Genomic DNA, 144,179 nt, shown 5'->3' on the forward strand with positions numbered 1-144,179 from the left:
TCTCCACTCCCTACTCCTCGAGTATTTTGATGTCACATTCAGGGCGTGCACGGCGTGCACTAATGTTTTGGCATCCATCAACCGCGCCAGAGAACGCCACCGGTCCATTCGCCATCTTCTCATCAAACTGTCATCTACTTGTTTATTTGATGGTGATTGCACCGAGTTCGACCGTCTTGCTTCCCTTCTCCAGCTAGATAATCCGCTCCACCCACAGAATCTTGCCAACTTTCACTCTGTGCAGTCCCATTGTAGTCTTCTGATGCAGCAACTGGCAAGAGCTCATCGAGGAATCCTCAGAAGGCTGAGATTTGTCCGGCTAACCAAGAAGGCCACCGGAATCGTAATGATCAGTACATGCAGCGTCGCCTTGGTGGTCGCAGTGGTCATCGCGGTGCACACGGTGATCGGTTTCGGAGTCGTGGCGGCGGCAGCTCCGGTGGTGATGGCGACAAGGCCACGGGCGGGGATGAGGTGGGTGAGGACCGAGAGAGCGAGGGATTTGGGAAGGCTGGGCGCGCAGGTGGACGCAGCGGCCAAGGGTGCGTACATCGTGGGGAGGGACTTGGACACGGTGAGCCGAATGGTACGGCGGGTGCAAGACGAGGTGGAGCACGAGCAGGAGGTGGCGAGGATGGCGTTGAGGGCCAGGGAGCGGCAGCTCGTGAGGGAGGTGGCCAGGGTGGTGGAAGGCGGGGCGGCGGGTATGGAAGCGCAGATGGAGGAGTTGGAGGAGCATGTCTGCTTGTGCTTGATCACCATCAACAGGAGCAGGAGGATGGTGGCACAGGAGATGATGGAAGGTGGTGCTGAGCCTGCAGTGGCCAACGCAATGGCTTGATTCTCTCTTTCTTTCAGGTCTCTCTAACTTTGAAGAATTTGTTCTTCATTAGAGATAGCCGATTGAATAATGATTTCAATCATAGAACATGATTTCCTTTCCGAGTGTTGTGATAGAGTTTGAACTCTTTCCACCATTACAGCTCGAACATGAGCTCTTTTCGCATGTAACAACTGTACACTTTGAACTCGTCAATACTTGACCTAAGCAATTGATAGCATAAAACCTGAAAGTTACCTGCTAATCAGAGAGCAAGTGAGAGAAGGAAGCATAGGATCAAACTAATAGCTTTTTCCACACTTAAAATATAAAAAACAAGCGATTAAGACCGAGACAAAATCTTTATCAGTTAAACACATATAATTATCTAACAGAATGTAAAAGATGGTGAAAAACAACTTACTGCAAAATTCTGCCAACACTGAACTCTGAAGAATTGCTACTATGATTGGAGTAAAAAAGGAAAAAGGAAACTTTTAGGAGACTAACCATACAAAAGCAACAAGGAGTAAGAAAACAAAAACAATTAACAATTAACAACCATTTGCAACATTGTATTCCTATCTTATACATTACAACAATTAACAACCTTATTACCCAAAGACTAGTAAATAACTAAATCCATAAAGTGAGATAGACACCCCTAGAGCCAAGCTAGCATATTATGATATAATGTTGAACCAATTATGTGAACAGATGATCCAAATTCTAATAGCTCTTCAATACCTTGAAAAATGATCTATGAACGAGGAGGTTGATGAGTCAGTTAGGCAATATATCCATTTTTTATGATCCATAACTTTAAATCAATAAATCTTAGGTCCATCTATAGGGCATTCGTTCACAATCATGCTCTAATAATTCTTAATAATCAAGCTTTTGACCTTAACAATAAATTCCTATAATCTACTAGAAATTCACAAACATGAATAATGAGCCAAGGAGTTCAATTTACTAACAATTTGGGAAAATAACTAGAAGACTTTAATGATTAGTTTGACCCAAATGAATTTGTTGATGAGTTAGATAGTATGGAAGACTACTTTGAGTAGTATAAAACGATTAATATTGAATGTATACGATTTGTAAAAATAAAACTAATAAGACCGCTAAGAAATATTGGTAACATATCCAACATAGTCTTGAACAAAATGAACTAGAAATTGAAGATGCCTATGTTAATATTGTCTATATTATTATTTCTATGTCTCGTAATTCTAATGAATGGAAAAGGATAAGTATTTTCAAACTTTTATATGAAATAAGAAAAGAACTTACAAGTTAGTTATAGATAGGGGTAGCACAAAGAACTTACAACATGGTCTCAAAACATGCATTCAAAAGATTAAATTTTAAGGTAGAGTCATATCCGATCCCATTTAAAGTAGTCTGAGTTGACAAAACTGCTTTGCCATGATTGAGAGATGTCTGGTACTAATTAAAATGGGTGATTACCATAATGAGATTTATTGTGACATCCTACAAATAGAAGTAGCCCACATTCTTTTAGATCGACCTTAGTTGTATGACCCTAATGTTACCAATCATGGAAGAGAAAACACGTATGTTACCAATCTTTTAGATCGAAGTAGCCCACATTCGGTATAAGGGCAAAAACATTATCCTATGACTAGTAAAATCATAAAAAAATAATAAATCAGTAACTCCTAAGTCTCTTCTACAAGCCTCAACCACTAAGAGACCACTTATTAGATTATAAATATTTTAAAATAGAGAGCTTAGACAATAAAGAAATTCCTAGGCCTTGCACTTGTCAAATTGCCAAAACTCGCAAATACACCCTATTACTCATTCAACATTCACAATGGCAAGATATGAGTTCCGATTTTGCCTTTTAGACTTTTAAAAATGGCCTATGATCATTACTCTATTCTGATTAATTTTTATAGATTTTTAAAAATAACCCACTTTATCCTATGTAATAAGACAATGATATCTCATACATTGCTAAATTATTTCTTTGATAAAATAATTAAATTACTTGGCTTTTCTCAACATAAGGATGTGAAATTTGTTAGGTATTTTTGAAAAAATTTATAGAAATTATTTGATACAATATTGAATTTCTCTTCAGCCTTTTACCCTTAGATTAATGGTCAAGTTAAGGTTGTTAACCATTCTTTAGGACATCATCTTAGATATTTAGTTAGGAAGAAATCGAGAGACTAGGACTAAACCTTACTCCTTGCCTGATCGGAAAAAGACCATTTGAAGTTATCCTCAGCTATACTCCTTATACACCCATTGATCTTGCACTCCTTATGCTTAGCTATTATGCTTCCAACCCACTCTTTCACTCAATATATTCATGATTTGCATACTGATATTGAACATAAAATTGTCTTGATTAATAAAAGTTACAAACTTACATATTATAGAAGTCAAAAGTTTTAAGTTGATGATTATGTCTTTATTCACATTCGTCCTAAGAGATCTTTTAAAAACTTATTCAAAAAGTTACATGTCCAAGCCATTAGTCCTTTTCTAATTATCTAAAAACTAAAATTTAATGCATATATGCTCGATTTACCTTCTGACTTAAATATTAATTTGGTTTTTAATGTTGAGGATTTAACTCCATAGCATAGTTATTTTTAAGCCATCTTCTCTATTTATCGATGTTCGTATATGTAATAATTCTCCTAAAACATTAATTCTCCCATATCACAAGGATGATACAAAGGTCATTCTCAATTATCACCTTATTATATATGCTATTAATATTACTTAATACTTTCTTATCAAGTGATATAATCATCCAGCTACAAATACCACTTTGCTTATTTTGGAAGAACTTCATAACTTTACACTAGACTTATTGAAGTAGTAACTTACATATCACTATCTAGGATTGAGTCTTTTTTTAATTGGGAAAAAGTGATGGATAACCATTGTGGTTTAACAAAGATTTCAAATAATTTATTCTAGACATAAATATCAACAAAAAGAATCATCAATTAATTAATCTAAAATTTTTAAAAATTATTTTTTGATAATTTCATAAACTCATTTTTTGTATTAAGTACATAATCATTTACTATTTAGGTATTTTAAAAATCATATTTTAAATTTCTAAAAGACATACAAATGAGATAATTTTTGAAATTTTGTTTTCATTAATTATATCAAGATTTATAAATCCCTAATATTTATATTGATAGCAAATCAGCTATTGTGAATCAGTCTAGTATAAATGATTAAAGCATATCAATATAAAATTTTATTTTATAAGAGATGATGTTAAAAATAAAGAAATGGTGTTACTTCATAAATGGTTGATATACTTATAAAATCTTTTTAAATTTAAAGTATTTTAACAAGTTAGTAAGAAATTTGATAAGTTAAATGAAACAAGTTTAAAGGGGATGAATATTAAAATTAAATTTATTAAAGCATCATCGAGAGGTTCATTGTATTAAGGGAGAGGTTCATTGCATTAAAAGGAGAAATAAAGTAAATATCTATAGAAGAATAAATCAAACTGATTATTGATTTTTGAAAAGATTTTTTAAAAAAGAGTGATTCATATTAAACATAATTAATATAATATATCTTTGGAGACTATATAAATCCTTTATTTTAGGCCATGAAACATATAAAGTTTTTTAAAATTATAGAAAGTTTTGAGTGAAACATAAACAGATTTTGCCCTGTCTTACTGTTTATATATATATATATATATATATATATATATATATATATATATATATATATATATATATATATATATATATTTCTATCTCTTCTTATTATCAATTTCAATAAATATGATAAAATAAAATCCCGAAAACATTAATTTTTTACCGACCAGCAACGAGGAACATTAATTTCAATAAATATGAGGATCTTAACTCTCTCTTACCGCTATTTTTCTTTTTTTTTTGCTGCCGCTCGTCGCCTAACGGCCTATTTGTAAATCACGAAAACATTTTTTTTTTATATTAGATAATAATAATGAAAATTAGCTGAGGAAATAGGGTAAAATCAAAGTAATTTATAGATGATATTTGTTTATATTTTATGGATGATTAGTGAATTAGGGGAAAGAGTGTTTTAATTATTAAATGAGTTAAAGATTCACCGTCCACATCATGGTTAGTATCTAAAAATTCTATCTAACTAATTTTAAAAGTAATATATATATACATTTGTAATTAATATATATGTTTGAAGCTTATGGAAATGTATGATTTGTACTTTTTAAATGAAATATGTATTAATTTAGTATCGATTCGTAATTTTAATTATTTAAAAGAATTGAAATGATTGATTCTTGTTAGTTTAAAATATTATATGAATTGTCAGATTTGAAATGAAAGATACAAAAGAATTTATTCAAATATTATTATTTTTAAATGTATATTTGATATCTTATATTGCAAGACTAGTATGGTCATGACCTTACCAATGGAGTTTACGTATTGAAATATGTTGAGAAATTAAATTAATTTCTCTAAGTCCAAACACACGAAAATATGTGTTAGGTACACCATATAAGTTCAAACATAATTTTGAATTTTTGTCATGGAGATACAACATAGTCATAGCCCTTAGTATTGTTATGAATATAATTTTTGACATGTACTATTTATTAGATATAGTGATTTGTTTATATTATGAATTTAGATATGCATCTTTAATTATATTTATTTAAATCATGAATAAATTATGCATCTTTAGTTATAGTTATAGTTTTATTTATTTAAATTATTTAAGAACTGATCATCATCATGTGTATGAATATAACATTTATAGATATACCAATTAGATATAATTATGGATTTGTTTACTTTGAAATGAATAAAGCTTTTGTATGGTATAACATTAATAATGATTTGATGTTTCATATGCTTTGCTTTAAAAATAAAATAAAAATAAATTATAAGAAGTACTTTTAATTAATTGTTTGTACATAATTATAATAAATTTTGGTTAGTATAATATCTATTCTCTGAAATTTTCAAATCCTGATAAATAGAGGAAAAAATGTTATTGTTTAAAACCCTCTTATATTTTGGACTTGTATAAGATTAATGTGAAATGTTATTTTGGATTTGACATGTCATCTTGTAATTATGTAAATTGATTGTGACATAGCATAGAGTTTTTGGTGATTATTTAATGGTAAAAAATAATTTATTGGATTGTATGAGGATTATTATGTCGATGTGTAAATTTTGTAGGATTTTTTTATTGATATGAGCGGTTGAAATAATCGAATAGGTTGTGAATGTCCTGTGATTGAATTGTTTATGAGTTGAAAAATAATGAATATTATGTAGAAGTAAATTATCAATTGGCAATATATTCTACCTTAGTAGAATAAATATTATAATATCATATAAAAATAAATGAATTACGATCTTGAATTTAAACTTATGTGTGATGAAATGAACCAAATCAACCAAATTAGTGCTTTCCGCGGTCGTCGTGCCTTCGGTTTGAGCGAGCAAGCGAGCTACCGGAGGGGCAAAGCGTCCGATCGACTAGGATTCCGCATTGCTCCGTCGTGCACATTGTTTTGCCTGCAAGGAGGCAGGTGCTCCCATCGACCTAACGGGTATCGTTAATTTTCCTTCTTTCGTTGCTTCCTTTCTGCTTGTTTTTCCTCTTCTTGCCGATGCGCTTTTGTTCGATTCGTTTGTTTCTCTGCTGCCTTTCTTGCTGTTTAGTGGGTTCGCTGTGCATGACATCGCAAATTAATTGTTCCGTTAGCAGAATGATTTGCTCTGTTGTCGATCTGTTAGCAAATTTCTCATTCTTGATAGGCGGTATCCGGAACGGTGGATGTTCTATGATCTATTTCAATGTATTTAAATCCGTCGCCGTTGCCTGAAGAAGATGAGCAACCTTTTGAGGAACATTTTGAGGGTGGAATCATACATGATGAAATCGTGGAGTCTGCCGTTGCCACAATGCGTCGAGTATGTACCTTTCCTCTTTTACTTCTATTGCGTCATGTAGCTACTTGTTGCCAGTTATTATGATTGTTGTCGTTGATTGTGATGTTCTGTCTTTGTTTCTTTATTGATGGTAGAATTGTTCTATTTGGCAGGGGTGGTTGTTAGTTATCTTCTTTCCTTTGCTCGTTGCCTAATTATATTGATATACATGCAAATTATATCGATTAGTTCAGTTCACAATCAAAGCCCAAATTGTATTTGTGTTTTTTCTGGTGTAAAGCAGATGTTTTCTGTTGCCCTGCACATCTGTCTATTTTTGAACTTTTGAACTTGTAGGAAGAGCCTTTTCTTACTCTAGCTGGTTTGTTATTGAGTTTGGAAATTAGATGTCAGATTTAAGGTTTTTTTTGTTGTTTTTAGTTTTTCTCAGCTAACTTATCTGTAGAACCTGTTAGTCAGTGTGGCAGTTGATATTATCTTAACATTTCATGTATCATTACAAGATTCTAATTTTTATGTTTCAGTTATGACTGTACAAGGATAGGTACCTAACATAGAATGATAAAAAAAAAAGGAGACAAGGAATAAGGAATTTGAGATGGAACTCATCTATGCTGGCTTTAAAACTTCACACTTATCCATCATTTATGTGGTTGTTGGCTTTTGTATAAAATTTTAACCTACTTTAGATCTTTGCATGTGGTGGGTGTGGATATGGGTATGTGGTCTCAACTTGAAGGTGTTGCAAGGTTTAAAAGGATAAGAGCAGGAAGTGTGAACAAAATGTGTTTATATGTGTCTATGCGTATCTTTATATGTGTGCATGTTGTTATCTTTCTTTAAACACAAAACAGTTGTACTTCCTTAGGAGAAGAAGATCTAAAATGAGAACTAGTCTTTGATCGTATATTTTTCTTCACTTCATGAAAAAAATATTAATAAAGTAGAAAGCTTTTAATCTTGATATTTGAATTTTCTATAAGAGAGAAAGCTGGTATAATGCTTAACATACGAAATATGGTTCAGGGTAGACAGATTATAATTTAAAGTAGGATCCATAGCCATAAATATAAGGATTTCTATGAAACATTTGAGTTTATGCATGGTTCATGCTATTAAGCTCTAGATCTAACTTACTAGACATTCTTTTTGTTTTGCTTTATCCCTTTGCATTTTTCGGTCATAATTTTGGGTAAATATCTCTATTGACATTCATTTTAATATCAACTAAACTTGGTAAATTTGTTCTGACATTCAAAACAACGCTGCCAATACCCTTAATCGAGTTTCTACAATCCTATCGATAAGGAATGTCAAGGTCATAAGATTTGAGCAATTAAAAAAAATATATATTCAATGTCCAGACTTTAACCACATCCATCAAGAAGTCTAACTTTATTCTTAGGGATGATTACCTTTTTTAATCCATTAGATTGTTTGTTCCTCGTCCTCCCTTCGAGACTTCCATGTTTGGGAAATTCACACGAGTAGATCAGTAGGTCACCTAGTTTAAGACAAGACCATTGCATTAACCGATGATAGATTTTATTGGTCTTCCTGAAAGTGAGATATTGCTCGTGTTGCAGTGTCACACTTGTCAGATTGCCAAAACTTGTAGGCACAATACTAACATATATGCTACATTATTCATTCCACACTCCTTATGACAAGATAGGATTTTATATTTTGTCCTGGGTTTCTCAAAACAGCCCATGGCCATGACTCTATTCCAATTGTTGTTGATTGATTTTAAAAAATGATCCACTTTATCATATGTAACAAGATGAACGATGCCTTATACATTGCTAAATTGTACTTTAAAGAAGTAGTTAAATTACATGGTTTATCTTTAACCACGGTTTCCGATAGACATGTGAAATTTGTTAGTTACTTTTGAAAAACATTTTAGAAACGAACATGACATTGAACTTCTCTTTAGCTCTTCACCCCTTAGAGAGATGATCAAACTAAGGTTGTTAACCATTCCTTGGAAAATCTTCTTAGATGTTTAGTTGGGAAGAAATTGAGAAATTAGGACTTAACCTTACCTAGAAGAGTTTGTATACAACGACTTAATCAACTGTTTAACCGAAAAAAGCTCATTTGAAGTTGTCCTTGGTTATACTCCTCATACACACATTGACTTTGCACCCCTTCTACTTGACTATCATGACCCAGATGCAACCTACTCCTTCCCTTAAAATACTCCTGATTTACATATTGAAATCTGACATAAAATTGTCCTAAACAATGAAAGTTACGAACTTGCTACTAATGCATATCATAGAAGTCAAGAGTTTTAAGTTGGTAATTATGTCTTAGTTCGCGTTTGGCATAAGAGATTCCCCAAAAACTCATTTAAGACATTGTATGCCCGAGCTATTCCTTTTCTCATTATCCAAAAATTTGGATCTAATGCATTTATGCTCGATTTTCAATATGGAGGATTGAACTCTATATCATGATACTTTTGAGCCTTCTTTGTCCACGAGTATTTATGCACGTGACAAATCTCCCAAAGCACCTATTCTCCCACAACATAGGGATGATATAAAGTCCATTGTTGATGACTATTTTATTACGTCGACTACTAGCATTACTCAATACTTTTTATTCAAGTGGCATGATCGTCTAACTTCTGATGTCACTTGAATTAATTTGGAGGAACTTTATGACTTTGCACTAGACTTATTGAACTAGTATCTTGCATATCACTATCCAGAGTCGAGATTTTTTCTATTGGGGAAGAATAATGAAGAACCATATAGTTTATAAAGGACTTTAGAAGAGTTTATTCTAGGCCATGAAATCAGCAAAAAAGTCTTTAATTAGTTGTGTGAAAAATTAAAAAGTCTTTTGCTCTTTCTATGTGATAACCTTGGGACTCCATTTTTGTATAAAGTGCACTCTTGTACTAAGTGCACTCTTTTTTTTTTCAATGCTATAATAAATTGTCTTCAAGTTGTTTAGCTAGCTTAGAAGTCACATTTTGGGTTTCTAAAGTGCGTACAAGTTTCCTATGAGGTTACTCTTAGGAATCATTACCTATATTGATTGTATTAAGGCCCCTAAACCCTTACAGATAGTGAGGATTGTGAATGGATCAAATACTTTATATTTGAATGAAAAAGTTACATCTTCTCTGCTCTTATAGTCTCTCACTCCTCTCTTGCTATCATGCTCCCTTGTTTTCTCTCTACTTCTCTCTACTATGTTCTACACTATCCACATTTCTGGAATAGTTGACATGATTCATATTTTGTGGGACATTATGTTCCGAAGTGTCACTGACGTGAGCTAGTCTGCAATAAAGATGACCATTGTAACACCCCGCACCCCGCAGGTTTTAAAAGTGGAAGAGGTAAATAAAAATAACTAATGAAAATACATTCACACTGCACGCAGGTGACAGAATATCTTTACACAATCAAGCATGATATGACAAGTAAAACACAAATATAACAAATGTAAATAAAGAAATGCAAATTATTATTTACTATTTACCAGATAACTGGTCCATAATGTGTAGATTATATGCAACAGACACAAGCTTGGAAGAGTTCGGAATATTATATCAAAGTAGATCCAGGCTATTGCTTCTTGGCTCAGCCTAAATTAATGTGCCGATTATGCATCAATTTGATTACTCATTAATAATTTTGTGTGTGAACCAAAACAAAATAGGCAAATTAACATAGTTAATGCATGAAATGTCCGGTTTTGCTGAAGCAAGAATGATAATTATGCAAAGGTGTGTAGGCTAGAACCATGCAGATCTGGTGTAGATTTAGACTGCATCTACCTGATTTGATCTAGATCTACAAAGATTCGGCCAAGTTGTAGATATTGGCTAGAATTATGCAAAGAGAGTCTATTTTACGAACTATGATAGATCTACTTGTTCATGCATAAATAAGTCTAATTTTGATAAGAGATGTAATTGCATGAAATAAATATTAATAACAACTTACCTTAATTGGAGAGAAAAATCTTCTTTCCCTGTGGAAGTTTTGAATGAGTGTGAGTTTTAAACTACGTGATAGGCCCACCAACTGGTACAAAGGCAGTACCGACTAAATATCAGACTGTAAGCTTAATACAAGTTGGTGCTGCAAGGTAAACACCATTCCACATAAATTTCTGGTTGGCTGGCAGGCAATACATATCAGTCGGATTGGTGTTTAGGTTCTTGCTATAGTAGAATCCTTTGTATTGCCAAATCCTTTGTACTGAATGGTGCAGTAGAATTCCCAGTGGAATTTGGTTCAGAAAGTCCCAATGTAGTGAGATTTTTTCCATTTGTGCGGTGTCTTTTGATCTAATGGCATAGAATATGCTGTGTTCTGGTAATACACGGGCATGCATCTGTTACCAACTGCCATTGTGCATGCTGTGAAGAATTTCATCAGTGTCATAATGCATAATTCTAGTGATGTAAATCATTGATAAGTTTAAATGCTCCATTTTCAGTAAGATGCCAGTTAGAAGTATAATTGTATAGTAATTCATATTTATGTGGTAAGGCATATTTCCAGAGTCCTACAAACTTGTACTACCATTTTATACTACTTAGCTAAATAGTGATATAGAGCTTACCACCATGTATCTTTTTTTATCACCTTCTACTTGCTTTATTGGCAATGCCTCTTTCTTTGCAATTTTTTTGTTTTTCGTTGTCTTCTAGGTTTATTGGAAAAGGATTTCATTTGCCTTAATTTAAGGCTTGGTGAACTTAATATGCAATTTGTTTATTTGTATTGTACTGTTGATGCCGTTGCTCCTTAGCAATCTATGTTGACCATCATAATTTATCTTAGAAATAGCTTGTCGGGTTGGGGAAAACTTCATTGGTGAAAACTTCATGCATTATCATTTTGTCTTGGGTGCTGTTTGAAGTATCTAGGCTAATGTGAATTGACAAGGTATATTCCTAAATATCGATAAAGCCTTTTCACAAGGTAGTTGTTTTCTCAATATAATACTTGTAAAAATTATCAAAAATTTGGGCCCAATAAATATCACATAAAGCCGTTAAATTTATCCAAGTGGGATAACTGTTAGGGTGACGAAAAAAGTGTACAACTGAATAGATGCTCAATAAGCTCTGCGATGTAGCTGCACACTGCACATTAGCCATGATAGAGTCTGATTAGTATATTGTATTTAAATTTTATATCAAATAGACAAAATTAGAAGGCCATAATGTGCTAAAATCAGCAACATAATATTCAATTTAGCTAATATGCTTGGATTAGTTTCTGGCTGAAGCTTTTGTTTCAACTTTGCATGCACTCTTGATTTGGACTTTATGAGGTACATTTGCCTTGTTAGTTGTAACTTATCATTTTGTTGGCACTTTTTTTTCTTAATCTGTAAACTTAAAAATCATTCTGAAAACTTGTATAGGCGAAGATGACTTCCTGAGCCTTTCATAAAAGATAGTTGAATGCTCTTGGGATCCACAAGAAGACTCCTGGTCGCGCATGCACATAAAATTAGATAAAGCTATACCAAATGATATTAACACTTATATATATATATATATATATATACTGTTGGCTGCAATAGGTGAGGTGATGTGCAGCATTAATGATAACATCATAAGAAGTTCTCCGGAATGAAATTTTCAAAACAATGGAGCTTCCAATGTATGCAGATAGGATCACAGGGGCAAAGAAGTTTCAGCACAAGTGAAGGTGAAAATTGGTTTCTGTAATTTTGCAGCTACCCATGACGATTGACAAGATTAATGAAGAAAATTTACCCAGTCCTATACCCACCCCAATTGTATATATACTGTCTTCCTATAAAGTAATAATTTTTCTTAGGTTTTCTTTATTTTCATTGCCATTAAGAAAATTTAGGAGTTCAAATGAGATGAGGTATATGGCATACGCCATGAGGTTTAATTACCGTCCAGATATGTTCAAATAAACAGCAGTGGAGGGAGGAACGTAGAAGTGTCTTATATTTGATTCTGCTGTTTTTCTTGGTAAATCATACATTGTTTGATTGTCGTTGGTAATATTGACTATGAAGGTTTTGTATTGGCTTCATAATTATATTTTACTTGATTAAAATTATTTGATTTTACCATTACATCAAAATGTTTAATTCTATTGGGTGGGTTCTAAATGAATTCTCAGAAGAATGTGATGAGAATATACAGTGCAGCTAAATCTTCAAGTATGTTTTGTTTTTGGATGATCCTTATTACTTACAGAATCGGTCTTTGTTTGTGTCAAACAATAAGAGGCTCCCGTTCCTTCTTTTTTCTCTCGAGATATGATAATTCACCGGACATCATCTACCCACTATTATAGGTGGTTTATTCTCTTGTGGATGGTAAGAGAGAACATACGAACAAGAAAAACCCAAATGATAGATAGCCCCTGCTTTCCCGGCTAAAGATCTCTACCTCGGAAGACAGCACAGAGAAAAAACATGATATGAACAATAACTATTCTTTGCATGCAACATTTTCCTCGCAATGTTGAATGCCAACTTAGCAGTACTGGGTAGCTTTCTCATGTCAAACCAATCACCAATTCCCTTTCTCAACCCACAAGCTACTACTTACCACATAAAAGCCAAAATTAATCCGAATACTACCAAATAAATGCAAGAAAGGTGGTATTTCTTTTTGTCCCTTTTATTCATAAAGGAGTGCAGTAGTAATTGGAGACGTACCTATCCATATAATCTTCCATCACCAACCTAATGTTAACCTTGTTGGATCTGCAATTAGCATCAAGCAATTCCTGCTAATTAATCAGGAGCCATACAGTAGTATCATCACATCATCATGATCACCTGATTCATACAAATCTGGAACTGAAGTTCTTCATATGGTAATCTTTTGTCGAAGAAGAGTTGAACGTTGTCGCATGATACTCGAATAATAATTACCTTAATTAACAATTTTCATAACCTAAGACTAGTGGTCAAACTCATTATTTCCATGGGAAAGCATTGCAGTATTCGATACCACAATGCCGCACAACTATATGGGGATGTTCCGCCTCCATTGCCCCCCTCTTGCATTAAACTACAGTCAAAAGGCTCCCATCACGCCCCCATTGCCACCAAACACTCCACCTTCCTCTCTCTCTCTCTCTTAATCCTTATTAGCAGTAAGGTGCATGATGATCCGTATGGGTTCAATTTTAATGATCCATCCATTCATCCAGTTGATGAAGGAGTTATACTTTTGCTACAATAAATACAACTTAGAAAGGAGAATTAATCTACTCATATCATGAATTTAAAGTACTTAAAATAGAGAATTAAAACAAAAAAAATTCTCGGGCGATAATCGCTCAGAAGTTCTGGCACCAGAAATATGAACAGATCACAACAAAACGCTTGTTGTTGGTTCTTTATTTTTTCTCCTCTCACCAATCCTAACAACACCCTTCTTTGCTAAGGGCAGGAGTTGATTCTGACAAAGATGAAGTTGGACGATAAAGTTGTTGATTTTATGATGGTTCTGTGTTGTAGAATTCTATCATAAGTTGGTTGAAAGAAGAGTAATCCTTACTTGTTGATCTCAGTTGTTGTTGGAGAAGGATTATGGAGGCTTTCTTCCCTTTCTCATCTTCATCTTCCCTTTCTCATCTTCTTCTTATACTGCTTGCTCTTGGCCAAAAAGTAGTCTTAGATTAGATAGCCAAGAAGCTGACACGATATGAACACAATGAAATTTTAAAAAAATTAAGATACATGCATGCCAAGTACACATGAACGAAAAGATCAAGAGAGAAATACTTACTAAGTTATATGATGTGCAAATGCAATTGATCGATAAAGGCAATGCATTATAACAATCTAGTGACAATGTAAACTATCATCAACTTTCACCCATCTAAACCCCTTGGTTAAAAGTTTTAGTGACTAGAAAAGATACACTTGTCACTAAATTATGGAATTTAGTGACGACTTATTTTTGTGACTAATGCATTTAAATTATGTTATTAAAAATAAATAAATTGATGAAATAATATATGCAACAATATTTGGTGATTAATGATTCTATCACTAAATGCCATGATAAAAAAGTTTCAATCATCACTCAGACTTTAGTGGCAAGAGTTTTAGTGACAAATACTTGAACACTTAACACAAATTAAGATGAAAATAATGTTAGTGACAAACTGTCAACAAAAATAACATTATTATCCTCTCAATAATATTTTTTTTGACAATCTATCAATTTAAATAATTTTAAAATTATACTAAAATTTCAATTAAAAAAAATCCACATCATTTTGTCCAAAAGTCAATATTAGAGTTAGTACAACCACAAAATCTACATCATATCATAAAAAAAAAACATCATCTTTGCATCCTACATGAAAGATATAAAAATGAAATTTTACATCTTCATTCTTCAGCACATTCTTCTATGTTCTTTTTTTATCCTACATGTGGTCACAATTACACAATTATATAAAAACAAATCATTAGATCGACAATAGATAATATAAAATAGGATGCGAGCATTAGGCTGATAATAAAAAAATATAAAATAGGATGCCCAAGAATGAAAGTGATACACAACCTCCAAGATAAACACAATGGAACAAAAATAGACAGTGAGTTAACTTTGTGAGTTATAACCTACAAATAAGTCGAATCTATCTATAGAAAATCAGAGTGGTATTACAGCTACAACTAAGACCCCAAAAGCGGGATCAAATATAGTATATGTTGTACAAAAAATTCACGTATCAAGAAACAAAATATGACCGTACCATTTACAGCTGCAATGCAACTGAAACAGCATAGAGTTGAAAATTGTCTTTCTAGTTGCAACAGAAACAAATAAAACTTGCATCATTTCCAGTTGCTGCTGCACCAGTCTTGAAATGAAATATTTGATTCATGTAACAGGAGAAAGATTTCCCATTCCTGACATTTTAAAAGTGAACAGTTATGGATCTTATTAAACTGCCTTCAATTGAGACCCTAAAGAAAGTGCTGAGGGTGATAACTAATTCCTGAATCTCCCTTAAGAGAGGTGAATATTATTTGTATAATGGGGTCAGCTAAATGTCTCAGTTGCAGTGGCTTCTATTTGGGCCTCAGCTGCTACTAGAAAAGCTATTTCTTTTCTTTCAACCATTCCCTGTTTAGAAAACAATGAAGAAGTAACTTAAGTTTCATGACAGAAAAACTATATTACACTTAAGGAGAAATTGCAATGGAACTATCTAAGAGGCAAGACTTTTCCCTGAAAGACACCAACAAAGAAGTGAAGGAAAGATATACATGTACCAGGGCATTGAAGACAAGGGTCCAGATGTGAGAATAAACAAACTTTTGCTAAAGATAGAAAAATAGATATCACTCATAAGAAATTACTTTAAGAGAAAGATTTGTCGATGCTCTAAGTTTATCCCACTAGCATGTTGATAAGAGACTTCCATGTTTCTAATTTAAAATCCACAGTGTCAGCTGAAAGTAATTAAAAATTAACCTAGACATGGTATAAAAATAGTCAAAAAGTGGCATGTTCTAGCATGATTTAACACAAATCTTGCTGTCTAACTGAACATTTAATGCTTGATCAAAAATTAAGAACGAAAGAAAATTAAATTGTCGACATGAGTTCCTTTTTCATTTTTTGGACTTTCCAACTTTTAAATTTTGTTAATTACTCATACGTGTACCGATAGAAGAGCTCCTTCTCCTAAATAAGACTTTTCTATAAACTTCTATGCCAACTAGAACTCTATGGAAGTGATTTATAATATTGTCAATTACCTTCCCAGGGTTGATTAGGCTAGCAGGAGGAGAGTCCCATGGGATGGCATCCACAACTCTTCTTTGTAAATATAGATGAATTGCCCAAAAGCTAAAGCTTGTTCATTAAGCTCAGGTCATTGTCATCTTTAGATAATGAAACATATGTGGAATGTGAATGATCGGAGATCTTTATGAAGAAACCATGGTCTGGCTAAAGCTCCGAGCCAGACAAAGCAGGCACAATGTTGATTACTTGAAGAAGCACTGACCAGTATTCTCTACATATTTTTATGTCAGTAGTTAAGTTCTTCAGAACCACTATTAGTACCCCTGGAGTAAGAGATGTCATGTTCCTCCTCCCCTTCTAAGCATAAGATATGTCTGAAGCAACAACAACTGAGCACAGATCAGAGAATCACATGAAACACACACTAAACAATATCAAGGAAATAAAAGTGAAAAATCATTTTTCAATTTAGAAAAAATTTAAACAATTATTTATTAAAAGGAAAAAGAAAATGTTTTGTATAGGAAATTAATAGGAAGAAATAACTTGCATATAACTAGTTGCATTACACATCAATATGTAGTTAGAGCACTCCACATAAAATGCAAGAGTTTGCTTTTTAAAAAAAATAATAATAATTAGAGCTTTATGATCCATTGTCAGACTTGCATAAGCCTTCCGAATATAATAAGTTCCAAACCAAAACAAATGTAAACAATCAAGGAATTTTGTTAAGGCCTACTGGATAAAGCATCAGGTTATGAATCATCAAGCACTACTTACAATTAAACACCATAGGATAAAAATATGTGCTGCACTTATTCTCCACACAGCAAAGTATTTCTCCTCAAATGCCAATTTTTAAGTCATCAAACACCAGTTACAAATCTGTCACAAGCACGTCAAGGATCAACTTTTTGTGCTCACTGAACCACTTCCATCACAATGTTTCACTGTGCTTTGCTTTGAGGCAGTTGTCTACTATGGTTCCTCCTCTTTATATCATAGAGTACAAACTAAATCCATAAAAGATGAGCATCAGATTGATTAAGGCTATTTTAATACTGTACAGTTATATAAAGCTGGAAAGCATGGACAGGATGGTTTGCGTAGTGTACCGTGTCCAACAAATATTTTAATACTGTACAAATATATACAACTGGGAAGCACAAACATGATGGTTTGGGTGGCATATTGTGTTCGACACGTGTGATGTACCGTGTCCAATAAGTTATCATGGACTTAGCTGAAATTGCCTAGTCGTGAGGCACCCTTGTGGTAAAGTCACGAATTTAGCTGGAGTTGCCTAAGTTATGAAGTACTATTGCGCCAACTTTTCGGACTTATCTGAGATTGTCTAAGTCATGAAGCACCCAGGTCCCATAGAACCTGCAAAAGGAGCAAGTTGATTAGCTCAAAAGCGAGCGATGGACAAGTCCTGACATCTCGCGAAAAGGGCAGCTTTACAAGCAATTCAGCAAACACTTGATGTACAAGAGAGAAAAGAGAGAAAGAAGAAAACAAGGACTTTAGAACGTAAAATGAACAGTAGCAAGTCCACAAACGACTGCTCATCGGGTATCAGGCATGATGACAAGATCCTGTCAACTTAATATGCGAACTTGTGAAAACCGATCAACACCCAACACTACCCTAAAGCCTCATCTACCCCTGTGCCACCCAAGGGGTTTTGGGGGTCTGAGATGGTTGACGTTTCACACCACACCACGGTTTATAGAAAACAAGTCGCAACATGCGAAAACACAGCCATTTTGGGGCAATTTTGCCTGGCATGATGAGCGGTCGCACTGTAGCGTTGCGAACTATTCTTTCTTACTTTTTCCAAGCAAAAACACACAAAACCAACGCAAAACTTACTGCTAAGCATCTATATAAGCACGCAAAAGTGACAAACGACTCGTTCAACGAAGATGTTACGGGTGCGCAACGAACGTTCGTGATATTCTCCCCCACTTAAACTGTCAACACCCTCGTCGACACTTACTGGTAGGCTTTAATGATTGCTTCTTCGTGTCTTAGGGCATCTTTAGGCTCTCAACTGGTTTCTGTTCGAGGAAGCTTTTGCCACTTCACCAAGTATTCGGTAGCTTCGCTCTGTTAGGTAGCTTTGTCTTGCGATTCGCTAAAATGGTTTCAACTCGCTTCTCCTAGGAGGCTCTGCTAGTTGGAACACTTTGGGAAGCATCTTACGGATCTGAGTAGTAGGCTTTCAAGTTACTTACGTGGAAGACATTGTGAATTTTAAGCCACGTTAACAGCTACAACTTGTAGGAGACATTGCCTACTCTGTTGATAATTAGGAAGGGTCCTACATACTTGCACACTAATCTCTTGTGTACTTTATGCCAAAAGAATTGGAGCGATGCTAGTTGGAGCTTCACCAACACTAAGTCACCAACTTTAAACTCCTATGGCCTTCTCAAGTCTGCCCACTTCTTCATCTTTTTGGCCGCCTTCTCCAAGTAAGCCCATGCAATATCTGCATTTCGGTGCTATTCCATTGCAAAGTGATATGCTGACGAGCTACTTCCAGTAGAACCAATCGCCAAGGTGTGAGGAGTTAACGACAGTTGTTCCGTAATGATCTCGAAGGGGCTTTTGTTAGATGCAGAGCTCCGCTGTAAGTTGTAGGAGAATTGAACTATGCCTAACTGCTTTACCCGATCTCTTTGGTTAGAACTCACGTAGTGCTGAAGATATTGCTCAATGAGCAAATTTATTTTTTCAATTTGATCATCCATTTAGGGGTGGAGGCTTGTGGAGAAGTATAACTTAGACCATAACAATTTGAATAGCTCGATCCAAAATTATCCAAAGAAACATGCATCGCGAACACTGATGATATTATGAGAAACTCCCTAATACTTCACCATATTCTTCATCATCAACTTGGCCACATCCTCTGTTGAACAGTGTAGGGGTGCAGCAATGAATGTAGCATTGAAAACTGATCGACCACTATGAGTATCGATCTGAGTCCCTCTACTACCGACAAACTTAATATGAAGTCCAAGGAAATGCTCTCCCATGGCCTTTTTGGTACAGGCAACGGCTCCAAAAATCTCACCGGCTTTCGCTACTCTATCTTGTTGGTAAGTAAGGCATGTTCGAACATATTCCTTCACATCAGTCCCCATCTTTGGCCAATAAAAGACCCTCTCCACAAGAGCCAACGTTCGATGAATGCTCGAATGTTCAGCCCAAAGGGAATTGTGACACACTATCAAGAGTTCACGCCTCAAATTATCCGCTCGAGGAACATAAATTCTATTCCCTTTGGTGTAGATGAACCCCTCCTAGACCCAAAATCATCGTGTCTTTCCCTCTTTGATTAGTTGCATTAAGGTTACTGCTTGAGGATCACTGCATAATCCGTCCCTAATCTTGGAAAGGAAGTTGGAGTGCAAATGACTTGCTTGGCCTCCGCCTTCCAATTGCATGGCATTCACTAACTCCACTTTCCAGCTCAATGCATCGGCCATGACATTTGCTCTTCCGGGCTTATACTCCATTGCCATATCAAACTCAACTAGGAAGTCCTGCCATCGTGCTTGCTTTAGGGAGAGTTTCTTTTGAGTTTTGAAATAAATGCAATGTTGTCCGTCCTTAGCATAAATCGTAATCTGAGAAGGTAGTGCCGCCAAACTCATAGACAGTGGACCACCGTTGTCATCTCCTTTTCATGCACCGGATATTGCCACTCGGTCTCATTGAGCTTGCAACTCTCGTAGGCCACCGGGCAACACTCTTGCATGAGTACTCCGCCAACAGTTAAGTATAAAGCATCTGTATGGACTTCGAAGGGCTTCCTATAGTCCGACAATATGAGTACTGGTTCTTCCAACACAGCAACCTTTAATTCTTGGAATGCCGCTTCGCAATTATTAGACCAATGCCAAGGCTGCTCCCTCTTCGGCAACTCCGTCAGTAGAGCTACGCACTTCAAATACCAGCTATGAAGCGCCAATAATAGTTGACGAAACCGAGGAAGGATCTCAGCTTCGGTACCTTCTTTGGGGCTCGCAATTTCACCATAGATTGCACCTTTGATTTGTCCATTTGAATAGAACTATCACTGATTTGGTGCCCCAAGAATAAAATCTCCGTCTAGCAAAGTAGCACTTCTCCCTTTTCACAAACAAAATATTCTCCCTAAGAACCTTGAAAGTTGTTCGAAGGTGCTCAACATGCTCTTCAAGTGTTTGGCTGTAAACAACGATATTGTCTCAGTAGACGACAACAAACTTGTCCAACTACTCCTTGAAAAGTTGGTTCATGAGAGTGCAAAATATGGTCGGAGCATTAGTTAAGCCGAAAGGCATCACCAAGAACTCGAATACTCTATACCCGATCACATAGGTAGTCTTTAGTCTTCGCTTCGTCGCCTTCAGCGATGCGCACCTGCCATATCTCGACTGAATGTCGAGTTTAGAGAAATACTTTACTTGGCCCAGTTGGTCGAACAAGTTCGTGATGAGCGAGATGAGATACTTGTTCTTCACCGTCACATTATTTAGGGCCCGATATTCAACGCATAATTGGAGGTTCCCATCTTGTTTCTTTTGGAGGAGGTTTGGAGCTCCATAAGCTTCGGAACCGTAGATGAGACCACCGCTTAACAATTCATTTAACTACTTCTTGAGCTTTGTAAATCGGGAGGGGCCATGCAGTATGGTAGTCTCGTTGGAGGCTTCACTCCCGGCTCCAACTTGATGTGATGATCCACACCTTTGCGTCGCGGTAGAGCTTTTGGCAACTCAGGTGACATGACATCTGTGAACTCTTTCAAAACGTTTGCCACCACAGTAAGTTCATGAATGGTCTCCCCGTCAATTGACTCCAGCTTTACAACGGCCACAAAAGTTAATTCACCTTTTCATACCCCCTTCTTCAATTGTAAGACTGATATCCATTGTGGATCCTTGATTCTTCCTTGAGAAACATGAACCACATAGGGGTCATCACCTCCTAGTAGGCATAAGGAGTTTAGAAATAGCATTGGCACCGACTTTGTCACATACATGAACTCCATTCTGAGAATCACTTGGAAGTTGTCCAGTGGCACCATCATCATGATTTTGCTTTCACTCCATGTCGCGATCTTGATGGGCACCGCCTTTGCCAACCCGGAGATCCACTTAGCCTCCAAGTTCACTGCCTTCATCTGACTTGGGTTCTTCTCCAAGTTTAGCCCAAGTCGTCTTACTTCTCGGTCGACGATGAAATTGTGGGTAGCGCCCATGTCCACCATTGCATGGGTTGTTCAGCCAATTAGCTTGATGTCTACATACATCAGCTCATTGCTCCTTGCCTTCTGTGGCTTCGTCTTCATGTTCTCCCCTACTTGATCCTGCAATGTATTCAACAAACGCATTACTCCCATCCAAGGTCCTTGCGACTCCTCATAATTATTGTTGGATTCTGAACTACTCGAACTAAGGGTGATGGCCTTGCCCTTGTCTCATTTGGGGGGAATGGATTGAAGCTGTTAAAGCATTAAATGCTTGTTTTTGTGGGCACTCCGTCACTATGTGTGATCCTCCACACAAGAAGCATTCGTCAGGTTTAGGGGCTTTGCTTTTTGAGCTTGGTCCTTTGTGGGAACTCTTTTTCTTTTGTTTTTCCCTGAACTCATTCCTTCGAGAATATTTAGGTGGGTGATTTCCTGAAGATTGTTTCTTCCTCCCCAAGTTCTCTGAGGAAACAAAGTCAGGAAGCCTTTCTATTGTCCCTCGAGAATATTTAGGTGGGCGATCACATCGGTGACATTCCTTTGATGTAGTTCCTATTGTGCCCATAGCTTCAGGCCATCGAGGAAGCTGAATAGCTTATCCTTCTCGGACATGTCCTGTATGTCTAGCATCAATGCAGAAAATTGCTTCATATAGTCCCGAATGGAAGTATTTAGGTAGTGTTATCTCAGCTTCCTTCTTGCGACGAACTTCGTGTTCTTGAGTAAGAACCGTGTTCTCAACTCCCGCTTTAAGTCCTCACATGTGTCAATTCAACACCGACCCTATTGGATCTCTTCCCAACGTGTTTGCCACCAAAGTTTTGCATCTCATTTAGATACATGATTGCTATTGAAATTTTGGTATATTCAGAATCGGGCCTCGTAACTCGAAAGTTTGTTTCATGTCAAACAGGAAATTTTCGAGCTCTTTAGCATCCCTGACACCCCCCTAAGTTTTATGGTGGAGTAACACGGGTGTTGTTCCCTCTCACATTAAGAGCCATTGTGAGTAATATCACCCTGGACGTGAGTTCCACCACGACTTCATGCAGAGGTTACACGGAGTCTTTGGTGTCTTCCGTTAGTCGATCGACTAGGGACTCAACCTAGTCGATCCGAGATTCAGCTTCTTTTTATGAGCTCTCTACCCCAAGAAGCCTTCGTTGGCCTTAGTAGAGTTCCTCCAAGTTCGCTTCAAGAACATCAAGGTGAGTTTCCACAGCTGTAAGTTTCTCCTTATGGCTTCTTTTCCCGGTTGGTGCTCTAAATTATGCCTCCTCTGCTCGTGGAGAATAGCCAACTTCTTGCTCGTCTTATTCGCTATCACACTCCTCCTAAGCGGCTCCAATAGCATGAGAGCGAGTTTGCACTTGCATCCCACCTAAGCTACTTGGGGCAATGGTCCGGTTTGCCCCATCTTGCTTGATTCGCCATGATGCTTCGCTATGGTGAGATTATGCTGTCTGCTCGAGTTGCTTATCCACTCTGATACCACAATGTCACAGACTTAACTGAAATTGCCTAAGTTGTGAGGCACTCTTGCGGCAAAGTCATGGACTTAGTTGGAGTTGCCTAAGTCGTAAAGCACCTTTGCGTCAACTTCTCGGACTTAGCTGGGATTGCCTAAGTCATGAAGTGCCCTTGTGTTATTCGCCTGCAAAGGGTTAGCCTAGTTGCAACCTTGCTCAGGTCCCGTAGGACCTGTAAAAAGAGCAAGTTGATTAGTTCGAAAGCAAGCGGCGGACAAGTCCCGACACCTCACGAAGAGGCAGCTCTATAAGCAATTCAACAAACACTTGGTGTGCAAGAGAAAAAAGAGAGGAAGGAGAAAACACGGACTTTAAAATACAAAATGAACAATCCAAAGTCCACAAACGACTACTCATAGGGTGTCAGGCACGTTGGCAAGTTTCCATCAACTTAACATGCGAACTTGTGAAAACCGATCAATGCCCGACATTACCCCGAAGCCCCATCCACCCCTGTGCCACTCGGGGGATTCCAGGGGTCTGAGATGGTTGACGTTTTGCGCTGCACCATGGTCTGCAGAAAACTGGCCACAACACGTGAAAATGGAGCCATTTTGGGGTAGTTTGTCCAGCGTGGTGAGTGGTCACACTACAACGCTGCGAACTGTTCTTGCTTACATTTTCAAAGCAAACACACACAAAACCAAGATAAAACATGTTGCTAAGTATCTGTACAAGCACGCAAAAATGACGAACGACTCGTTGAACGAAGATGTTGCGGGTGCAGGATGACCATTCGTGACAACGTGTTGAACACAGATTCGTTACCAACACAGTCATACATGTGTCAAACACGTATACAGCCACATCTTTTTAAAAAAAAAATTAATTTGATTGGATACAATGTTCGAGTGTAGGTTTTCTTACCTTATATGAATAGATCATTAGCATTAAATACTACCTTCGTCCTGCCCCGACCAATCCCTTCTTCCTTACCGGCGAAGCCTCTGCCCCCAGCCGAAGTGCCTCGCAAACCACCACCACCCACCGGTCGTAGCTGCTCCGACTCCTAAGCAAACTAGAGATTTCACAACGAAGCAAACCCTTCTTCCTTGATGAAGCAAAGCCCTCGACCTTGAGCGCCCCACTTGCAACCCAACGATCATTGCGCGTTCTTAGGCTATCCAGCTCGAGCACCCCTCTGCCGTCATGTGCTATCATCATGCTATCGAGCCCTTCACCTAAAGTGCCCCACTTGCGACCTAGCAACCATCGTGCGCTCTCAGGCGCCCGCCTCGGGTGCCCCTCTACTACCGCATGCCATCGAGCCCTTTGCCCCGAGTGCCTCACCTACATCCACCATTACCCAGCAGCCATCATGCAACAACTTCCATGGTGTCCGACGAAAAATCTTCCTCAACGGCATCCAACAAAGCTTCTTCCTCAACGCATCGCAAGGTAAATTAGTAACTTTGTTTAGATTTTATACCACTTTAAAACACCTATTTTGATTATTAACATACTATTAACGTTTTTTATTTTTTATTTTGTAGTTTTTTAATCTGGGTTTTTTTACTACTTATTAAATTGTTAACCTATTTTAATTTTTTTAGTTTTTCAAATCTAACTTACTAAATTGTTAACATATTGTATCTTTTTATTTTTGTTAATCTGGTTTTTGTACTTCTTCTGATTAAATTGTTAAAATATAACAATTTGAGTAAACTGCAAAATGTGTGTGTATATATATATATATATATATATATATATACGCATGTGTCCTCATTGTGTCCGTATCATGTTTTTTTTAAATGACATGTCGCCATGTCCATGTGCATGCTTCGTATGTACAGATTTCTCACTCTTTTCCTATTGTATTATTTTATGTTCTATTCACCAAAGTCAACTAGTTTTGTTCCACAGATCTACAACTGAAAGAAAAATCATATTGATTTTCATTATGAAACAAATGGCCCTGATATATTTTTTGGGTCAAGCCTTCTGTTTTTCTTTTTTAAAGAAACGAAACCAAATAATTTAAGTCTCAAAGCCTTGTCCTCGAGTTACAAAAGTGAGTTGGTTTTGCACCTATCAATATCTTTCGGTACTATTTAGACTAGTTCACAGAGAGATCAAGCTAGAGCATAAATTATTGAAAGGTGTACCATTCTCCTATCATAATAATGTCTAAGATTGAAAATGGTCCATAGAGAATATTCAGCAGCTTTATACTTGGTACAGGAATGTACCACTGTTCCAGATGTAAATATTTCATTTGGTAGATCAGGATGCAAACTCTTTTCCTTGTTTGTGGGTGAATCATGATGGCCAATCGAACATCTGAACATACATTCAATTTCAACAGCCTTGATGTTGGTATCATATACAATTGGAAGAAAGGTAGTGCTTTTCTGGGTCAAAGAAAATACTATCGCAACTTCCCGAAAAAGTTGTTTGTGAAAAGGCACTTCACTGCACCGGGGAGAAGAAAAAAAAAAAGCAGAGGCATACACTACCACCTGAGTTTGAAATCCAACTGCAATAATGCATTTAGTCAAACATTTGGAGGGTGATCTGCAACCACAGATAATTGTTGAGAACCAAACATTGTTAAACCAAATATAGACCATTCAAGGTCTGACTCTCTTCTTTTTTTAATCCTTCTCTGCCCCGTTTGAGATTTATCTTAATAAACCATGTAGGTCATCCTGCCGACCATATAACCAAAATAAATGATAAATGGTTGCCAAAATGAGCATTTAGCGCCCTCATGAACAATCGGTGAAATGCTTAGACACTAAATCAAAGAAGCTAAGAAACAGCAAAGAGAATTCACGGCAAGGAGCATTTGAGCTTAAAAACACATTATAGCTTTACACGATTCACGTCAAACATAATTATCAAAACACGAATATGCATAATTAAGAAGCAAAACAGAACCAAATAAGAATAACATCAACAGCCATTTGCGGAAGATAATAAAACAACCCATTGGTTCTGAATTGAATGCAGACATCTTTCCAATAAGGAGATTAATCCATCGACAAATCAACAGAAGCAAAATAACTAATCTGATCGTGAAGCAAATAAATTACTGCAAATTCCTGCACAACAACGCATGCATGGGCCACTACAACACATTAATAAGTTTTCTTCAGAAATCGCTTTAATACTGCATGTCTTGAGAGGGAAAACATAGTAAATAGCAAACAGGGCAATCACAATATACTAAACCGTCCAATTGTGAAACGGCGAAGAGGGAACAGATGGAGAGAGGAGTACCATCGAAGGGGAGATGATGCTTGTCGGTCGTCGATTGCCATCATCAGCCATTGTCGATTGCCGATCACCAATCATCAACCACTGTTGATTACATTTCTTAGGAGAGAGTCGCTCGACTTCGAATGTTTCCTCGTGAGATTTGATTCCTCCGTTAGGGTTTTAGACCCAAGAACGAATCGTTAATAATTATATATTTAATATATAATTGTATATTTAATTATATATAATTTTAATATATAATTTATACTATATATTTAAATAAATCAAAATCCACAAAAGTTAATATATAATAATATTTGTATAACTAATGGGATGTTTTGAAGCTGCCACGTAGGATGATCGAGATGTAGGGATATCAAGGGCGATTCTTAACTGATGAATTGGAGTTTATTTGGAATAAGCCACGTATATTTACAGATACCACTAATACGACGTCGAGCCATAGTTAATTGAGATGTTGTTTCCTTGTACTATAATTATTAATGTTTTCTACCTCATATAACAAATATTATGATGTCATATCGTAAATTTAAGCTTGACGTTTCGACTAATAATATCATGTATGATGAAATGAATCAAATCAACAAAAAAATCTATACGTGAATGAAATTAGATGTAGTTCGTTACGTAGAACTATTACTGGACTATGACTGATGGGATTGATCGTTACGGATCAATTTGCTCGATAGATCATAATAATTTAACTTATCATCTGAGTTTTTTTTTCCACTTTATTTGATTAAATTAGACACTGACTGCAAGCATTGGCACCATATCTGATCGATTGCGTTGATGTTTTGGATTTTATTTATTATTTTAGGTGCATATGAAGAATGTTTTGGTTTTTTATTATCATAAATAGCATTATTCAAGCATTATATGTGAGATAATGTTTTGTTCGATCAAGACAATATTTTTAACGGTGGTCCTGCATCATTGTACCTAAGTGATAAATTGTTTTATCATTTCAAAGTATTTGAATTCAAAATTATTTTTTGAAGATTAGAGAGATGTGACAAAGTTATGAGCCCTTGATTTCTATACTTCTGTGGGACTAAATAATCTTATTAAAAATTAAATTATTTAATAAAAATTTGATCATCCTATAAAACTTGTGCCATCGGCATGCTTGATATATTTGTTTGAGACTCGAGTCAATATTTATTTATATTAGATGAAAAAAATAATAATTATGAAATTTCGACTTAAATGGAACTGCACCACCATTCATTATATAACACTTATCAATTTTAAAGGTTTAAATTTATTAGTAGAAAATATTTCACTATGCTCATGAGACATGCTTATTTGGTATATTATTATTATTTTATTATACTAAGTTTCGATTGACCGTAAATAATTATCATTTCGATAATAAACGTAACACGTTCTTATACTTCGATTCATTGCGGGCCAGACCGGAACGGGCGACGGTCGTATTCGAACCTATATTGGGCCCGGGCCGATTTGGTTGGGGAGTTCGTTTTACTCATCTTTTAATGCCCGAACGAACCGGTATCGGGCCTTTTAGCGACAAAATTAGGGCTTTTCACGGTCGTCGTGTCTTCGGGCTCAGCGAGCGAGCGAGCGAGCGACCGGAGGGCAAAGCGTCTGATCGACCAAATTCTGCGATTGCTCGGTCCTGTAGATTCTTTTGCCTGCAAGGAGACAGGTGCTCCGATCGACCCACCCAGCCGGATTCTCCGTCGTCAGCTGCCTAACGGGTGTCTTTAACTTTCCTTCTTTCGTTGCTTCCTCTTTCTTGCTTCCTTTCTGCATGTTTTTCCTCTTCTTGCCGATGGGCTTTTGTTCAATTGTTTGTTTCTCTGCTGCCTTTCTTGTTGTTTAGTGGGTTTTCTGTGCATGTCATCGCAAATTAACTGTTCCGTTAGCAGAATGATTTGCTCTGTTGTCCATCTGTTAGCGAAGCTTTCATTCTTGATAGGCGATAACCCAGAAAGGTGGATGTTTTATGGTCTATTTCTATGGATTTAAATGCGTCGCCGTTGCCTGAAGAAGATGAGCAACCTTTTGAGGAACATTTTGAGGGTGAAATCATACATGAAGAAATCGTGGAGTCTGCCGTTGCCACAATGCGTCGGGTATGTACCTTTCCTCTTTACTTATATTGCGTCATGTAGCTTCTTACTTGCTGCCAATTATTATGATTGTTGTAGTTGATTGTGATGTTCTGTCTTTGTTCCTTTGTTGATGGTAGAATTGTTCTATTTTGGCAGGGGCGATTGTTAATTTTCTTCTTTCCTTTGCTAATTGCCTAATTATACATATATACATGCAAATTATATTGTGTAGTTCAGTTCACAATCAAAGTCCAAATTGTATTGTTTTTTTTTTCTGGTGTAAAGGAGATGTTTTCTGTTGTAAAGCATATCTGTCTTTTTTCAAACTCTTTTAAACTTGTGGGAAGAGCCTTTTCTTACTCTAGCTGGTTTGTCATTGAGTTTGAAAATTAGATTTCAGATTTAAGTTTTTTTTCAAAGTTTTTCTCAGCTAACTTATCTGTAGATCCTGTTAGTATGGTAGTAGTTAGATTTGAGTTATTCTAAGAACTTTAGTTTTTGTAAACTAACTTATTTGTAGCTCCTGTTAGCCAGTGTGACAGTTGATATTATCTTAATATTTTATGTATCATTACAATATTTCTAACTTTTATGTATCAGTTAGGAATGTACAATGGTGGAATGTACAAGGATAGATACCTATCATGGAACAATAAAAAAAGGAGGCAAGGAATGAGGAATTTGAGATGACACTCATCTATGCTGGCTCTAAAACTTCACACTTATCCATCATTTATAGGGTTGTTGGCTTTTGTATAAAATTCCAACCTACTCTAGATCTTTGCTTGCAGTGGCTGTGGATATGGGTATGTGGTCTCAGCTTGAAGATGTTGCAAGGTTTAAAAGGATAAGAGCAGGAGGTGTTTGCAAAATGTGTTTATATGTGTATATACATATCTTTATATGTGTGTATGTTATTTTCTTTTATTAGATGCAAAAGAGTTGTATTTCCTTAGGAGAAGAAGATCCAAAACGGGAAGTAATCTTTGATTGTATATTTTTGTTCATTTCATCAGCAAATATTGGTAAAGTAGAAAACTATAATCTTGATATTTAAATGTTCTGTTAGGGAGAAAGCCGGTATACTGCTTAACATACTAAATTTGGTTCAGGGTAGACAGATTATAATTTTAAATAGGCTCCATGGTTGTGAATATAAGTATTTCTATGAAGCATTTGGTTTTATGCATGGTTCGTGCTACTAAGCTCTATATCTAACTGACTATATTTTCTTATCGTTTTGCTTTATCTGTTTGCAATTGTTGGTCATTATTTTGGGTAAATATTCATGTTGGCATTCATTTTAAAGAAAACCCTCTCCTGTATTCTCAAGTCTCAACCGACCTCGCTCTTCCATTTTAATATTCACAAAAATATGAATAATATTTTATAATCTTTGAACTACTGATAAAAGCCCGTAACTTGACTTCAAAAGTTATCTTCCTTCATAAAAGGATAGAAAGTCAAGCAAAAAAAGAAAAAAGAGAGAAAAGGGCTAGTTTGGTAAGTGTTAAAGCCCGTCTAACATAATGCTGAATAAAGGCTTTTATATAAGCCACAAGAGTCTTCCTGTTAATGAATGGTTGTGTTCTTTTCTGAAGTTTGGATAATAGCTGTAGAATATCAGAATATCATATATCTGGTTTCTGTTTTCCTTAAAGGATGGTTCAAGGAAAGGTTCATGGGTTTTTTTCCTTAAGGGAGCTTCTGGTTGTAAAGCTGAATTTTTTTAAAACTATTTTCTAGATTTTTAGGAAAAAAAGTTCTTTATTTTTCAGATATTTTCTCCAGAAAATGAAAATAAAACTTTGCCTAAACCTGTTTTCTGCAATTTTTTTGTGGTCTCTTAAATAAAAGGAACTTTTGCTTGAATTCCAGACACTGAAAAGGAAAAGGGAAAAAGATTCGAATTCCTTTTCCTGAAGTCCTAAACAATCGAATTGGTTTTATGGAAGAGAAGTTCCAGTGGAATACTTTTCTCTATCCTTTTCTTTGCATCTAATTGAGCAATATGAGACTTGCCAAGCTTGATTAATTAGCAATAGGTCAAAGAAAGTTCTTTTAGTTGTAGTAAATAAAATAGTACACAAGATAACAGGAGAAAGAAGGAAAAAGAGGCTAAACTATAATAGTTGTTAGTATCTAAGATAAGCCACCATGCTAATGTTGTTGCAAAAATGTATTTTATGTGAGTAGTTTTACATGGATTCCCTTGTTGGTTTCTAGCATGTTTGTTGAACTGTTATGTAGAGTGTAGACAATGCAGGACATATTTTTAGACTAGATGAGTATCCATGTGTAGGTTCAGTGTTCACTATGCTGTCATAGATATTTAACTTTAGTTTGCTACAATTTATTGAACGTCTAATATAATTTTCCAGCTGTAAGACCACTTTTTTGGTTGGGCTTACTGAAGATCTAACCTTTTAACTTAAAAGTGTCTTAAGCATAGTTTTTTTCTTGCTTGCTTTGCCTAAGAACACTCTCTGGTGTCCTTTTGTACATATTGCTTTAATAAGTGCCTGAGCAGACAATTTAGTTTTAGGCAGGGTGGTGTAGGTCCTCTAGGATATATAAGTCTTTGGTGGTTCGACTTTATTTCTCATGGGTACACCTATTTATAGTTTTCTATGTGTCAAATTGGTTGGGTGCCTCCAGCTTTTGGCAGACTTGTTTCACAATTATAGATGCTTGAAGGTTATAAAATTTTAATATGCTGATCTTATATTCTCTTACTGAACAGGAGCGTGAAGAAAGGCGCCAGAAGTTGAAAAGAGAAAACCGAGAGGATGGACTGAATCGATATTCCCAATCAGTGAGAAATGATTATGTCACTCAGAGTAGAAACACCAGACGCTACGGAAGAGTGAAGGAGCCCCCTCAAGGTATCCTTTTGTCCTTGTAGAAATTCTGTTTATATTTTGGCAGTGCTTTTGCTGTTCTTTGAGCTATCTACTCATAACTAGGAATAAATATGGAAATAAAATATGACCAAGATGAGAAAGTTAATTTTGTATTGGGAGCAAGATATGAGTTAAATTTTTAATAAAACAAAAAAAAGTTTAATGAGACTGAAATCTTAATTAAGCCAAGGCATGAATCTATTGCCAAAGGAAAGGTTGATTGAAGTACCTAGATAAATTAATTATGTATTTATAAAGTCTTGGATGTGGAATCTGAAATCTTGTGTGAGAAACATGTGGCTAAATTTAGTTTGAATCATTCTTCCTATGTAAAATTCAGTTGAGAAAATAAAGTTTATGAATTATGACAATGTTTTGGTCATTCTGATACAAAAATATTATGACCATAGCATGATGTTTTCTAAAATTCTTTCTTTATGTCAGAACTAATCAGACGGTTAAATAGATAAAATTGTAATTGTTTTTGGAACAATATTTTTATGTTATTATTAGGATGTTCATTGTGTTCTTTTCAGCAACACACAAATTGCAAAAGAATTTTCTATTGATCCACTTTTATACATAATCTTTTTTAATCATATCATTTTAATTAGCTTGCTACCTGTGCATAGACGTGAATAGCAGAGTTCTAGGTGGTCTGTTTTACACATTGTCTTTACAAAATCACAACATAGATAAGAAGACCACATCAACTATTATATGTACAAAATCGATTAGCTTCAGAATTTGGTCTAAAAGTATGTTGTGAGCTTTATTTTTTAGATTCTTAACTAGCTGATCTTTGGAAATGTAGGAGACGATTACACATATTTACAAAATCACATAATAAGCAATGCCACGATGACTATTGTCATTAGAAAGTAATTTGAAGTTTCACTTTAGAGTTGAGGTCTAATAGTACATTATTTTTCTTACTTTTTTTTAGAGTCGGGTTTTTAAGTTAGGGGAAGCACCCCAGGAAGTTAGGATATGGCATAGCCAGTATGCTTGACTTTAGAGTCTAGATGTCATACTGCTTAAACGTTGTATTATAGACATGTGCACGCTGTTCCTAGCTTGTTCCACTTTAATTGTTATTGAACAAAAAAAGTCATGATGAACTCTTACTAAAAGTTGTTTCGGTCCAAGCAGAGTACCATTTCTTTTTATATCTATAGAGTTTTGAGAAGTTCAAACATCTTAGAGCTAACTATAGAGGTAAGCATTTGTCAAATGAATCACTCTATTAGTCAGTTGATGAAAAGGCGTTGGGGAGCTTGGCTGTGATGACGCAGATCAAACTTGACCAAGACAATGACCAGGAACAAAATATATTTGTCAAGGCAAGGGTGTGTTGTATGTTTGTCAAGGCAAGTGTATGTTGGTCATAACGGGGCTGCACGAAGGCCTTGTCAAGAGGGCTGCATAGTAGCCATTTCTACTGACAACAGATCTGGCTTTGTCTTAATCAGGACAACAACTGGACTTATTTGGGAAGTTTGAGAAGGTTATGAACCTGAGTCAGGAGTCCTTTATGGGGTATGAAACAAAGGAAATCTGATCACATAGTAGCACCTAACTTGATTAGGGAACAAAGCAAATATCCTTTTGGAAGCTGTGCTTTTTAGGACTATAAGAAGACCCAAAGAGGAAGGGACAATTAAGTCATGTGGAGACTAGCTCTTTGGGTCAAAACAAGCAGCTGCTAGCCCCCATTTTTACCCATGAGGATTATCTGAATGCTTAGTTCTGTTATAAGGGACCACTGATCCTTCTTCCCTTAACATTAGTATTGGGGTTTTGTTTAGGTGGATGAACAGGGAGGATAGCAACTTTTTGGCTAAGAAAATCCTAGAAATTGATGCATTAACATAGTTTTAGTAAAGGTTTTCAATTTCGGGTACTGGACCCATGCCGGTCAATGCCCCAACCAGAAGGTTCTAGTTGGTATCAGCATATACACACATGGTAGGCCAATATGTACCATGATACCAAGAAGAGGGAAGACTAAGAGGAAGAGAAGAAGGAAAAAAAGATGAGGAAGCGAGGCAACAGCGGCGGCATCACTTGGCGGAGTGATGGCGGCGGATAGTGGAGGAAAGGGGCCACCGTAGGTGACAGTGGGGCTGGGAGGCTGTAGAAAGATTAGCCACATAGTCGTTTATCTATGACAACCTCTAATGCTCATGGTTGGATGTTTATTTTACTATTTCAACAGAGAAGCTAGTTTAGTTTAGTTGGTTTTATAATAAGTATCTCTTCAAGGCGCTACACTTTCACTTGAAAAGGAGTAGCTCCCTTAGGAGTCCTATTCATAACATGGACCCAATTGCTATACTGATAGATATGATCAATATTTTTGTATATGGATCTTTATTGCTCCTTGCTTTGTAGGATCCATGGATTAATTGTAGCGTAACCTTCTATGCAATGGAATACATGAAGGTTTGTATTATGGTGCATTATGGTGTCATGTGTGCTGGTAGGTAGGCGGCCTGAACATGTGACGAATTGTTGGGGGAGGGAGAGGAGGGGAGGAAAAAGGATGAGGAAGCATAGGAAGAAGATGGAGGAAGAATAAGAGGAGGTGGAAGAAGAAAAGGAAGCAGTAGTAGGCAAACCGTGCGGGCAATGGAGGATGCGAACATGGGCATAGAGTAGAACACATGAGATAACTTAAGGTTTTAATTTAGATTTTATTTTTTATTTTTAAAATTTTAAAAGGGCTAGGCTTACTGATCGGTCCAGGCCTGTTATGAGACCTGAATAAGATGGTAAGCCCAGTTCACAATCTTTACTGTTTATTTTACTGGGCTTAATGCTCGGCAATCCATGTATGACACATGAATTGCCTGAAATTGAGCTGATCCATGTGCCGGTCGGCATTTGGACTAGTAAGTATTGGCAATACCATACCGAATTGGGTGAAATCTCATTCCTTGAAATAGGTCACATTCCAATGAAAGAAATATTCTGATGAAGTTCCATAAGTATCCTGTTGCTTCTTTGTCCAGCCTTCTATACACTTCTGCCTCACCTCTCTAAATTCCTGGTTATGGAGATGAGCAATTGTTCGTGGCTCTATAATCGATTATCTGGATCAGTGATTTAAAAAGCGATAGGCGCCAAAAGGCGCTAAGGTCCACAAATGCCCGAGGCGCTAGGCGCTCGCCCGAGCAAAGCGAGGCGCTAAATTATAAAAATATATAATATAATTATAAAAATATATAATATAATTATTTAAAATTATCTAAATTATAAAAATATATAATATAATTATAACAATAATTTTAAATAAATAAAAATTAACAACATTAAAATCAAAATAATATATTATTAATCTATTAACAGAAAATTAATCATTTCAAAATTCAAATAAACTTAATATTAAGAGTATACTGAGCCTGATGGAGAAACGAGGAAGCAGTTGCGAGCGGCGGCGGCGGCAGCGGCAGCGGGAAAGGGAAAGGGAGCGGAAGGCGCGAGCAGCGTGAGGCCTCGAGGGAGGCGCGAGCAGCGGGAAGGCTCGCGGGAGGCGAGAGGGCTCGCGGGAGGCGTGAGCAGCGGGAGGGCTCGCGGGAGGCGTGAGCAGCGGGAGGGCTCGAGGGAGGCGCGAGCAGCGGGAAGGCTTGCAGGAGATGCGAGCAGCGAGAGGGCTCGCGGGAGGCGCGAGCAGCGGGAGGGCTCGCAGGAGGCGCGAGCAGCGAGAGGGCTCGCAGGAGGCGCGAGCAGCGACAGCGGCAGCGAGCGACGAGATCGCGATCGGGATCGGGATCGGGATCGAGAGCGGCAGCGGCAGCAGGTTAGTGTTGGGTTAGGGTTAGGGTTAGGGTTGGGGTTATATCGGTTTAGTTGGTTCGATTGAACCAACTAACAACCGAACCAGACCTAAAATTCTGGTTCGGTCGCCTTGGTTTACCCAGGCGCTCGCCCGAAGCGCCCAGCGCCCAGCGCCTGGGCTCGGGCGAGCGCCCAGGCGGCGCCTGTTTGAAGCGCGTCGCCTGGGACATTAGCGAGGCGCTCGGGCCTCGCCCGAGCGCCTAGGCGAGTGCCCGAGCGCCTTTTGCAATCACTGATCTGGATGTGATATCAAACTCTCTTCCTTATCAATGCAGCAATCCTGCAGCAAGACTAGCACCTGTCATAGCCAAAGTCCATGACATCTCCCTTATTTTTGATGGTTTTCTTTAAGAGGTTAATAAGTACTTGGTCTGCTCTCTTAATGTTGCAAAGGTGATAGTTGTAGCTAGCAATAAATTTGATAGTAATGATATGTTGCTCTATTCGTGGACATAACTATAGGTTTTCTTTGTCTTTCCTCTTCCTCTGCTTCTCGTTCCTCTCCAGTGGTATACCAACTAAAACAACCATCGACCTCCTCCAATCCTCCCCTCATCTTTTCTTCTTTATTATTTTTAGTTTGTGCTATAATTGGCCAATGTCAAACTAATTTAGACCATTATTTGATAATAAGGCTGAAGCTTGACTGAATTCAGATCAGGATTATACAAAATTGATATAGATCATGCATATTGTCTCAGATTCACTGATGTCATGAACTATGATCACTAGCTTAATTTAGAGAACAGCATGGAACTCTTACCTCCAGCAACTTGTCTAATTAATTCCTGCTTTGTTCTATTGTAACTTGTGTTTTAGTTGGCTGATGTATTTGAACAAAAATCTTGTACTTTAGTTGGAAACCATTTTCTTTTGTTAGCCATATTTTCCTGCAGAATTTTCATCTTCATCTTGTATTACATAAATGATGCATGATTTGTAGTCATCTTACATCAGAAGTGGTATGCTTCCACCATCAGATTGATAATTGATAATCAATTTGTTCATATTTCCTCATTACCTAGGCAATAGGTGGGTCAAATTTAAACTCATTTGTTTTTGGGTCATTTATTACAAAAAATTAATTCCTTTTACTGTTTTAACTGGATATTTTTGGATTGATTTGATTCTAGGTTTAGGCCTAATGATGAGCCAAATAGCTTAAACTCATAAATAATGCAAAAACAAGCTGCATTTACGAAACCATTTGTTTCATTTTAGCAATATAACCTAAATGCAATTTTAATTAAATTTGTTTCATGGATGTTGAGTTGACATGGTTGCTATATTGAGTTTTCGTTTCATTTTTAAATTGGGAATTTCATATCCAAGATTGTGACTTCCTCTGTATTCTAGTTTAACATTCATGGGGAAGTTAATAGTTGGATTTATCAGTTCATTATTTGTGGGAGGTAATAAGATGTAAATTGATATTAGTGACGTCTTTTCGTAAGTTACTAAATTCTGATTCCCAGTTTTTCTAGCAATTATCATAATTAATATCCGTAAGGCATTCATCACTACTCTTTTTCTTTGCATTAATTGTATGACATTATTTGTTCAGGTATATTGGAAAAGTTATATTTGTCTATGCTCCCAATAACTATTTTTTTTGGGTGGATTTGCATCTTTCGTTCTTGATATCGTAGGTTGGTTGGACTGCCCTTCATATGGCCAGTGCATAGGTAACATCATTCCTTCTAAAGTTCCTCTGGATGAGACGTATAATGACTCTGTGCTACCTGGCAAAAGATATTCTTCTAAACAAGTGATCAATAAACAAAGAAGACAAGGACGAGAAGTAAGTGTTATGTTTTGGCTGGGATACTGTTTCTAACTTCATTATTCATTACATGTAGCTTATGCTAATTTACATGGAAGTGTATAAGTCCTGTCATTCTGTCATCGATAATTTTTATAGGTTCCTTTGGCATTATGGTTTACTTTTAATGATAACTTGTTAATAGTTAAAAAAGTAGTATTTGGTTGTTTTAGTATTTTTTTATTGTCTTAATAATAATTTAAGGAGCCATGATTGCCATAATCACTCTAACCCTTCCTCTTCCCATCATAATTAGTAGTCCAATCTTATAAATATTATTTATTTATTTTTCATTATAGATATAAACCAACCAAAAACAAATAAAATTGAAATGGGACATTCCTGTTCTAATTCATGAATAGCAAGCAATAACTGAATGCTAATGGTGTCCATTTTCTTGGTGGCTATGTAGCAATCATTTAAGTTCTACATATCTTGTTAATAGGGCTTGCAAATTATGTTTGATCAATTATCATTGTTGAGTAATCAACATTTTAACGATTCTTATCCAATTTTGGATTCTAGAATTCAGTGTCCATTTATCATGTCAGTGTTATGGTCCTATTTTAATTTTTTTATTACTTTTGCTTACTATTGTTCTCTCTTTTGTCATTTTTCTTATTTTCGTTGATTTTTGAGAGCAGTGGACAATGACAATGGCCAACTAACCAAAGGTGATTGACTTTTATAGTATTGATTTTGTTAACTCCAAGGTTGGTTGTTCGATGAACAAAGGGAAGAACACCCCGACTCGATTTGAACGTGACAATAGGCAACATGCATTGTCCTGGGAAGTTGAGGATGGTCGAAGAGGAAGCTGGAATCTGCATGTTGCTTGATCTCTCGACGTGCCACTTGAGACCCTACAAAAGATTGAGATCAGGGGTAGCCTGATTCAATCCCTCCGATGCCTAAGTCACTTGTGTTTGAGGTCTAGTGAAAGTAGGAGCGCAGAAGAGAGAGAGCCTCTAGATCCTTGTGGTTGGTGGTGGTTTAAGTGGTTAAAGGCAATTGCAGGGGTGGTGCAACCGTCAATTGAGATGGTAGCTGAGGTGGAGTAGTACCCCCACTTTGTAGCCCAACCATCTAGCAAGGTGGCATGACTCAACCAACTACCAAGGTGGCATAATTTCCACTGACATGACTCAATCACCTGCTAAGGTGGTGTAACCGTCAAGCCAAGATGTCTCAACTGCCCCCTATGCGGTAATTGTTCTGCAGAGGTTGCAGCCCTCATTGTTGGGGTGGAGGTATTCATGTGTTAGTTTTGAAATGGTTCATTTTGTCCTCTATCACATTCCATGAAGCAGCTGTGCAAATCTGTATATTTTTTGTTTTACCATATTTGTTATAATGAGCAGCCACACAAGCAGAGATGAATGTTTTCATAGATGAATTAACCTAGGATTGAAATTTCATATCGTACCGGAGTTTCGAGCTTTGCTTGGTATGGGCATACTGAGCGGTATGCTATGGCGTACCAAACGGTATGCTTAAAAAAAATTAAATTAATTTTAATATTGAATAATATTAAATATATAAAAGCACATAAATTTAAAAAATAATATTATATATATTATATTTAAACGATATTAAATATATAAAAAATATATTACTTAGTAGCCCCACCCGAACCTTAGGCGAATAGCTATGGCGTCGAGGGATGGTAGCGGGCACCGCAGCGAAGGAGCGGAAGAAGAATCTTCTTCCGTGTCGAGGGAACGATGGCAACGGGCATCGAAGAGCTGCAGTGTCGTGGGATGGCAGCGGCCGTCATAGTGAAGGAACGAAAGAAGAAGAATCCTCTTCGGTGTCGAGGGAATGATGGCAGCAGGTGTCGAAGAGCTGCAACATCGAGGGAGCGATGGCAATGGGTGCTGCAGCGATGAAGAAGAACAAGAAGGAGGCGGAGGAGGAGGAGGAGGCGATGTCGGGTACTATTTCTGGAAGCTTCTCCCTCTTTCTCTCCCTTTTTCAAATGCCTCTTCCTCGCCTCGCTGCAGTCGGGCTGATATTACCTGGTTGTAGGCGGTCTGCGTGTCGGTCACCTGGCGGACCAGTATGTACCACCCTGTCACGGACTTAGCTGGTTTTACCTAAGTCGTGCGGCACCCTTGCGTGTCCGTCCGCAAAGGTCAGCCTCCCCGAAACCTCCCATGGTCCCTTAGGACTTACAAAAGAGAAAACGGGTTAGAAAAAACACCTCACTCGGGATCTACAAGCAAACATCTCAGGAAACACTTCGTAGACAATGCAAATTACAAATAGACTTTACAAGCTCTGAACGGTTGCACAACAAAGGGTCAAAATGGTCCACTACAGACCGAATATCTCTCACTGGTGTCCACATGATACAACCTTTATTTACAAGCCTAAGATGGCCACCAAACCCAACTAAAATAGGGCTGTTAAGCCTTCGACCGTTCCTCTACATGTTGTGTAAAGCATGAACAAACAGAAAGACACGGATATACATAAGTATTACATTAAACATCCTGTTTAAAACTTTGTCCGTGACATTCTCCACCACTTATTCCTTCGACGTCATCGTCGAAGCCTTTGCCGACATTGCAACTCCTCGCCTTTGCTAAGTCTTCAATCTTCTGCTCCAACTGCAATGCGCCTCTTGGCTCCCAATTGCTCTTCGTTGCTGTTGTTAAGTAGTCGAACTTTTGATCCACTATGCTGTTTCAACTCACCAATGACTTTGACTCTAGTGTGGGGTTGGCTGAGTTGTGTTAATCTTTGTTGATTCCTGCGGATCCTCCAGATGAAGGAAAAGACCATCCTTACTATGTGCTAGTCTCTCAAATGCTTAATGCTGCTTGAATTGGGTGGATGCTTGTTGGAGCTTTAACGAGCATCGTCTCGTAAACTTTCAAAGTTTTAGGTCCTTCCTCCACAAAATGTCCATCAACTCTTTTTTCATTTAGTTGTCACTTCCAAGTAGATTCGCATCATTTCCGTTTTCGATTGACATTCTGTTGGGAAATGAAGCGGATAATCTACTCTCAGTAGCACTGATCACCATTGGTGAGGATTTGACAACTATTGTCTTTTATTATCTTCGAAGGGTCTTTGAACTTGTGCAACGCTCCTCTACTAGATAGATAAGAGAATTGGGGTACTCGGTTTCGCCCATTCTCTTAAGAGTTGAGAAGGCAATGGTTACTTGACTTCGTCCATCTCCTCAAGGGTTGTACTCCATGCATCGAGCTGGTTACTGACCTTCGTCTGCTCTTTGCTCACACTTCTGAAGCACTCGAAGTGTTTGCACTCCTTGCATTGAGTTAGCTACTGTGATTCACCTTCTCAATGCCATCGAATTTTTAGAATGCAGGAAGTTTTCACCCTAACTTGGAGTAATTCTCTAATAGATTTGGTCGCCTCTGGGATTGTACCGTCTTCTCCATCAACCCTGCCGCCTACTCCACTGAGTAGCAAAGGTACAACATCGCGTACTGCCTGCTTCATTCCTTGGTCGTGCACTCTTGCATGACTCGAAGTCCTTCACTTTCGGGTATCTTGATGAAAAGCTCGTTGACACCGGTCTTACGAAGTTCCTTGGCCTCTGCCCTTTAGCCTTGTCTTGGTACTTGGAGTTTGCCTCTGCATGCCCCACTTCCTTGGCCCCTTTCACGACCAAGTGCTCTCCCTCCATGGGTCCTCCGCGTCCTCTTGCCCCGTGCCAAGGCCTTTTGAACCCAACTTCGCCGCCGCAAGTTGAGTTGCCTTAGTTCCTCCATCAAATGCTTCTCCGAGATAAGATGCATGTGCCCATAAGCCCCCTTCGTCTTTGGCACCATGCAAGATGAGTCCGCTCCATCAGAATGAAAGACCCATGGAACAACATGATCCTGCTCTTGCCTCTGCAAGAGTTCATCTCCTTGGCCTCTGTCTAAGGAAAGCTCTGTGCCTCTGCTCTATGTTCTATCTTCTATGCTGGCTCCCTTCATGCGGTTTGGGTACTTCGCCAAGTTACACCCAAGTTGCTCTGCTCCTCGTTTTTGCATTGAGTTGATGGTGGCCGCCTATCATTCCACGGGTCAGCCCTCCCTTGAGTTTGATCTCCATATCGACTCCAAGTGTGCCTTCATTTGTGTTGCTTTTGGGTTGCTCCCCCACTTGATCTTGTAATGCATCCACCAATGCATTCTCTCAAGCGAGATCATGCGACGACTCGTCGCCACTCGCTCGGTCCATTGAGCTTCGTGGAGTTGTTGTTTTTTAGGTACTCCTCAACATGTGCGGTCTATTGCACATAATTCTTCCTCTGGAGAACCGTGACCTATCCCTCCTAGATATCTGTGCCGTTGGAGCAACATCTCTCTTCGCTTCTTTCTCTCTGAATGTTTCGGAGACCACCATCCCCTTGGACTACTCCAATTTGCTGAACAAACTATGCATTGTTTTGCCTCCTACAAACGCACTTGCTAGTTTACGACTCCACGTCAATACAGCCCCCGCTGCACTACTCAAGGCCTAGCAACATGCTGAACTCGCTGCACACTTCAGCCTCCTACGGACGTATCCTTCCCATGTCGAAGAGAAAGTTTCAATGCTCCATGGCGTCGAGTTTCGGTCGCCTTGAGATGGCTACGAACATTCCATCGTCTGCATACAAGCCCTTGCATGAGTATCAAATTCTTCGAGTTAGCATTTCCCCTCACCTCTGTGAGCTTTGCACAACTCTTTCGGTCGCTGAGCAACTCATTCCACCTTGCATGGTCTCATCCTTTACCAAGCGCCTCACTTGCCTTGAGCACCATCAAGTGTAGTTGTCAACGTCAAGTCGTAGCTCGAACTCAGCCATCCCAACCTTTGTGTGCTACGCATTCTTCCAAGCTTGCTTGTTCTCGTGGTGCCTCTTGCGCGAAGGGTTGGTCATTCCTCTGAATGCCAATCTCAAATGCCCGCTCCTCCGAACGATTCCCTTTCCCTACATCTCCATGCCCGTTTTCCCCCAAACTTTCGTGCGTGTGCTGATTGCCTTCAACACAGCCCCGTTAGGTCCCTCACATTTGCATGCTAAGTGTTTCTATGAGTGCTTGTCCCACTCTGATACTATAATGTCATGGACTTAGTTGGTTTTGCCTAAGTCGTGCGGCACCCTTACGTGTCCGTCCGCAAAGGTTAGCCTCTCCGAAACCTCCCATGGTCCCTTAGGACCTACAAAAAAGAAAACGGGTTAGAGAAAGCGCCTCACACGGGATCCACAAGCAAACATTTCAGGAAACACTTCATAGACAATGCAAATTACAAACAGATTTTACAAGCTCTGAACGGTTGGACAACAAAGGGTCAAAATGGTCCACTACAGATCGAATATCTCTCACTGGTGTCCACATGATACAACCTTTATTTATAAGCCTAAGAAGGCCACCAAACCCAACTAAAATAAGGTTGTTAAGCCTTCGACCGTTCCTCTACATCCTGTGCAAAGCATAAACAAACAGAAAGACACAGACATACATAAGTATTACATTAAACATCCTGTTTAGAACTTTGTCCGTGACAGCCCGGTACGAGTGGTATCATTTGGTATTCAAACCTTGGAATTAACTGAAGAACATCATCAACTGAAAGATCAACCTTTAGCTGTTCCAGCTTTATGAGCTGCAGGGATGTTATTGGATGATGTTACAGTTTCCTTATATTTTCCTTTGTTGGTTCCTGATCTAATTCAAACACATGGGAAAGGGTGTGGGATGAAGAAATCAACCAGATTTTCTTTGTGGTGAGCTGACAGCATGGCATTAGTGGATTCATCTTTTCCATTGATGGATGATGGTCTAACTCAAACACATGGGAAAGAGTTGAGGATGAGGAAAGCAACCAATGCCTTACACTGTTGGTCTTAACTTTTGTGTAGAGTTGTGTGAGTATTGAGATTTGGTTGTCCATCTGAGTTGGAGACCTAGTGTTTAATGAAAGTGTTGCGTTGGAGTTAAATGGATGCCCATATAATGCTTTATCAGTAAGGCCTGCTGGATAGGGTTGCTTGTTCGTGTTACATGAGTTTTGTGTTGTTAAATAGATTAGCTACGGGGCCCTTATTATTTCTCTGTTATTGAGTTTCCAGCCTCTACTTCATTTATTTTTTTTGTTCCACCTTTTCGCTTTCCTGTTATTTATTTCTGAAACAACTTTTGTTTATTGTCTTTGTTGTGACTTTCTCAGTTCTGGAGGTGGGAAATTAATCACTCCCCCTCCTTGAGCATCCTTTTTTTTCTTTTTGCAAACTTCGAGGACTTGTATCGTTACCTACGACTTCAGCAGAAATATTGGATGAGATCCTTCTTATATGACTGCCAATTTTGTCATTTACAGTTTTCAGTGTCCTTTTTCGATGATTATAATACTTCATCCTGTTACTCTGTTTAAAGCCTTAAATAGCTCTTTCGTCAGATCTGGATTCTATGTTCTTGTAGTGCTATTTTCAGAGAACTGTTGTGAACCGTTTAAATGTTGCTTGAGAATGAGCTTCCAGTTGCTTATTTTAAGGGAATATTATATGTTTGTTTGCTAGGAATCTAAAATTCTTTTGAGACTATAACATCTGTCTTATAACCTTATTGATTATCTTCATGTACTGCTGATTACTATCCCGATTTCAATTTTGTTTTGTTTAAGTTTGATACGTAGTTGGGTACTCCACAACCTAGAACTCGCATTCTCTTATATGCACTCGGGTGGCGTTAGGTTGTCCACATATTTGGGATACTGTTGAGAGCTCGATTTTATGGTTGAATTCCATTTTGAATTCAACTTGGTAAGTTAGTTACATGGTCTAGTTTTACTATAATATTCTCATAAGTTCTTTTCTGCAGCTTGGCTTGGTCATTGATTTGACAAATACAAATCGTTACTACTCACCATTAGAATGGACGAAGCTAGGTATTAAGTATGTCAAGGTAAGAAATTCATCTTTTTATAGAGCTTTTTTTTCTTTGTAATTGTTAGATTGAGGTACTTAAATCATTTCCTGGTACAGATTGCATGCAAGGGGCGAGATTCTGTACCAGATAATGAGTCTGTGAATTTGTTTGTTCATGAGGTAAGTTCTTTTAGTGCCTTTTAATTATTTGTAATCCTACATAACTCTCAATATTGTTGGGCATACTGATTTATACAATGTGGTGCTGAATTTGTCTCAAATGGACCCCACAACTATGTTTATCTTTTTATTCTTGACAAGAATTTATAGTTTTCTTCGGTATCTTGGTTTGAGTATCACTAAAGGATTACAATTTCAAATAATACTACCCGTATCGGGTGGGACGTATCGGTTCGTCAGCTGACCGGTAGACGGACTGCCCGTTACCGGATGGAATATATATATATATATATATATAAACGAGACGACATCGCCGAGGTTGCATCGCCTCGGCGATGTCGCCCCGAGTGGGAGACGGAAAAGGCGATGTCGTTGAGGCGATGCGACGTCGCCTTTTATAAATAAATAAATAAATAAATAAATAAATAAATAAATATATATATATATATATATATATATATATATATATATATATATATTTATGTATATACCGAGCGGTATATAGTATCGTACCATACCAAGCGAATGTCGAAACTTCAGTACGGTACGAAATTTCAATCCTTGGTATCACTATCATGCACATGATTTATCTTCATTTTTGTTTTGGTTGGTTGGAGATAAAATAACCAACTGATCATCAAGATACAATTCTTTATGATCTTAACCCTTTGATTAATTGGATAAAATAACCTGTTGATTGTCAACATATATGTGCTTGTGTTGAGATGAGAATGTTGAGATGGATGAGTGGAGTTATTCTTGGGTATTGATAGTATTCTTGGGTATCTTGGTTTGAGTATCACTATCATGCACATGATTTATTTTCATTTTTGTTTTGTTTGGTTGGAGATAAAATAACCAACCGATCAACAAGATACAATTCTTTATGATATTAACCCTTTGATTAATTAGATAAAATAATCTATTGATTGTCAACATGCATGTACTTGTGCCGAGATGCGAATGTTGAGATGGATGTGTGGAGTTACTAGGAAAGACAAGAAAAAAATATTTTTATTCGTGAACAACTAGGTATCACTTTAATAGAGGATAAATCATTTAAGGTGGTATAAACATATGCTTAGGAGATCTTTAGATGTAGTAGTCGGAAGAGTTGAAATGATTAATATTAATGGTTCGGGGAAAGATAGAGGAAAACCTAAAAAATACTTTAATAGAAACTATGTATAAAGATTTAAGTACTTTAAACCAAGGCTTGCAATACCGAATGATACTGCCCGTACCGGGCGGTATGTACCGATTCGTTAGCAGACCATTACACGAACCATCCGCTACCGAGTGGTATCGTCGATTGAGGCCGTTATTGTCGACGGTGACCGAGGGAGAAGAAAGAGGGAGAAGGTGAAAGAAGACGTGGAAGGGGAAGAAAGAAATAGGAAAAAAAAAAAGGGGAACCTGAGATCGATGCCGCTCTCCTCGTCTACGGCGACTTCTCATCCGCACGTGGGGAGAAGAGTATTGGCATTGCAGGGCGAAGAGAGGCGATGCCTCAGCAAATTTTTTTTTTTTGGCGACGTCACCCGAGAAGAGATATGACGTCGCATTTTTTTTTTTCTACGACAATGCCTCGGTGATGTCGCAAATTTTTCTTTTTTTTCTGTGACGTCGCAAATAATTTTTTTTTTTCTGCGTCGTTGGTTGAGAAGAGAGGCGACGTCGCCCCGCGTGGGGAGAAGAAAGGTATACCGAGCGGCATGGTATGCAGTACCGAATGGTTCCGCCCAGTATGGGCGGTACGTACCTATCCGACGGCATATCGGTATGCGGACCGCTCGGTACTGCTACAGTGCTACACTATTACACTTTGGTAGTGCTATAATGCATACTGTAGCGGTGCTACAGTACTACAGTGCTCGGTACACCGGTACCGTACCGTACCGAGTCAACCTCGAAACACCGGTACGGCACGGTATTGCATACCTTGTTGAGCGGTATACCGAAATATACTGCTCGGTATACAGTACCGTACTGTACCAAGCAAATTTCGAAATTCCGGTACGGTATAAAATTTCAATCCTTGCTTTAAACTTAATTAAACGTATGACTTTTTCCATATGTTAAAGGCGGTAAAAGATTCATGTTGCCAACCCCAAATGATTGGGACTTACGGTTTTGTTATTGTATCGTCAACATTCAATTGTTGATAATTGTAACTTCATATAATAAAAATTTGCTATCTTGTATCGTGTAGGATAACATTTAGGTTTCTACTTGTGATATATTCATTTTCACCAACATAATATTAAATACGGCATAGACATACACAGAAGAGCAGAAAATTTTGCTTGTTCATGCATGCTATGAGTGTGAACTATCTAGTATATAGCACAATAATGCAGCATGAGAGAAAAATTGTGTAAGCGGAGGAGAAGCGGTATCATGTGGCAGAGAGGGGGGGTGTGGACAGGCGGGAAATGACGATGGTGGGGAGGAGGTGATCATGTAGCAGGATAGAGGAGAAACAGAATAGCAGCAGAAGAGGGAGAAAGAGAAAAACAAAAAGAAGATGAAAGTGGTTATGATGGATACAAGTATCGGGTGGTCAAGTGCTAGCCCATTGTGGTAGGTTTAATGGTTGGAGCTTTGTCTCAAACTAGACGGTGAAATTGCCTGGTCTGCTTACCAGTTAGCCTTCAGAACTGTAAAATCTAATCTTTATCAACTAGTGTGGCTAAAGTTTGAATCCATGCTTATTAATATACTTCAGATAGTTGGTTCAGTTTTGGATGTTAGTAAGTTTCAAGGCTTAGATAACATGATTCCCAAAGTTTAAGTCCATTACCTAATTTTTACAAAAAGGTTAAATATAAACCTACTACAGTATCTCTCATTGAAGGAACCACTGAACTTTTGATTATGCCATTTTGTCATTTCATTACCTCTGAATTTTCATTTCAGTGTAGATCTTTTTTCTCTTTTTTTTTGGAGGACATTGATAGGCAATAGCTTATCCAGTTCATTTTCATTTAGATAATGCATAATTAGAAAAGCATTAGAAAAACAAACACAAACTTTGGGAAGCCCTGAAGACCATCAAATAAAAGAAGAAAAAACAAAGGTAATTTTTCATTTAGACTTACAATCTATGAACAAAAGTTTGGAAATCTATTTAGTCTGCTTTTAAGGCACATTAATATTTTAATTGTTAAATCTCTTCCAAGTACTCTTTAACAGATATCCAGGGTCAGTGTCCTGATTTCTGAAGATCTTTATGTTTGATGTCTGGCATGCCAAAGAGGCAAATCCTTCCAAGATTGTTCTGAAATTTGTTGGAACATTTACAGAATGCTGACTTCCTAATGAGTATTTAAGCCACAAGGGAGAATGAGAGATCCCAGAGTGACAATAAAAAAATTCTAGACATTCAATCCCTGCTTTCACCCGGATAAAAGATGATTACTGTTCTGTGTAGAGAGAGCAATGACATCCGGTAGAATTAGAAAGCCAACCATTTCTCACTAACAAATCAACTCTATGGATACTTCCTCTCAAAGTAAGCCACATAAAAAACACTTTAGTATTTAGAGGACAAATTTTTTTAGATGAAACAAATGTGTCTTAGATAATCATGCCATGGTGGCAAAGGGTGTAACCAAAAATAAAACGAAAATTAGATGGATAAAACAGTGAAAGAATTATCAGGAGTATTCACCATAACTGTCAGGAAGAATGAATAGTAGTTGAAACCTTAGAAGAAATATGTATGAGAGAATTGATCAAACGCCTGGGCCCAGATAGAAGATTCTGTATGCAAAGGCTAGGGTCCTCATTTTGAAGAGCCTGAGCTACAGAAACGTTTGTAAAATGTCAGGGAATTCTAAAAATACAGGAGAGAATAAAAGGACCAATGATCTTTCTAAATACTTATGGTATGTCCATTACACAGGGTATAAGAGAAAAGCACTTGAATATGGAGCTTAACCACAAGAATAACTTTCCCAACATGAGAAAAGTTGACAGAATTATTTCAGAAATTAATTACTCTCGTAAGCTATTTACTGTGTGCAATCATTCCAAGTAAGGTTCCTGCCAAGGTTTGCCGTACCGGACTGTACCGCCCGGTATGGGCGGTACGTACCGGTCCGATAGGCCAGCGGTACGCGGACCGCTCCGTACCGTACCAACACTGCAGCAGTGTACAGTAACACTGTAGCAGTGTACAGTGCTCGGTACGCGTGAGTGTACCGCTCGGTACACCTGGGTGTACCGAGCGGTATACCGTACCGTACCGGTACCGAGCCCGGGTCGAAACGCTGGTACGGTACGGTACGGCGAACCTTGGTTCCTGCAATTGAATAACCTGCACCACCCTTCATGATGGTAACTTTAAAATCTTGAGACAGAATTCCCATCTCGACTTGTTCTTTTCCTTTGTAAACTGAAAACTAGGTAACTGGACACCTGTCCTTTTTAGCAATCTTTGTTCTGCACCAGACAAAAGATGGCAGGATTGTATCTATGTTTTTAATTAGTCAATCAAGCAAAAAAATACTGACAGAAACATTATTGACATTTGAGATAATACTGAATTAGAAAGAGTTTTGATAAGAATGTACTTTTCCAACTTTCCAGCATAGTTTAAAATTTTTTCGTATCAGAGGCTCCCAATCTAATCGGAGTATAAAGCCCTGGTCTTGCAGGTAGCCCAAGGTAGAGGAGGGTGATATTAGAAAGCTGACAGTTCATCATTCCTGCTAAAGTAATTGCATTATTTCCATCACCACCCAAAAGGATAGCTCTTGGTTTGGAGAAGTTAACAGAGAGCCTGGATATTAAAGTATAATTTTAAAAATCACAATAGAATCCTTCTTTGCGTTACAGAATGAGGCTTGTAATGAGAAAGAATAATTGCAAAGACACAGCAGATGCCCCAAATAAGGGGCATTTCCGAGTCCTAATAATTAAGCCAACTTTCAGTCTTTGAGACTACCATTGCAAAGGGTCGATAGCCATAACAAACAGTAAGGGAGAAACATGTTCTCTGTGCCCTAATTAGTCAATCAAGACAAAAGAATGCAGGATTGCATCTAGTTTTTTAGTTAGTCAATCAAGCAAGTAAATACTGACATGTAATGAATTGGGAAATGAGATATGCTGAATGAAAAAGAATTTTGATAAGGATATACTTTCCCAACTGTCCATCATAGTTTAAAACTTTTTTATTTGAGGCTCTCAATCTATCGGAGTGAAGTCCCTGGTTTTACAGGTAGCCCAAGGTGGGGGAGGGGGATACAGAAAGCTGACATTTCATTGTTCCTTCTAAAGTAAATGCATCATTTCTATCACCACTCAAAAAGTTGGCTCTTGTTTGGAGCGGTTATTAGAAGGCCCAGACAACAATTCAAAGTGGTAAAGGATGATTTTAAGAATCAATAGTATCTTCCATTTATCAGAATAACGGTCTATCATTTGCAAGTTGCAAAGACAGTAGCAGATGTCCCAATTGAGGTGCATTTCCCAGTCCTATAATTAAGCCAACCTCAGCTTTTTAGGTTACCATCACAAGGGTCCATAGCCAAAACAAACTGTTAGGGAGAAAGATGATCTTTCTGCCTTACAACTCTTTTAGGAGATGATTGCTTTCCTTCTGGTCTATTTGTCAAATGTCCTGTCAGTTGTGTTAAAACTTTCTCAGAATCCAGCTTCAAAATGAGGCCATTGAACTTGTGTTTGACTTCATAATGAATAGGTTCATGATATGTCAATGGAGGATTCCGAACCTTCGATGAACACATATCAAGAAGAGATTGAATTCGAAATGACCTTTGTGAGCAACACAAAGTTTGGAATTGGTCAAAAGTTTAGCCAAGACATTTAAAGGTTCATGGGCTTGAAATCTTTGATATGAACTCTTTCATCCATTTTAAAAGGTTTATGGATGGCCGATACTATCTAGGTAACATTTATCATGATGGAAGTCTAGAAAGTTTTTCACCTGTCAGAGTTACGGAGGTCCCAGAATATATTATATAAAGCTATAATGAAGGTTATTGGATCAGCAGCTTTATTCCAAGCATGAGAAAACAATAGTCAAGTGATTTAGCATGTGTCATGCATATAGTTCTATCCATTGATACTTTTATGATCATCGGTGAAGAATAGATTTGTATAAAAACCTCTAAAGGCAAGTTTGATGTAGTCCAATTATCTGATGATTCATCCTTAAATATTTATTTGCAGAGTAAAGGTTTTTCCTTTCTTCATTTGCCGATGCTTAGAAAATATTTCGTTGTTTTCATCTCCTTCATCCACCAAGCTTGGTATACCAGTGGTTTTACTAGCTAATTCTTTATGAGCAGCTTTAGGCTTAATTCACTCAAAATGAATCTTTTCGGATTATAAGAACAAATCTTTTTTTTAGAGCACACATTTAACAAATTTGAAGCTTTTATGGCTCATGGTGTCAGTGAAAGGATGGCCAAGTGAAAGTTAGATGAAGTTTCTTTTGGGTTAGACTCGGAAGCTTTGGGGAGAACTGAATTTCCTGAATTAAATTCTTTCTGATTATGTGTATTTTTGTTGAGCTTCAACTATAAATTATGAGCTACAGAAGGTATATCTTTTAAAAACTTAAATAAGTAAAGGCATACAGGTGAAACTTGTCAGTTATGATGTTTATCATGATAGTCCTATGACAGCCCTTGGTGGCATTATGCATAGATTGTTAGGTTATGGTTTGGGATTATGTCTATTCGTTGGCGATTTGGGATTCATAATTTACCCGATCTTATTTCTGATATCAGGTTTTACAGTTCCTATCCCGTCAAAGGCACTCAAAAAAGTATATTCTTGTTCATTGCACTCATGGACACAACCGTACAGGATTTATGATCATCCATTACCTCATGCGGACACAGCCAATGCATGTCGCTGAAGTATGCAATGTTGTTATGTTGTAGCTCACAGTTTGGTTATTCATAGACCTATGAAACTTTTTATTGTTTGTTTTGTTTTCTTATTGAACAGGCATTGCAAATTTTTTCTCAAGCACGTCCCCCAGGAATATATAAGCAGGATTACATCGAAGCACTTTATATGTTTTATCACGAGAGTCCTGAGAACATTGTTTGCCCTTCCACTCCAGAATGGAAAAGATCTTCTGATCTTGATCTAAATGGTGAAGCTGCACAAGATGATGATGATGATGATGAGGGTGATACTGCAGCTCGGTTGCCTGTGCAAGTTTCACTAAGTGCAAGTTTCTTTCTTTTCTTTTTCTTCTTTCCTTTCTATGATACTGTTAGCTCTTCAAAATTTTGTATGTCTGCCTGTAAAGTAGCATTATTCGCTGATCTATTCTGAACCATGCTATATGATGAATGGTATCGTCCAAAAGGATATTTTGGGTATCAATGCATAATGTTTCTATCTTCTTTCTGTTCCTCTTGTTCTCTTAGTCCTTTCTGGTCAGTTTTGCTTTTCAAAATGAGTAACATGATTATACATATGCATTATATTGGTGATCTACATTATTGTGTAAATCAAATTTTGAATTATAAAGTATTTCCTTTTCTGCTTTGTATGAGGCAAGGTTTCGGTTTCGGTCCAAGTACATACTGGTGTATCAACACATGATATGCTGGCATACCAGTCAGCACGATGAGAAGAGGGGAGAATGAGGAGTCATATGGAGGAGAAAATATGATGATGCAGCTGGCCGACAAGGCGACGGAGCAGTGGCAGTGGTGGCGAGGCAGTGGGGAGGAGGAATAAGAGACGAAGTAGGGAAGAGCCATATCAAGAGAAACAAAGGGTGAGAGTTAGGAGCATGGGAGGAAAAAAAAGAACAAGAAAAGGAACAACTGCCAAAAGCTGTAAAAATAAAAAAAAGAGGATATGGGCACCGGGTGGTAGGTTTACCACTTGGTACCCTCCGTTGCAATCATAAAACCAGACGGTGAGCCTGGTATGGTAGGGTTACTGGACAGCTGTCTGGTCCGTGTCCCATTCTGTGGTTGATCTGGTAAATACCAGTTGGTATGGATTGGTCCTACCAGTTTTCATATTGATGATATTATGTTCTTTCATGTTTTCTATTGAATTTATCTTGATTGTTTTTACAAAGTTAAGCCTCTTTTAGTTTTGCAAATACACTCGATTGAATCTAAAATTAAATGAATTTCCTTTATGAGATTGGTGCTTGCTCAGATTCTTTGTTTATGATAAACATTCGTATTTATCCCACTAAATTGATGCAGTTTCACATTCAGTGGCATTTATTGGTCGCTGTGATTGACTTAGAAAATTGCCTAATTTTGCAATTGTGTCCTTTTTTCAGGAGCATACTGACAGCAAGATTTTGACAAATGATGATATTCTGGGTGATGCAATACCAATTGACCAGCAAGATGCCATGCGTCATCTCTGTTATCAAATGCTTGATTTAACAGCTACAGTATGAAATCTTTAGACTTTCCTGTGATTTCTTGTAAACTGTTGTTGTTGTTTTAATCATGTTGTATACATTAAATGTCCACTAAACAATATTGCATGAGTTGTAGAAAGTAGCTGCAGTTAGACTCTAAGTTGGGTCAATAGGTTTATCTGTCTTGTACCGTTTCAGCAATATCACAAATTATGTCTCAGTTTCTTCTCAAGTTCAGTATATTTTTTCTTCTATACTGGTGTTATTTTCGAAGCAAGAACATGTAGCTTGGCAAACTTTGTTTGGACTTGATTTTCAGGACACAGTTGATTAGATTAAAACTACAATAACCTTTTACAGCGTATACACTCTGTGGGATGGACCATTTTTTTTCAAATTAGTGATATACAACATTATGCAAAAAAGATATATATGTTGTTGGACTATGATTAAAACCCTTGTTCACTGCATTTTCTAATTAATTATCTTATTATATCACAATTTTTCCATTGTAGGGAAGAGGAAGTACACAATTTCCTGGTTCGCATCCTGTTTCTCTCAACAGGTTTACATATATTCTTTAGTACCCTTTGTATTCATTTAATTGAAAAATTATCAGGTATTTTTTTTGTTCAAAATTATGAACTTTAGCGTCCTATTGTTCATGGCATAAAATGTAAGATTTAGAAGTGATCAGAAGTTACATTTTAATTAATTGTTCTCCTTGATAATTCATGGGCATTGTTTTGGTTTCAGATTTATAAAGCTTATGCTGCATTGTTGTTGATTGTAGTTTCTGGTTTATATGTATTGGAGATGACCAGGTGGTTATAAATGTATGGATGATGTGACTTAGTACTGTCTTAAATTGTTTATGGATAATTGGACTCTCAACTTGTAAGTACTGAAGAAACTTTTAGAAATGAAAATTTTGATCTTAGATAATAAAATTGACTGTATGATTCCCCAACTTGGTTTCCCTCTATGAGTTTTCTCTGCATTTGTCAAAAAATTTTAATCTTGTGAACAGCATGTAAGATGCTTCATGATGAAGTCTGTGTTCATGTACATGCTCAAGTACCTCGCCCATGAAAGTGCTGGATAGATGGCTTAAGGATCAAATATGTTGTAATACACATTGCACAACTCTGCTGACACAGGGCAAGCAGACGTTGTGATATTCATTTTGTCTTACATTTTTATTTATTAAGATTCATATTTGCTTAAAATAAGAGATTGCTTTTTAGACTGTATAACATGACATGCAGGGATAATCTGCAACTACTAAGACAACGGTATTACTATGCTACATGGAAAGCTGATGGAACCCGGTATATGATGTTTATTACCAATACTGGCTGTTACTTAATTGATCGAAACTTTTGCTTTCGGAGGGTTCAAATGCGGTTTCCTCTGAAAAACCCTGCTGAGGTAAATTCATGTGGGTTTCTCACAAACACAATCTGAACTATTTTATTTGATCTAACCTGCTTGTTTTTTCATGCAAGGGTTTCCATAGCGGGACATTGATTGATGGCGAAATGATTATTGACAAAATCCCAGATGCAGGGCTGAAGAGAAGATATTTAGCATATGATTTGGTTGCATTAAATCATCACTCTGTTATAAAGGTAGGGTCTCATTCTGTATATTATATGTGCCTCATTGAATTTTTGATAGAATTAATTAGTGGGTTGCTTACACATAATACACCTATTGTGCTGTCCTGTTTGGCTATATTTTGCTGCTGGAGTATTAGGATAATTATTATGATGGTCTACATTTCTAGAGTAGTTAGCATGATTCCTATTTTGTGCATCATGTGGGTCACTGGTTCGAGCTAATTTGCACTAAAGGTGGCACTATATCTTTACACAACAAGCATGACAAGGGATGCTAAACACAAATATGCCAAATTAGAAAATGAAATGCTAATTATTATTAACTATTTATTTACCACATAACTGGGCCATAATGTGTAGATTATATGCAACATACACAAGCTTGGAAGAGTTCAAAATATTATATCAAAGTAGATCCAAGCTATTGCTTCTGGGCTCAGCCTAAATTAATATGCCAATTATGCCTCAATTTGATTGCTCATTAGTAATTGTATAAACTAACTCAAAATTGGCAAATTAACTTAGTTAATGCATGAACTGTTCGGTTTTGCCCAAGCAAGACTGGTAATCATGCAAAGGCGTGTAAGCAACGAAGATTTATGTAGATCTGGGCTAGAACCATGCAGATCAGGTGTTGGTTTAGACTGCATTTACGTAGATTTTATCTAGATCTACAAAGATTTGGCCAAGTTGTAGATATTGGCTAGAATTAAGCAAAGGAATCCTATCTTACAAGTGGTTGATCACACATAAATCAGTCCTTGATGAGAGAGGTAATGCATGAAACAAATATTAAAACTAAAATTCTGGTTAACAACTTACCTTAATTGGAGAGAAAAATCTTCTTTCTCAGTTTCCAAAGCTTATAACTGGAGGGATGAATGAAGTGAAGAGAATATGGCTGTGAGCTTCAACTGGGTATCTTTGGCTTAAGTTTCAGCTAAGATCCCCCTTGAATGAGTGGGAGTTTTGAACTAGGTGGTAGGCCCACCACCTGGTACAAAGGCAGCACCGAGTAGATATCAGGCTGTAAAGCTTAATACAAGTTGGTCTGCACAGTAAACCCTGTTCCACAAATTTCTGTTTGAGCTGGCGGGCAGTACGTATTTAGGCTCTTGCTAATAGATATTCTATGTAATAAATAGTAGAATCCTTTGTATTGCCCAATCAGGATGGGCATGGATTGGGTTGACTTAGACTAGTTGGTGCTGATTTTTTGTTGGGATCTAGTGGGGTCTCGAATCAACTCTAACCATCCATGTTGGTTTTGATTGAGATTTCCTAACCTAAATTAACCCTAAATCTGAAAAAGTAGACCAAACAACCTGTCCAGTTGTTGGTCATGCCACATATGTTCAGGTTGAACACAAGCTAAGGTGCAGTCCTAATGAACACAGTAAAGTTTACTGTGCATCAGCTAGTATTTCTTGTTTTTAGTACATTTGTCTCGCCTAACTTTACAAAGTCCTCGATGCTTTTGATGGCAACTCCACCCCACACTCCCAGCTACCTCCATCCCCAAAAAATGGATAGACAAAATTAGAAAAAAGGATGCAAAAAAGTTCTAGTTAAAAATGAATTTTCCTATGCCTTACCAGTAACGACTGCATGATAATATTTTGGAGTTCATGTCCCCTTTGTTAGTGCATATATCTTCCAAATCTTTGCCTACAATATATATATATATATATATATATATATATATATATATATATATATATATCTTGTATTCCCTATCTTCAAACCAGCCTTAAGGTCACTTCTTTTGAGCTTCTCTTCAATATGAATTGGGCCATTCTACTCTTTCTTATAATTTCTTTTGGTACATTATTACCTATTAAGTTAATTCTTCTATTGATGCTCCCAGCTGAACTTTCATCCTGTTTATGTCATCTCTTAATCTTTTTTGTAGAAAAAAGAATGGCTAGGAAAGGAGCCATCTGAATCTCTTTAGCCAATCAATTCATCACTAAGGTGTTATAATCAAGATCAGAGTTACAGGAATGCTTGAATCTGTATGTAATTAGAGATATTGGGATATGACCAGGGCAAGTATCTGCTAAAGATAATTCTGCTTAAGAGTAGGATACAATGACTCTCATTAAGCAGATAACAGGAATCTAACCAGCTTAGCTAATGTGGGTGTTTCTCTCATCTTACTCGAAGTTGATTTTTTATTACTTATTGGAAGATCAAATTCTAATAATTTGGTTGAATTTGCCCTTTCTTCTGGATGTGGCTATATTTCTCTGCTGCGCAGATGGACTGCACTATCCCCCGCCTCTGATTTGTGGGACATTTGACTACCTCTAATATTTTCAAGTTTATTCATGAAGATAGAGTGATCAAAAGCAACATTGTGGTCACAGATGCTTGCTAGCGTTTAGCTCTGTGTATACATTGAATCTTTCTTTACCTCATTTAAGATAATCTAAAATGATTCTAGCAATAAAATAATAAAATGTTTCCTGTTTCTGCTGTTATTACACACTGTTGACATATTGGCTTGCTTTTCTTTGTAGCTTAAACGCCCTTTATACTTCATTTTTTGTTAAAAAAGGGGCTAAACCCAGGGCATGAGGCTTTCATCATTGCATGGGTCTGGCTAGGATTGATTTTGAATTAGCGAGAGAGAGATTGTCCTTGGTGAATGTGTGCATTTTATTACCTTTCCAGATGTATAAAATATTTTGATATTTCTTTCTTTTTTGTTAGCTTTCTGTGTTTAACCAAGTCTGATCAACTAAATTGCATCTGGCTTTTGTTGCTTGTGGATATTATCTAGGTTGTTTTCTTCACATTTTTATCCTTTGTGTTTCCAACCCTATATTTTATTCTATGTGGTAATTCAGAAATTTCTGTCTTAACTTTTTGATTTATATACTGAACTTTTTCACATTCAATTATACAATATTTTCTGTTGAAATAAGTTAAATTTCTGTAAGTGACAAACATATTATTTTATCCTTTCAGTTAGTTTTCATGTATTTCAATTTTCTATCTCCTGTTTCTTTTATAATAAAGGTGTGGCGTGCATTAATTCATCATGTCATCTTACCTCTTTTTTTGTTGATGCAGTTGCCCTTTTCTGAAAGGTGGAAACTGCTTGAGGAAGAAGTAGTTCGACCACGGAACAATGAAAGAAAACAATTTGAATTTGAGAGCAAAGGGCACCCTGTTTATAGATATGACATGGAGCCATTTTCAGTATGTAATTGAAAGAACACATCAGTTTGGTATTCTGACGTGCAACATGTATTAATATCCTAGTTTTAAACAGGTTCGCAGGAAGGACTTTTGGTTTTTATCAACTGTTGCTAAACTCTTAAAGGAATTTATTCCAAGGCTTTCACATGAAGCTGATGGCCTTATATTTCAGGTACTTGGTTGTCTTTAGTAGAATTTGTATATTTGCTCTGCAATATCATGATGGTAATTTAGACTATGCTTTCATTTCTAGTGCAATTTGATTCAAGGATCGTCATTGGATTTGGGAATATATTTCCATATAGTGGTTTATACTTTCACATGTTTCTGATATGGGTTTGTTTAACTTTTTTAATTATTGAATTTCAGATAATACCCAATGATATCAGGAGATACAGGTAGGTGTACCGTTGAGTATAATAATGCTACCGTACCGGTCTGATAGGTTTCCAAAATTAATATCAGACTGAGATTTAAATTCTTGATGTTCAATGCCATGTCATGTCAACCACTTGGGTCATCAGCAGCTGTATGGTTTTCATAATATGTTACATGGACAGACGTCTATTCCTTTTTCTGGTCTGTTGGCAATTTATGTACCATGCTGCAAATAGCCACAGATCAGCAAGAAATCTTTGATTAAAAAAAGAATTATGAGGCAAGACTACTTGTTTTAAAGGAAGTTAAAAAAAAAAAGAAAGTTCATCATCTAAATACTGTTGCTTGTAAGGGTCTAGAAGTTGATCATATCCTTTTATATTTTTTTGTTCATAATTTGTGGGTCTGCATTTCTTCTAAGTGTGAGTTACAAGAATTATTTTAGTACAATTATTGTCATAACTTTAGGTTACTTTTACAAATTAGTCATCGTTTGTTGGACATTAAGATGAAAATATATTTCTACAATCTCATGTCATTTTGTCATGACCTGTTGGCTTGCATGCTTTCAGCAAGTAATACATTCTATTGAAATGACAATTAAAATAACAGTTAAGCATCTCCAAGTAAGAGATTGAACTTCTCAAATTGTACTTGTATAGTTGAATGTCTGAAAGACTGCTATTTCTTGAGCTCATTAAGTTCTAATGGTGAGTTTGTTGGCACATTGTCTTCATGCAAACATTTGGTAGCAGTTGGCTTTTAGTTTAATTATGAGAATGATTAGCAGAAACTGCAAAAGGAGGGCAAATATAAGAATTGATATACCTGCTTATTTGCTATTATTCATGCTTTCTTTTTTAGTAATGTGGCACTAAATTGGTGACTATTTCTCCATATGTTTTAAGTAGGATGGAGCTAATTTAGCAGTACATTATGAATTTTGGCAATCTAGACATCTCCTCATGCATGTGTTCCCCATTGCAAATGAGAAACTGCAACCTCCTAGGGCTGTTATATAGTGTTGGTGCTTCTAAGGCTGGTGAACATTTGGAAGCCAGATGTCTTTTGTTAATTGAACCAGGCTTGCAAGGCATTGAAATTATGTTGTTTCTAATCATTATTTCAAACACATCATTGTTGATAAATATTGTGAAACCCTAAGAAATTAAAAGGTCTTGTAATTACTAGATGAACCTTCTACTGTGTATATAGTAGATAGCCCATATTTTAGATCATCAACTGGCTGTTCTATAGATTTCATTTTCAGGAATGCTCTACTCTGATACAATGTTTCAACTTTAAGCTTAAAAAGACATTTGAAATCAACTTGTATTCTTGGGACAAGTTTCTGGAACTTCTTGATACTTGCTTCATCTAACACAACGCCAGTGAGTGATTGTATACTGCTAAGTTTTGTTCTCATCTTAAGTGAAGCATAGCTACTGTGAATGTAAACTCGCAAAAAGCTATGCAACAGGAAATAAATGTAGATTTATTTTGAGTTGATGATTAAAATTACTGAGGTTTGGTAAAATGAAGTTCTTATGCCTGCAAATCTCTTGTTTTGTGTTTTTTAATTACAACATTATGGTGAATCCATACATTTATTACTTCTATGAAAATAAACTTCTAGATATAGGCATCTCTGTTCTTGAATGGATATTGTTTGAACACTGCCTTATTTCCATTTAATTTCCGCACCAACATTTCCATTTTATAGTATGTCCAATCCTTGCAACCTGGAGGCATTAACAGGATGCCAATATTTGGATGCCTTTTGACTGTTTTCTTGGTCCATATCAATATATGTATGAAACTCCACTCTTATTTCACACCTAAAAACAGAATAGATTTAATTATTGAAGAATATTTGATCTAAGAATTGAAGATGAAATAAAATAAATTGATCTAAAAAATGATGTCCTCAGTGATCATCTGTGCACTTAAACCAGCAGTGATGTCAATCTGTAGGTCTGGTCATGGTTAAATAGCTGGTTTGGTTCGATTCTGTCAAAATGGGTCAAAGAGATAAATGACATGGCTGAACTGTTAATATCAAAGAGAAAGCAAGAAGTAGGGTTTGAAAGCTCCTTTGTATAACAACAGTACACAAATGATAGATTTATTCAGATTTGTACATCTGAGTCCCTTATGCTAATCATTAACACAATTGATTTGAAGTGTTAGGATAATCTAATGTAGTGCATTTAAGTTCAGTTGTAGAATAAATTATATATTGATTTCTTTCTTTTCAATTTCAGGGATGGGATGATCCATATATACCACGTACACATGAGGGTCTCCTAAAATGGAAATATCCATCAATGAACTCAGTTGACTTTCTATTTGAGGTTTTCACATGACTTTTGCCTTGTTCTTTTCACTTTTTTTGTCTGCTCAGCATGCTATTGATTAGTTTTTAGATTATTTATCTATAACTTGGTTGGATATTTTGTCTCATTTTTGCAGATTGGCAGTGAGAACCGCCAGTTGCTTTTCCTTTTTGAGAGAGGAAAAAAGAAACTCATGGATGGGGCACGTGTTTCGTTTGCAGGTGATGAATTTGGTTATTTATCTTATATTTTGGGGAAATTTTGGTATGTGCTAAGACAATACATTTATATTTACTAGTTCATGTTCTTCCTTTCTTGCTGCTTAATAAGGTTTGTTTCCTAGTATTATTGGCATTTCAGCATTTCTTGAATGTACGTTTGATACTTAATGGATGAGTGGCATGAGCTTCTTTGTTTGACTTAATATGCTCTTTATATTGGAGCAAGCAACTTTTTTCTACTAGTTATTCATGTTGGAGAGTATACCCTGGTGCATGATTCGGTTGTCTCCTGTTGGCATGGCTGTCATGGTTTTGATCGTAAAAATAGTTATGCACGTTACAATTATGGGAATGTTACACAATATATTGGCCCTTTTTCTTAGTGACTGATATATCTGAGAAAGAACCTGACTTTAAGATTATCAAAGTTGATGACAGTGCATGAGGCCCTTTCCACTATGATATCGATGGTGGTTTTACCTATTGTTATTTCCACAAGCAGGGAGACCATGTTCACCATTATGAGAAAGCATTCAATACAGAAGTTGTCTGAATTGGGTTGAATATAGAATTATTTGGGTCATAAATAACTGACTTTCAATGCAAAAATTACTATTTCGAAAACCAGCTAGTAAATTGCACAAAATTAAAGAAAAAAAAATCAAGAAATGCCTCTTGTTGACTTCTAGATGGTGGTTATATGTGAGATAATTGTTATCTTTCAGCTGCATAGTTCAGTATAAAAGGTAAAAGAAACCAATGCTATTTCGATTCGTGTTGATTATCGATCAAAGAATGTGACAGTGTGCAGACTGCAGAATATTTTCAAACCATGTTGGTGTAGGTGTTGGCCTTCTATTCTGCAGTGACAATTGACATGAATGACAATGCTTGTGCAGTAGATTGAGATCTCAACCATGTCCATCAAACCAGAAATTTAGTAGGTGTTGATGGGTGGTCTTTTAGGTTTGCACTGGTCTATACACATGACAGCAAGATTGAGTGTTGTTGCACTATATCACATCTGAGTTCCCAGTCATAGGTTCCTTCTTTTATCGTGGTTATTTTTATTTGGTAACTGATTGGTTTTTGGGGCAGTGGAATTCCCTGTGGAATTTGGTTTGGAAAGTCTCAGTGGAGTGGGACTTCATCCATTTATGAGGTGTCTTTTGATCAAATGGCATAGAATATGCTGTGTTCTGGTCATGCATGGGCATGCACCTTTTACTGACTGGCATTATGTATGTTGTTAAGAATTCCATAAGTGTCACTATCCATAAGTTCAAAGGGTCCATTTTCGGTATGATGTCAGCTAGAAGCATAATTGTCTGGTAATTCACGTTTATCTGGTAAGGGGTATAATCAGCAATTTGACAACATAATTTAATTGTGATATCAAGGGAATCTAATAAAAGAGATCTTTCTTATAGGATGAAGATGGACCAGATATTGACATATTCAAATTCATATCCAGAGTTCTACAAACTGGAAGGACTCATTTTATACTACTTAATACATACTGCTTCCCAATGGAACAGAACACGGACTGCCCAATTTTGGGTGGTCCATAAGTGATATAGAGCTTACCATCCAGTATTTCTTTTTTTGTTTTGTTTTGTTATCTTTGACTTGCTTTATTGTCTATTTGTTCTTTCTTTGCACTTCTTTTTCATCATCTTCTGGCTTTAATGGAAAAGGATTTTTGTTGCGTTAAAAAGGCTTGGTGAACTTAATATGCAAGTTGTTTATTTTTATTGTACTGTTTCATGGGAGAGGGCCAGGCTTGATGTCACTATAAGTTTGCTCCTTAGCAGCCTATGTTGACCAGGATTTGTCTTATAAATTTGCTTGTCCGCTTGGAGTAAGCGAATATACATGGACTTTTTCCAAACCTCATATTGGCGAGAACTTTATGCATTATCCTTTTGTCTTGGGTATTGCTTCTAAGTATCTAGGCTAATGCTCTAGAACTGACTACACAAGACAGATTAAATAGAGTGCCTACGAGTTACCTATCTCCCTAGGCATATTCCTAAATGTTGATTCCCAGGCATATCATTGAAGCCTTTTCACAAGGTGGTGCAGCCCTACGTATTAGTCTAGGCAACTGTTTTTGAAATATAATGCTTATGGAGAATTATCAGAAATCAGGGCCTGGTAAATATCACATTAAGCCATTAAAGTTATCAAGCGGGGCAACTGTTAAAGAGTGACAAGAATAGTGTACAATGAATAAGTACTCAATGAGCTCTGCAAATGTGTATGTGCTCTTAATATACATTCAGTTAAGTTGGACACTGAACATTCAGCATAGCTGCACGTTAGCCATGATAGAGTCTGTTTAGCATATTGTATTTAAACTAATGCACATGCTTGCATTAGTTTCTGGCTGTAGTTTTTGTTTTAACTTTGCCTGCACTATTGATTTGGACTTTATAAGGTACATTTTCCTTAGCTGTAAATTGTATGCTTAAAACTCATTCTTAAAACTTGTATAGGCGAAGAGGACATCGCAAGCCTTTCAGGAAAGATCGTCGAATGCTCCTGGGATGCACAAGAAGGCTGCTGGTCATGCATGCGCATAAGAACAGATAAAGCTACACCAAATGATATCAACACTTACAGAAAGGTAAGTATATATATATATATATATATATATATATATATATATATATATATATATATATATATGTATGTTTGTCAGAGGTTGCATTCCTTATCAGTGCATATCTATCTAATTCTGCTGTTTGCCTCAACAGGTGATGCGCAGCATTAATGATAACATTACAGAAGAAGTTCTCTTGAATGAAATTTCCGAAATTGTGCACCTCCCAATGTATGCAGATAGGATCGCACGGGCACAGCAGCTTCAGCACAGGCAAAGGTGAAACCGGTTTCTGTACCTTAGCAGCTACCCTCGAGGATTGGAGACATTAATCAGAAAAAATTACCCAATTCTCATCATTGGCTTGCTGTTCACTGGCTTGTGTAATTAGTAGTGGGCAGTTTGGTTATTGCTGACAGCTCAAGTGCTATACCAGCCCCCATTGTATATATACTTACTGTCTTCGTGTAAAGTAATCATTTTTCTTATGTTTTCTTTTTTTTTTTGTATTTTCATTGCCAGTTGAGGAAATTTAGAAGTTAAAAGGAGATGAGGTATCTAGTAATGGCGGACCCTTTTATGTTTAATTACTACCCAGATATATTCAAATAAACAACAGTGAAGGATTGCAGAGGTCTCTTATATTTGATTCTGCCTTTTTTTTTTCCCGTAAATCATATCTGAATGTACTTGGTAATTCTGGATTCCAAGGGTTTGTTTGCATTGGTTTCACAATTATATTTTATTTGATTAAAACTGTCAGATTTTGTCATGACATCCAACAATTTTTAATTCCATTTGATTATAAATGAGTTCTCAGGAAAATGGAATGGAAAGAACACTTACATCTATCTACAGGTGCATTTGAATCTTCAACCACATTACTCTTTGATCCATCTTTATTAGATTACCATTCACTAGACTTCCATGTCCCCACTACCTTACCTTAGGTGGTGTTGAGTGTACACATAAACAAGAAAAATCTAAAAGTTAGATGTATTCCCCACGCCAAGTCCTGCATTCCCGGCTAAAGTTCTTTGCCTCGAAAGACAGCAGCAGCATATATAGAAATAACTATTAAGAACGTGTCCTTGATGAAGAGGGGGACGCTAACTATAGCTTTGCTTGCATGCAACCTATACTGGTTTACTCTCTCCTGTCAAACCAATCACCAACTTCCTTTTCTCAACCCGCAAGCTTCGGCTACATGAAAGCCAAACGTAATCTCCGAATACAAAGTACCGAATGGAAGAAAGGTGGCATTTATTTGCCCATTTTATTAGAAGGAACCAACCCACTTGCATAAAGGCGTGCAATAATTGGAGACATACCTATCCATGTGATCTTTTCCATCGCCGCCATACGTAAGTTAGTTAACCTTGTTGGATCTACTACCATTATCATCAAGCAATTCCTTGTAATTAATTACTCAGGAGCCACACACACAATCATCACATCACCATGATCGTCAACCTATTCCTTGTAATCAACCATGAGCCACACGCAATCATCACACCACCATGATCGTCAAGCAATTAACACCATGGTCACCTGATTCATACAAACCTGGAACTGCGAGTTGTTAAGGTGGTAATCTCATCCAGAAGAAGATTTGAACGTTGTCGCATGACACTAATAAAAACAATAGACCTTAGTTAATGATTTCAAAAACTTAAGACCGGCGGTCAAACTCATTATTTCCATGCAGCATTCGATACCGTAATGCCGCATCTATCTATATGGGGATGTCGGCCTCCTCTTGCATTAATTAAGCTACAGTCAAAAAAGCTCTCATCCCGCCCCCGATGCCACCAAACCAACACTCCACCTTCTCCTCACATGCTCCCCACCTCTCTCTCTCTCTCTCTCTCTCTCGCAATTCCTGCACTGTCTTTGTTACTGGTAAATGGCAGCTTAACCAGTGGTAGGATAACCCCCCCACCGTCGGCATTTGTGTGTGGAGACAGTGGTCCATAAAGGAGTCGCGTCACCTGAGGTGCATGCAAGAAAAGGAAACCAAAAGTTACCTTTCCCTCTCTCGTCCCCTTCTGCTAAAAGAGATTCCAAGCTTAATTTTCTCCACCAAACCAAACCAAACCGAAGCCCTCATTCAATTCCTTCCCCCCTTTTCCCTTCTCCAGAATGATGCGCTGCTTATATAGTCCGGCGATCTCCTCTGCCTCCCTCCATTTGGGCCGCTAGCCTTTTGCTTTGCTTTTGTTTCTTGCCAAGGGAGAAATGGGCGGTGGCCTTCTTTCCCAGCTCCTCGGGTTCTTCTTCTGGGGGTTTCTGTGGCTCGCGGGGCCGGTCGCGGTGTATTCCGGCGGACCGGGCACGTCTGGTGCCGACGCAGTGGCTGTGGTCGTGGACGGCACGGCCGCCATTGCGGTGACGGACGGGGATTTTGTCTGTGCTACGCTGGATTGGTGGCCGCCGGAGAAATGTGATTACGGGACATGTAGTTGGGGTTTGGCTTCCTTGCTCAATCTGGTGAGTTGTGTTGTGTTGTGTTGGTGGATGTGCTAATGTGGCTTGCTAACATGTTTAGCTTTCCTTGTTGGTTCTCGATTAGCATTACGAAATCTGGAGCGTGTGCAGATTCTTTTGGGCGTGATGATGAAACAAATCGGAGTTTGAGGGTACTGTTTGATTGAGGAGATGGAATCGACGAGGCAATTCCTCGTGGGTTTGAGAGAATGGAAAGCCATGAGATCTATCTGTCGTGTAGGTTTTAGTTAGGGATTTGGTGCCAAAGAACACCTCATTCATGATTTCCATAAGTTCTTGGAATTTAGTTTGGTAGGTTGGAACTTCTGCAGCTTGCTATGCTAATTAAGTCATGCATGTTGCAGCAAGATATTGATGTTTTGATAGAGCACTCACACTAACCTTGTGATTGTGATGCATATTTAAGTGGTATGTTATCATTCAGAATGTTTGCTGTTGATTCTAAGGATAGGTTTCTCGCTGAAGTATCCCGGAAGGTGGAACATTGCTTTTCACATGTCATCATTATATGGACTATAATAATGTATCGTATGTATCTCCATCCAAATTAATCAGCTAAAAATAATAATAATAAAATCGTAAGTCCCAAGTATTTGGGGTTGGTTATATGGATCTCTTGAGATCTATAAAGAATCATATGTTTACTTTAAGTCTAGAGTATTTAAATTTTTATTTATAGTTTCTATTGAGGTATTTATAGTTTCTTTATAAGAAAATGATCTGAGCAATGGGATTATGATATGCATATTTGGTGGTTTTATATGTTTCTTTAGATTCTTGTCTATTCTTTTGAGTTAATACATGAAACTTGAATAATTTTAAACATCGTGATTGACACAGGTGTTTCATCTTTTCCTTCATGCAGAATCTTTCCAACCCCATCTTGCTGAATGCTGTCAAAGGTGGGGAAGTAATACATATGCGGAAAAACAGCTGCCTGTTCTTATTGTCTCAGTTCTTGAAGATTAGTATTCTGAAATATATTTTTTTATTTATTTTTTTCTGTTTGTCTCCTTGTTCGCGGTATTGTTTTTTCAGCATTTTCTCCTCTGAAGCTTCGTCTCGGGGGTTCCTTGCAAGATAAGATCATATATGGCACAGGAGATCCGAAACAATCATGTACACAATTTATCAAGAGCACTTCTGAGATGTTTGGTTTCACTCAAGGTTGCTTACCAATGTCAAGATGGGATGAACTCAATGAGTTCTTCCAAAAGGCCGGGTATTGAATTTTCTACTTCCATGAATTGAGTGCATAACTTAGTACTTGAGTTACCGAGAAATTTCATGTTGCATATCCTGTGTATATGCTCCAGGGCTCTCATTATCTTTGGTCTGAATGCTCTCAATGGAAGAGTTCCTTTGAGTGATGGTTCTCTAGGAGGACCCTGGAACTACAGCAACGCTGCTGCTCTTATCCGATACACAGTCAACAAGGGTTACACCATCCATGGCTGGGAACTCGGTAAGCCTACCTTGATAATTCCTGAATACTTTGGGAACTTGTTAACCAATTGCAAAGGCTATACAAACAGGCTCTTTTTTCTGTGTTGACCAAAAAAAAATTTTGCTGCAAAATTGAATGTTCCTCTGTGTGCCTTAGGAAATGAACTAAGTGGATCAGGAGTTGGAGCTAGAATTGGAGCAGATCAGTATGCTGCAGATGTGATCAACCTCAGATCAATCATCAATGAGATTTACCAAGGGTTACAGGATAAGCCATTGGTGTTAGCACCAGGGGGATTCTTGGATACCAATTGGTTCACCGAGATCATCAGCAAGACGAAACCCAACTCCTTGGATGTGATTACTCACCACATCTATAATCTTGGTCCAGGTATCACTTTTACTGCTACAGGCTCAGCATTATATTCTCTCTCTCTCTCTGGTAGACAAGTTAAAGACTCTTGACAAATTGTAGGTGTTGACCAGCACTTGACTGAGAAAATTATTGATCCCTCTTATCTGGATGGTGAAGCCGGTACATTCCGGGATCTACAGAGGATTCTTAGCAGTGCAGGAACTAGTACCATTGCTTGGGTGGGTGAAGCAGGAGGGGCATACAACAGTGGTCACCATCTGGTGACGGATTCCTTTGTTTTCAGCTTCTGGTGAGCCCAATGGTACCACCTCCTCTGAATTATTGGAAGTCTTGTGAGAATCATTTGAGGACATTATAATTGCCTTTCGGAGCTGGTAGGTACTTGGATCAGCTCGGCATGTCGTCAACGTACGACACCAAGACTTATTGCAGGCAATCGTTGATCGGTGGAAACTATGGCCTGCTCAACACCACCACCTTCCATCCGAATCCTGACTATTACAGGCGAGCCATCCACTTCTTTCTGTTGTGGCTTTACAGCTAAGTGTACTGAAAACTCCCCTCTACCTGCAGTGCTCTCCTGTGGCATCGGTTGATGGGGAGACGCGTCTTGTCGACAAATATAACCGGGACGAACAAGATAAGGGCATACGCACATTGTGCCAGAGAATCTGTAAGTAGATTTACATTGGTGCCAGGACCGATTCCTCGCCTTGCGTTGTTGACACAGTCTCCTCGTGATATTGGCAGCCTGGGATTACGCTACTGTTGATCAATCTCAGTGGCAACAACAGCACCACTCCGGTTTTTGTCACCACTCAAACTGTGTACTCAGCGGCTCTGAAGCAGCATCACCGTCACGGGGCTCACAGAACAAGATTCAACCATATTCCAAGGCTGGGGAAGACGAGTGAGTTCACCAGGGAAGAGTACCACCTAACAGCCAAGGATGGGGACATCCATAGCCAGGCCGTGCTGCTGAATGGCAACATCTTAGCTGTGGACTCCAGTGGGAATATTCCAGAGCTGGAACCTGTTAAAGTCGAAGCAACACAGCCCATCACAGTTGCTCCATTTTCCATTGTCTTTGCACACATTCCTTATTTTTATGCGCCGGCATGTAGGTAGTGATGTTGTATTGCTCGATGTGGAGGGTGGAGGGTGGACTACGAAGTAGTCCGCTCTTGTGGCTGCAAGGCTGAGAGAAGGATTGTGATTCTTTTCCGAGCATCTTTATTAGACAATAATTGAATGAAGGAAAAATGACTTATGATGCAATGGTGAGACCAACTGTTAAAAGCAATCTTAGCTCTTCATTAGTTCTCCTTGCACACGCGCAATGATTAAACAGCAAAAAATATACTCCAGAAGTATGCTAGCCAACAAAGAGACAAAGTTCAATGTTAAGAGCACTTTCGGCGAAAAGGACAAAAAAGAAAAGGGTAAATAAAAGTGAGTTTGACTGATGAATCGTCCAATCCTATGATAGAAACAAATTATATCACTTGTGTTATTATAGGCTGGTCTGGGCAAAGTCCTGCTCTACAACTGTGGGAAAAACCCAACTACAAAGATAACAAAATAGTTCAACAATTTACTGCTTTATCTTATTTTCTAATACATTTGATATTGCATGTCCAGGAACATAAAGAAGTAATTGCTTTTTTATTGTAATGTTTTATAAGTATGACGAGCCAATCCACTGAAACGTTGCTATACAATGACTTAATCAACAGGTACCTCAACCTCCATTGTCATACCAGGTTTACAAAGAACCTGTAACACAAATACCTTAAGTTAGAAGATGAAAACACCAACACGCCCAGATAATTACTTGCATCATTCCAAAATGATAACCTCTTGGAATTAATTATTTCTGCGCTAGGAAGAGAAATATTATTGCCTGTATGACAAACCTCTTGGAAAAGTATAACTTCCTATGCAAAATGGAATAAAATTATTTCCAATTTTCCATTTTCTAATGATATTTAAGAACAAGTCAAAGTTATGTTTTACATCAACAGATAAAAGAGTAAACAGATCTAGCACATATTCGTTAGCTAACACTAAATAGACATCTAATAGTATTACATTATGAAACAGAATTCTATAATGATTGAAAATCAAAGGTGACACATTCAGATTGAAGGTTTTAACTTAAAGAATGAACTAAATTTCCAAATGCCTAAATATGAAATTGGCCATCATGCATATGGCATTGTCATCAAGAAAGTGGAAGCCAGCCGTTGCTGCACCAGAAATATCTGACTTGCAAGTCAGCTTATTCACACTTTCCCTGTTTGATAAATTGATGATGAATATACAAGAGATATTATTCTTCTTTTGCAGGTATTCCATCATCATAAAATACTAAAAGAACAGAATTTTCTTCCCCACCCATTTTTAAGCTTAAACACCAAAAATCACTTCTCTTCCCAATATTCTTTTAATACACTTATAATGTGAAAAAACAGACCACTTAATCCTTTAACCTTGCATTGCTTTCAACCGGCGGACATGGAGACAGCAAGCAACCTTTACCTTGACATTTCAATTCCTTCCAAATGTAAAACATGCCTTTGGCCTTATATGGTTCCAAAAGTAAAACCTCCAACAAGATTTGTCGAGTCAAGAGCTTAGAGGAGTTCGATATTGTGGGTATCTTACTTCTTAGCACTCAACCTCGTATCCCAAACCTTGTTAACAACATAGGGTTGGGTTAGTGGAGTAACCCCAAGTCTTCTTAGTGCTCCATGGAAGATGACAAAATTTATACATTTGGATGCAACCTACAGCAAGAGCTAGTTGGAATTATATGTTATGCAATTGCCGAGCAATCCTTAAGATCCCTTCCAAAGAATCTGGAAGACAATAACACCATCTATGGCGAGTAAAGGGTATAATTGAAATATCATAAGTTACATCATGAAGATTAGAGGTAAAAGGTAATTCAAACTTTTCGCTTATAATCTTTATTCAAACTTCTGTTCTTAGTCCAGAAGAAAAGCAACATGTGGTTGGATGGACACATAAGCGATTCCTACCTTTCATATTTTTACCATATACATCAGTTCAACAAGATTTTCAACCTAATGTCTAACTGCAATCACAGCTTCAAGTAAAGTCTCACTATGAGAGCCAGCAGCCTGCAGCAGCGAAAAAGTATAGCATTGAATTGATCATCACTCTAATATATTGGATATATACAATTGGTTACAAGATGTTTTGATGAATGGCAGTCAAATATTCAGAATTCTTGGCTTTTGACAACTAATGATAACAAGCCACATCCTCTAAGGCAAGGGCATGGAATAGCATTATTAGTTTACAAATCTTATAGTTGTACCAAAGATACACTTAGTGAAGCTTCCCTCTCAAAAATATATTTGAACTATCATTTAATATTACATACAATTTACGTTTCAAATATCCCTTTTTCTTTCCTTAATACTTAAAAGGTGTATTCATAAGATCAAACCTTCAGTTAGTAGCTTCTAATACCTGACATACTTATCCCAAAAATATTCTTTGTGTTCCACACCATACAAAAGTATAGGCTACTATGTAATCATGGTGGATACATGTTAGGAACAATATAGCAAAGATTAATCTGACCTACAGCCTGATATATGATACATGAGTTGTACCTGATGACCAGGTTCAGTATTATTTATCATAATCCTGGATACAATATTTGTGTTTGGATTACGGCTGCACCCATGTTATAGTTTGTGGGAAATATGCTTCACACGATGCTGGATTCATATCAAATATGCAGGATCAGATCATATCAAATATCAAATATGCAGGATCAGGATCATAATCCTGGATACAATATTTGTGTTTGGATTACGGCTGCACCCATGTTATAGTTTGTGGGAAATATGCTTCACACGATGCTGGATTCATATCAAATATGCAGGATCAGATCATATCAAATATCAAATATGCAGGATCAGGATCATAATCCTGGATACAATATTTGTGTTTGGATTACGGCTGCACCCATGTTCTAGTTTGTGGGAAATATGCTTCACACGATGAGCTGGATTCATATCAAATATGCAGGATCAGGTCATATTTTGGCAGCAAGCAACATAATCATATATGGACCTGATGCATACCAAGAAAATAATCCTAAGTATCTGATTTTTTTTTTTTTTACTTTTTTGATGACAAGGGGTGAAGGCATGTTTTGATCCCAGGACTGATCAAATCTCTACCTGTTAAACTAACTAGCACCAACCCATGTATCTGATTCATTTTGATTATACATAACAACTATGGATTAGGACATGTTGCTATAGACATAATGACAACTTAATTTCCATTATGATTCATTTAGGTCTACTCTTGCTCTACCAAACTTTACTATCATATGGATTTGGACTGTGTTCAATCTAACTTGAATCTAAGTACACCCATGAGTTAAAAGCCACATAAGTTCAAATTTGACAATTTATACTGAGCCAGGCTTGTCCAAAACTCCATATCAAGGATTATTTTCTACCATGCAACATCCCTACCATTTGTGATACACTAAAAATATTTAGCAACTATCTGATTCATAATAAGTGGCATATTAGCCCATTTGGTGTAGGACATGCTTAAATCAAAAGGACCAAAACAATAATTAAACCAAAGCAATTCCATTAATTTATATATAATGATATATTTGATTGAAGTTTTTTCTTCTAATTATATTTATCATCAATTATATTTTTTTATAATTTTTATAAGATGAGTTTTACCTTCTAATTTATATATGAATCAATTCCATTAATTTGGCTCAAGTGCATGCCTGGTGCCTTAAGCATTGGAATATATATAACAAAAGCTATGGCATGGGCACTTTGAGAAAACTAAATATTATAACTACAAAAGATATGTCAGACATTTGGATATGCTAGGCAAGTAAAAATAATAAATTTCCAAGGAAATTGTGTCACGCATGTATAAGTGCTAAGCCCATACAATATATGGGTCTTTGGAATTCTGGAAAAGTTATGTCATACAGATACAAATGTAAGGTCCATACAAATTATGGTTTCCAGCAAACTCATTAAAATTGATGGTAGAAATCTCATAAAAAATTCATCCCTTATAGAAGAATAGTCAATGATCAATATGAAGTTTAGTAGGATGTAATTTTGCACAAGACTAGATGAACAAGTCATGATCTTAGTATGCTATATGTGCTAACAAGTACATCCATAGTAAACTTCCTCATATGGAACTCACCATCTGCCAATTGTGCATGACACTCTTTTATAAACAAATGTTCCCTCATCTTTAGAAGATGATACTGAATTTACATTAGATAAACATATATAAAGATTATAATATGACTCCTAAGCGCTTCAACATTCACTCATCCAAACACAAAATTAACAAAAAAAAGTCAGTGATTTCAATAGGAACTCGGGCGCTCGCCTCGGTGCTCGGGCGAGGCGAGGCGAGGCGAGGCCCGAGCGCCTCGCTTCATGTCCAAGCGCCTCGCTTCCAAGAGGCACTGCCTGGGCGCTCGCCCGAGCCTAGGCGTCGGGCACTTCGGGCAAGCGCCTGGGTTAAACTAGGTGACCGAACCAGATTTTTAGGTCTGGTTGGTCTCTGGTGCTTTAGTTGGTTCAATCAAACCAACTAAATCACCGATATCAGGCTCCCTCTTGCGATTTCCCTGACTTCCCCAACCCTAACACATGATTTTGCCGTCGTGCTTTCTTCTCCGTTGTCGCTGCCACTGCCATTGTCGTTGCTCGCCGCTACTGTCGCTACTCCCCGCTGCCACAATCGCTGCTCGCCACTCCCGCTATCGCTCCCACTCCCGTTGTCGCTCGCCGCTCCCACTCGAGCTACGATTGTCGCTTACTACCACTGCCGTTGCCTGAGCAGCCTCGGTCTTCTCACACTCTTCTCACTATACTGTTAACAATATATTAATAGTATACTGCTAACTGTATACTAATAATAGTATTTTTATTTACTATATTAATATTATATTATTTTGATTTTAATACTATTAATTTTTATTTATTTAATAGTATTTTTATTTAAAAAATAAAAATATACTATTATGATTTATTTATTTATTATGATTTTGTACCCGATTTTTTAATTTAATAGCATTTTTTTATTTAAATAATTATATATATTAATTATATTATATATTTTTATATTTTAGCATCTCGCTTCGCTCGGGCGAGCGCTTGGGCGAGCGCTTGGGCGAGCACCTAGCGCCTTGGTCGTTTTTTGACCTTAGTGCCTTTTGGCACCTAGCACTTTTTAAATCACAGAAAAAAATATAAGCCTAATGTTTAAGGAAAATCATTGCTTTCAGCCATATCAAGTAACAAAGAAAATCCAAAAAGCAACAGTTCATTTGTTGATAAATACATGAGAATAAAATCAATACCTTCATAAAGTCTTCCAACAAAAGTGGCGAGTCTCTTGAGTAACCAGCTTCCTTCAAAACCTGGCTTAAGACTATCTGCAAGAAGTTAAATGGGAGTACAACAACTCAGATAGTTCTATGTACACTATCACGAAGATGCACTTCTGCAACAATGTTTGTCAGAAAGTAAATCAATATTACAATTCAAGGACAGCTTTCCCTTGACTATATTTTCTTACCAATGTTTGGTTAAGTTCACTCAGCTGAAAAACTGTAAGTAAACAACTCTCACTTTGAATTCAGTTTTGAGATTAGAATAACTATCAGAAGCAACTGAAACAACATACAAAGGAATGTAATAAATACTTATATAGTAATATTAGCATCCATATTCAAAATGTAATACACCATGTGCTAAAAAACCTTCATATTGTAATATTAGCATTTATATTCATAACGTAATACAAAGGAATGTAATACATGCATAAGTTTGAAAAAGTTCATCATGAATATATCAAGATCAACCATTTTTAGACGGTGAAGAGATATCCGAGAACAATTTGTACACCTAGATAGTAAATCTTCGATATGAGGTGAACAGTACAGGCAGGGCCACTATTTTAATTACTGTCCTTTGAAGAGAGGATCAACATGAACATAGTTACATATATTTACCAAATGCAAAATGATCTTTTAACATCAAGGAAAAAAGTCAATGGAAACCTTCATATTCCATTGGACCAAATGCATATGCATGTGCTCCTATCGATTTGCGATGTCAATCTCTCTACGATGTTAATTGATATGGATAACAAATAGTTCATGAAACTTGATGCAAAATAAGGTTGGCACAGCAATCCAAATGATGCATTGTATCAATTTTTAGGCTTAATATTGCTATGGTGCTAGTTTCGGACCCTAATTCCTATATGATGTACAAGAAGCTGTGCATGAGCAACATGCAACTATGTGAGACATGTCCCATGTTCGAGGCCTACTCACTCCAACAAGGTCCATCAAAGATTGGTACTCCTTTAGAATCAAAGATGGGAGTCTAGGGATTCCTATCAAACTAAGGGAAGGAGCCTCCAACACCTCCCAAGATGTGGATAGGGGTAGAGATCCACCCCTTCATTGCATGGAGGCCTGGATGGTTCAGTCATCAAATCCACAATAACCAGCCCAGAGAGGAAAGGGAAAGAGCAGCAGCAACAGGAATACCAGTTCACTTTTGGGAGGGTTGTTAGTTTATAGCCTATTTCTATGTAATAAAAAGAGGTTATATATCAATTTACTACTTAGTTAGATCAGGATTTTGCACACTAGTAGCCCTAAAAATAGACATGCTTATAAACATCTAGGCACATGCTTGGATTACTGTTTTTCTTAATGCATATATTGCAAGGTTGGGATCCCTTTCATCAATCATCTGCTTGCAGCTTCCTGTAGGGTTGATTGACAAAAGGATCTCATGAACATCAAATTAAACAACATAATAGGACGGCAGCACTACAAAATCACAAAATAGGGGAACTAATGACGAAATCTTTAAATGGATCTAACCTCTCTCTGCTCCTCGGACATGAACGACCCCGTCAAGTCACCAAGCACCTCCATCAAGTCCTTGAATGTAACTCTCCCCTTACCATCAACGTCATACACCTTAAAGATCACTGCAGACATCAAAATGCAACAAAAAACCACTGAATTCAATGACATGCAGTCCCCCGACACAACAATTTAAGGCGACGATTACTTACATTCGATCTTCTGCGGGACGGTGGCTAGCGGGCTGAAGGCCGACAGGAAGGCGACGAACACCTTGAAGTTCAACCCATCGACCATCTTGAGCAGCCTCTGCATAAACAACGACAAACTTATATAGAACACGTAGACCAACAAACCAAAGGCGGATCGCGGAGGCAGAAGCGAACTTGAGAGAGTGGGTTGAGGGAGAACTCGGGGATAGAGAGGAACTCATCAGAGGAGATGAAGCCCTTGGCGCTGCGATCAAGCTGGCAGAAGCGATTGTATAGGGCAACGATCTCCTGCTGCGAGACTGGCACACAAGTAAGAACAACAAACAATCGATCAAATTCTTGGTCTCATTGCTAACGTTTGTTGGCAAAATAGGTCGAAGAGCAGAGGGAGTGGCGGATACAGAGGTAGTGGCAGTGCTCTTGGACTTCCTCGATGTCGTACTGGGTGAGCATGGAAGAGGCGTTCCCCATTTGTTTCAGGATTCACCTCCTCCCCTCTCTCTCTCTCTCTCTCTCTCTCGCGGTCGGTGCGGCGAGCGAAACGGAATAGCGGGTTTAAAAGGGGACGTGAAGGTAGGAAGAGAGGAGACGAGGAGAGGGATCGTTGGAGCCGATCACGATGGCAATCAATCAAGGGAACACCTCGACGGAACCGTCCGTCGAAATCACAAGGCGGCCAGGGGATACGGTGAAGGCGGATGATGTGTGGTTTAGGGTTAACCAGAGCTAAGCTAAGCTAAGCAGTTGGTTAGTGCATTGGTTTTATTTACCTACATTGAGATCCTACTGAAAGAATAATAATATAATAAAAGGGTGTTTCGAGACCGATGGTCCAGCATTCTTTATGAACCCGCGGAACAGCCCCTCTCTTCTCAGATATGTCGTCGGGCCCACTGCTTCGTCCGTTACCTGCTTTATATGTTGAATGTCGAAACGTGGGTAAGGTTTGTTGGGTGATCGCCTGTTTCATGATTTGCCGATATCTCGATCTATCTATTCTGCTTGCACATCACATAGTTCCTTCATCAATCTTCGCTGATCGAAGGCTTTCACAAGCTGTAGATAGTTTATTGAATGGAGTCCCTTTCCCTCGACAAATCTCCCGCGTGCCCAAAAACATACAATCACATCAATGAGTTCTCAGCTAAAAACCAAGACCCCCAATTGGGGATTGCTCCCACCAAGGAGCCACTCGAATTCACCTTATGTCATCCTCGTGCAGGCTTAACCCAACCGACAGTGATTTGAGGAAAATTCTGACTTGAAAATTGTTTCATTGCTGACTTTTCAGACTGGCAAAAAAATTATATCTCCCATTATGCTAAATGCAAAAAAACTAAAACTGGACTCCAAATTTATTTTCATATAAATTAAAAACACTCTTGCTAAATGAACACTGAAAAAAGAAAAAAAAATAAACTCCAACGAGTCCAAATCTTGTCCACAAGTAGAAATAATACCAATATTAGCTAAATTAAATATTCAATAGTAGTGGATAATATGCGGAGAAGTAATTTTCACTGAAAATATAAAACTCTAGGAGGAGCAAGGATTTTTTTAAATTTTTTTAATTTAAAACAACAAAGAACATATTAAAGGATGAGATATACATATGTCGATTTGAAAAATCTAACTGGACTTTAGATTCAGGCTTCTATATTTTCTAATCCTCATGGGGGATAAAAATGAAACATAAAATCAACAAACTGAGGAGGTACAACAAGTTTATATTCCAGCTACCATTAATTATATAGCAATGGGATTTACAAAAATTAGCTTAAATATCAAAATACTAGTTATCAAACATTTTACTTATATACTCCCCAATATCAATTAGTTGAAAAAAAAATCATATACTTCAAGTAAATTCTTTAGTTAGATGAATGTTATGCACCCCTAAATCTCCTAAATTATTGGAAAAATATCTGTCTCAACTAAACAGATGAAGGCCCCTTTCCTACAAAAGAAAATTTCTGATAATTCTTTTAATTCTATAAAAGATAATATAAGGCATTGGATCGATAGATTATAAATCGGAGGTAAAACAGAATTAATAAAAGTAAAACAGAATTAATAAAAGTGATATGGACCGCCTGAGATATGTATGTTGTCTTCCAACCACTTAACTTTGATGATGTCATCAAAGACAGACACATGATGGGATATAAAGTGAAATAAACTTTTGTATATGAACAAATACTAGCATGCTATAATATACAACGGAATTAAATGAAATCACAATCAAATAGAACACCAAGATATACGTGGAAAACCCCTCCAATATGAAGGGTAAAAATCACGGGACAAACTAGACATAATTCACTATAAGAATAATGAATATACAAATCTTAATCTCTTGCCCAAAACCCTAGTAACAATTACAAGAGAATAACTAGGATATCAGGATCACGTCATTGTGCACAAAATTATAAATTCTCCCTAAGAAATCACAATAAGAATCTACTATAGATTTGATCTAACATGATATGAGAACACTGTTAGATGATTGAGAACAGTCTCTATGCATTGTCCTTGTTTTCTTCTCTTTCTTTCTTCTTGGATTTCTATCTTTTTCTCCTTCTTTTTGCTGCTACCAAGATGTGCCCTGCTGCCCTCGTTGTTATCATTTTTATGCTTATTTTCGTTGCCACTACACCGCCCCTTAATATGAATTAGGTTTAGATTAAGAGGGGGTGAGCTGTGGGCTGTCAGCCCAACAACACAAGCATTCTAGAATGAGCAATCAAGGTCCCATGTATTTAAATGAAAACTTATCTTCTTTAATTTTAAGATAGTGGTAAGTATCCTGCCTCCTATCCTGCTAGTGTGTTTAGGAAAAAATATTTTAATTTTTAATAGATTTAATCTCTAGTTAGTCAGTCCCTCATATACCTTAAAAACATCTAAGACAACTTGACAGGAGCATTTGTTGACTTGAAAGTAAAGTAGAATATCATCAGAGATACTACATTGGTGTTTGAGAAGGAAGGAGATTAGTCTATCATAATCATAGACTTGATTTTGAAGGTGAGTAAGAAGTCCGGAGCCAAAATATAAATATAGGATAAAGAGAATCCCCCTTGTTAGATGTCTCTATAAGATTTAAAGCACCACCGTGAAGGATCATTATTAATTAAATAAGCAAATTCTGAATCCGAGAAATAAACTTATCAGGAATGTTAAAACCTTTCAAGGCATTAATGATCACATCCCAAGACCGTAAGCCTTTTTCCATTTCTACTTTGATAATGATATATGGGTTTTTAATCTTAAAATTAAAAATAGTATTGATAATTTCTTACATGATCAAAATATTATCTTGAAACCTCGTAACATATATATATATATATATATATATATATATATATATATATATATATATATATATATATATATATATATATATATATATATTTTGCTCCTTAGATATCATTATAGAAAAAAAAGGCTTTTAGCATATAGCAAGAACCTTAGTCAAAATTCTACCATCGATATTACATAAGCAGATAGGGCGAAAGTATTTAATGCAAAAAAGATTATGACATTTAAGAATAAAAACTAAGTATAGGCCCAATCCTTCGAGAGGTTTTTAAAAGTCTGAAAATCATATAATTTAGATATAAGAAGATCAAATATAGTTTGTCAGTATCTTTATGGAATTCTACTGTATAACCATCTAGTCTAGGACTCTTGTTGTTCCCAAGAGAATAAATCCATCCCAAGCCTCTTACCTTTAAAAGGGGGTGATAAGAAAGAAGAGCTACCAAAATGCAACACCTCCAATGGAGAGATGTTCTAAAGGGAATGATAAAAATAGCATTAATAATATCACATGGGTATTTAGCATTAATAATATTAACCTTAACACATTGAAAATTATGAACTCTCTTTCTCTTATTTTTGGCTAAGGCCTAATATTTTAAGTTGTTTAAGAGTGGCGTAGAATAAGGTTGTATAAACAAGACAAATGAATCCTCTCGAAGTTAAAAAGCCATAAGAGGAGTCCTTGGTCTCAAGATCTCTAATCTCTTATTCCACCATAGCCACCTTATCCTTAAGACAATCGAGATGAGTTCAATTTTATTTAAGCAAAATGGCTCTAAGAGCTTTAAGATTAGAAGCATAAATAAAATCATAACTAAATCTAAATATATATCCTATGAATACTGAGATATAAGAAGACTGTGACCAAGCTCTATGATAGAGATATCCACCCTTGGATAATTCAACTAGGAGACTTGGTGCTCCACAAGATTGAGATAAGTGACCCGATTTGATTATGAGAAAAGTTAATATCAAACTAAGAAGGATCATACCGAGTCATCAAAGTTGTTTGAGATGGGACATGTCGTCTTAGGATAATATATAGTGTGGTATTATAATATAACACATCTCAAACTTAAAGAAGTTTTATTCTTGAGACCCCCCTTAATGTTCAGTCGAAGTACACTTAGAACTTGCAAAGTACATCCTAGGCATACTAATAATGCATAACGGAAAAGTACTACTTCATTACTCCAAAAAGCATTACATTTGATAAATTGGATCTCCATAATCAAAATAAGGTATCAACCTATAAGAAAAGAAAGAGAACTAGGAACCAACATCACAACTTCAAAAGCAGTTAGGTGACAGATTAAGCATCCAAACAAGGCAGCAAGTCAGGTTATCATCAAAAGGAATTTTACTTTATATTTGGATATTTTGGTCCTCAAGGTAGTCAATGAATGGATCCTTCTCAGGCTCTAACTTGGGATACCTTGCGTTAAAGTAGGCTAAGGCGATCAGGAATCCAAACTTGTATGAGGCAACCGCTGACCTCTCCAACCCCTTTCTAAGTCCCATAGATGACTTGTAAGCGGCAGTTGTCTCCTCCTAATGCCTTGGCACATTACCCCGCTCGGCCTCTAGCATCTCCCTTAGCTCCCATGCTTGATCCTCTACTATAGTAGCCTTTCCTTCGAGTTCTAAGTTATGCACCTTCGTTAAGTCTAATTCTTAGACAAGCCCCAACAACTCAACCTCCATAACTTGATTTCTATCTCAGACCTCCTTCAATTGTTTAGCAAGGGTTGCAAGTCCTTGCTCTGCTTCTTCTAGCTTTCATGTTAACTCAGCCCTCCGAGCCTTTAACTTAGCAATGGTAGTGGTAGAAGGGTCAACTCTTACCGTCTTTAACTTCTTGACCTCTGCCCAAAGGTCATCATTTTCTTAGGCCTACTAGTCAATAATAATACCAATATCTCATACCCCATCAAGCAAGGCCATCATGTCATGTAATGATGGTGCTACAAAAGCTAAAATAGGTGGTTAAACAATAAAAAGAAAAAAAGAAAGCCAACTATTACCTTGTTTACCAATAATTCATTACGATAGTCTCTGTCAAGCAACACCTCCGAGGGGGAGAGATAAATATGTTTTCTCACCCTTGGGCATAGGGATCCTCGACAATATTACATTGAGGCTTCACCGTCGCCCCATACCTTTTGCCCCTCCTACAAGCCCTCTTATCTCAGCTGCAATAGTGTGCTCAGGGTTGGGTCAAGCAGATCAGTTGCTATCAAAGCTGCGTAAGGGCAGGGCTTCCACTTGCATAGGTTAACCATCGACTTTGGCCTATCCTCACCTTATCCTAAGGGAAGCCTTGATTGAGTTCTTGGGCCCCTTTGAAAGCTCTTGCACCGTTAAAATGGGACTTCCACCTATGGTTGGCTCCTTCGACCCCTCCCCCTCAAGGGATGGGATGCTCTCTACTAGTCATAGGTGCTATGCAAATGAATCAAGTGAGTGATGACATATGTGATATGATACATACTCTTTTTTATTATTATATATTTAAATTTTTTTTTACTTTATGTTACTTGTTACATATATTGTGATGTTCATGGATCTATGTAATGAGAATTGGATTACGATAAGATCACAATAATGAGACTAATTTACTTTTAAAACAGATCTTAAATAATCCCGATCGTAGGTCACTCAAGAGTGATATAGAGATAACCGGATAGACTGGTGTATTATATACACATCTATATGATGGAGGCGATTAGTCTCATAGTTGCTCGTGTAGAGACATTAAGGATACAGTGCAGGTGCTCATTGGAGAATGAGTTTATTGATCCATACACTCACAGAATGTTGAATGGTTGATGATACATCATTGTTAGATAGTAATTCTATTGTCCCAATGGTATATGTAGTCTTTAAATTTGAGATATCAAGAATGTCCTATATAAGTACTCCACTCTTTAATACCAGACTTATAGAACTGAAAGTTTTAGATCTAGTATAGTCAATCATTAGGAGTGATAGCCAACCTTACGAGAGCTATTGAGTGTTAATATAAGATTATCCACTTTCAGTATCATAAGAGGAATATCCTATGTATTCTTGCTCAGAAAAATCCTTAGCCAAGATCATTCAGATTGAGAAAGAAATAGTTCTCCAAGAGAATCTAATTAAAGCAAGGCTCGAGTAGAAACCGTATGGGCTTGATAACACCATGCTCGGAATAGGTCTCTAAGATATTAGATAGATGAGAAACTATAGATGCATGATAATTAAGGACAAATAGGTCCAATGAATTAGATTCCTTGTTTCATCTGGGGACTGCGATGTAGTGACCTAGTACATGCTAGTCATAGGTGCTTTACAAGCCAATCACATAAGTGATGACACATATGACTTGACACGTAGTCTTTTTTATTTATTATTATATTTTTAGTATTTATCACTTTATATTGATTGTTACTTGAATATATTGTGATGCCCATGAGTCTGTGCAATGTGAATCAGATTGTGATGAGATCACAATAATAAGACTAATTCACCTTTAAACATAAATCCTAAAGAATCTCAGTCATAGTTTACTCAAGAGGGATATTAAGATAATCGGATAGACTAGTGTGTAGTATACCCGTGCATATGATGGATGGAGCTGGTCTTATAGCTGCTCCTGTGGGGATACTAAGGATATAGTACGGGTGCTTATTAGGAAATGAGTTCACTGATTGATCCGCTTATGGAATACTAGATGATTGATGATGCCTTATTGTCAAACAGTGATTTCGTAGTCTTAGTGGTGTACTTGGTTCTTAGACTTGAGATACCAAGGATATCCTATATGAGTGCTCTACTCTTTGATACTAGACTTATAGGTTTGGATGTTTCAGATCTAGCATAACTGATTATCGAGAGTGGTAGCCAACCTTACGAGGACTATTGAGTGTCGATAAAGGATCATCTACTCTTAGTGTCGTGAGAGGAATATCTCATGCATTCTTAGTCAGACAAATCTCTGGCCAAGGTCATTCAAATTCAGAGAGAAAGAGTTCTTCGGGAGAATCCGATTAGAGCAAGACTCGATTAGAAATCGTATGGGTCTGACAGCACCATGCCCGGTATACGGTCTCTGAGATATTAAATGGATGAGGGACTATAGGTATATGGTAGCTGAGTATAAATATATCAAATGGATTGGATTCTCCTGTATCATTTGGGGATTACAACATAGTGGCCTAGTACGTCCACAATTGATGAGTCGAGTGAATTATTATGGAGATAATAATTCACTGAGCTAAAAGGAGTTCTGACATATATGACTCATGACTAGCTCGATATTGGGCCTAAAGGATCATGCATATATGGTAAGCATTGCGATGAGTAGAGATTCAGATATGTGATATCCATCGGAGCCCATATCTTATTGAATATCCAATAAGCCCATGAATTATTGAATCCTATAGGTGAGATCCAATAAGAGCTCATGAGAGATTATTGGATAGATCCATTAATCTAAGAGGTTTGGATAGTTGGATGGAGATCCAATACCCAATAGAGGAGGATTCATTAGGGTTAAGTTGACAGGGGACCTTTATAAATAGGAGAGAACTAATTGTTCATTGGCTAGAGCCTTTTGGTTTGCCTTTCCTATTCTCCTCCTCAAAGTAGGCTTGGAGTTTTGAGGAGTGTCATCATAGCCCTACTACGTAGATCATTACTAGAGAGGAGGACACTTGACCTCCTTCACCCTTTCTTAAAGATCTATAGGGATTTAGGAATATATGATCTCCCTAGGTAACACAATCTATCTTATACGCAGTTTTAAGTTTCATGAATTTTTATGCATCAATCTTCGCATGACGATGAACATATATTTGGGAATTTGAGGATTTTATTTTTCTGTTCTTCTACTGCGCATGTGTCGTCGCCCTCAAGATTTCCCAACAGTACGTCCGTAGTTGATGAGTCGAGTGAATTATTATAGAGATGATAATATATTGAGCCAGAAGAAGTTCTAATAGGTATGACTCACGTTCAGCTTAATATTGAGCTTAGAGTGTCACACACATATGGTAAGTATTGCAACAATTAGAGATTCATATATAAAATATCCGTTGGAGCTCCTATCTTATTGGATATTCAATAAGCGTCTGAATTATTGGATCCTATGGAGGAAATCCAATAAGAATCAATTAGAGATTATTGGGTAGAGATCTACTAATCTAAAAGATTTGGGTAGTTGGATAAATATCTAACATTCAATAGGATAAGATCAATTAGGATAAGATGATAAGGGACCTCTATAAATATGAGGAAACCAAAGGGTAGCTAGACCTCATTTTGGCTATCACATCCTATTCTTCTTTCTTCATCTTCTCTTTAGCCTGGAAAAGAGGATTGTACAACGATTTGAGAAGCATCTTCACAGCCCCTGCCATATGGATCATCGCTAAATAGGAGGACAATTGACCTCCATCCTCTCCCATAGATCTATAGGTTTTCAGGGATATACGATCTCTCTCGGTAACATATCTTTCTTATGTGTAGTTTTCAGTTTTGTGGGTTTTTGCATACTAATCTTCATATTGTGATGAAACATTTTTTTCTACAGAAAATTCTAAGATTTTATTTACTATTCTTTTATTGCACATATAATGTTGTCTTAGATTTCCTAACACTCTCTTCACGATGACCTTGTACTTTTTCTTCAATCAATTGATGCTAGCGTGATGGTCTGGCTGAGTCGAACCCAACTCCTTGGACAGTACCTCGTAGATAAAGGTTGGGACTACCAAGGTAGTCATCATACTTGAATATGAGTCGTGCCCCAGTTTTTTCAAAGAATACAGGTTTATATATGCAAAAAGGGCTAATATAATGAAATTATAGAAAATTAAATAGGGAAGTGGTGAATGCTAATTATAAGTGTCATGCAAGCCAATGAGAATATATAGTGATGTCCATGGATCTGTGCAATGGGAATCGGATTGTGATGAGATTACGATAATGCGATCGATTTACCTTTAAACATATATCCTAAATAATTCTGATCATAGGTTACTCGAGAGGGACATAGAAATAATCGGACATACTTGTGTATTATATATTTGTTCATATGATTGAAGCAATTAGTCCCATAGCTACTCATGTGGGGATACTAGGGATACAATGCAGGTGCTCATTAGAGAATGACTTCGTTGATTGATTTGCTTACGGAATGTTGGATAGTTAATGATACCTTATAATCAAACAGTGATTTCATCATCCTAATAATATACTTAGTCCTTAGACTTGAGAAATCAAGGATGTCCTGTATGAGTACTCCACTCATTGATATCGAACTTATAGATTTTGAAGTTTCAAATCTAGTATAACCGGTCATTAGGAGTAGTCGCTAACCCTACGAAGGCTATTGAGTATCGATAGAGGATCATCCGCTCTTGGTATCATGAGAGGAATATTCTATGTTCTTGCTTAGATAAATCCTTGGCCAAGGTTATTCTGATTGAAAGAGAAAGAGTTCTCGGGGAGAATCTAATTAGAGTGAGACTTGAGGAGAAATTGTATGGGTCTGACAGCACCATATTTGGCATACGATCTTTAGCATATTAGATGGATAAGGGACTATAAGTACACAGTAACTAAGGATAGATAGGTCCAAAAGATTGGATTTCTCTGTATCGTTTAAGGACTACAACATAGTGGCTCAGTACGTTTATAGTCGCTGAGTCGAGTAAATTATTATGGAGATAATAATTCACTAAGCCAGAATGAGTTCTAATAGGAATGACTCATAGCCAGCTTGATATTAGGCCTAGAGGGTCATACACATATGTTAGGCATTGTGACAAGTGAAGGTTCGGATATAAGATATATGTCGGAGCCCCTATCTTATTAAATATCCAATAAGCCCCTGGATCTCATGGATGCCACATCTTATTCTCCGCTCCCCTTCTCCTCTTCAGATAGCAGGTATGAAGATTTAGGTAGTGATTTAAGGAGCATCATCATAGCCATGCTGTATGGATCACTACTAAAGATTGGGGCACTTGAACTCTTTCATCCAATCCCACAGATCTGTAGGAATTTAGGGATATACGATCTCCCTAAGTAAAGCACTATCTCACACATAGATTTAATTTTTTTGTGGATTTTTACATACTAATGTTCGTACAAAAACGAATACCTTTTTGAAAATTTTAGGATTTTTGTTTTATGTTCTTCTATTGTGCATATGATCTCACCCATAGATTTTCCCAATAGTGAAAGGTTTTGGTCATACCTCGAAAAGCCAAACTAAGATCCACATTAATTAGTCATTCCTCATCTATCTTCTAAATGGCCTCGAATGAGGAGAGTATGTCCCTCAATTAAAGCACATGGTCCCCCTTCTCATCCGATAGTAGGAGAGGAGTATTATCAATAGAGTGTGCCGACCAAATAAGGTTAAACCCCCAATTCTAGCCTAGACTTATAAAAAAGAAATAATCCTTCTAACCTTTATTATTCGAGGGAGCACCACCAACTTTAAAGCCTCTCTTGAGTAACCAAGTTATAAATGTTTTTCCCTTTACATAATCGAAAGTAAGCTATAAAAAGTTTATGGGTTGAGAAGATAATGGCACAATTATACTTTTTGATGAACACTACTAGATAGTGCCAAGATCTAGGCACCATTTGAGACAACGATATGCCCCACCATTCAAGGTAAGACACTATCACTAGGTGGAGTCCCACCTTAAGGGTGTCGCAAGACAAACACAAAGATCCGAGCACTAGACCATATATACACTAGTTGAGACAAGGAGCTTGCAGCTTGAACTCGATCGAGATATAATATTTGACTCATAAGCGCTCTAAGAGTCGAGCGTTCACTACCAAGTCATAGTCATTCAAACTCTTCATCGACTTTAAATCCTAAAGAATCCTAAGGTTTATGAGAGTTAACCCCCCTTGATGAGGGAGAGGACGAGACCTATTTTGCCCTTAAATTATTGGAAGACAAGATATGGACCTCAACCAACTAGCAGTTGGTGGATTGGGAAGAACTTGTGTGAGAGGGGAGAGATATTCAGACCTGAGGTACAAAAGTCGGATAGTGGATAACTTAAGGATTGACTAGTCATTTGGAACTAGTGTCGAGAAAGAAGTTTCCAAAATGTTAGGCCCGAGTAGTGGAATAAGCAAGCATTAAACAAACTAAGGAGTTTTATAAATAGGGGATGACCTCTCTCCTCCCACGATTGGCATGTGTCCTTTCAAGACCATATCGAATGGACACTCCCCCACTACTAAGGCCTCAATCGAGGAAGATATAAGAAAATCTTTCTCTCTACCCCACTGCTGAGGTGTTAATTGAGGAAGGTATAAAGAAATCTCTCTCTCTCTCTCTCTCTCTCCTTCGCTACTAAGGTGCTATCGAGGAGGATGTGAAGAAGATACGCTTTCTCTCCTCCCACTATATATGTTGATCGGGGAAAGCAAACACTCCTCTCCTATGATAGAGTCACCCTCTGCAATTAAGTCAAGTGTCCCCTCAGGACAATTCCAAAGAGACACATGAGTCGAGAAGACCTGACTCATACCAAAAGATTTGCTATTGCAGAGGCATAAGGCAAAATGCGCTTGAGATATATGAGTTGAGAAGACTCGACCCATGTGAAGAGAAATATGTTATAACAGATGATCATGCCAAGTGGTGCTTGAGGCGCATGAGTCAAGAAAAATCTAACTCGCGCCAAACGAAATTTGTTATAGCAAAGACACGAGGTGAAATGCGCCCAAGACGCATAAGTCGGAAAGACCCAACTTATGTGAAGAGAAACCTACTATGATGGAGGATCGGGCCAAATGGTGCCTAAGGTGCATGAGTCGAGAAAAATCTTATCTACACTAAGCGAAATCTACCACGACAGATGTGAAAGGCCTAATATGCCTGAGACACCTAATTCGAAAAAACTCAACCCGTAGGATGAGATCTCGAATGGTCCCATGTTGTAAAAATCAAATGACTCTCTTGGAACCCAAGAGCCCAAAGCATGCCTTCGAGGGGGGACAAATGATAGAAAATATATAATCAAACTAGCCATCACCCACCACATAAGGCCTATGGGGAAAAAAAAAGTCCAAACGACCTAACAATCGATTTCTCGTGTGGATAGGAGTCTAAGAGGCAATTTGGGTCAGTTATCGAACTACCTCCACTGCAAAATATTCCCAAGAGTCTAGGGGTATCTCGAGTCGATTACCAAATTACCTCCCCTCTAAAATATTTATAGGAATATTCTTATGAGTCCAAGGAAAAGCTTAAGAGAGTTACTATAACATCCCTCATTTTTAAAAAAAATTTATAAGGACTTATTTGTAATATATGGACCTAAATGTAAATATTAAAAATATGATATGATTACAAAATATTCATATTAAGTTTAAAAAAATGATGGACATATGTCACTAGCTAACCTAAGGTTGGTGTCACCTATAATTGTTCTAAGGATGACACATAGACTTCTTTCATGCATGCTTGTCACCTTGTCATCCTTGTATTAACCAAACCTAAGTAATTAGATGAGATATTAAAGAAAAATTTAACAAAGTAGGGATACTTGCTGCAGCTAACATGGGTTTGAGAGGAGAAGAGAAGAAGAATTGAAGTAGAAGAAGGTGAAGAAGCTTTGCTTTGCTTGAGGTTTTACATCAATTCCCCACATTTGAGAATCAAAATTTTCCAAAGCAAGTGTTCTAACCCCTTCCTACAGAAATCTTGATCTCTGATTTTATTTTAATTCTGAAAACTTTGAAAGATTTTGGCTTCATACTTGATATTTCTATTGTTTGAAAATAAAATTATGAATCTAGATTTTTTTAAGATTTGACCTTCTGAATTGTTCTAGTCATAACTTTCTACATAAATTCTTGATTTTAGAAAATCTAACTTCATCCAAAAATGAACTCATAGATCTTTCTTTTAATACTAAGATCGATAAATTTGGAGTCTATTTACGTACTGAAACTGTTATTTTAATTGACCCTATGAAATCTATAAAATAGTGACTATCGGTTTTGACCTTTTAGTACTCTCCTATAATTTTCTGTTGAAAACTCTGATTTATATGAAATATAATTTATTGGAAACTAGACTCATAAACCTTTCTTAGTATATCTAATTTGAATAATTTGGAGTATAAATTCCTATTAAATCATCTATTCCAATCAACTCTATTAATTATATAAAATAGAGATAATATTCTCTGACATTTAGTTACTAAATTATTTATAACTCCTTGTTGGAGACTCCTATTCATACAAGACATTATTTATCTAAAACTAGATTAATACATCTATCGAATGAATCTTATTTTGTATAGATTAGAGTATAATTAATTATCCAAATAATTCATGCAATATGCCTCTCAAATTATATTAGAATCAAGTTTTGATTGATTTTGCATATTCTTGTTTCATCTATTTGGAAATTGATTTCAGCCAACATCCTTACTTCAATTGAGCTTTACATTATTACTTTGAATTTATGTATACTCTTATCCTTCAATTATTTGTATATATGAATATGTTATGAAAAATTCATGTTTGTATCGTAATGTTTCGTATAGGCACGTGCATGATATTGTTCCGCATGTGTTTATGATATGTCCCAATTTATTATTCATAATATTCTTTTATACTTTGATATTTGTAGAATAAATGTGAACTTTTATCAGAAATAGTAAAAGGAGTTATGCTTTGTTGGCCCCCTATGACTTCACTCAGACGTGGGTGGATGAAGCTCCCAAACATGGGAGACTTATGTTTAGTGGTCATTCAAAAATGAATGCATCATATTATGTTATGATTGCACTTCACCATCTGTGTTTGATATGATATCCAGAGCTTTGTTTATATGCTTCTATATATGCTTTGGATAAGAATAAAATGTATACAACGTCATGTACAATGTTTAAGCTTTTGTTTCGTATTTATCCTTTGATATGTTTTAAAATATTTTATTTGTTATTAATATGCTCCGAAACATTACATACACCCTTGATATGCTCTAAAATGATTCATATGCCATTGATATGCTCCAAAATATTTCATATGTCATTGATATGCTTTGAAACATTTCAAACATTATTGATATGTTCTGAAATGTTTCATTTGTTATTGATATGCTTCGAAACATTTCATACGTAATTGATATGTTCCAAAATATTTCATTTGTTATTGATATACTCTGAAATATTTCATACATCCTTGATATGCTCCGAAATACTTCATATTCCATTGATATGCTCTATAACATTTCATACGTCATTGATATGCTCTGAAATGCTTTCTATGCCATTGATATACTCCGAAATGCTTCATATGCCATTGATATATTATGAAGCATTTCATCTGCCATTGATATATTTTGAAATATTTTATCTGCCATTGATATGCTCTGAAATACTTCATATACCATTAATATGTTCCGAAGCATTTCATCCAACATTGATATATTCCGAAATATTTCATTCGTCATTGATATGCTATGAAATGCTTCATATATTATTGATATACTCCGTAATATTTCATATATTATTGATATGTTCTGAAATATTTTATTTGTTATTGATATGCTCTGAAACATTTCATACATCCTTGATATGCTCCGAAATGCTTTATATTTCATTGATATTCTCCGTAACATTTCATACCCCCATTGATATGCTCCAAAATGCTTCCTATACTATTGATATACTCCGAAATACTTCATATGCTATTAATATATTCCAAAACATTTCATATGCTATTGATATATTTCGAAATGTTTCATCTATCATTGATATGATCCGAAATATTTCTTATATCATTGATATGTTCCGAAACATTTCATACGCCATTGATATACCTTGAAATGCTCCAACTAATCTTTACTCAAATGTTATGAACAAAACATGCTTCGAGTGAGATGACTATGTAATTATGCATTTATTAAGTGGCTATCTATAAACTCTTATATCCCTACTTTATATTTGGTATCTTATTTGTTTGAAATTGTCCTCTTTCTTCATGGATATGTTAATTGCTTGCTGAGCTCTATATACTCACCCTGTTACTATATAAATTTTTTAAGATGGCTTGTTGCTCGCTAGAATGTTTATATTAGGCTGAGGCAGTGGAAAACTAGAAGATTTTGGGTAAAACTTTAGTGGATGATATGTTTTTATTGTATAAGTACACTTAATGTCTAATGAAATGTTGATGGTAAATCTAAACTATGAGTTTTGTAAAAGTTTAAAAGACCTCTCATGTTAAGATTTTGGAGTGTTAAGTTAATTTATGTAATGACATGAACATGTGGTAAATATTAGTTTTTATGATTATATAGAATCCTACACTTGTGGATTTATAAGGTGGTTCTTGTCTTGATGAGTTGGTTTCAAATTTTATGATTCATCAAGTGATGTAGTATATAAATTTAAACTACACATGTTTTATAAATTATGAAATTATAGATGTGAATGACTCGAATATTTTCTCAGTATCCTCAAACGTGTAATTGGATCCTGGAATGGAATATATTATTGAACTTTAATATTATCGATTTTGAGTTAGGTTCGTGCTTCATGAACATTATAATTCGAGGGGGGCGTGACGAACTACCTTCCCCATGGAATATTCATAAGAATATTCTCGAGAGTCCGAGGGATAACTTTGGATGATTACGAACCGTCTCCCTTATGAAATATTTGCATGAATATTCTTAAGAGTTAAGGGGGGCAACTCGGATCGATTATAAATCGCCTTCCTTATAAAATTTATATAAGATATTTTATCTCCTTAAGATCAAGTATAAAAATGTGCCATCAACACTGGATGAAAGACTAAGGGCTAAAGATATAGACGCATTAGAACTAAACTCGAGAAGCTTATCTCAATTTTAATATTTGTATAGGTAATCAAGGAAAAATATCTTTTTACTTTGGATGATCGTATGCATATGAATATGAACCACGCTCACAACAACATCAACGATATTTTTTTAATAAAATATAATATTATTTCATTTAAAGTTAGCTAAGCTCAAATTGTGGGTTTGACCAAATAAAAATGAGCCACATCAACTCCAGAGGCGGATGCGTAAACCGTTCGTAACATCCTACGTTGATGCAATACGGCAGTGACGCTACCAGTGGGTCCCGTTCCGGACGCAAGGTTCGAGTCTCCTCGAGTCATCTGCAGCATTCGCGTCTTTTCATCGTCACTCCGTCGTGAAAGGGACGCACGGGCAGAGAAAGCCACAATAAAAGTAGAAGGAAGCGGAGTGCGAAGGCGATTGCCGGGAAGATGCAAGAACTGAAGGCCGGGAGGCGGCCGCCGTGGGTGGGGCTGGCGGCGGCGGTATGGGTGCTGGTGGCAGCGGGCAACGCGTACACCTTCCCCCTCTACTCACCCTCCTTAAAATCCGTGCTGGGGTACAACCAGCAGCAGCTTACCATGCTCGGCGTCGCCAACGACATCGGCGAGAACTTCGGGCTGATCGCTGGCTTCGCTAGCAGCCGTTTCCGGCCGTGGCTTGTGCTGTTTGCTGGCGCCGCCTGCTGCTTCCTCGGCTTCGGTGTTCTCTGGCTCACCGTCACCCAGACCGTCACCGGATTGCCGTTTTGGACGGTGAGTCCATTTTCTCCTCTGCTACATGTCACATTTCTTGTTCATTACTTTGCTTCGGTATAATATGTTTTCGAAGCTTCTACTTTGTGCTTTTGATCTCAGAAGGAGATGAAATCTGCACGCCCTTCTTTCCCCAACTTATATTGGTTTCAGATCATTTTGAAGTCTTAGATTAATGCTTCACAAGGCTGATAGTGATTCTTTGGGCGAAGAATTGCTTCAGCTAACGCACATCAATTATATTTCATTTGCCTTTTTTGTATGTGAAAGTTGTTGTGGGAGAAATATATTAGGGTATCAGACCAAAGGTTGCTTGTGGCTAAAGAAAGCAGATATCGAGGTGATTTCGCTGAGATAAAGCTGCTTCTGGAGCGTCTGCTGTGAACGTTTACGGAAAGGGTTTGCCAAACTTTGCTTGCGGTGCGTTCCACGTTTGTCGCGTAAATGCTTGCTGTCTTCCTAATTTAGGGATTTCCTGTACCCCTGTTGAGCATCAAGCATTCAAACGTGTCCTTGCATCAAGGAAGGACATAGGCTATAAGTTTATGTTGCCATTATTGCTCTCTAGGATGTTGCCAGGCAAGTCTCTTTCGATTTGAACATGAACATATTAGCTGGGGCAATTTTAGGAATAATCAAGAATTTTAGGAGCCAATATAATCCTAGAGAGATGTCGGGCTCTTGGTCGGACAAAATTTTGATTGTTGATGGTAAGGTCTTTAAATCTAATTTCATCTTCATCATTTACTCCACAGACAAAAAAATAAAGTTGGAATAAATCTTCTCTCTCTCTTTTTTTTGGGTTGGAAAGAGTAAAAGAAAAGAAAATTAAGGTAAAGGTATTATTCCTCTCAACTATTGAAGTATGTTAGTACTAGCAGTGGGGCCCATATGTGTTGGGCCTATGATTTCACGAGAAAAATGTTGAGAGGGAATTCTACGTACCTAAACAGCATGTTTTCTGTGAGCGGGCCATATAATGATCGTGTCAGTACTCATTAAAAGGCATTTTGGCCCATATAATTTCCTGCCGTCTCTGCTCAGTAAGCCCTTAGAATGATGGCGATTTTTTTGTTTTTTACGATTGGATATTATATTCATCAAGGGAAATGCTATATGCTCCCTCTCATAAACGATATGGTTCTCTTTGATACTTTCTCTGTGACATCCACTGGCAGCAATCAACGAAGTCATTGGGACAACTTATGATAATTGTTGGTGAACTGCATTAATTATATGGACCGTGGTCATGTACTTGATGAATTTCTTTTTGTCAGAAAGATGATTATGTGGGATGTGTACTTGATATGCACTTTATCTTAGGTTTTGAATGATACTTGTAGGTGGATGCCGTTAGTTATATTTGGTTCACCTTCATGTAATTGGCAAAATATTTTTATTTCACAAAGTACTGTATTTTAGATAAACTATGTTTATAATAAGAAATTATCCTAGGGATGATTTTATGTGTACAATCGGAGAATTGTCCCACATCTTGAGCACAAGAATTCCCTACTAATAATTTTCTTCACTTGCATGTCTTTGCTACTAGCAATAGTTTGTGTAGGGCATAGAGTTTAGGATTGAGGGCAGAGATATTATCAAATTGCATGTTTGCCTACTTGGACATTTTTATTAATTTTGTGGGAATATAATGTACAAGAGGAACCCAATTATCTACTTTGAAGAGTAAAACTTGGAGAAAGTGTTCCCCGCCCTATGAAATTACGATCTGTGTCATAAAGGATTTAATGCAAGATATACTTTGTTAATATGATCGATTATTTCAGGATGTAAATACACATTTTTAATCTTCATTACAGCATCAAAAATTATCTTTTCGAACTTGTATTGGTTATGGCTTTTGTTGGTATCTTGTTTAATAGTTGCAGAGATGCATTTGATGCCTTAACTTATTATATGTCTCTCTATATGTACTTTAAGTAAGAAACAAAGATTTTACCATTCAATGAGGAGAGAAACCATTATATGTCAATTCTCAATATTCCAACAATATGGAAATAATCATTTTTCGTTCAAAATTATATCCCAACGTGAAACATTTGACCAACAACAATTCATGAAAAAGTACTGTTACTTCCGTTCTTATTAAAAAAATTTTAGGAACTGTTTATTTCCTTATCATCATCTATTGACCATTGAAAGATAGATGATGCTATTGTTTTCACTTGTGTTACATTACATATGCATCTTTCCAATCACTTCTATTATTATCCAAATAATCTATGTTCTTGAACTTGAAGTTGATAATCCCCTCTATTGCAGTGATCAATTATTGAATACATTGTTTATAAATGCATTGTCATTATTTTTCTTTATTTTCTGCCCAAAAGTTAGTTTTCACTTTTTGTTTTGACACTTCTCATCTTTTTCTCAGTTGTGGATTGCTTTATGTATTGGTACTAATAGCAGTGCATGGTTGGTCACGGGGGTGCTGGTAACCAACATGCGGAACTTCCCTCTTAGTAGAGGCACTGTTTCTGGCATTCTCAAAGGTTATGTTGGTCTTAGTTTATCAGTATTCACTGCATTGTACACTGGCATGCTTCATAGTTCATCGACAAATTTGTTGCTGTTTCTAGCCATTGGCCTGCCAGCTATATGCCTTGCAATGATGTGCACTGTTCGGCCTTGCACACCATCCCTAGAAGAAAACACGTCAGAACGTGGTCGCTTCCTGTTTATTCAAATTTCCAGCGTACTTCTTGGTCTTTACCTTCTCTCCTTTACAATCGCGAATAGTTATGTCTCACTGGGTGATGGCATTACCTGTTTGTTTTTTGGTATCATGGTGCTCTTCCTTCTAGCTCCCCTTGCCATCCCACTTAAGATGACCTTTTTTCCAGCTAATAATGAACAGACTGTTGCAAAAATCCCTTCTAGTGGTTCTTTAGACGATTTGTCCACCGGAGGTCAAGATAAAACAGAACCTTTGATTGCTACATCGTCAGCAAATAACCTGGGGAATGTGCAGGAGTCTGATGATGTTTCTGATGTGGAGATGCTCTTAGCTGTTGGGGAAGGAGCAGTTAAGAAGAAGAGGAGACCCAAGAGGGGAGATGATTTTGAATTACACGAAGCATTGATCAAAGCTGACTTCTGGCTCCTATTCATGGCCTTCTTTATTGGAGCTGGCTCAGGTGTCACGGTTCTGAATAACTTGGCTCAGATTGGGATTGCAGTTGGAGTTGATGACCCAACCATCTTATTGTGCCTTTTCAGTTTTGGCAATTTTCTTGGTCGTCTCGGTGGAGGTGCTGTTTCCGAGTATTTTGTCAGGTGATCCCTTTGTTCTCTCGATCTCTATTACTTGAGGAGAGTAATGTGGGTATTAAGTTGATGGGTTTTGTTCTTGTTGCAGGACAAGAATGCTTCCTCGGCCAATTTGGATGACATGCACACAAATAATCATGATTTTAGCATATCTTCTCTATGCTTTGGGGCTGAGTAGTACTCTAAATGCATCAACTGCAATGCTTGGCATCTGCTATGGGGTCCAAACTTCTGTCATGGTTCCAACGGTGTCCGAGCTGTTTGGTTTGAAGCATTTCGGAACTCTCTTCAACTTTATGTTGTTAGGGAATCCTCTCGGTGCGTTCTTGTTCTCAGGTCTTCTTGCAGGGTCCTTGTATGACAAAGAAGCCGCAAAACAGCACCCTCCCTTCCTGGATCATTCAAGCACTTCTTGCTTGGGGCCAAGCTGCTTTAGGGTCACATTCTTGACTCTTGCCGGGGTGTGTAGCCTGGGAACTTTGTTGAGCATGATTTTGACAAGGAGAATTAGACCAGTGTATCAAATGCTGTATGCAGGTGGGTCATTTAGGCAGCCTCCAACTTCTATACACTGATAGCAGTTGACCTCTGATGCGGCGGCAGCGATGTGGTCTGTTTCGGCCCCTTCTTCTCTCTAAAATGTCTGTCTTATTTATCGTCCGCTTGCAGACCTTAACGCAATGTGCAGTCGTCAAGCGCATTTATATGTTTCTCGAGAAATGTTTTTCTCACTATTTTCTTTACAGTTTCACAGTTTTTTTTTTTTTTGTGGGTTTGTTAAGAATTGCAGTCCTGAAAATAATAATATCATCATTAGAGCTTAATATAAATATATTGGACTCTTTATAAGATTATTGGTTATCCAATCAAAACATTTATCATGTTATTATAGCAGATCATGTGTTTGAGATTTATATTTATGCTTGTTTACTATGTCTAGTATTTAATTAAAAATATTCATTTAGATTTGCACCATTTATTTGATCCAACTTGTATATGAGATAATAAAGATACACGACAACAACATAGCATCACAAGCTTTTAAATCATCAAATCTCTTTTCTATATTAAAAATAAATTTTCTATTATGTGAAATAAAAAAAATATAAGAGAGTTTCTTTATTGCGAAGACGACCAAAATAAATCAGATAAATACAGTAACTTGTAGATTAATAGTATATATATCCAAGACTCTATTTACATCCACACAAATCTATTAAACAAATCCCAAAAGCACTTAATTGCATATTAAATTCATAAGATATACATGACATAAACTGGTCAAATCCAAAACAAAAAATAACAAATTGCTATTTTGAATGAGGACCTAAGGAGTGACGAGACGGATGACGCAATGTGGAGGATAGAAACGTTCACGATTGGTTGACCAAATGATGTCCGACATTTAAACCAGGCCGACCGCGACTCGGCTACTCTCCAAACCGAAATCAACCGGTCAATCCAATGTCAATACAACCGAGTCATTTCTCCAAACCACGTATGGACCCGATTCCTCTCCCCACGCGTAATTTCAATTGTTCCTCGTGAACAACTTTAGCTGACCGTCGCCTCCCCAGTCCAGTAATGGAAGCCACCACGTCTTGCCCTCCTCCTCCAAACTATTAATATCGACAGCCCCTCTTCTCGGGCCCTAAACCAAGAAAGAGGAAGAGGAGGAGGAGGAGGAGGAGGACGACGATGGCGGTTGTTGATCAGATCGAATTGAAGGCCATCTCGTGTAAGGGCGTGAAGTCCTTCAACCTCTTCCAGAAGACTTGCCTCTCGGCCGCCGTCTTCTTGTCGTTCGCCGATGCCGACCGCCCCCGTCGCACCCAGCGCCTGCAGACCACCGTCGACAGAGACGGCGGCGAGAACCCCGAGTGGGACCAGCCCATGCGGTTCGACCGCGACGGTGACGACCTCGTCCTCGAGTTCGAGCTCAAGGACCACGGTGGCCTCCTCCCCGGCGACAAGATCGTCGGCCGGGCCAGCGTCCCCATCGCGGACCTCGCCGCGGAGCGGGTCCCCGGGGCCTTCCGCCGCGTCAGCTACCAGCTGCTCGCCCCCGACGGCAAGCCAAATGGCATTCTCTCCTTCGCGTACCGGATCGACGGCCGGGGCGCTGATATCGCTCCGCCGCCGCCGGATTTCTTGCCCACCGTCGCGGTGTTAGGTTATATGCCGCCGCATGATCCCCCGGCCATACCGCCGCCGTTAGTTTATTGCCCGCCGCCCGGGTCAAATTCCATGTATCCTCCACCTGTTCCCACAGCCACGGCCCCGGTGTTGAGCTATACCGCGCCGCCAGGATCTAGTCCCATGTATCCTCCGTTGCCGCTGGAACCGGCATGGTCGATGCATCCGCCTCCACCACCGTCAGAATCGATTTGGTCGCCCTGTCCTCCGCCGCCTTCCGGAGCGAATTGGTCTATCTATCCACCAGCTCCGCCGCGACCGGAACCGAATTGGCTGCTGTATCATCCGGCAGCAGAACCGGCGATCTCGTACTCTGCACCGTCACCGCTGGAGGCGCCAACGTATCCTCCGCCTCCGGGCCCGGCGGCGACGGGTTACGCGGATTTTGACCAGCGGCACGTTGCGTATGGGTGGATGACGGACGGTTGGCATCCGGGGGCGTATGGTCGCTAGAAGCTTCCTCTAGCGATTGCTTCGTTCGCTGCATGGGGCCGGGAACACTCCAGAAACTTCTTTGGTATGTCTACACCACTGCGATTTTTTCCCAATCAAAATTCAATGTTTTGGGTGTTTATTCATATAAAGTTAAGCTTGCATATCTATAAATTCTTGTGAGATGCAATGTCTTTGTAATGAGACATTGAATTGGTAATGATATTAAGATCCCTATAAATTATGACAGTGAGATACTAAGGGCATCTTAGTTGCTTTGGAGATTTTATGTAAATATTTTTGATTTAAACTATGGTCGACATTAATAGAGTCGAGGGACATTATACATCCTATTGGAAAAAACCAAGTTGTCTTTATGATTTAAGGTTTAGGTTTTCCCAAGTGACGATTAGTCCCTATGATGTCATCGTTAGCATTTTCCATCAGTAATGAAGTCTTAGTCTCAGCAAATACTATGTGCATGTTTTTTTTTTTTTTTTTTGTATATGTAAAGTATGTTTTTAATGAATTCTGTATTCGCTAAAAATTATAAATTATTCAAAGAAAATTCCTTCGTGAAATTTACCATCGAAGTTTCCTCCCCCCCCCCAATAGTTGATATAGCCAAAGGATAGTAATGCCATGGCAAATTTTCTTAAGCCTTGAAAATTTTATGCCCATAATCATGCTTATTATAAATATATCAAATATTAAGTTATTAAAATAACCACAGTAGTCACTTTTAAATACTAAAATCATGTAAATTATTTTTTATTTTAAATTTATTTCCAAGACTTAAAAGAGTATGAACAAGCGATCATTTCTGTACCAAAAATAAAATTAGTGTAACGACCATAATCATCATATTTCTTCCCTTCTAAACTATCATAAACAAATCAATATGATTCCCTTCTAAACTGTCATAAACAAATCAATATGATATTTTAGATACGTTAGATTAATGAATGAGCGATGCAACATACATATTTTTGGTATGTATGTACATATATATATATATATATATATATGTATGTAAATATGTATTTGTATGTATATACATATATACATACATATACACATACATACATATATATATATACATATATATACATATATACATATATATATACATACATACATACATACATATATTTATATATATATATATATATATATATATATATATATATATATATATATATATATATATATATATATATATAGAAAGGAAAATCTTAACCATGAGAATTGAAGCGTTAAAAAGGGCACAATAGCAACAGATATTAAAAAATATATTAATAAGAGAATTAACGTGAACAAATGAAGGACACTACAAAATGGTGCATTCTAACTGTTGAGTATAGCAATGAGTCTGATCCATACAAAACACAGACTACAACAAAATCAGCAATCCTGGGAATTTAAGTTTCGAATCAACCATTGATTCGAGCTGTTTGTTTTATCTAATTTGTTCTCCCTGCAAGTGCCATAAAAAGCAGAGAGCAAGAAAAATAAAATTTTCAGCATTTCATTTGCAGTTTGACCTCAAGATAGAGAGCAGTATACTTTCGTACGAGTAATAGCAAATCTCCTTCAAATTCCAAGGTCTGATTTTTCCACAAGAGTGCTCATAGCTTCAACAGAAAAATAATATGACAAAAAATGTCCAACTACGTAACTTGCTGCAGTCATCAATGAGCTCAAAATATGATTTATGGCAGATGAAGTGAAATCAATAAAATTGATTATATATAACATCTTCTAATAAAATAAAAATGATAACCAACCATATTTACGGCAAAAACATATTTACCATACAGTTTATATGAATTCTGAGCATCCTAGTTTTTTCTTGTCAAATCAAAAATATTACAGTGTCCATGCAAATCTTTTTGTCACCTAACATATTATGACCATATCATATGTTTTTGGAAAAAATACCACCAAGAGGCAACCGAATGGAGCATTATTTTGATCACTTATGACAGTAGATAAGCTCCAAAGATAAGCAACAGAAAAGAAATATCGAACACAATGTTAACAATAATACTCTCCCCATGAATGGTAACAATGCTCTCCTGTAAGTGATTTCATCACATTGGGTTGGTCCAAGTACCAACGACTTGAAAAGGAAACCTTATATGGCTATATGTTCCTACCCATTTAACTTTCAGAATGGTCAGCAGGTTTCAAGAATTAAAAGTTGTGGCTTAAATCCATTTCATATTGTTGAATAACATGTAAACCATAGATGGGTGGAAACAAATATAAAAAATGCATGTTGCAGATTGCATGAGTCCAAACAAGAGTATGTAAAATCAAATTCCATTTTGACATTATCATGAACATAAAGACTATGATCCAGTGGCAAATCATATAAATAATCCATATAATATTTTATCAAGCATATGAAAGTTAAAACAGATCCCAGTTGAATCTTGAGAGAAGGTCAGGTATGGGGTAAGGTAGAGTTCAGATATGAGCAAAGAAACTACCATCATGCTGACCTAACTCCACTCCCAAGGAAAGAACATCTTTGATCCCTTTACACTTTTACAAGAGTCAGGACCTTGACAGGGTCTATTCTCATCTTTTATCACCACCGACATGCAAGAACCTACCCTTAAGGATCTTTATAGTTTAACTATTAAATGTTACACCAAACATGAAAGAAGGTAAACTCCAAATAGCTTAAAAGCCTCAAGTTCAAAAAGCCTTCAATAAATCCTAATGATGACTACCAGTAGATACAGCATAACAAAACACAACCTAAAACCACTTATATGAAAACAGAATAATATGCATTTCCTCAGATAATTGTATAAACTAGAAGACCAATTGCCACAATAGACCTCTATCAATGCATGGTAGTAGACACCTACAACTCATGCCAATAAGGCCCTAGCATGTAAAATATAAACTGGTACACTAGCACCAACACTTTATGCCCTCCTTTAGTTCAGTCACCAGTATAAGATCTTGCATCGTTGCTGGTAACATTGCAGCCCATCATTTAACGTTCATTTAGTGGGAACATAGTTTCCAATCAGATGCGGTGCAAAATACTCTTTTAGTACATTTCAGTAAACAAGTGAAAGAACATTTGCACAAGAATCTACCCGCTACCCTCTTTTACTACATTTCAGTAAACAAGTGAAAGAACATTTGCACAAGAATCTACCCCCTGGTAGCGCTCGAAAATTAGATGCATTATAATTTTTGCAAAGCACAATATTAATGAAAAATCAAGAGATTCATTAATATCAACATGAACTCTGATTCACATATGTCAACCGTTCTTGAAAAGCACAATAACAAATCATAAGTTGCTTATGCTGGTAAAATTTCCTCCGTAACCAATAAAAATACACACAAAGCTAGAATTGGGCTCAATCTAACTGTTATAAATGAATCTACCCTGAATGCTGCAGCGGTCAGTACTGATACAAAAGTAGGTGCATCATAAATGGCATGAAAAATCAAGAGATTCACTAATATCAAAATGGAATCTGATTCACATATGTCAACCATTCTTGCAAAACACAATAACAATCAGAAGTTGCTTTTACTAATAAAATTTCCCCTGTAATCAATAATGATAAAATCAAAGCTAGAATAGGGCTCAGTCTGATTGTTACTTGGAAACTATTAGTGTTAGTAAATAAATTTTCATTTGTAATCTATTCCAAGCTGGGTGAAAATGTACAATTTCACATATTACTTCTTAACATTAATTAATATCTCTCTTGCGGTATAAAGAAGCATCTTTAATTAATGAAATGCTGATGTCTTTTTTGCTTGTGTTCAAATTGCCTTCAACTAAAGAAGTCTAATAATACATTTTGTCCATCTTTGTAGTGTATCCAAGGATATTTTAGATGTCTTGCACCCTGTCTCAGCTACAAAGAATTTAGAATCTGAGAGATGAAGGATTCCTCTTTTGTCATGAACGAAATTTTCTGAGGGTCACAACATAGACACTAGATAAAAGCATACCCTATGCATTATACTAGCCATCAGGAAGATCAAAATACTATTGAGCATTACTATTGATTAGATGCTTTGACCACTAGAATGGATCATCAATTGCATGAACCATACCAGTTCCAGTTCAAATTCAGTGAAATCTCTTACTCTTAATTGTGCATTAGTTCCTACTGGGTGCAAGTCTTCCAAAATTGACGATATTTGCAAATTTGTAAGAAAAGATCATTTCTATGACTAGATGAAAGCCGATAAAAAGAGACAAGTTTGAAACCATGACAGCATGAGTTCAAAATATTAACAGAATCAGATTCTGAAAGTTCCCAACTCTTTGTTCATGTACCGGAGGAATTAGTGGAAAGTTCTGTACCAATTGCTAAAAGGTTTTGCCAACTTCCCTCTAGATGTATTTTTTGTCTAAAAGAATATTGAGCCCAACTATACAATATATTAGAAAAACAACTTTTGATGGCTTCATCTTATTAAGTTGGTGTCATAATTAACTCCCAGCCCTTGTTAATATAAAAGCCTGGCTTCACCCTTGGCACAACCTACCAATGTTCCTCCCAAAAAATTATCAGAAGCAAGGATATAACAAAACGTAGCTATCGTACCCAAAATTTTCTTGTCCAAGTTTTGTATACCAGAGCAAAAAAGATTTTGCAGCATTGACAATCCTTCAAATTAAAAGATGAACATTACTTGATAAAGTTACCAATAATGAAAAAAAGGTTCTTCAATACCGAAGAAGGAATTTGGCACATTAAGTAAGTTACTACAGATTTAAGCCCAAAAAACATGTTAAAGAAAAATACAAAAAGCATGAAATTCCAGAGGCAGATGGCAGCTGAAATCCCTAACCCATGAGAACAAGCAAAACATGAAGTTTTACCACAAATTTTCAGTCCTCATCTTCCTCTGAGCTTCCCACTTCACTGCTATAGTCACTACTATAATCATCCTGATCCGGATTGATATCAAGCTGCACATACTTGACCTGTATTGCCTCTGGTGCCTTTGGCTGCCCCACCAGCACTCCAGGAACACCCGGCATCTGTTGTTCATCCCCTTTATTACCAACCATAACTCCATCCAATGGCAATGTAACTGGATCCCCAGGCTTCCATCCAGGAGGAACAGGTGGGAGTTCACTTGGTAACTCCACCGGCATTCCCTTCCTCCATCCGGGTGGCACTGCAATAGGCAGCAAAGGTGGCAGCATTGCCACGGGCACATCCTCCCTTGGTGGAGTTGGCTGCAATAGGATCTCCGTGACAGCATCAGCTGCCGCCCTCTCCTTCGCCTCCGGTGCTGCCTTCTTCGGCAGCCCGACATCAAGGTCAGCAAAGTGATACAGCTGTGATGCCCGCATCTCATTATCCTGCGGTGCTGGTGGCAGGGCCCCACGGAGCGGGGCGAGCCCTGCCCCATGTTCCGGCGGGGCGAAGGTAGTATAGCTAATCCGGTGGGCGTAGGACAAGATCTCCTCCAAATCCAATGAAGAGTGGAGAGACATGGAGTAATTGGATTCGTCATCTTGTTCAATTCTGGGGCGCTTGGGATCACGGCGGTAGTTGGAGTAGTCGTCGATGAGGTGGTCGAGGACCTGCTCGGCTTCTCGGATCTTCTTGGTGAAGGAGAGGAGAGCGGAGTCTTTAGCGCGGATCTCGCGGGCGACCTTGACTCGGGCGTCCTGGAGATCGAGGATCTCCTGGAGCTCGGCGACGGCCTCGAAGAGCTGGGTCTGCAGAGTGGTAAAGAGCGAGATGAGATCCTTGGTGGAGGCAGGGACGGGAGTAGCGGTGGCGGTGGCGGTGGCGGCGGCGGCGGAAGAGTTGAGCTCTTTGGAGAAGTTGGGGGGGTTGCCACGGTAGGAGGCGAGCCAGATGGAGCGGTGGGGGGAGAGGTCGAAGAGCTTGGAGGCGAGGGCAGCCATCTGGGGGAGGATGGCCTGGGCACGGGGGAGCGGGGGGAGAAGGGAGAGTAGGGCGGAGGAGGTGGCGGCGGTGTACTGACCGGCAGCCGAGGAGGAGGATGGCGGGGAAGGTTTAGGGTTAGGGTTAGGAGTAGGGTTTGGGATGGGGTTGGGGGGGAGGGAGGGGGATGTGGCGGTGATGCCGAGTCTGGCCGGAGATGGTGGGATCGGGCTCGCGTGGCTCTGCATCATCTTGCTTCCCCCACCGCTTTCTTGATCGGCGAGGAGACCGGGACGACCGTATAAAGCAGAGCGATCTCCACCTGAGTCGATTGAACCGGGTTCAGTACGATTAATTAACACGTCCGTAAGGCTAATGTCACCAATGTCTCGATCAAACCCGGTTCGGGATTCGCTCAAGATTCTACCACCTTCTGCAACATAGGCGTGCCGTGACATCTATTGGATCATTCTAATGTTGCTTGCTTTTTAAATTCATGGAAGAAAGGGACGACACTAATCACTTAAATGTTGGATGGATGTTTTCATAATTCTAGGAGTTTATTATTTATAATATTTTATTATTTATAATTCCTCTAATTTTGATTTTTTCTTTTTCTCTTCCTCGCGTCCCTGCGATCGCTACCTCCACACCATGCTGCTACAACGCTTGCAGCACTCTCTACCGCCGCTCCTCGGTAGTCCATTACATTATTATATATGATCTAATATTATATATATTATTAATATAATACTATGTGTTATATATAATAGTCCATTACATTATTATATATGATATAATATTATATATATTATTAGTATTATATATAATATCAAAATCACTGTTAGATTTTAAAATGTTAAACATTAGATTGATCCGTTGAATCCGTCAGCATGAGTCGAACCAAGACTTGAATCGTTGAAGGACTAAAGAAAATAATTCCAATGATCGGTAGGGTGTTTCTAAAACAAATCAAAGGAATTTACTATGAACCTCTAAATCCACTCGGCTTTCTATTTGTGTTCATTTGACCATTCGTTCGATACTCAGTCTGAATAGAAAACATATTCCAAAGAAATCTTCGGAAAGAAATATTTACTATAAGAGAGGCACCCATCGGACGAAGAGTCCCGATTCAATCATCACAAGGGCCTGATAGAGTATGAATTCTACGAAGTTTGTGAATAATAATCGGATCATTAAAGCAAATCCAAGCTTTGAGTTCTCCGATGATTATCTCTATAAGTTTAACGATCATAAAAGTCCATCATTTTGTTTATGCTAATGAAGGTTGGCCACTTGCTACAGGCAAATTATCCGACCATCATTCAAGCCAAATATTGATATTGATAGAAAAATCATTACTAATTAATTTAAGAAAACTACTATTAAAATCTTTACGAATGAGTCCGCACTAAGAGGAAAGGGGGTGAATTAGTGCGGCGGATAAAAGTATTGGTTTAAAAAACTTCATATGATAAAAATCGATTTCGACGAAAATTGTTTCGGAGAGATGTTAACTTGAAGGCATTTTCATAAGGTAGTGAAAGCAATAGGTAAGTTAATTAGTTTATAGTAAAAGGAAATTGCTCAAATATAAATGCAAACCGTTTTATAGTGGTTCGGTGATCGTGACCTATATCCACTCTACATATTCCTCTTTCGTCGAGACTACTCCTTTTGTAACCTCTTCTCCTTTTTACTAGATTAGGAGACAACCTTTACACCAAGGACGATTGATGATTATTGGGGAGAGGGTTTAGGGAGAGAGTTGAGGAGAAAACTGTTACTCAGCCCCTAGAGGTCATGTCTTTTTATAGGCGAGAGCAGAGGGTCTACGATAAAATCTTAGATTTCCTCCCATCTAAGGTTATCTCCTAAGGAATCGTTCCGTAAGTGTACTTCTATTCTATTAATAAAAATATTTCAACGGAACCCAATTAGTTATATTATACATCTTATCCAATTATAAAAAGACCACAAAATCTAACATTCTCCCATTTGGCTCATTAATTGATAAGATATAAAAAAGAGATATTCAAAATCAAAATAAATAAAATAAAATTTATTTAAAAAATAATTTTACCTAATTGGATTCCAAAGAATTTTTGAAAAATATTTTATACATGGCCATATTTTAAAATAATCTAATAAGTCCAATAAACATAATAATACTATATTAAGTCCAACTATCAATGTGAGTTATAGCGGTTGTATTTCATCAATGTCATACTCCCTTCTATATACCACAACATTGTTAGTCTTTCCTAATATAGTCCATAATGACCCATATAATTTGTCTTATCAAGACAATCCTATTATTACATTCAACCATAATATACATAAACATAAATATAAACAGGATAGCAGAAACAAATAACTTTAATTAAGCAAGAAGAATGTCAATAATAGCATCCACATAAACATGCATCATAATATCCTTTATGACTTGTTCATAAGCCACATTCTAAGAACATGTTCTTTGAATATTTTATACTGTAAGGCTTTTGTCAATGGATCAGCAATCATCATAGTGGTGCTCAAGTTCTCAATTGACACTTGTTGTTTTTGGACTCTTTCTCTAACCATCAAATACTTTATCTCAATGTACTTGGAACCACTAGAGTATTTGTCATTCTTAGAGAAGAAAACTTTTACAGTATTATCACAAAATATCTTTAGCGGCCTGGCAATTGAGTCAACCACACCAAGTCTCGAGATGAAATTTTGCAGCCATAAAGATTGATTTGTGGCCTCAAAGTATGCCAGAAATTCAACTTCGATTGTTGATGATGCAATAAGCGATTGCTTTGCACTTTTCCAAGAAATTGCCCCACTAGTTAACATAAATACAAATCCTGAAGTGGACTTCCTACTGTCGAGGCAATTTGTAAAATCAACATCTGAATATCCTATCACTTCAAGCTGATCTGATCTCTTGTATGTGAGCATAATCTTTCGTCCCTTGTAGATATCTCATTACTTTTTTTGCAGCTTTCCAATGTTTCATTCTTGGGTTGCTTTTGTATCTTCATTTTATTATTTTCTAAGTCATTTCTTGGGACTGGTTTTGACTAAAATTTTCACCTCTAGTAATAGGTACATCATTGGCTAAGTAAAGCTCCATATTAAATCTTTCCAAGATACAATCAATATATCCTTTCTGAGACAATCCTAATAATCCTTGAGATATCCCTGAATATTTCAATGCCAATAACATAGGTTGCCTCATTTATATCAATCATCTTAAAGTTCTTGTTGATAAATATCTTGGTTTCGTGTAATAAACTAATATCACTACTAGCAAGTAAAATATCATCCACATATAAAACCAATATAATAAACTTGCTCCTATTTACCTTCAGGTATATACACTAATCAACAGTGTCTCCCTTAAATACGAAGGAAGTAATAGTATTATGAAATTTTATATACCATTGTCTGAAAGTTTGTTTAAGACTATAAATGGATTCCTTAAGTTTACAAGCCCAACTTTCTTTTCCCTTTTCAATGAATCCTTCATGTTGTTCCATATAGATTTTTTCTCCATCCAGATTCTAATTCAGAAATGTTGTTTTCATATCCGTCTGATGCAACTCAAGATCATAATGAGTTACTAATGCCATAACAATTTTTAATGAGTCCTTTCTAGAAATTGGAGAAAAAGTCTCATTATAGTTGATGCCTTCCTTTTGAGAAAAACCCTTGGCCACAAGTCTGGCTTTATATCATTCGATATTACCCGTTAAATCATATTTTGTCTTAAAGACCCATTTATAAATGACTTTTTTATAATTATTGGGCAATTCAATAAGATCCCAAACACCATTCTGGACTATTGATTTTAACTCTTTTTTCATTGCATCATGCCATTTTTTAGAATCGCTACTTTCTATGGCTTGTGAAAATAATAATGGATCTCTTTTTATTCCTATATCATAATTTGATTCTTGTAGATATATCACATAATTATCAGAAATGACATGTTTCCTTTTCCTTTGAGATCTTCTCAAATCTACCAATTATGATTGTTCTATAAGATTATCAATAGCGACATCAATATCATGTGAGAGTTCTTCAATGTTATTTTGTTGTTCACCTTCATCAATACTCTCATTGATTTGAGGAAAAACAATCTCTTGAATAGGAGATGATATGGGAGAATTAACCTAAATCTCCTCAATATCAAAATTAATCCTTTGAGATTTTTCACTCCCACTAATTTTGCTATGATTAGGGCAATAAAATTTGTATCCCTTGGATTTTTCTGGATAACCAATAAAATATCCTGAAATAGTTCTTGGATCAAATTTCTTTTCATGTGGATTGAATACTCTTATCTATGCAGGACATCCTCAAATATGTAAATGTCTTAGACTGGGCTTCCTACCAGTCCATAACTCAAATGGAGTCGATAAAACTGATTTACTAGGAACCCTGTTCAAGATGTGCATAACTGTCCTAAGAGCTTCACCTTACATCGACTCAAGTACAGAAGAATAACTGATCATACTCCTAACCATGTCCATCAAAGTACGATTTTGCCTTTTAATAATACAATTCTGCTGCGGCACACCTGGTAATGCATATTAAGCACAAATACCCCGTTGTTCTAGGAATTTAGCAAAAGGACCAATATTCTGACAAGATCCATCATATCTGCCATAAAATTCATCACCTCTATTAGATATGACAATTTTAACTTTTCTATCTAATTGTCTCTCAACCTCATTTATGTATAATTCAAGAGTATCAACTGCTTGAGACTTTTCATGTATTAGATAAACATAACCATATCTGGACAGATCATCTATAAATGTGATGAAATATTTTTCTCCACTAAAACAAGGAATATGGAGTGGTCCGCAGATATCAGTATGAATAATCTCAGGGAGTTTTTTACTTCTTGTGGTATTTTTCTTTATATGTTTAGTTTGCTTTCCCTTGATGCAATCTATACAAACATCAAAATCAGTGAAGTCTAAATGTTCCAAAATACTATCCTTCACTAATCATTCAATTCTTTCCTTGGAGATATGCCACAATCGTCTATGCCACAATATAGAAGATTTTTCATTATTGAAACTATATTTCAATCCAACACTTGATTGTATGGTCATTAATGTCTTTGCAAACTCAAGATCCAAATTAATTTTGTACAAACCATCACACAGAATTCCAAAACCAACTTTTACTGAATCATAAAACATATTAAGTTTGCCACTACCAAAAGAAAGACAATATCCTAACTCATCAATTCTAGAAAGAGAAATCAAATTTCTAGAAATTGTATGGACATAACATATGTCAACAAGATCCATCAAGTGACTCGTCTCTAAGCGTAGACGATAAGTTCCCATTGATATTGCTTTCGCTTTAAGACGATTTCCTATAATAATAAATCTTTCATGTTCTTTTGATTTCTAAATTGAAAGAAATCCCTACATATTATTTGTAATATGAGTTGAAGTACCAGAATCAATCCACTAAGTGTTAGAAGGAACTTCTATAATGTTTGATTCGAAACATACAAAGGTCGAGTTAATGCATTTCTTTTCGAACCAAGTCTTGCATTTAATGCAGTCCTTCTTCATGTGTCCTTTCTTGCCATAAAAGAAGCACTTTATAGTAAAGGCTTTCTTTTCATTAGTCTGTTTAACATTTCCAGACCCGACAAGTTTCTTTGATTGATAATGCTTCAATTTTTTTTTTCTTATTACCAGCTCCTTGAGTAGTAACCATAACATTATATAAACTTTCGTGCCTTAATTTCAATTCTTCCTGAGCACATATGCTAGTTAACTCATTCAAGTTCTACTTATCCTTATTTGTATTGTAGTGAATCTTGAATGAGCCAAACTGAGAAGGAAGAGAATTGAGAATAAATTGCACGAGGAAAAACTCATCAACATTCATGCCTAATATTTTAAGTTTTGCAGCTTTGTCAGCCATGTTGAGGATGTGATCCTGAATTCCTCGAGTACTATTATACTGAGTCGTAGTTAGTTCTTTCATTAATGTGCTAGCCAATGACTCATCAACAGATTTAAATCTGTCTTTAATAACCTTTAAATATTCCTTTATGCTAGTTGCAATCGGTAATGAAGTCTTTATGTTATTTACAATTGTCATTCTTATAAACATTAAACTAAGCCTATCATATCTTTCTCAAGCCTTTATTTCATTAACTTGTTCTATAGCACTTTCATTGTTAGGATCAAGAGCACTAAGAGAGAGGGGGGGGGGGGGGGGGGGCTGAACGATTAAATTTGCATTCGTACGATAAAAGCGATTTCAATAGAAAACCCGATTCGTAAATCACTTTAACTTGTGATCAAGCGAGATGCAGTTAAAGCGAATCTATAAAGGCAGTTTGCAGTTATGATGGAAATCAGAATGTAAGCGCAAACTGAAATATGATATTCGTACGATAAAACTGATTTACGTCTAAACACCGATTCGGAAAATACTGAACTTTGAAATACGATCGTAAATGCACAGAAGGCAGTAAGCAATTGAGAAAGTTTGCAATAAAGATAATATGCTCAAAGTAAATGCAAACTAGAGAGCATCGCAATTTTAGAGTGGTTCGGTCAATCTTGACCTACATCCACTTCTGGCTTCCTCCACCGATGAGGTCACCGATGTCCACTAGAGGCCTTCCTTCAATAGGCGAAGGCCAACTACCCTTTTACAGTTTCACTCCTTTTGACGGGCTTAGGAGACAATCCTTACAAACTTTTCTCTCCTCTCTTGAAAGATCAAAACTTGGAAGAAAAGAGGGAGGAGAACTTTTAGACTTTACAATACTTTTGAGCTTTAAAATCACAGAGTAAGATCAAGCTTTCGGTACTTTTTGATTACCCTTTCATTGCTGAAAGGGTGGGATATTTATAGGCTCCAACCCAATTTGAATTTCGAGCTCAAAACTGTCATCTCCCGGAATTCCGAGGTTTGGCGGTTGCATCGCTTGACTGGGGCGGTTGCACCGCCTAGCAAAGCTCGAAGACTGAGCCTTTGGATAGTGCCACCTCCTGTCAAGGGTGGTTGCACCTCCTGCCAGAGCTCGGAGACCGAGCTCAGGCGGTGCCACCGCTTGACTGGGGCAGTTGCACTGCCCAGCCAGAGCTCGGAGATTGAGCCCTGGCGGTGCCACCTCTGGCCAAGAAATCTGGGTCTGAATGGGCTGATCCATTCAGCCCAATTTGGGTCTATCAAGGGCCCAATTGCCCCAAGATTAAGTTAATGAGATCACCTCCCATTTCTAACTTAATCATCATGCTAACTACGAATTTCTTAAGACATTTACTACAACTTGCTCCGGTGCGTCAATCGCTTCTTCCGGCGAACATCCAACGAACCTTCGGCGATGCTCCTACGGACTTCCAGCAAACTCCTGGACTTGCGACGATCCACTTGGCAAGTTCCGACGAGCTTCTTTGGCAAGCTCCTGGACTTCTCGGATTTGTTCCCGCAGAACCTCCGACGACCGTCCGGACTTCCGTCGAACTCTCGAACTCCCAACGTGATCATAATCTTGACTCCGGCATAACTCCTACTGCATGTCTTTCTTCCATCATAGTTAATCCTGCACATATAAAACAAAACTTCGATCGAGATAATTAATCCTAAGAAATTAACCAAGTTGTCCGGCATGTCATTGGTCCCTCGACGCTTCGTCTGATTCTTTGGCAAATCATCCTCTCTTGTAGCATATTGTCCAATCGGCCAGTTGACTCCGCAACTCCGATATCCTTGGCACAATACCCGCTCTTCTTGGCCCGATGCCCGAGTCCACGGCCTGAAGCCTTCTGTCGATACGTCGATCGATCCACCGGCCCGACGTCCAATCTTCTAACATGTTCCTCCAGCCCAACATAATTTTTCTTGCTTTAATTGTCTCATCCTGATCGAAGCATCCTACATCACTCAAAATGCAGATTAAATCATAAACACATATCAAGTGGTTTCATCATCAAAATACGAGATTCAACATTCATTAGTTAAGTCTGCAGGCTTTTAAACAAGTAATGTTAAATCAAGATCTAATACACCCAGTGTGAATTACACATGCTTTAACCATTCTAAATAATTTGACCCAAAAATTACAAGGACACTAGATGCATAAGAATGTATATGCGGAAGTACCATTGCAAAAAATATAGAACAACATTAATGCTTTGAGTTTGTCCAAAATTGATGAACTATTGATATCATCTATATTACACCTTTGGGTGAAATATTGACATATCTAGTGTTCACTCAAGAATATTTATGGAGGACTAATATTATCCTTGTATAATAGTATTGTTACCTTTGGGTATACAACCCTAAACTGCAAGGATATCCAAAATAGTATCATCCTACCCCATCACATAATTATTTGAATTAGATTCTCCTTTGGGATTATCTAAATCTCCTAATTATATGTGTCAATATTAATATTATTTTCTTAATATCATTTAGTACTAATTCCTTAATATTATTTTATAAGTCATTAGTCCAGGTCTCTTTGGTGGCTACAAAACTAATGGAATAATATAAAATAAAATATAAAATGTCCTATAAATGATAAAACTTTTATTGTAATTCATATCACAAAAGTCTATCATTCCAAGCCACTTTGGTAGCTACTAGTCAGATAAAACTTAGGAAGATGAATTACAAATAATATTTATCAATTTCTTTAATTTTTGCTAAGCAGTTCAATAATAAAATAATCATAATAATTATTTAATATTAATACTAAGCAATTCAATAATAAATAATAATAATAATTATTAAACATTAATTCTAAGCAATTCAATAATAAATAACAATAATAATTATTGAATATTAATACTAAGTAGTACAATAATAAATAATAATAATAATTATTAAATATTAATGCTAAGCAGTTCAATAATAAATAACAACTATAATAATTATTGAACATTAATCAGTAACAAAACTCATATGATAATTATGATAACATATAAATCATGCCATCATGTGAAAGGTAAACTTTATTTCATAATTTTAAATATATACATGTGAATAAGTAAATAAAATTCTAAGAATAATAATTGGATTTTTTATTTTATTTACCACATATATATAATCAATAATTCATATGAGAAAACTATAAAGTAAACCATAATTTATTTTTTTAATCAAAATTAAATACAATCAAATAATCAAAAAATATAATCATGATTAAAATTAATCATAATTATAATAAATCATATTTATTAATTTTATAATTGAGAATATAAACTAAATTTCTTATTTTTGATAAAATCATAAATATTTAAAAGGATATAAATCAGAAATATATGAATGGCAGAACTATAATTTGGTAGAAATTAGATCTGAGGGCAAAACCATAAATATATTGACAGCACATAAACTAAAATTACAAAATTTGCAAAGGGTAAAATTATAATTTTATAAAACCTTAGACTCGATAGTAAAACCATAATTATGCCAAAAACCTAATCTGCCTTCGTCGCCGTCACTACCTGCGCGTGTGGTGCTGCCGTTGCTACCTGTGGCGCGGCTGCTGCCGCCACGGCGCTGCCGCCACAGGGCTGCCATCGCTCGCACACGACTGCCACATGGGTGCGGCCTACCTGCGCGCACAGCCGCCGCCGGGGCTCTCTGCCTGCGTGCGGTTGCCGCATGGACGGGTTCCACCCGCGTGCGGCCGGTCGTCGCATGGGCACTATGATGCCCACGTACGGTTGTTACATGCGCTGCGGTGAGCACACTGCCTAGCGTAGCTACAGATTCGCAGCGAGGTCGACGATGACTATTGCTACTTAGCAATTCTTGGAGGATAAAGGTAATTTATGCATCGTAAACAAATTAACAGATCTAATGTATTTGATTTAAAAAACCTAGGCTATGATACCAATTGTAAGCATAAAAAATCTGTAATTATACTATATCAAAAAATACAAAAATAACTTTTATGCTAGAATTAGAATCAAATGTATATATCTAATTATTACGATGCATATCTTTCGAAGCCATCTGTTCAGAGATCCCGTTTAATCTGCTAAGCACCGTCTTTCATTCAAACACCGTCTTTAATCCAAGATTGCTACAAGCACCGTCTTTAATCTAAGATCGCTGTAGAATATGCAAGGAGTAGATCCTTTCTCCTCTCTTCCTATCCTTTCACAGGACCCACTAAGATTGATGGTTATTGGGGAGAGAGTTAAGGAGAAAACTATTATCCCTCAACGGAGACAGAGAGGTGCGTCGGTACGTGTGTACTGTTGGGAAATATGGGGGCGACATCACATGTGCAACGGAAGAACAAGAAAACAAAATCCCCTATTCCCAAAGATATGTTCATCGTCGTGCAAAGATTGCTAGTCATAGGTACCCAGCAAGCCAATCACGTGAGTGATGACACATGTGACTTGATACAGAATCTTTTTTACTTATTATATTTTGGCATATATCACTTTATAACTATTGCATAAATGCATACATATAATGTGATGTCCTTGGATTTGTGCAATGAGAATCGGATCGTGATGAGATCACGATAATGAGATCGATTCACCTTTAAACACATATCCTAAATAATCCCGGTCATAGGTTACTCGAGAGGGACATCATGATAACCAGATAGACTGGTGTGCTGTATACCCGTCCATATGATGGATGCAGCTGGTCTCATAGCTGCTCGTGTAGGGACACTAGGGATACAGTACAAGTGCTCATTGGAGAATGAGTTCACTGATGATCCGCTTACGGAATGCTGGATGGTTGATGATGCCTTATTGTCAGACAGCGATTCTGTAGTCCTAGTGGTGTATCTAGTCCTTAGACTTTAGACACCAAGGATGTCCTATATGAGTGCTCCACTCTTTGATACCAGACTTATAGGTTTAGCTATCCCAGATCTAGTACAGCTGGTCATTTGGAGTGGTAGAAGACCTTACGAGGGCTATTGAGTGTCGATAGAGGATCATCCACTCTCGGCGTCATGAGAGGAATATCCCATGACTTCTTGCTCAGACAAATCCCTAGCCAGGGTCATTCGGGTTGAGAGAGAAAGAGTTCTCCGGGAGAATCCGATTAGAGCGAGACACGAGTAGAAACCGTATGGGTCTGACAACACCATGCTTGATATACGGTCTCTGAGATATTAGATGGATGAGGGACTATAGGTACACGGTAACTGAGGACAGACAGGTCCAATGGATTGGATTCCCCTATATCGTCTGGGGACTACAGCGTAGTGGCCTAGTACTTTCGTAGTCGATGAGTCAGGTGAATTATTACAGAGATAATAATTCACTGAGTTAGAAGGAGTTCTGACAGGTATGACTTACGGCCAGCTCGATATTGGGCCTAGCGGGTCACACACATATGGTAGGCATTGCGATGAGTAGAGGTTCGGATATGAGATATCCGACGGAGCCCTTGTCTTATTGGATGCAGATCCAATACCCACTAGGGAAGGACCCATTAGGGTTTGACAGGGGACCTCTATAAATAGGAGGGATTCAGAGCCTCATAGGCTAGAGCCTTTGCTTGCCTTTCCTATTCTCCTCTTCCTCTCCACCTCAGATCAAGCCTGGAGTTTTTGAGGAGCGTCGTTGTAACCCTGCTGTGTGGATCACTGCTAGAGAGGATGACGCTTGACCTCCTTTACCCTCTCCTAAGGATCTGCAAGGAAACAGGGATATACGATCTCCCTAGGCAACACAATCTTCTCTATATGCAGTTTCATATTTTACGGATTTTTGCGCACCAATCTTCGCACGACGACGAACAACTTTTTGGGAATCGGGGATTTTGTTTTCTTGTTCTTCCGCTGCGCATGTGATGTCGCCCCCCCATGATTTCCAAACAGTGGTATCAGAGCCAGGTTGTTCGTGCGAATGATTGGTTTTGAACTACGTGTGTTGTGTTTAGGAAGAATTTTGACGTCAAAATCGTTGACGCAAAAACAAGGAAGGGCAGCAACAGTTGCTGCCCTCGATCTAAGTGCGTGCAGTGCAGCCGAAGGCAGGCAGCACAGCGTCGGCGCATGCGCAAGCGCTATGCCTGCAGTAGTCGGCCGGCGGCCTGCTTGCAGGGGGCTTGCGTCCGGCGGGGCTGGCAGCACGCAGGCATAGGTGCCTACGGCCGCTTCTCCCACGGGGTGAGACGTTGCAGGGCAGCGACGCTTGCCACTGCTGCTCCCGCGGGCGAAACCCCCCCCGCAGGGGGGCCGCCAACGAGGCAGCACCGCCCGCGGGCGTTTCCTCACCAGCAGAACCGCCCATGGAGGCGGTGGCGCCTGCGGGGCAGCCTACCTACAACGACAGCGCCGCCAGTGGGCGTGCCGCCTGCAGGTGAGGGCAGCGCCCTCGCCTCGCCGTACAGGCCACAGCCAGCAGGGTGGCGGCAGCGGCATCAGTAGAGGGAATTAGGGTTTTGGGCAAAAGGATAGTTTTGCCCCTGTGAATTTGAGAAATTCCAATTTCTGTCTTTTGTCCAAATTATGAAAATACCCCTATAAATTCAGAAATTCCCTACATGTCCCTGATTTCAGAAAATATTAATTAATTAAAAGGTTTAGTTGATTATTATTTTTATTTTTATCTCGTAGTCCTACATGATGATGATTATTTATACATATGATGTATGATGTGTGGACGGATGATCATGGACCGTGTGATGTGTGTACTTGTGATTATTATTATTGAGGTCTGCGAGCCTCCATTATATTTCTTGTTTATTGTCGGGCCTGCGTGCCTATGATTAAGTTGTAATCACACGAGGAGGCGTAGCGGGAGCGTGGATGCGATAACGAGACCCACGAGACAGACGATCGCGATGCATGTAGATGCATCAAGATGTCGACGGAGCCGATGAGGACAGATGAACGATCACAGGGTATGGAGATGCACCGTTGCACACATAGATCTTGATGTGAGTGATTAGGCCTACTGGCTCGGGCCTAATCACATTAGGTTGTGATCCATGATCATCTGGTGTAATCAATTATACACATACTAGATAAGTATATATATTTGCATGCGATGTAGATATATATTAAATATGTATATGTGTGACATGTCATATTAGGAGATGAAATCTTAGAAACATCTCTCGATAATATTAAGTCGGTAAACGTGAGACAATTAGATTGACCCACGTGGCCTTCCATTGTTATAAGTAGGAACCGATTCCTGGTGTAGGTTGAGTTGGTCGAGTCCCTCGAGACTCACCTATATCGCGATTCGCTATCTTACTTACGACATAGAGATGTCACCGGTGACCTGAGGGCATGGTATACTTGGTCGAGTCCCTCGAGGGTATATCATCAAATCAGACTCATCTTGTAATGAAGGTGTTGACTTAACCGAGCATCATGGTTGGTCGAGTCCCTCGAGGCCATGGTGATTCGGAGGCCGAACAGGACGGGAATCACAAGGAGTTGTGATCGGCAAGAGTTGCCTACCTTTTTGGCTTAGTGTGATTGGTCGAGTCCCTCGAGGTTACACTAAGACGCTGATTGGATCCTGATCCCCATTAGAAGTCTGCCGGAGACTTCCGTTTCACGTGCTAAGGGTGTCGCGTGACTCGTTAGGCAAATAGTGGGAGCATATTAAGATAGAAGTCCATATCTTGATAGTTTATTTCTTGCAAAATCTGCATGTTATTCATTTCTACTGCATCTTTATTTTCAGAAAATGTCGCTTTCAAATCCCTTACATGGCATACTTGATGTTAATCGCCTCATTGGTCCAAATTATACAGATTGGCTCCGTAACTTGAGAATTGTTCTCACAGCGGAGAAAATCGTGTACGTCCTTGATTCAGTGATGCCTACGCCCAAAGAAGGGGCAAACGAGGATGAGATCGCTCGCTACGTGAGGTACATTGATGACTCCACTCTTGCTCAGTGTTATATGTTGGGCTCTATGACTCCTGAGTTATAGAGACAACATGAAAAGATGGATGCCGGATCCATTCTCCTACATGTTCGTAAATTGTTTGAGGAACAGGGAAGGACTCAACGAAATGAGATATCCAAGAGCCTTTTCCGCGCTAGGATGACTAAGGGGACACCGGTTCAGAACCATGTCCTAAAGATGATTGAGTGGATAGAGAAACTCACAAATCTAGGAATGGTCCTAGAGGATAACTTGTGTGTGGACATTGTGCTTCAGTCCCTACCAGATTCCTTTTCACAGTTCATAATGAATTTTAATATGAACAAGCTTGAGGTGACTCTCCCAGAGCTCCTCAATATGTTGAGGGAGGCAAAGAGTACTATTAAGAAAGAGAAGCCAGTTCTCTACACTGGTGAGACCAGAAAGAAAAGGAAAGCAGAAAGGTCCCTTAAGAAGGGAAAGGGCAAGGGCAGACCAGGTAAAGCAAAAGTTGCTAAGAAAGACCCAGTAAAGGACAAAGGCCAATGCTTCCACTGTGGTAAAGATGGGCACTGGAAGAGGAACTACAAATAGTACCTTGCAGAAAGGGCGAAACAAAAGCTTAATGAAGCTTCAGGTATATTCATGATCAATCTCCAATTGGCAGATTTTTGTGATAATGCATTGGTATTGGATACCAATATTGCTTATCATATCTACAATTTATTGTAAATTCTAGCAAAGCCGAGGGGAGATTGACGAGAGGAATATTGCATAAAGGTTTGTTTATGCAAGACACTACTCCACATATCATGAATGTAAGTATCTAAGAGGAAACGAGATGAGGTGAACAATGCATACCTATGGCATTGTAGGCTAGGTCACATCCATGAAAGAAGGATTCAAAAGTTACTAAATGATGGATATCTAGATCCATTCGACTACGTGTCATATGCAACTTGTGAACCATGCATTCGTGGAAAATTGACCAACTCTCCATTTAGTGGAATTGGAGAGAGAGCCACTGAGTTGTTGGAACTCATACATAGTGATGTATGTGGATCCATGTCAACTCATGCCATTGGAGGTTACTCCTACTTCATTACATTTACTGATGATTTCTCAAGGTTTGGATATGTGTACTTAATGAAGTACAAATCTGAGGCCTTTGAGAAATTCAAAGAGTATAAGAATGAGGTGGAGAACCAGACTGGAAAGAGTATCAAAACTTTTCGATCAGATCGAGGAGGTGAGTACTTAAGTATAGAGTTTACTCAGTTCCTCAAGGACCATGGGATATTATCCCAATGGACACCTCCTTACACACCTCAACTCAATGGTGTCTCTAAAAGGAGAAATTGTACGTTATTAGATATGGTACGGTCCATGATGAGTTTCGCTGACCTACCCATCTCATTCTGGGGATATGCCCTAGAAATCGCAGCTTACCTTCTGAACAGAATTCCAACTAAGTCGGTAGTGTCTACACCATATGAGATATGGAAAGGGAAGAAGCCTGATCTTAAGGTTGTTAAGATTTGGGGATGCCCTGCCCATGTTAAAAGACACAACCCCGATAAGTTAGAATCAAGGACAGAGCGATGCAAATTTGTGGGATACCCCAAGGAAACTTGTGGGTATTATTTCTATCATCTCGAGGACCAAAAGGTCTTTGTAGCTAAGAGAGCAGTGTTCCTTGAGAAGGAACACATTTTTGGCGGAGACAGTGGGAGAATGATAGAGTTGAGCGAAGTTAGAGAACCAAGCTCAAGCACCACTCTATAGCCCGAGTTTGTTCAGGTACCTAATACACAAGTTTCAACTTTACGCAGGTCTGATAGAGTATCTCATCCTCCTTAGAGATATGTGAGACATATTAGAGGAGAGGATGTTGAGGATATTGATCATTAGACCTACAAGGAGGCTATTATGATTATAGACTCCGGGAAGTGGCAAGAAGCCATGAATTCTGAGATGGATTCTATGTACTCCAACAAGGTTTGGAACCTAGTTGATGCACCCGAAGGTATTGTACTCATCGGTTGCAAGTGGATCTTTAAGAAAAAGATCGGAGTAGATGGAAAGGTAGAGACTTATAAAGCAAGGCTAGTGGCTAAGGGGTATCGTCAAAGGCAAGGTGTTGATTACGACGAAACCTTCTCACCCGTAGCAATGCTAAAATCCATCAGAATTCTATTGGCTATTGCAGCATACTATGTTTATGAGATCTGGCAGATGGATGTGAAAATTGCATTCCTCAATGGGAACCTCGATGAGGAGGTGTATATGATGCAACCTGAGGGATTCGTGTCCAAGAACTGCCCAGATAAGGTGTGTAGGTTGCTTAAATCCATTTATGGACTAAAGCAAGCTTCCCGAAGTAGGAACATAAGATTTGATGAGGCAATCAGATCTTATGACTTCGTTAAGAATGAAGATGAGCCTTGTGTATACAGAAAGGTAAGTGGGAGCGCTATCACCTTTTTAGTGTTATATGTGGATGACATCCTCATCATTGGGAATGACGTAGGAATGCTATCCATAGTAAAGACTTGGTTATCTAGACACTTCTCCATAAAGGACTTAGGGGAAGCATCCTATATCTTGGGGATTAAAATCTATAGAGATAGATCCAAGAGAATGCTTGGCTTGTCCTAGTCCAGGTACATAGAAACCATTGTCAAAATGTTTGGCATTGAAAATTCTAAGAAAGGGCGAACATGGATATGATACCTTATGCCTCAGCAATATGGTCTATCATGTATGTCATGCTATGTACAAGGCCTGATATAGCGCATGCTTTGAGTGTCACGAACAGGTATCAGGCGGATCCAGGCTTGGAGCACTGGAAAGCAGTAAAGTGTATCCTTATGTACTTGAGAAGGACTAAGAATCTTTTGCTAGTATATAGAGGTAATAGCCTTAAGGTTTAAGGCTACACTAACTCAAGTTTTCAGTCTGATGTCGATAATAGCAAGTCGAATTCAGGCTATGTGTACACCTTGAATGGAGGAGCAGTGTGCTGGAAGAGTTCCAAGCAAGATACCACTGTTGACTCGACCACAGAGGCGGAGTATATTGCTGCATTAGATGTAGCAAAGGAGGGAGTCTGGGTGAAGAAGTTCATCATAGATTTGGGAGTCGTGCCGGGTAGCGAGGAGCCGATCTCCTTATATTGCGATAATAACTGGGCGATTACTCAAATAAGGGAACCCGAGTCTCATCAAAAGTGTTCTGAGGAGGTTCCAACTTATCAAAGAGATCGTAACCCGAGGATATGTAGCAGTGGACAGAGTTCCATCCGAAGATAACATTGCAGATCCATTGACAAAACCGTTGTCTCATTTTGTCTTTGAGCGTAACAAGGGTCTGATGTGGAGCAGACACATAGGTGATTGGCTTTAGGTCAAGTGGGGGATTGCTAGTCATAGGTGCCCAGCAAGCCAATCACGTGAGTGATGGCATGTGTGACTTGATACAGAATCTTTTTTGCTTATTATATTTTGGCATATATCACTTTATAACTATTGCATAAATGCATACATATATTATGATGTCCTTGGATTTGTGCAATGGGAATCGGATCGTGATGAGATCACGATAATGAGATCGATTCACCTTTAAACACATATCCTAAATAATTCCGGTCATAGGTTACTCGAGAGGGACATCGTGATAACCGGATAGACTGGTGTGCTGTATACCCGTCCATATGATGGATGCAGCTGGTCTCATAGTTGCTCGTGTAGAGACACTAGGGATACAGTACATGTGCTCATTGGAGAATGAGTTCACTGATTGATCCGCTTACGGAATGTTGGATGGTTGATGATGCCTTATTGTCAGACAGTGATTCCGTAGTCCTAGTGGTGTATCTAGTCCTTAGACTTGAGACACCAAGGATGTCCTGTATGACTGCTCCACTCTTTGATACTAGACTTATAGGTTTGGCTATCCCAGATCTAGTACAACTGGTCATTGGGAGTGGTAGAAGACCTTACGAGGGCTATTGAGTATCGATAGAGGATCATCCACTCTCGGCGTCATGAGAGGAATATCCCATGTCTTCTTGCTCAGACAAATCCCTGGCCAGGGTCATTCGGGTTGAGAGAGAAAGAGTTCTCCGGGAGAATCCGATTAGAGCGAGACTCGAGTAGAAACCGTATGGGTCTGACAACACCATGCTTGATATACGGTCTCTGAGATATTAGATGGATGAGGGACTATAGGTACACGGTAACTGAGGACAGACAGGTCCAATGGATTGGATTCCCCTGTATCGTCTGGGGACTACGGCGTAGTGGCATAGTACTTCCGTAGTCGATGAGTCAAGTGAATTATTACAGAGATAATAATTCACTGAGTTAGAAGGAGTTCTGATGGGTATGACTCACGGCTAGCTCGATATTGGGCCTAGAGGGTCACACACATATGGTAGGTATTGCGATGAGTAGAGGTTCGGATATGAGATATCCGACGGAGCCCTTGTCTTATTGGATGCAGATCCAATACCCACTAGGGAAGGACCCATTAGGGTTTGATAGGGGACCTCTATAAATAGGAGGGATTCAGAGCCTCATAGGCTAGAGTCTTTGCTTGCCTTTCCTATTCTCCTCTCCCTCTCCACCTCAGAGCAGGTCTAGAGTTTTGAGGAGCGTCGTCGCAACCCTACTGTGTGGATCACCACTAGAGAGGAGGACGCTTGACCTCATTCACCCTCTCCTAAGGATTTGCAAGGAAACAGGGATATACGATCTCCCTAGGTAACACAATATACTCAATACGTAGTTTTGAGTTTCGCAGATTTTGCGCACCAATCTTCGCACGACGACGAACATCTTTTTGGGAATCGGGGATTTTATTTTCTTGTTCTTCCGCTGCGCATATGATGTCGCAACATCTTTTTGGGAATCAGGGATTTTGTTTTCTTGTTCTTCCGTTGCGCATATGATGTCGCCCCCAAGATTTCCCAACAGTGGTATCAGAGCCAGGTTGCTCGTGCGAATGATTGGTTTTGAACCGCGTGTGTTGTGTTTAGGAAGAATTTTGACGTCAAAATCGTTGACGCAAAAACAAGGAAGGGCAGCAACAGTTGTTGCCCTCGATCTACGTGCGTGTAGCGCTGAAGGCGGGCAGCATAGGGGTTGCGTCTGCAGTAGTCGGTCGGCGGCCTGCTTACAGCAGGCTTGCGTCCGGCGGGGCTGGCAGCCCGCGGGCAGAGGCGCCTGCGGCCGCTTCTCCCACGGGCGAAACCCCCACAACCGACCGCCCTCGCCCCCCCCCCCCCCCGCAGGGGCCGCCGCCAGCGAGGCAGCATCGCCTGCGGGCGCTGCCTCACCGACATAACTGCCCGCGGGGGCGCCCACCTACAGCGACAGTGCCCCGCCCTTGGCCGCACAGGCCGCCGCCAGCAAGGTGGTGGCGGCGGCGGCAGCAGTAAAGGGTAGTAGGGCATTAGGGTTTTCTGGGCAAAAGACAGTTTTGCCCCTCGGAATTTCAAAAATTCTAGTTTCTATCTTTTGTCCAAATTACGAAAATACCTTAGAAATTGAGAAATTCCCTATATGTCCCTGATTTCAAAAAATATTAATTAATTAAAAGGTTTAGTTGATTATTATTTTTATTATTATCTAGTAGTCCTACATGATGATGATTATTTATACATGTGATGTATGATGTGTGGACGGATGATCATGGACCGTGTGATATGTGTACTTGTGATTATTATTATTGAGGTCTGCGAGCCTCCATTATATGTGTGACATGTCATATTAGGAGACTAAATCATAGAAACATCTCTCGATAATATTAAGTCGGTAAATGTGAGGCAATTAGATTGACCCACGTGGCCTTCCATTGTTATGAGTATGAACCAATTCCCGGTGTTGGTTGAGTTGGTCGAGTCCCTCGAGACTCACCTATATCGCGATTCGCTATCTTGCTTACGATATAGAGATGTCATCGGTGACCTGAGAGCATGGTATGCTTGGTCGAGTCCCTCGAGAGTATATCGTCAAATCAGACTCATCTTGTAACGAAGGTGTTGACTTAACCGAGCATCATGGTTGGTCAAGTCCCTCGAGACCATGGTGATTCGGAGGCCGAACAGGACGGGAATCACAAGGAGTTGTGATCGGCAAGAGTTGCTGTCACATCTTGAATTATATATATATATATATATATATATATATATATATATATATATATATATATATATATATTTCCACACATGTAGGCCAAATAGATAAACATCACTTTATTCATCATTCATAAATATCTATTATAATTTATTTATTACAATCCAATTATTCATCGAATCATAAATAAAAAGGTAAACATAGTGATGTTAACTTCAAGAATCATCTAAGTGGCTCTACCTAGCGGTAGAGGAAGGTCCGCTCTCCACTGGAATCCGACTTAGTACTAGAGGGAGGTTGCTCTGAAAATCAAAAATAAAGAAAATTCAGCAACGCTGAGTAGGAACCCCAAAAGTCAAATCAAGATGAATATATAACCAAACATTCAATCAATCATCCCATTGGCGTATATCAAATACCCGAAGGAGTACTCCCCCAATAGCGGATGGAGAGGCTTTATCCTACGGGATGAGTTTGTGTTCTCCCAACAGCGGATGGAGGCAAACTCATATCGCACTCCCAACAGCGGATGGAGTGGTATCCCACACCCACCAAAGTGGGGACACGTTCCTCCCAACAGCGGATGGAGGAACCGTCCAACCGCAACGTCTGACGGCCTGCTAATCCCCGAAGGGAATCGCCCTACCTGCTCTCGGTAGGAAAATAATATAATCTCACATTGGTCATGTCTATTTTGGGATGAAATAACATATTTAAAACGTCTCTTTTAAATATCATCAATATCAAATAATATAAATTAGCCCTCAATTGACTTGAACTCTAGTTTAATCGATTCAATTGAACTCGATTTACTAGAGCCTAACTGAACTGATCTCTAATCCTTATTTAACTAGTTTGGAACCACCCTAGACTAGTATAATTTAGACTAGATTAAGTTCAATTTAGGTTAAACTAACTTGAATAAGTCAATCAATTCGAAATCACCCTGAATTGATCTAGACTAATCAAGTCTAGTTTAGTTCAATCAATATTTAGGCTCCAGTTCAACAATAATATTGGGCTAAATTGAGCCAGTCCATATACTGGTCATGTGCATTATATATGATCGAGCATGCATTACACAAAACTGGCCCAGCCCTGGCTCTTGGACTAGTCATGTGCGTCGCATGTGACCACCCATAATGGTTGGGCTAGGGTAGCCTACGGGCCAAGGCCTGACCCGTGGGTTGGGCCTGGCTTGTGAGCAATTTCATTCCAATTAATATTCAATTTCATGTCATAGCATATACCCATTAACAACATAAATAAAAATATAATAATGCATTAAAAGATAGATGAGGAGAAAAGCTTTAATACAAGGAAATAACATTCTAAATTTGACTACAAATCATAAGACATTAAAAGAGAGACTAGGAGATAAGTTTTAATACAAGGAAATAGCCTTATAAATTCAAATAAAAATCATGTTTTTAATACATATAAAATTTTAACATATTCTAGTCATATTTTAAATCATTCAGAATAATATATTTTAAATTTCAGATCAAAGAATATAAAAAAAATGATTTTAGATAACATATTCTAGTCTAATAAGCTTTTAGTCCAGACAAGATTAAAGATAAACTGTAATACATAAAATATATCATATAAAACATATACCTTTTTAACATATTTAAATCTACAATAAAAACCTTAATCATGGGTCAAAGAATATTATGAAAACTTTAACTGATTACTTTAATACAAAAATTTTGACATTTAAAGAATTGATACACATTTTTCAAACTATAAAACTTTCAACATTTAAAGAATTAAAATAAAAGCTAAAACTTTTAAATTTAAGAAAGGTAGGAAAACCTATCTCTTGTCAACAGGGTGTAACTCCTCGTTCTCTTGTCAACAGGGTGTAACTCCTCGTTCCTCCCGCTGCTAGGCTCGACTAGGTGAGGAACGAAGGAGAGAAATCCCTCCCTTTAAATAGGAGGAGGTGAGCCTCTATTAAAGGAAATTCATTTTAATTTTTTTATTTATTTAATATAAATTATTTTCATTTAATATACTATCAAATATGATATCATCATATTTGGAATACTTACTAGTTATTTCCTTAATTCATATCAACAAACAAGGAAGTAGATTAAGATTTCCTTAAATTATAATAACAAGTAAGGAAAGAAAATCAATTCCTAACTTAAATATTTGATGTGATTACATTTCTCCCCTCTTATAGGAAATTTGGTCTCCAAATTTAGCTTACCTTAATAGAATAGATGAGGATACTGCTCTCGCATATCTTCTTCTCTTTCCTATGTTGCCTCTTGGTCTGAATGGTGTTGCCAACAAATCTTTACCAAAGGTATAATTTTGTTCCTTAGAACATGTTCTTTCCTTTCCAAGATCTGGGTTGGTTGTTCTCTAAAAGTGGCATCATCTCGTAGTTGTAGAGGTTGGTAAGATATGACATGTGATGGATCCCTGAATATCTTTGAAGCATTGACACGTGGAATACATCATGGATGCTAGCCAAAGCCGGAGGCAATGCCAATCTGTATGCTACAGGCCCAACCTTTTGTAAGATCTCAAATGGGCCAATAAATCTTGGGGCTAACTTTCCCCTTTGACCAAACCTCATAACTCCCTTGGTTGGTGACACCTTTAAGAAGACGTGCTCACCAACTTCGAACTCTAGATCTCTTCGCCTTCGATTTGCATAACTTTTCTAACGACTTTGAGCTGTTAATAATCTTTGGCGTATAATTCAAATATTATCAACATCTTTTTGAATTAATTGAGGCCCCAAAAGCTTCCGTTCTCCCACCTCATCCCAATATATAGGTGATCTGCACTTTCTTTCATAAAGAGCTTCAAATGGAGTTATCTGTATGCTAGAGTGGTAACTATTATTATAAGAAAACTCAATTAGATGCAAGTGCATATCCCAACTCCCACCAAAGTCTAAAGCATATGCTCTTAAAAGATTTTCAAGAGTTTGTATTGTCCTTTCAGATTGGCCATCAGTTTGGGGGTGAAAAGCTGTACTAAATTTTAACTGCGTGCCCAAAGATTTTTGTAGACTTCCCCAAAATTTAGAGGTGAATCTTGGATCTCTATCTGAGATAATGCTAACTGGCACCCCATGATATCGAATTATTTCCTTAATATATAAGCTTGTTAGTTTATCCAATGAATACTTCTTGTTAATAGGAAGGAAGTGAGCAGATTTAGTAAGTCTGTCTACTATTACCCAAATTCCGTCATATCCTTTCACAGTCTTGGGTAATCCTGTCACAAAATCCATAGTGAATTGCTCCCACTTCCATTCAGGAATCGAAATCCTTTGCAACTTTCCCGCAGGTACTCGATGTTCTATCTTCACCTGTTGATATATCAGACATTTAAAAATAAACTCTGCTATATCTCTCTTCATACCACACCACCAATAGTTTTGGCGTAAATCTCGATACATCTTAGTAGTCCCGGGATGGATATTAAATTTTAATCTATGTGCCTCCTCTAATAATTGCATCTTTACTGGATGGCTTTCGGGAACACAAAGTCGATTGTGAAATGTAATAGAACCATCTTCGGCTTGGAGGAATTCAGGTCTAGATCCTTGAGCTATTTCCTTAACTATCATTTGAAAAAATGTATCTTCCTTTTGACCTTCTTTAACCTTTTCTACCAAAAATGATTGTGCCATCAAACACACAAAAAAACCTTTATTTGTCTCCGATAAAAGTTTAAGTTTTAAGTCTGCTAACTCCGTTATCATAGAATTCCTTTGAATATTCATATAGGTTACAAGACTGTAGGTATTTCTACTTAAGGCATCAGCAACTACATTAGCTTTCCCAGGATGGTAGTTGATATTAAAATCATAATCCTTTAGAAAGTCCAACCACCTTCTTTGTCTCGTATTTAAATCTTTCTGTGTGAAAATATATTTGAGACTCTTATGATCTGTGAAGATTTTGAAAGTCTGTCTATAGAAATAATGCTTCCAAATTTTTAGTGCAAAAATGATAGCTGCTAGCTCTAAGTCATGAGTAGGATAGTTCTTTTCATGAGGCTTTAATTGCCTCGATGCATAAGCAACTACCCACTTGTTTTGCATTAGAACGCAACCAAGCCCTTGTAGTGAGGCATTACTATACACTACGAAACCTTCTCCCCTTGAAGAAATCACCAAGATAGGAGCACTGGTTAATTTCTTCTTCAATTTTTGAAAACTTTGTTGACATTTATCATCCCACATGAATTTTATGTTCTTTTGTGTCAACTTGGTCAATGGTGCTACTATTTTTGAAAAGCCTTCTACGAATTTTCTATAGTATCCAGCTAAACCCAAGAAGCTTCTAATCTCTGAAACATTTGAAGGCTGCTTCCATTTTATCACAGCTTCAATCTTGTGAGGGTCAACAGATATACCAGCGCTCGAAATTACATGACCGAGAAATTACCTTTACTGATGATTTCTCAAGGTATGGATATGTATACTTAATGAAGTACAAGTCCGAGGCCTTTAAGAAATTCAGAAAATATAAGAATGAGGTGAAGAACCAGATTGGAAAGAGTATCAAAACTCTTCGATCAGATCGAGGAGGTGAGTACTTAAGTACATAGTTTACTCAGTTCCTCAAGGATCATGAGATATTATCCCAATGGACACCTCCTTATACACCTCAGCTCAATGGTGTCTTTGGAAGGAGGAATCGTACGCTATTAGATATGGTACAGTCCATGATGAGTTTCGTTGACCTACCCATCTCATTCTGGGGATATGCCCTAGAAACCGCAGTTTACCTTCTGAACAGAGTTTCAACTAAGTTGGTAGTGTCTACACTATATAAGATATGGAAAGGGAAGAAGCCTGATCTTAAGGTTGTTAAGATTTGGGGCTGCCCTGCCCACGTTAAAAGACACAACACCGATAAGTTAGAATCAAGGACAGAGCGATGCAAATTTGTGGGATACCCCAAGAAAACTTGTGGGTATTATTTCTATCATCTCGAGGACCAAAAGGTCTTTGTAGCTAAGAGAGCAGTGTTCCTTGAGAAGGAACACATTCTTGGCGGAGACAATGGGAGAATGATAAAGTTGAGCAAGGTTGGAGAACCAAGCTCAAGCACCACTCTATAACCCGAGTCTGTTTAGGTACCTAATACACAAGTTTCAACTTTACGCAGGTCTGATAGAGTATCCCATCCTCCTGAGAGATATATGGGACATATTAGAGAAGAGGATGTTGAGGATATTGATTCTCAGACCTACGAGGAGGCTATTATGAGTATAGACACCGGGAAGTGGCAAGAAGCCATGAATTCTGAGATGGATTATATGTACTCCAACAAGGTTTGGAACCTAGTTAATGCACTCGAAGGTATTGTACCCATCGGTTGCAAGTAGATCTTTAAGAAAAAGATTGGAGTAGATGGAAAGGTAGAGACCTATAAATCAAGGCTAGTGGCTAAGGGGTATCGTCAAATGCAAGGTGTTGACTACGATGAAACCTTCTCACCCGTAGCAATGCTAAAATCCATCAGAATTCTATTAGCTATTGTAGCACACTATGATTATAAGATCTGGCTGATGGATATAAAAACTGCATTCCTCAATGGAAACCTCGAAGAGGAGGTGTATATGATGCAACCTGAGAGATTCGTGTCCAAGAACTGCCCAGATAAGGTGTGTAAGTTGCTTAGATCCATTTATAGACTAAAGCAAGCTTCCTGAAGTTGGAACATAAGATTTGATGAGACAATCAGATCTTATGACTTCATTAAGAACGAAGATGAGCCTTGTGTGTACAGGAAGGTAAGTGGGAGCGCTATCACCTTTTTGGTGTTATATTTGGATGACATCCTAATCATTGGGAATGACGTAGGAATGCTATCTACAGTAAAAGCTTAGTTATCTAGACACTTCTCCATGAAGGACTTAGGGGAAGCATCCTATATCTTGGGGATTAGAATCTATAGATATAGATCCAAGAGGATGCTTGGATCGAGAGCACTAAGAGGGGGGGGTTGAATTAGTGCAGCGGATATCTTTCAGCGATTAAAAACGAAAGCTGTGTTCGTTCGATAAAAACTGTTTTGATGCAAAAGCCGATTCTAAGATTACTTATGATTAAGTGCAGTTTACGTCCAAACACAGTTTGCGTCTAAGCGCAGTTTACGCAGTTTGCGTCTAAATGCAGTTTGCATCTAAATGCAGATTGCGTCTAAGTGTAGTTTGCATCTAAGCGTAGTTTGCGTCTACGCTCAGATTGCGTCTAAGCGCAGTTTGCGTCTAAGCGCAGTTTACGCAGTTTGCTTCTAAATGCAGTTTGCGTCTAAGCGCAGATTGCGTCTAAGCGCAGTTTGCGTCTAGGCGCAGATTGCGTCTAAGTGCAGTTTGCGTCTAAACTCAGATTCGGAAAGATATGAACTTAGACACTCGTTCGTAAAAGTGCAGAAGGCAGTTTGCAATTATAAATGGAATCAAAACGTAAACGTAAACTGCAAAGAAACTCTTTCGTAAAAGCGCAGAAGACAGTTTGCAGTTATAAATAGAATCAAAATGTAAATGTAAACTGCAATGTAAAGATCGTACGAAAACACTGATTTATGTTTGAATGCAGATTCAGAAAGATCAGAACTTAGAGACTTGCTCGTAAAAGCGCAGAGAGCATTAGCTATGTAGGAGGTTTGCAGTAATGATAAAGTGCTCAAAATAAAAGCAAACCAGAGATTTAGAGTGGTTCGGTCAGTCTTGACCTACTCCACTTTTGGCTTCCTCCACCGACGAGGTCACTGACGTCAACTAGAGGCCTTCCTTCAAAAGGCGAAGGCCAACTGCCCTTTTACAGTTTCACTCCTTTTGACGGGCTTAGGAGACAACCCTTACAGAACCTTTCTCTCCTCTCTTTACAACTCAATACTTGAAGAACAGAAAGAGGAGAACTTTTGGACTTTACACAAATTTGAGCTCTTAGAATCACAGAAAAGATCAAGAATTCGATGTGGGTCTGTGTCTCTTCAATGCTGAATGGGTGGGGTATTTATAGGCCCCAACCCAGTTTGAATTTGGAGCTCAAAACGATTAAATCCCGGAATTCCGGGATCAGGCGGTTGCACCTCCTGACTGGGGCGGTTGCACCGCCTGGCAGAGTTCGAAGACTGAGCCTCTGAGCGGTGCTACCTCTATCAGGGGCGGTTGCACCTCTCTACAAGAGCTCGAAGACCGAGCTCAGGCGGTTGCACCACCTGACTGGAGAGGTTGCACCGCCTGGCAGAGCTCGAAGACTAAGCTCTGGGCGGTTGCACCTCTTGGCTGGGGCGGTTGCACCGCCCAGTCTCGCTGGGAGACATAGCCTGGGCGGTGCTACCTCCCTACCTGGGCGGTTGCACCTCCCACAACAACCTGGGTCCGAATGGGTTGAACCATTCGACCCAGTTTGAGTTCTTCAGGGGCCCAATTGCCCCAGGATTAAGCTAATGGGATCACCTCCCATTTCTAACTTAATCAAAGTGCTAACTATGATTATTTCCTAAGACATATTCTGCAGCTTGCTTCGGTGCATCACTCGCTTCTTCCGGCGAGTTTCCGGCGAACTTCCGTCGATCATCCGATGAACCCTCGGTGATGCTCCTGTGGACTTCCGGCAAACTCCTGGATTGCGACGATCCACTTGGCAAGTTCCGACGAGCTCCTTTGGCAAGCTTCTAGACTTCTCGGATTTGTTCCCGCAGAACCTCCGACGACTGTCCGAACTTCCGTCGAGCCCTCGAACTCCCAACGTGATCATTGTCATGACTCCGGCGCAACTTCTGCTGCATGTCTTACTTTCATCATAGTTAATCCTACAAACTTATCTCAACACATACATTAGACAACAAATGACAATTGACTTCATCATCAAAATCCGAGATTCAACAATCTCCCCCTTTTTTATGATGACAATCAATTGATAATGGAGTTAACCTTAACTCCCCCTGTCTATATGCCATACTTCATGAATTTAAAACTTTATAAATTCAAGAGACATATTCCCATCATGATTCCTATCATAATGTATCTCTTTGAAGATGATGTCAAGGCTTGACATACATTAACAAATTTGAATAATGGTTATTGTAGCAATTCATCATATCGACATGTAAAGCTGTGAAGCAAGATTTTGATATCATTACATGATGTACACATTTCGAATATTTTAGCAAGTGTAGCATTACATCACATGGTAAGATATCAGTTCGTACGATGCAAATATTTGTTTGATATCTTGATACAGTGCATATGGCAATCATATATTTCTTGGTGATGCAAGTATGGCCTAATCATAGCATCAGTGATAGCAACCATATCAACGTCAGTAATAGCAACCATGTTAGTGATAGCAAGTATGGCCTAATCATAACATTAGTAATAGCAACCATATCAATTCATATTTTTTTGGATTCATATTTTTCTCCCCCTTTGTCATCAACAAAAAGCATGGTAGCATTATCAAAAAGCATGGTAGATGTGATTCCAGCAGGTTATCAAGCACATAAAGGAAGGCATGACACATATAATACTTTGAATATCTCTTCTCCTTGTTATGTTATAGTTTGTTACTTGAAGGAGGAAACTCATTTTTCAAAAAGTTTTCATAAGTGTGTACAGGAGTATTCAAACCGAAAATAAGATGAACTCTTACATGCATTCGGATATGAGTAAGCTAACATTTGTCACATAATTTCCAACATGTTATTTGATCAAGTGATACCAAGGCATGTAATAGTAATCAATAACGTCCGAAAAATAATTTTAACTAGTTTAAGTATTCGGACACATCAACATTCCTAATTCTCTTCTTATGAAATTAAATTGTTCTTCACTTAGAGGTTTTGTAAAGATATCAGCTAGTTGATGTTTCGTATCAATGAATTCTATGATTATATCATGATTCGTAACATGATCTCGTATAAAGTGATGTCTGATGTCAATATGTTTTGTTCTTGAGTGTTGTATAGGGTTTTTTGTTAGGCATATTGCACTTGTGTTATCACATTTAATGGGAATATTTTTAAGATGAACTTTATAATATTTTAAGGTATTTTTCATCCAAACAACTTGTGCACAGCATGCACTTGCTGTAATATATTCAACTTCGGTTGTTGATAGTGCAACAGAGTTTTGTTTCTTAGATGACCAAGAAACAAGGGCATGTCCTAAGAATTGACATGTTCCTGATGTACTTTTTGTATCTAATCTACAGCCAACGAAGTCCGCATCAGCATAAGCAATTAACTCAAGCTTCTCTGATTTTGGGTACCATAATCCTAGATTTGTGGTACCATTAAGATATATGAGTATTCTTTTAACTGCTTTGAAATGAGATATCTTAGGGTTTGATTGAAATCTAGCACAAAGTCCTACACTTAACATTATGTCTGGTCTAGTTGCAGTGAGGTAAAGTAAACTTCCTATCATACCCCTATAGGTTTTTTGATCGAAGCTTTCTCCACTTTCATCAATTTCTAACTTAGTGGAGGTGCTCATAGGAGTGTTAATAGCTTTTGAGTTATTCATATTAAACTTCTTTAGTAAACTCAAGGCATATTTAGTTTGACTAATAAAAATGTCATTGCTTAGTTGTTTGATTTGTAGACCTAAGAAGAATGTTAACTCTCCCATTAGACTCATTTCGAATTCAAGACTCATAGGGATTCACAAAGAGATTCATTCGTAGAACCAAAGATAATATCATCAACATAAATTTGAACAATAAGAAAATTATTTTCAAAGTTCTTGATGAATAATGTAGTATCAACCTTACCTTTTATGAAATTATTTTCAATAAGAAAAGAACTAAGTCTCTCATATCAAGCCCTTGGAGCTTGTTTTAAACCATAGAGAGCTTTAGTTAATCTAAACACATGATTAGGGAGTATTATTTTCAAATCCAGGAGGTTGTTCAACATAGACTTCTTCAGAAATAAAGCCATTAAGAAAAGCGCTTTTAACATCCATTTGAAATAATTTAAAATTATTACTACTAGCGTAGGCAAGGAGCATTCTTATGGCTTCTAATCGAGCCACAGGAGCGAAGGTTTTTTCATAATCGATACCTTCTTCTTGGTTGAAACCTTTGGCCACCAATCTAGCCTTGTTTCTAACCACGATACCATTTTCATCTTGCTTGTTTCTAAAGACCCATTTAGTACCAATAACTAAATGGTCATTTGGCCTAGGAACAAGCGTCCACACCTCATTTCTCTCAAATTGATTCAATTCATCTTGCATTGCGATGATCCATGAATCATCTTTCATGGCTTCATCAACACATTTGGGTTCAATTTGGGAGAGAAAGGCGGTGTTGGCACAAAAATTTTTAAAAGAAGATCGTGTTTGAACCCCCTTTGATGTGTCTCCTAAGATTAGTTCCTTAGGATGAGCATCTACATACTTCCAATCCTTGGGTAAGGAAATCTGGGAAGTGGATGCATTCAAGTTGCTAGTTGGAGACGGGGTTTTGTTTAAATTCAAAGAATCAAAATTAACATCATCGTCAAGATCATTTTTCTTAATTTCGGAAATCTCATTGAAAACAACATGGATGGATTCTTCAATAATTAAAGTTCTTTTATTGAAAATACGAAAAGCTTTAGAAACCGAAGAATAACCAAGAAAGATTCCTTCATCAGATTTAGCATTGAATTTTCCTAAGTTATCCTTTTCATTTAAGATAAAACATTTACACCGAAAGACTTTAAAATATGAGACATTGGGTTTTTTGTTATTCCATAACTCATAAGGAGTTTTGGTGAGTAAGGGTCTTACTAGAACTCTGTTCAAAATATAGCATGTAGTGTTTACGGCTTTGGCCAAAAAATATTTGGGTAGGCTATGTTCATTCAACATGGTTCTTGCCATTTCTTGTAGATTTCGATTTTTTCTTTCTACTACCCCATTTTGTTGAGGATTTCTTGGAGTAGAGAAGTTATGGTTGTATCCATTGAGCTCACAGATGTTAGGATCGAGAGCACTAAGAGGGGGGGGGGGTGAATTAGTGCAGCGGAAATCTTACAGCAATTTAAAAATGAAAGCTGCGTTCGACCGATAAAAAATGATTTCGATATAAAAGCAGAATCACAGTGCAGTTTGTGTCTAAGCGCAGTTTTGCGTCTAAGCGCAGTTTGCGTCTAAACACAGTTTGCGTCTAAGCGCAGTTTGCGTCTAAGCACAGTTTGCGTCTAAGCGCAGTTTGCGTCTAAACGCAGTTTTACGTCTAAACGCAGTTTTACGTTCAAACGCAGTTTTACGTCAAAACGCAGTTTTACGTCTAAACGCAGTTTTGCGTCTAAACGCAGTTTTGCGTCTAAACGCAGTTTTACGTCTAAACACAGTTTTGCATCTAAACGCAGTTTTACGTCTAAACGTAATTTTACGTCTAAATGTAGTTTTGCGTCTAAAAGTAGTTTTGAACCTTGAAAAGCGTTTTACGTAGAAAGCAATTTGCAGTTATAAATGGAATCCGAATGTAAGTGTAAACCGCAGTGTGAAGATCGTACGAAAACACGATTTACGTTTGAATGCAGATTTTGAAAGATCAGAGCTTAGAAACTCGTTCGTAAAGGCGCAGAGGGCAGTAGCAATGTAGGAGGTTTGCAGTAATGATAAAGTGCTCAAGGTAAAAGCAAACCAGAGATTTAGAGTGGTTCGGTCAGTCTTGACCTACTCCACTTTTGGCTTCCTCCTCCGACGAGGTCACCGACGTCAACTAGCTGCCTTCCTTCAATGGGCGAAGGCTAACTGCCCTTTTACAGTTTCTCTCCTTTTGACAGGCTCAGGAGACAACCTTTACAGATCCTTTCTCTCCTCTCTTTACAACTCAAAACTTGAAGAACAGAAGAAGGAGAACTTTAGGACTTTACACAAATTTGAGCTCTTAGAATCACTGAAAAGATCAAGAATTCGGTGTGGATCTGTATCTTTTCAGTGCTGAATGGGTGGGGTATTTATAGGCCCCAACCCAGTTCAAATTTGGAGCTCAAAACGATCAAATCGATCAAATCCCAGAATTCTGGGATCAAGCGGTTGCACCTCTTGACTGGAGAGGTGGCACCGCCTGGCAGAGCTCGACGACTGAGCTCAGGCGATTGCACCTCTCTGCCAGAGCTCGAAGACTGAGCTCGATGGTTGCACCGCCTGGCAGAGCTCGAAGACTGAGCTCGGTGGTTGCACCGCCTGGCAGAGCTCGAAGTCTGAGCTCGGTGGTTGCATCACCTGGCAGAGCTCGAAACTGAGCTCAGGCTGATGCACCTCTCTGCCAGAGCTCGAAGACTGAGCTCGGTGGTTGCATCACCTGGCAGAGCTCGAGACTGAGCTCAGGCTTATGCACCTCTCTGCCAGAGCTCGAAGACTGAGCTCGGTGGTTGCACCGCCTGGCAGAGCTCGAAACTTGAGCTCTGGCGGTGCTACCTCTTGACAGAGGAGGTTGCACCGCCCAGTCTAGCTCGAAGATTGAGCTCTGGGCGGTTGCACCTCTTGGCTGGGGCGGTTGCACCGCCCAGCCTTGCAGCCCTGGCGGTTGCACCTCCTGGCTGGGGCGGTTGCACCGCCCAGCCTCGCAGCCCTGGCGGTTGCACCTCCTGGCCTAGGCGGTTGCACCGCCTGGTGCAATCAGGGTCCGAATGGTTCGCTCCATTCGGCCCAATTTGAATCTTTTCAGGGGCCCAATTGCCCCAAGATTAAGCTAATGGGATCACCTCCCATTTTCAAGCTTAATCATCGTGCTAACTACGATTAACTCTAAGACAACTTCTGCAGCTTTGCTCCGATGCGTCAATCGCTTCTTCCGGCGAGTTTCTGGCGAACTTCCGTCGATCATCCGATAAACCCTCGGTGATCCTTCTGCGGACATCCGGCATACTCCTGGACTTTGCGACGATCCACTTGGCGAGTTCCGACGAGCTTCGCTTGGCAAGCTTCTGGACTTCTCGGATCTGTTCTCGCTGAATCTCCGACGACCGTCCGAACTTCCGTCGAACTCTCGAACTCCCAACGTGATCATGATCTTGACTCCGGCGCAACACCTACTGCTTGTCTTACTCTCATCGTAGTTAATCCTGCACACCAAAACAAAACTTCGATCGAGACAACTAATCCTAAGCAATTAACCAAGTTGTCCGACATGTCATTGGTCCCTCGACGCTTCGTCCGATTCTTCGGCGCATCGTCCTCTTCTGCAGCCTATTGCCCAATCGGTCAGTTGACTCCGCAACTCCGATATCCTTGGCACAATACCCGCTCTTCTTGGCCCGTTGCCCGAGTCCACAGCCCGATGCCTTCTGTCGATACGTCGACCGATCCACTGGCCCGACGTCCAATCTTCTGACATGTTCCTTCGGCACAACATGATTTTCCTGCTTTAATTGTCTCATCCTGATCGAAGCATCCTACGTCACTCCAAACGCAGATTAAATCATAAACATATATCAAGTGGTTTCATCATCAAAATACGAGATTCAACAATCTCCCCCTTTTTGATGATGACAACCACTTGATGACGGAGTTAAACTTAACTCCCAGAGTTTAAATAAACTCCCCCTATCAATATGCCATATTGATAGAACCTTGAATTCAAACTGAATTCAAGTCATTGCAATATTCATCATGAATACTTGCAACACGTCAACATGAACATATGCATAAACTTATGCATCACATGTCATGTCATCAACATACTTCTCCCCCTTTGTCATCAATAAAAAGGAGAAGTATCATAATTAATCGTTTGTGTGTGATATTGGTTCAACTCATTGCATGAAAATCATAATATCAAGTTTTATCATCATGCAATCTTGTAGCTAGAAGATTTAGCAAGTATTACATCATACTTAGAACATTCATGCTATCAAGTTTTAGATATGCAAGTTTTATAGCATATAAGATAGCACTTTTGGTAATGTTCAAGATAGCAAGTTCTACATCATGCAAGCTAGCAAATTAGAGATGTTCAAGAAGGCAACTCTTGCTTCTTGAAAATTTTGCTCACTTTGCTAGATGCGCAAGTTAGCATTTTTGCCTCTTGAGATAGGCAAGATAGCACATTTGCTTCTTTTGAGATAGCAACTTTTTGCTTCTCCTTAGACCAACAAGCTAGCAATTTTTACGATATACAAGTTTCACAATATATAAGCTAGCAAAAATTTCGAAAGCAAATGCAAGATAAATTTCTTGTGTAAGCTCATGATTCTTGCTTCCTATTGCAATGTGCAAATTGCAAGTTTTGCTTCTTGAGATATTCAAGATGGTGATGTTCAAGAAGACAATTTTTCTTCTTGAAATAAGCAAGTTAGCAATCTTTGCTTCTTAAAATAGGTAAGCTAGCAATCAAGTTTTTGCATCTTCTTGACTTGTACAAGCTACCTATCTCCCCCTTTGTCATTGTAAAAAAGAAAGAGAGAATACAGTTTTGTAGTTCTCTTTTCCTTTTACAACAATTTCAAAATCATGACAAATGATGAATAATCAAGTTATGAATGTCAAGATAATTTTTCATCATGAATATTTTATCATTGCATGCATCATTATCATAAATTGAAGTATTACATGCATGATATCATATCACCATTCATAATTACATTAATATTTCAATATAACAATTTCTTCTCAAAATGTGTAACTTGGCACTCATAGCATTTTAAATCATGATTTACATCATATGCAATACATCACATCATAATTAGAAAGCACAAGTATTGCATGCATAATTGTACATCATAAATGTTTCATATCATGATGGTATCAATTTTGTCAAATTATATCCTACCATGCATGATCAAAACTTCTCCCCATTTTATCATTGAAAATAAGAAGAAAGTAGGGGGTAGAGCATAAAAGTGTTAAATATTTCAATCATTTCAAGGCATTTATATCATAGATCAAGTCATGATTCGTAATTCATCATAAAGCAGATTAGTTTTCAATCATCACATAAGGCATTTAAGGAATTTTTGAAACATAGGAGAATGATTAAATTAAGCATACAATGTTTCAATCCAATTCAAGTCATGAATATCAATGCTTTCATATTGTGAGTATCAATTCATGAATACCACAAGATATTATTTGTGACTTCAATTTTGCAAGATCAAGATTATGATTTAGATAAAACTTATTCAAATCAAATCATTAACTTGAAATTCATAATCAAGTCATTAAAATTAATTTCGAGATTCACAAAATATCATGAAATCATTAATCTCGATCAGATGGGAAAAGCATTTTATTAAGAGATTCTTTTTCATCTAAGCATGCCTTAGTCTTTATGTGCCAAATTAAGATAAGCATGAAAGTTCAAGACATAAGGCAAATAAATCTTGTATTATGAAATATATGATATCAAGGCTCATGATTCATTCGAAAAGATATAGTACAAAGAGCAACTTGAAACATTCTTATCAAGATCACATTTTAAAATATTCCAAGTTTCAAGATATCAATATGACACTTCATTGAATTGCATTTCATTTGAAGAACTCCTTTTTGATAAATGTAGGGAGCATAATGAACGATCTTGATTTATAAAGAGCTTTATGTTATCAAGATCATGATTTTAATAATTATTCTCTTTAGCAAAGAATCACAAAAGCACTTTATTTTTGCATAAGAAATCACATTGTGTTATGATTTATAAATTTTTTTTTTTTTTTTGCACACGAATCATAGGAGATATGAATGTGAAACAAATCTTTGCAAGCAAAAACACTATCATTCATATTTCAAGATAGAGTTTATAAGCATGAATCATTTCATCAAATCCATTTTAGAAAAATATTTTTCATAAGTGTATGAGAAAATCCGATTGTTAGGATACCAATTGTTAAGTGAATCCGAAAATGAAATTAACACTTTCATATATTCAAACATGATTTTTGCTATAGATCTTGAAATTAAGTCAAGAAGATCGAACAAGCTCATGATCATGGATAACTTAAAATCACATGCATAAAATTGTTAATAACCATTTCATATTACATCTTTATGCATTACTTTAAATCAAACGTGATTTCATTCAACAATGTTAATCAAACACGATACACATTATTACTTCTTAACCATGATCAAAATCATTTTGTTTGTTTATCATAAAATATGCAATATTATTTTCAAAATTATCAGCATGATCACAATTTTTGTATTTTTATTTTTAAACATGTGATTTTCAAGAAAATTAATTCTAAACTAAAAAAGAAAATATATCATGAAAGCATCAAGTAATTTCAAAATAAACCAAAGGCATTTTAATTACCTCAACGTCGTAGGCTGGTAAGGCGTATTTTGTCGCCTCGCTTTTGTTGACTTTCTCGTCTTCAGATGAGCTCGATTCATCCTAATTTTTGTTCTTCTTCTTGCGTTTAAAGCAAGTAGTTCCATTCTTTTTGCTTTTTAATTTTCGTTTCATTTGTAGTTTAAGTTCACCATCACTTGAGCTTACGCTCGAGTGGTCTTCAAATGTTCTATGTCCCAAATCCTTCCTGTTCTTTGGAAGGTTGGTTTGTTCATCATTGTCCTCATCACTTGAGTCATCGCTCAAGTGGCATTCATTTGTCCAGAGTTCCAAATCCTTCCTGTTCTTTGGAAGGTGATTGTGTTCAACATGTTCATCATGTGCATTGTGCATCATTTCATATGTTATCAATGAACCAATTAGTTCTTCAAGTGGTAAGTTGTTTAGATTTTTAGCTTCTTGTATTGCAGTTACTTTTGAATCCCACTTTTTAGAAAGAGAACGCAAAATCTTGTTTACGAGTTCAAAATCCGAAAAACATTTTCCATGAGCTCTTAAACTATTGACGACATCCGTGAAACGGGTGTACATGTCGCCTATAGTCTCGCTTGGTTGCATTTGAGAAAACTCAAAATCATGCAATAAAAAGTTAACTTTCGAGTGTTTGACTCTACTAGTTCCCTCGTGCGTGATTTCAAGAATTCGCCAAATGTCAAAAGCCGTTTCACACGTAGAAATCCGATTGAACTCATTTTTGTCCAATGCGCAAAATAAGGCATTCATAGCCTTTGCGTTTAAAGAAAAATTCTTCTTCTCCAAAACCGACCATTCGTTCATTGGTTTGGAGGGAAGTTGAAAACCGTTTTCAATGATACTCCATAAGTCTAAATTCGTAGAAATCAAGAAAACTCTCATTCGAGTTTTCCAATAAGTGTAGTCCAATCCGTTAAACAACGGTGGACGAAAGACCGAAAAGCCCTCTTGAAAAGCCATTTCTCTTAGGTGTAAATCCGAAATGAGAAATACCCCGCTCTGATACCAATTGTTAGGATCGAGAGCACTAAGAGGGGGGGGGGTGGATTAGTGCAGCGGAAATCTTACAGCAATTTAAAAATGAAAGCTGCGTTCGACCGATAAAAAATGATTTCGATATAAAAGCAGAATCACAGTGCAGTTTGTGTCTAAGCGCAGTTTTGCGTCTAAGCGCAGTTTGCGTCTAAACACAGTTTGCATCTAAGCGCAGTTTGCGTCTAAGCACAGTTTGCGTCTAAGCGCAGTTTGCGTCTAAACGCAGTTTTACGTCTAAACGCAGTTTTACGTTCAAACGCAGTTTTACGTCAAAATGCAGTTTTACGTCTAAACGCAGTTTTACGTCTAAACGCAGTTTTGCGTCTAAACGCAGTTTTGCGTCTAAACGCAGTTTTACGTCTAAACGTAGTTTTACGTCTAAACGCAGTTTTACGTCTAAACGCAGTTTTGCGTCTAAACGCAGTTTTACGTCTAAACGTAATTTTACGTCTAAATGTAGTTTTGCGTCTAAAAGTAGTTTTGAACCTTGAAAAGCATTTTACGTAGAAAGCAATTTGCAGTTATAAATGGAATCCGAATGTAAGTGTAAACCGCAGTGTGAAGATCGTACGAAAACACGATTTACGTTTGAATGCAGATTTTGAAAGATCAGAGCTTAGAAACTCGTTCGTAAAGGCGCAGAGGGCAGTAGCAATGTAGGAGGTTTGCAGTAATGATAAAGTGCTCAAGGTAAAAGCAAACCAGAGATTTAGAGTGGTTCGGTCAGTCTTGACCTACTCCACTTTTGGCTTCCTCCTCCGACGAGGTCACCGACGTCAACTAGCTGCCTTCCTTCAATGGGCGAAGGCTAACTGCCCTTTTACAGTTTCTCTCCTTTTGACAGGCTCAGGAGACAACCTTTACAGATCCTTTCTCTCCTCTCTTTACAACTCAAAACTTGAAGAACAGAAGGAGGAGAACTTTAGGACTTTACACAAATTTGAGCTCTTAGAATCACTGAAAAGATCAAGAATTCGGTGTGGATCTGTATCTTTTCAGTGCTGAATGGGTGGGGTATTTATAGGCCCCAACCCAGTTCAAATTTGGAGCTCAAAACGATCAAATCGATCAAATCCCAGAATTCTGGGATCAGGCGGTTGCACCTCTTGACTGGAGAGGTGGCACCGCCTGGCAGAGCTCAACGACTGAGCTCAGGCGATTGCACCTCTCTGCCAGAGCTCGAAGACTGAGCTCGATGGTTGCACCGCCTGGCAGAGCTCGAAGACTGAGCTCGGTGGTTGCACCGCCTGGCAGAGCTCGAAGTCTGAGCTCGGTGGTTGCATCACCTGGCAGAGCTCGAAACTGAGCTCAGGCTGATGCACCTCTCTGCCAGAGCTCGAAGACTGAGCTCGGTGGTTGCATCACCTAGCAGAGCTCGAGACTGAGCTCAGGCTGATGCACATCTCTGCCAGAGCTCGAAGACTGAGCTCGGTGGTTGCACCGCCTGGCAGAGCTTGAAACTTGAGCTCTGGCGGTGCTACCTCTTGACAGAGGAGGTTGCACCGCCCAGTCTAGCTCGAAGACTGAGCTCTGGGCGGTTGCACCTCTTGGCTGGGGCGGTTGCACCGCCCAGCCTTGCAGCCCTGGCGGTTGCACCTCCTGGCTGGGGCGGTTGCACCGCCCAGCCTCGCAGCCCTGGCGGTTGCACCTCCTGGCCTAGGCGGTTGCACCGCCTGGTGCAATCAGGGTCCGAATGGTTCGCTCCATTCGGCCCAATTTGAATCTTTTCAGGGGCCCAATTGCCCCAAGATTAAGCTAATGGGATCACCTCCCATTTTTAAGCTTAATCATCGTGCTAACTACGATTAACTCTAAGACAACTTTTGCAGCTTTGCTCCGATGCGTCAATCGCTTCTTCCGGCGAGTTTCCGGCGAACTTCCGTCGATCATCCGATAAACCCTCGGTGATCCTTCTGCGGACATCCGGCATACTCCTGGACTTTGCGACGATCCACTTGGCGAGTTCCGACGAGCTTCGCTTGGCAAGCTTCTGGACTTCTCGGATCTGTTCTCGCTGAATCTCCGACGACCGTCCGAACTTCCGTCGAACTCTCGAACTCCCAACGTGATCATGATCTTGACTCCGGCGCAACACCTGCTGCTTATCTTACTCTCATCGTAGTTAATCCTGCACACCAAAACAAAACTTCGATCGAGACAATTAATCCTAAGCAATTAACCAAGTTGTCCGACATGTCATTGGTCCCTCGACGCTTCGTCCGATTCTTCGGCGCATCGTCCTCTTCTGCAGCCTATTGCCCAATCGGTCAGTTGACTCCGCAACTCCGATATCCTTGGCACAATACCCGCTCTTCTTGGCCCGATGCCCGAGTCCACGGCCCGATGCCTTCGGTCGATACGTCGACCGATCCACCGGCCCGACGTCCAATCTTCTGACATGTTCCTTCGGCACAACATGATTTTCCTGCTTTAATTGTCTCGTCCTGATCGAAGCATCCTGCGTCACTCCAAACGCAGATTAAATCATAAACATATATCAAGTGGTTTCATCATCAAAATACGAGATTCAACAACAGAATTCTTGGAAGTCATGGTTTTGAAATTCTCCACCATGATCACTTCTAATTGACGAAATCATAGAACCCTTCTGATTTTGAACAAGTTTACAAAACTTGGTAAAATATTTAAAGCATTCAT

General features: G+C 38.0%; 7 protein-coding genes and 1 long non-coding RNA gene across 13 annotated transcripts in view; 5 read left to right on the forward strand and 3 right to left on the reverse strand.

Annotated features, from left to right (window-relative positions):
* LOC135679986 (putative UPF0496 protein 2) overlaps nucleotides 1-1,026 on the forward strand; it is a 1,350-nt gene extending 324 nt beyond the window's left edge. Inside the window, exon 1 of the mRNA XM_065193961.1 lies at nucleotides 1-1,026. This exon is cut by the window's left edge and continues 324 nt beyond it. Within this exon, the coding sequence (XP_065050033.1) occupies nucleotides 1-841 (841 nt within the window). The 3' untranslated portion in view covers nucleotides 842-1,026.
* A 12,968-nt stretch (nucleotides 1,027-13,994) lies between these two features.
* LOC135679095 (uncharacterized) lies at nucleotides 13,995-26,688 on the reverse strand. 4 transcript variants are annotated; one of them, XR_010515164.1, is made up of 5 exons: nucleotides 26,525-26,688; nucleotides 16,531-16,893; nucleotides 15,519-15,892; nucleotides 14,306-14,394; nucleotides 13,995-14,206 (listed from the first exon to the last, which is right to left on the reverse strand). It is a non-coding gene; the product is annotated as an uncharacterized LOC135679095 (long non-coding RNA). The 4 variants fall into 4 exon arrangements; XR_010515163.1 differs by having other exon boundaries at nucleotides 13,995-14,394; XR_010515165.1 differs by lacking the exons at nucleotides 15,519-15,892; nucleotides 16,531-16,893.
* Nucleotides 26,689-28,055: 1,367 nt separating this feature from the next.
* On the forward strand, nucleotides 28,056-63,624 carry LOC135679096 (uncharacterized). Of its 2 annotated transcripts, XM_065192509.1 has the most exons (18): nucleotides 28,056-28,248; nucleotides 28,470-28,626; nucleotides 31,349-31,490; nucleotides 36,998-37,149; nucleotides 44,001-44,084; nucleotides 44,165-44,227; nucleotides 50,992-51,123; nucleotides 51,215-51,442; nucleotides 52,527-52,643; nucleotides 53,129-53,178; nucleotides 53,882-54,044; nucleotides 54,122-54,244; nucleotides 57,314-57,442; nucleotides 57,516-57,614; nucleotides 60,085-60,174; nucleotides 60,293-60,377; nucleotides 62,876-63,006; nucleotides 63,137-63,624. In XM_065192509.1, exons 2-18 carry the CDS (start codon nucleotides 28,510-28,512, stop codon nucleotides 63,263-63,265), a joined length of 2,034 nt encoding a protein of 677 aa, XP_065048581.1. In that variant the 5' UTR covers nucleotides 28,056-28,248; nucleotides 28,470-28,509; the 3' UTR covers nucleotides 63,266-63,624. The 2 variants fall into 2 exon arrangements, with proteins under 2 accessions (XP_065048581.1, XP_065048583.1); XM_065192511.1 differs by lacking the exons at nucleotides 57,314-57,442; nucleotides 57,516-57,614; nucleotides 60,085-60,174; ... (1 more) ...; nucleotides 62,876-63,006; nucleotides 63,137-63,624 and adding an exon at nucleotides 56,148-56,510.
* Nucleotides 63,625-64,897: 1,273 nt separating this feature from the next.
* LOC135679097 (heparanase-like protein 3) lies at nucleotides 64,898-68,590 on the forward strand. Its single transcript, XM_065192512.1, has 9 exons — nucleotides 64,898-65,472; nucleotides 66,356-66,392; nucleotides 66,529-66,712; nucleotides 66,807-66,955; nucleotides 67,094-67,327; nucleotides 67,412-67,601; nucleotides 67,691-67,816; nucleotides 67,886-67,985; nucleotides 68,063-68,590. The coding sequence occupies exons 1-9, from the start codon at nucleotides 65,221-65,223 to the stop codon at nucleotides 68,438-68,440; spliced, it is 1,650 nt and encodes a 549-aa protein (XP_065048584.1). The 5' UTR covers nucleotides 64,898-65,220; the 3' UTR covers nucleotides 68,441-68,590.
* Nucleotides 68,591-68,800: 210 nt separating this feature from the next.
* On the reverse strand, nucleotides 68,801-76,200 carry LOC103992114 (uncharacterized). 2 transcript variants are annotated; one of them, XM_009411706.3, is made up of 6 exons: nucleotides 75,865-76,199; nucleotides 75,638-75,762; nucleotides 75,464-75,560; nucleotides 75,267-75,376; nucleotides 73,725-73,799; nucleotides 68,801-69,088 (listed from the first exon to the last, which is right to left on the reverse strand). In XM_009411706.3, the coding sequence occupies exons 1-6, from the start codon at nucleotides 75,932-75,934 to the stop codon at nucleotides 69,038-69,040; spliced, it is 528 nt and encodes a 175-aa protein (XP_009409981.2). In that variant the 5' UTR covers nucleotides 75,935-76,199; the 3' UTR covers nucleotides 68,801-69,037. The 2 variants fall into 2 exon arrangements, with proteins under 2 accessions (XP_009409981.2, XP_065048585.1); XM_065192513.1 differs by lacking the exon at nucleotides 68,801-69,088 and adding an exon at nucleotides 70,245-70,458 and having other exon boundaries at nucleotides 75,865-76,200.
* Nucleotides 76,201-92,012: 15,812 nt separating this feature from the next.
* On the forward strand, nucleotides 92,013-96,657 carry LOC135679098 (protein NUCLEAR FUSION DEFECTIVE 4-like). Its single transcript, XM_065192514.1, has 3 exons — nucleotides 92,013-92,404; nucleotides 94,803-95,704; nucleotides 95,787-96,657. Exons 1-3 carry the CDS (start codon nucleotides 92,081-92,083, stop codon nucleotides 96,271-96,273), a joined length of 1,713 nt encoding a protein of 570 aa, XP_065048586.1. The 5' UTR covers nucleotides 92,013-92,080; the 3' UTR covers nucleotides 96,274-96,657.
* A 739-nt stretch (nucleotides 96,658-97,396) lies between these two features.
* Nucleotides 97,397-98,347, forward strand: LOC135679708 (leucine-rich repeat extensin-like protein 3). Its single transcript, XM_065193689.1, has one exon. It carries the CDS (start codon nucleotides 97,397-97,399, stop codon nucleotides 98,345-98,347), a length of 951 nt encoding a protein of 316 aa, XP_065049761.1.
* Nucleotides 98,348-103,031: 4,684 nt separating this feature from the next.
* On the reverse strand, nucleotides 103,032-104,537 carry LOC135679099 (mediator of RNA polymerase II transcription subunit 4-like). The gene has a single exon (XM_065192515.1). It carries the CDS (start codon nucleotides 104,475-104,477, stop codon nucleotides 103,212-103,214), a length of 1,266 nt encoding a protein of 421 aa, XP_065048587.1. The 5' UTR covers nucleotides 104,478-104,537; the 3' UTR covers nucleotides 103,032-103,211.
* Between the last annotated feature and the right edge of the window lie 39,642 nt (nucleotides 104,538-144,179).

This window comes from Musa acuminata, chromosome BXJ1-7, assembly GCF_036884655.1.
Source record: "Musa acuminata AAA Group cultivar baxijiao chromosome BXJ1-7, Cavendish_Baxijiao_AAA, whole genome shotgun sequence".
Lineage (NCBI taxonomy): Eukaryota > Viridiplantae > Streptophyta > Magnoliopsida > Zingiberales > Musaceae > Musa > Musa acuminata.

Excerpts from the sequence above, each read along its gene's own strand:
- LOC135679096 (XM_065192509.1), top strand. The coding sequence starts at position 28,510 with ATGGATTTAAATGCGTCGCCGTTGCCTGAAGAAGATGAGCAACCTTTT. Across the intron at positions 53,179-53,881 it reads CATCCTGTTTCTCTCAACAG|GGATAATCTGCAACTACTAA; the intron begins GTTTACATATAT and ends CATGACATGCAG. Across the intron at positions 60,175-60,292 it reads CAGTTGACTTTCTATTTGAG|ATTGGCAGTGAGAACCGCCA; the intron begins GTTTTCACATGA and ends TCATTTTTGCAG.
- LOC135679097 (XM_065192512.1), top strand. The coding sequence starts at position 65,221 with ATGGGCGGTGGCCTTCTTTCCCAGCTCCTCGGGTTCTTCTTCTGGGGG. Across the intron at positions 66,393-66,528 it reads CTTGCTGAATGCTGTCAAAG|CATTTTCTCCTCTGAAGCTT; the intron begins GTGGGGAAGTAA and ends TTGTTTTTTCAG. Across the intron at positions 67,328-67,411 it reads CATCTATAATCTTGGTCCAG|GTGTTGACCAGCACTTGACT; the intron begins GTATCACTTTTA and ends GACAAATTGTAG.
- LOC103992114 (XM_065192513.1), bottom strand. The coding sequence starts at position 75,934 with ATGGGGAACGCCTCTTCCATGCTCACCCAGTACGACATCGAGGAAGTC. Across the intron at positions 75,561-75,637 it reads CCCTCAACCCACTCTCTCAA|AGGCTGCTCAAGATGGTCGA; the intron begins GTTCGCTTCTGC and ends TTGTTTATGCAG. Across the intron at positions 75,377-75,463 it reads CGTCCCGCAGAAGATCGAAT|TGATCTTTAAGGTGTATGAC; the intron begins GTAAGTAATCGT and ends TGATGTCTGCAG.
- LOC135679098 (XM_065192514.1), top strand. The coding sequence starts at position 92,081 with ATGCAAGAACTGAAGGCCGGGAGGCGGCCGCCGTGGGTGGGGCTGGCG. Across the intron at positions 92,405-94,802 it reads CCGGATTGCCGTTTTGGACG|TTGTGGATTGCTTTATGTAT; the intron begins GTGAGTCCATTT and ends TCTTTTTCTCAG. Across the intron at positions 95,705-95,786 it reads GTTTCCGAGTATTTTGTCAG|GACAAGAATGCTTCCTCGGC; the intron begins GTGATCCCTTTG and ends TTCTTGTTGCAG.
- LOC135679708 (XM_065193689.1), top strand. The coding sequence starts at position 97,397 with ATGGCGGTTGTTGATCAGATCGAATTGAAGGCCATCTCGTGTAAGGGC.
- LOC135679099 (XM_065192515.1), bottom strand. The coding sequence starts at position 104,477 with ATGATGCAGAGCCACGCGAGCCCGATCCCACCATCTCCGGCCAGACTC.